The sequence below is a fragment of the Hypanus sabinus genome, chromosome 21 (genome assembly GCF_030144855.1).
Source record: "Hypanus sabinus isolate sHypSab1 chromosome 21, sHypSab1.hap1, whole genome shotgun sequence".
Lineage (NCBI taxonomy): Eukaryota > Metazoa > Chordata > Chondrichthyes > Myliobatiformes > Dasyatidae > Hypanus > Hypanus sabinus.
Genome location: NC_082726.1, coordinates 68170489 through 68292893, shown reverse-complemented (window position 1 = coordinate 68292893; position 122405 = coordinate 68170489). Strand labels below are relative to the sequence as shown.

The following is a 122405-nucleotide window of genomic DNA, read 5'->3' as shown; positions in this document are numbered from 1 at the left end:
TTCTCTTAACCAGGGTCTCAATATCTCTTGAAAACCAAAATTCCCTACACTTGTTATTTTCACCTTTTATTCTGACAGGCACTTACAGGATTTGTACTTTCAAAATTACACTTTTGAAGGTCTCCCACTTACCAAGTACACCTTTACCACACTCCACACTCACCAGATCATTTCTGATACCATCAAAATTGGCCTTTCTCCAATTTAGAATCTTAACCCACAGAGCACTGGCTACTTCACCCCTTTCCCCTTCCTGACTGTCACCCAGTTTCCTGTGTCTTGCACCTTGGGTGTAACTACCTCTCGACATGTCCTATCTGTTACCCTTTCAGGCTCCTGAATGATCTGGACTTCATCCAGTTGCAGCTCCAGCTCCTTGATGTGGATTGTTAGAAGCTGAAGGAAATATTCTTTTGTAATTGTGCTTCAGAAGAGGGTTCCTGTGTTAGGGGCTGGTTTTAGGACTAACACAGAGATGGTTTTTGGTGTTGCGAAGACAGAACATTGAACAGTACAGCTCTGTACAGACCCTTCTGCCCAGAGTTTGTGCTGACCCTTAACCTGCTCCACTATCAATCTAACCCTTCTCTCCTGCATAACCCTCAATTTTTCTATCATCCATGTGCCCATCTAAAAGTCCCTTAAATGTCCCTAATGTCTCTGCTTCTAGCACCATCCCTGGCAGGGTGTTCCATGCACCCAGCACTTCCTGTGTAAAAACTTACCTCTGACATCCCAGCCTGTACTTTCCTCCAAATACCTTAAAGTTATGCCATCCTGTATTAGTCATTTCTGCCCTGGGAAAAACACCTCTGGCTATTCACTCTATCTTGTGCATTCTGCCTTCAAGTATGACCTTCCAAAGTGAGTCACTTCACACTTCTCCTGTTTGAACTCTATTTGCCACTTCTCAGCCCAGCTCTGCATCTCGTCAATTTCTTGCAGTAATCTACAGCAACCTTTCACACTATCCCCAACTCCACCAACCTTCGTGTCATCAACAAACTTACTAACACACCCTTCCACTTCCTCGTCCAAGTCATTTACAAAAATCACAAAGAGCAGGGGTCCCAAAACAGATCCTATGGAACATCACTGGTCACCAACCTCAAGGCAGAATACTTTCCATCTACTACCACCCTTTGCCTACTGTGGCAAGCAAATTCTGAATCAACACAGCCAAGTTTCCCTGGGTCCCATGCTCCCTGAATGACTCCTAACTCATGCCATATTGTAGGTTGTAGAAGTGTGGAGAGCAGGAGGGGCAACTTTATACAGATGCTGGACAAGTGGGTGAAAGATTGTTTAATGTTTAATGTCACAAGTCACTGAAAACCAATGTTCAGAACAGTGGGCAATCAGCAAGGCAAATGTTAGTCTTGTATCAGGAAAGAATGGATATTGGTATGGTTGACACAAACATGATGGGACAAAGACCTCTTCATATGCTGTACTCTTTTATGATTACAGGAGTAAAGATGTCTTACTCAACCTGGGATCCACGGACCCTCCGTTACTGGTAGGGACCATGACATTAAAATGGTTATAAACCCCTGATCTAGGATCTTGTTAAGATGTTCCATGACTGTGGCCTCAAATAACTTGGTAAACTACCTGGAACTGGCTACGGGCGTCCTGAAGCAACAGAGAATGAAATCACAGGATATCCATGGTTACCGGGCAGGAAGATTCCACATTTCACCTCCACATTTAGAGCAATCCAGCTATTCTGCCCTCTCCCCCAATACTCCCAATCTCCCTCCATACCCTGCAAAACTTTCATATTCCTATCCCCCATTAAAATCAAATGTTGAGTAACCTTAATCCCACGGTTTTGAGGACTGCAGGGCCCTTGGCATTGTCAGTGATTCCTCCCCCTCCCCATCCATCCAACAATCTGTTTGACCGCCCCCCCCCACCCCCGAGATTAGACTGGTGGTATGGTAGCATTAGGGCAAGAACTGTTAGGATGGGAAATAGCTTCTACCTCCAGGCAATGAGACACTAAACTCTTGCCTCCACCTGATCTAATCATGTATGAAGCCCCAGTGACACTATACCAGGGATGGCCAACCTGTGGCACATGGGATGATTAGAAGTGACGCATCGCACCCCGGTGATAATAATAAAAAGGTAAGCCTACTCGTGCAAAAAGTATTAACAAAAAACCGATTTGTAGAAAAAAATATATAACAGGAATTCAAGCAGCTTAGAACTAGAAATGGGTTTACTGAGAATAAATCTAAAACTTAGCAAGTATTTTTAGCAATTTTGTTATTTTGTGCACATCTTTTGGCAAATGTTATCTTCTTTCACATTAATCAGTTTTCATTTTTAAAAAAATGTTCAATGAGTCAAACTAGGAAAGAAGGACTTTTGTTCTGCAGTTGTTCCATAACTGTTCAATACACATTTGATACTTGTTTGATCCTGAGGTGCCAGGCGTCTGCACCAGCGGTGCGTCGCAGGTTTTTGCCAGTCAGTTTACAATTGACACTCGTACGCTATGGAGTTGTGCTTTGTTCATTCTTTGTGAACATTTGCAGTTTTGTACTTTTTCGAAAATTAAGCCTTGTTTTTACATTTAGTTATCCATCACAGTGCAAAAGGAAATGAGCAAAAGAAAAGCAGAAAGTGATAGTAAGCATGAATTCAATGAACAGTGGGAAAATGAGTTCTTATATAGCAGGTCCGTCAGGAAAACCATTGTGCATTGTTTGTGAAAACACTTTCTCACATAATGAACTTAATAGACACTATAAAACACAACATCAGACTGAAATAGAAGGAAAACTGAAGCTAGTGCTTGGGTCTGAGTTATGGAAAGAATATGTGATTAAGAAAAAGGAAGAAATCAAAAGAAGTCAAAATATATTTTTTAAAAGAAGTTGTGAAAGTTTGGCGATGACAGAAGTGTCCTACAGAATTGCTTTAGCATTGGCCAAAAACAGAAGTCTTTCTCTGATAGAGAAGAAATTGTTAAACCTTGTCTCCAAATATTTGCAAGATGCCTTGGTGATAAAAATATCGAAAGGAAAGTAGACAAAATTGCTCTGTCAAAATAAACAGTTACGAGACGTACAGAAGAACTCTGTCATGATGTATCTGAGCAACTGAAAGACCTTGTCCATGCTAGTACTTTGTTTTCCTTAGCTTTGGATGGATCATCTGACATATGTAATGTAGCCAGTTAAGCATTTTTATAAGAGGAATTGTTGATAATTATAGCATCTTTGAAGAACTTATTAATCTTGAGTCACTTCATGGAAAAGCAAGAGGATCAGACATATTTGACAAAGTAAAATCATGCCTAGAAAATCTACAGCTAGATTCTAGTAAACTCATTGGTGTTTGTACTGATGGAGCGCCGTCAATGACAGGTAAAGCCGCTGGGACTACAACTTTGCTTGAAAACTTTTTAGGTTGTTCTCTACTAAAATATCACAGCATTATACACCAGGAGTCGCTGTGTGGAAAAACTTTAAGTTTGCAACATGTTATGTTACTGGTTGTGAAATGCATGAATAAAATTAGAGCAAGAGGATTAAACAGACAAGAATTCAGAGAATATTGTGAAATGTCAGATTTGGAACATGGCGATCTCGTCCTTCATTGCGAGGTGCGCCAGCTTTCCAGAGGACAGGCTCTGAGTAGATTTTGAGGGTCGGCACAACATTGTGGGCCGAAGGGCCTGTAATGTGCTGTACTGTTCTATGTTCTGTGGAATATGGAGATCCCGTCCTTCATTGTGAGGTGCGCCAGCTTTCCAGAGGACAGGCTCTGAGTAGATTTTGAGGGTCGGCACAACATTGTGGGCCGAAGGGCCTGTAATGTGCTGTACTGTTCTATGTTCTGTGGAATATGGCGATCTCATCCTTCATTGCGAGGTGTGCTGGCTTTCTAGAGGACAGGCTCTGAGTAGATTTTGGAAACTGAAAAATACTGTTCATAATTTTCTAGAAGAGAAAAATGAGCTGCCTGAGGAAAGAGCCCCTTTATGTGATAACAATTGGCTATTTGATTTTGCATTTTTAGTTGATGTTACCAGCCATCTCAATGATCTAAATTTGAAACTCCAGGGCAAGAACAAATTGTTTCCTAGCTTAGTAAATGATATCAATGCATTGAAGATGAAGTTAAAACTGTTCACCTCTCAGTTAGAAAATGAGGATTTGAGCCAGTTTCTGCACTTAAAAGAGCAGAGCGGATGTGCTGAAGATAATGACAATTTTACAAAATATATTGAAAAAATCAGGTTATTGCAAGAGTCATTTGAAAGTCATTTCGTGATTTTGCTAAAGAAGAAGACTGCATACTTGCATTTATAAACCCATTTTCACTTAGTGAACAAAAAATCATGAAGACGCCTTGTACCTGTAACATTCAAATGGAACTTATTGACTTGAAATCAAATTCATTATTGAACATGAAATTTGATGAGCTTCTCTCAGTCACAAATCCTTCTGATATGATTAATTTCTGGCAATCATTACCCTGTGAACATTTTCCAGAACTAAGAAAATTTGCACAGAGTTATATCTGTCGTTTCGGAACAACGTACAAATGTGAACATGCATTTTCAGCCATGAAATTGATTAAAAACAAAACGAGGTTGTGATTGACTGATTCAAACTTGAAGAATTCTCTGCTGCTCTCGGTAACTAATTTAACTCCAAACATTAAGATCTTGTCAAAATCAAAACAGACTCAAAAGTCTCATTAAGGTAAGTCATGTTTACATTGTTTTTATATGAAATCAATATATCATTAAAAATGCTAAGTATGTCTATATTAACATTTTTACAAGAATAGGGGTACAAGAGTTGTATGGCGCATTTGAACTCGTGCGTGAAAAAATTGACGCATAGAATGTAAAAGATTGGCCACCCCTGTTTACTTTTTAACTCGTATCGTATATGCACCTAATTATTTGTGATGCTATTACTTTACGTGTTGTGTGTGAGTATATTTACTGTGTTGTGCACCTTGGTCCGGAGAAACGTTGTTTCATTTGACTGCATAACTGTGAATGGTTGAATGACAATAAACTGAACTTGAAGTTGAACTTGAGAGTGCCTCCTGGGAAAGGAAACTGAGCTCCAAATGAAGTGGCTGTTTAACTAAATATGTTATTAATAATTGATATTCAGTTAGTTTCTAGGACAGATAATCAACTATGCATTATTGAACCACAAACGCGAGAAAATCTGAAGAACAAATACGAGGAAATCTGCAGATGCTGGAAATTCAAACAATACACACAAAATGCCGGCAGAACACAGCAGGCCAGGCAGCATCCACAGGTAGAAGCGATGTCGACGCAGGCGAGGGGTCTCGGACAAAATCTGAAGAAGCTTGCTTTGCATTATGGAATGTAGTTGGAAAGCTGTCTTCTGTTGGAACTTTGCTCTGGACCGACTATTGGTTGGAGGACAGTGCCACCTTGTGGAGAAACACATCAAACTGGGCAGTGAGATTGCGACATTGATACATGGCGAAACATTTGGGAGCGACCCGGTCTGGCGACAAAGGTAGCGGTGTTGAGGCGGAGAGAAAACTAATTCTATTTCTGATTCTGATTAAAATCTATTCCTAATTGATACTGCACCAAAATCATATTCAATTCTGCTGACACCACTGTAGAAGGCCAAATCAAAGGTGCTGACTAATAAGCATATAGGAGGGAAGTGAAAATCTGACTGAGTGGTGCCAGAACAACCTCTTACTCAACGTCAGTAAGACCAAGGAGCTGATTATTGACTTCTGGAGGAGAAAACCAGAGGTCCATGAGTCAGTCCTCAGAGGTGGAGACGGTCAGGAATTTTAAATTTCTCGGAGGACCCAGCCTGTAAGTGCAATTACAAAGAAAACAAGGCAGCATCTCTACTTCCTTAAAAGTTTGCAAAGATTTGGCATGACAGCTAAAACTTAGACAACCTTCTACAGATGTGTAGTGGAGACTATATTGACTGGCTGCGTCACAGTTTGGTATGGAAACACCAATGCCCTTCAACAGAAAATTTCACAAATAGTGGATACAGTCCAGTGCTTCACCATTGAGTACATCTTCATGAAAGCAGCTCCATCATCAGGGACCCCCACCATCCAGGCCATGCTCTCTGCCATTAAGAAGTCTCAGGACTCACACTACCATATTCAGGAACAGTTATTACCCCTCAAACATCAGGCTCTTGAACCAAAGGGATAACTTCACTCAACCTCGCTTGCCTCATTATGGACGCTTCGTCTCATGTTCTCACTCTTTATTGCTTATTTATTTATTATTATTTCTTTCTTATTGTATTTGTAGTTTGCCGAATGCCCAGTTGATGTGGTCTTTCACTGACCCAATTATGGTTATTATTCTATTAAGGATTTATTGAGTACGCCTGCAAGAATCTCAGGGTTTTAAGACCATAAGACCTTAAGACATAGGAGCAGAATTAGGCCATTCATCCCATTGAGTCTGCTTTGCCATTCCATCATGGCTGATCCTGGATCCCACTCAAACCCATACACCTGCCTTCTCCCCATATCCTTTGTTGCCCTGATCAATCATGGAACTATCAACTACCACCTTAAACATACCCACAGATGGCCTCCATCATAGTCTGTGGCAGAGCATTCCATAGATTCATCATTCTGACTAAAAAAAAAATCCTGGCTACCTCTGTTCTAAAAGCTCTTTCCTCAATTTTGAGGCAATGCTTTTTAATTCTGGATACTTCCACCATAGGAAACATCCTCTCCACGTCCACCCTATCTAGTCATTTCAATGAAATTCCCCACATTCTTCTAAATTCCAGTGAGTACAGGCCCAAAGCTGCCAAACGCTCGTCATATGTTAACCCCTTCATTCCCAGAATCACCCTTGTGAACCTCCTCTAGACTTCCTCCAATGACAACACCACCTCTTCCTCAATGTCCAAAAAACAAAAGAGCTGACTGTGGATTATAGGAGGAATGGAGACAGGCTCACCCTGATCAACATCAATAGGCCTGCAGTTGAGAGGGTGAGTAGTTTCAAGTTTGGCATGGGCCCCCAAATCCTTAAAAATCTTCTACAGGGGCACCATTGAGAGCATCCTGACTGGCTGTATCACCACCTGGTATGGGAATTGCACCAATCTTCATTGCTGGGCACTGCAGAGAGTGGTACGGACAGCCCAGCACATCTGTGGACGTGAACTTCCCTCCACTGAGGACATTTACAGCAGCAGGTGCAGAAAGAAGGGCTGGAAGATCATCGGGGACACCAGTCACCCCAACCATAAACTGTTTCAGCTGCTTCTGTCTAGTAAATGCTACTGCAGCATTAAAGCCAGGACCAACAGGCTACAGGACAGCTTCTATTTACAAGCCATTAGACTTTTAAATTCACGTGCCTGTACATTGCAACAGAATCATAACACAAAGACTTTTATACCCTCAAGTTGTGGAATGGATATAAAATTTAAATAAATTCTAAATCCTTTTTGAGATATGGGGCCCAAAACTGTTGACAATACTTTAATTGCAGCCTGACGAGAGTCTTATAAAGGTTCAGCATTATCTCCTTGTTTAATATTCTACTCCCCTTGAAATAAATGCCAACATTGCATTTGACTTCCTTACCACAGACTCAATATGTAAATCAATCTTCTGGGAGTCTTGCACAAGGACTCCTAAGTCCATTCGCACCTCTGATGTTTGAACCTGCTCCCCATTTAGATAATAGTCTGCACTATTGTTCCTTTTACCAAAATGTATTATCGTACATTTCCCAGCATTGTATTCCATCTGCCATTTTTTGCCTTTTCGTCCAATTTGTCTAGGTCCTGCTGGAATCGTATTGCTTTCTCAGCACTACCTACCCCTCCACCTATCTTTGTATCATCCACAAACTTTGCCACAAAGCCATCAATTCCATTATCTAAATCACTGACAAATAATGTGGAAAGTAGTGGTCCCAATACTGACTCCTGAGGAACAATCCCAAGCAGCCAACCAGAAAAGGCCCCTTTTATTCCCAGAGTCCAGAGGAGGCTCATGAGGATGATTCTGGGAATGAAGGGGTTAACATTTGAGGAGCATTTGTCAGCTTTGAGCCTGTTCTCACTGGAATTTAGAAAAATGTGGGGGCTCTCATTGAAACCTACCAAATGTTGAAAGGACTAGATGGGGTGGATGCAGAGAGGATGTTTCCTGTGGTGGGGGTATCCAGAATTAAAGGCATAACCTCAAAACTGAGGGTGACCTTTTAAAACAGAGGTGAGGAGGAATTTTTTTTAGCCAGAGTGGTGAATCTGTGGAATGCTCTGCCACAGACTGCAGTGGAGGCCAAGTCCATGGGTATATTTAAAGCAGAAGTTGATAGTTTCATGATTGATGAGGGCATCAAAGGATATGGGGAGAAGGCAGGAACAGTACACGGGTTTGAGTGGGATCCAGGATCAGCCATGATGGAATGGCAGAGCAGACTTGATGGGCTGAATAGCCTATTTCTGCTCCTATGTCTTAAGGTCTTATGGTCTTATGGACCTGGCAGGGCCAGACGGGAAATATGGAAGCAAAACTCTGGAACTCACTGTGAGGGAGGTTTTTACAGATAACCTCACCACTCTGTACTTGTGTATGACTGCAGAGTTAGGGTTGGCAGGTCGAACAAGGAAAGGGAAACTCTCCTGTATCTATCTGGAACAATGTCCATGTTGTAGAAGCTCTTTGATCCGAATGAAAATGGAAGACTCATACAAAAGTAAAATCCAGACAGCCTGCAATGCCCCTGAATCTATTGTCAACAATGCAAATGTATAATCAGCCCTCAGGAAGGTAAAGTTGTGGAAAACACCTGGCCCAGGGAATGTCCCTGGCTGTTTACTCAGTGGCTGGCAGGTTTACTTGAAGACAATAATATCTCCCTGCTTCCATCTGAGGTTCCCACCTGTTTAGGAAGATCACGATGCATTGTAAATGAGTACTGCCCATTGGCATGGACATCCACCATCTTGAAGTGCGTGGAGAGTATGGTCATGGCGCATTGTCAACTCCCGGCTTACAAACAATCCTGATCCACTGCAATTCGCTCACTGACAAAACAGGTCTACGGTGGATGCCCCTACACACATCTCTGGAGCATATGGACAATAACAACTTAGAAAGATAGAAATCCTACAGCACAATACAGGCCCTTCGCCCACAAATCTGTACCGAACGTGTCCTTATCTGAGAAATTACCTAGGGTTACCCATAGCCCTCTATTTTTCTGAGTTCCATATACCTGTCCATGCGTCTCTTAAAAGACCCTATTGTATCCACTTCCACCACCGTCGCTGGCAGCCCATTCCACGCACTCACCACTCTCTGCGTAAAATACTTACCCCGATATCTCCTCTGTACCTACTTCCAAGCACCTTAAACCTGTGCCCTCTTGTGCTAGCCATTTCAGCCCTGGGGAAAAGCCTCCTACTATCCCCATGATTAATGCCTCTCATCATGCCTCTATCAGGTCACCTCTCATCCTCTGTTGCTGCAAGGAGAAAAGGCCGAGTTCACTCAACCTATTCTCATAAGGCATGCTCCCCAAACCAGGCAACATCCTTGTAAATCTAAAATAAAGACACCTATGCTAGTCTATTGATTATTGACTATAGTTTCATCTTCAATATTATAATTCCAAAAAATTCATCATCAAACACCAAACTCCAAGACCTGGGGGGAAACTCTTCCCTCTGCAATAGGATTCTCTACTTCCTGATCAACAGATGCAGTCGGTATGGATGGGAGTGAACACCTCGGCTAAGATCTTTCTAAAGACTGGTGTCGCACAAGGTTACGTCTTACATCCCTACCCTATAGTGGAAAATCTCAGGACACGCCCAGCCCCCTGTCCCGTAGATGTGACTCTCAGGCATGCCCTGTTCGGTACCCCGTAATGGTAACTGTCGGACACACCCTGTTCCGTATCCCATAACGGTAACTGTCGGACACGCCCTGTTCCGTATCCCATAATGGTAACTGTCGGACACACCGTTTCTTACCCCGTAATGGTAACTGTCGGACAAGCCCTGCTTCTTACCCCATAATGGTAACTGTCGGACACGCCCTGTTCCGTATCCCATAATGGTAACTGTCGGACACGCCCTGTTCCGTATCCCATAATGGTAACTGTCGGACACACCCTGTTTCTTACCCCATAATGGTAACTGTCGGACACGCCCTGTTCCGTATCCCATAATGGTAACTGTCGGACACGCCCTGTTCCGTATCCCATAATGGTAACTGTCGGACACACCCTGCTTCTTACCCCGTAATGGTAACTGTCGGACATGCCCTGTTCCGTATCCCATAATGGTAACTGTCGGACACGCCCTGTTCCGTATCCCATAATGGTAACTGTCGGATACGCCCTGTTCCGTATCCCATAATGGTAACTGTCGGACACGCCCTGCTCCTTACCCCGTAATGGTAACTGTCGGACACGCCCTGTTCCGTATCCCATAATGGTAATTGTCGGACACGCCCTGCTCCTTACCCCGTAATGGTAACTGTCGGACACGCCCTGTTCCGTATCCCATAATGGTAACTGTCGGACACGCCCTGTTCCGTATCCCTTATTGGTAACTGTCGGACACACCCTGCTTCTTACCCCGTAATGGTAACTGTCGGACACGCCCTGCTTCTTACCCCGTAATGGTAATTGTCGGACACGCCCTGTTCCGTATCCCATAATGGTAACTGTCGGATACGCCCTGTTCCGTATCCCATAATGGTAACTGTCGGACACGCCCTGTTCCGTATCCCATAATGGTAACTGTCGGACACACCGTTTCTTACCCCGTAATGGTAACTGTCGGACAAGCCCTGCTTCTTACCCCATAATGGTAACTGTCGGACACGCCCTGTTCCGTATCCCATAATGGTAACTGTTGGACACGCCCTGTTCCGTATCCCATAATGGTAACTGTCGGACACACCCTGTTTCTTACCCCATAATGGTAACTGTCGGACACGCCCTGTTCCGTATCCCATAATGGTAACTGTCGGACACGCCCTGTTCCGTATCCCATAATGGTAACTGTCGGACACGCCCTGCTCCTTACCCCGTAATGGTAACTGTCGGACACGCCCTGTTCCGTATCCCATAATGGTAACTGTCGGACACGCCCTGTTCCGTATCCCATAATGGTAACTGTCGGACACACCCTGCTTCTTACCCCGTAATGGTAACTGTCGGACACGCCCTGCTTCTTACCCCGTAATGGTAACTGTCGGACACGCCCTGTTCCGTATCCCATAATGGTAACTGTCGGACACGCCCTGCTCCTTACCCCGTAATGGTAACTGTCGGACACGCCCTGTTCCGTATCCCATAATGGTAACTGTCGGACACACCCTGCTTCTTACCCCGTAATGGTAACTGTCGGACACGCCCTGCTTCTTACCCCGTAATGGTAACTGTCGGACACGCCCTGTTCCGTATCCCATAATGGTAACTGTCGGATACGCCCTGTTCCGTATCCCATAATGGTAACTGTCGGACACGCCCTGTTCCGTATCCCATAATGGTAACTGTCGGACATGCCCTGCTCCTTACCCCGTAATGGTAACTGTCGGACACGCCCTGTTCCGTATCCCATAATGGTAATTGTCGGACATGCCCTGTTCCGTATCCCATAATGGTAACTGTCGGACATGCCCTGCTCCTTACCCCGTAATGGTAACTGTCGGACACGCCCTGTTCCGTATCCCATAATGGTAATTGTCGGACATGCCCTGTTCCGTATCCCATAATGGTAACTGTCGGATACGCCTTGTTCCGTATCCCATAATGGTAACTGTCGGACACGCCCTGTTCCGTATCCCATAATGGTAACTGTCGGATACGCCCTGTTCCGTATCCCATAATGGTAACTGTCGGACACGCCCTGTTCCGTATCCCATAATGGTAACTGTCGGACACACCCTGCTTCTTACCCCGTAATGGTAACTGTCGGACACGCCCTGCTTCTTACCCCGTAATGGTAACTGTCGGACATGCCCTGTTCCGTATCCCATAATGGTAACTGTCGGACACGCCCTGTTCCGTATCCCATAATGGTAACTGTCGGATACGCCCTGTTCCGTATCCCATAATGGTAACTGTCGGACACGCCCTGCTCCTTACCCCGTAATGGTAATTGTCGGACACGCCCTGTTCCGTATCCCATAATGGTAATTGTCGGACACGCCCTGTTCCGTATCCCATAATGGTAACTGTCGGATACGCCCTGTTCCGTATCCCATAATGGTAACTGTCGGATACGCCCTGTTCCGTATCCCATAATGGTAACTGTCGGACACGCCCTGCTCCTTACCCCGTAATGGTAACTGTCGGACACGCCCTGTTCCGTATCCCATAATGGTAATTGTCGGACATGCCCTGTTCCGTATCCCATAATGGTAACTGTCGGATACGCCTTGTTCCGTATCCCATAATGGTAACTGTCGGACACGCCCTGTTCCGTATCCCATAATGGTAACTGTCGGATACGCCCTGTTCCGTATCCCATAATGGTAACTGTCGGACACGCCCTGTTCCGTATCCCATAATGGTAACTGTCGGACACACCCTGCTTCTTACCCCGTAATGGTAACTGTCGGACACGCCCTGCTTCTTACCCCGTAATGGTAACTGTCGGACATGCCCTGTTCCGTATCCCATAATGGTAACTGTCGGACACGCCCTGTTCCGTATCCCATAATGGTAACTGTCGGATACGCCCTGTTCCGTATCCCATAATGGTAACTGTCGGACACGCCCTGCTCCTTACCCCGTAATGGTAATTGTCGGACACGCCCTGTTCCGTATCCCATAATGGTAATTGTCGGACACGCCCTGTTCCGTATCCCATAATGGTAACTGTCGGATACGCCCTGTTCCGTATCCCATAATGGTAACTGTCGGACACGCCCTGTTCCGTATCCCATAATGGTAACTGTCGGACACACCGTTTCTTACCCCGTAATGGTAACTGTCGGACAAGCCCTGCTTCTTACCCCATAATGGTAACTGTCGGACACGCCCTGTTCCGTATCCCATAATGGTAACTGTCGGACACGCCCTGTTCCGTATCCCATAATGGTAACTGTCGGACACACCCTGTTTCTTACCCCATAATGGTAACTGTCGGACACGCCCTGTTCCGTATCCCATAATGGTAACTGTCGGACACGCCCTGTTCCGTATCCCATAATGGTAACTGTCGGACACACCCTGCTTCTTACCCCGTAATGGTAACTGTCGGACACGCCCTGCTTCTTACCCCGTAATGGTAACTGTCGGACATGCCCTGTTCCGTATCCCATAATGGTAACTGTCGGACACGCCCTGTTCCGTATCCCATAATGGTAACTGTCGGATACGCCCTGTTCCGTATCCCATAATGGTAACTGTCGGACACGCCCTGTTCCGTATCCCATAATGGTAATTGTCGGACACGCCCTGTTCCGTATCCCATAATGGTAACTGTCGGACACGCCCTGTTCCGTATCCCATAATGGTAACTGTCGGACACGCCCTGTTCCGTATCCCATAATGGTAACTGTCGGATACGCCTTGTTCCGTATCCCATAATGGTAACTGTCGGACACGCCCTGTTCCGTATCCCATAATGGTAACTGTCGGATACGCCCTGTTCCGTATCCCATAATGGTAACTGTCGGACACGCCCTGTTCCGTATCCCATAATGGTAACTGTCGGACACGCCCTGCTCCTTACCCCGTAATGGTAACTGTCGGACACGCCCTGTTCCGTATCCCATAATGGTAACTGTCGGATACGCCCTGTTCCGTATCCCATAATGGTAACTGTCGGACACGCCCTGTTCCGTATCCCATAATGGTAACTGTCGGACACACCCTGCTTCTTACCCCGTAATGGTAACTGTCGGACACGCCCTGCTTCTTACCCCGTAATGGTAATTGTCGGACACGCCCTGTTCCGTATCCCATAATGGTAATTGTCGGATACGCCCTGTTCCGTATCCCATAATGGTAACTGTCGGACACGCCCTGTTCCGTATCCCATAATGGTAACTGTCGGATACGCCCTGTTCCGTATCCCATAATGGTAACTGTCGGACATGCCCTGTTCCGTATCCCATAATGGTAACTGTCGGACACGCCCTGTTCCGTATCCCATAATGGTAACTGTCGGACATGCCCTGTTCCGTATCCCATAATGGTAACAGTCGGACACGCCCTGTTCCGTATCCCATAATGGTAACAGTCGGACACACCCTGCTTCTTACCCCGTAATGGTAACTGTCAGACACACCCTGCTTCTTACCCCGTAATGGTAACCCTTGGACATGCCCTGCTCCTTACCCCGTAATGGTAACCCTCCGACACGCCCGACTCCGTACCCCGTAATGGTAACTCTCGGACACGCCCTGCTCCTTACCCCGTAATGGTAACCCTCGGACACGCCCGACTCCGTACCCCGTAATGGTAACTCTCGGACACGCCCTGCTCCTTACCCCGTAATAGTAACTCTCGGATACGCCCAGCCCACCGTCCTGTAGTGTTGACTCTCAGGCCACGTAGTGGTGGTTCTCAAGAATGCTCAGCTCCGTCCTGTCATGGTAACTCTCGGTAGAACATCGAACAATACAGCACAGTACAGGCCCTTTGGCCCACAATGTTGTGCTGACCCTTAAATCCTGACCCCCATCTTAAATTCCTCCATATACCTGTCTAGTAGTCTTTTAAATTTCACTAGTGTATCTGCCTCCACCACTGACTCAGGCGGTGCATTCCACACACCAACCACACTCTGAGTGAAAAACCTTCCTTTAATATCCCCCTTGAACTTTCCACCCCTTACCTTAAAGCCCTGTCCTCTTGTTTTGAGCAGTGGTGCCCTGGGGAAGAGGCGCTGGCTGTCCACTCTGTCTATTCTTCTTAATATCTTGTACACCTCTATCATGTCTCCTCTTATTGTCCTTCTCTCCAGAGAGTAAAGTCCTATCTCCCTTAATCTCTGATTATAATGCACACTCTCTAAACCAGGCAGCATCCTGGTAAATCTCCTCTGTACCCTTTCCAATGCTTCCACATCCTTCCTATAGTGAGGCAACCAGAACTGGACACAGTACTCCAAGTGTGGCCTAAGCAGAGTTTTATAGAGCTACATCATTACATCGCGTCTCTTAAACTCTATCCCTCGACTTATGAGAGCTAACACTCCATGTACCCCCAGATCCCTCTGCTCCTCCACACTACCAAGTATCCTGCCATTTACTTTGTACTTTTCCTTGGTGTTTGTCCTTCCAAAGTGTATAACATGCTATAGTAAGCTGATGTTAACAATAAGTCCAAAGGACAATCAAAAAATTAAACCTTAACATCTCGAAGGTACTGATACATGAGAAAATGTTTAGCTGAGTATTGAAAGGTTATTTTCCTTGAATTTTTCACATTTCCTTCTGACAGAGGCACTATTTGACCCACTAGGTCAATCCCAGTATTGCTGTATCCCCATTTATTTCGTTGTAACCAAATCTCTCTATTGTCAACTCCATAGCTTTAGTTACATCACTCAATGTGTAGTTTTTAACTTATCAGACCCAAACTGGCAACTGAGTACGCAGAAAACAAGAAACCTCTGATCAAAGTTTGTACCTGGCTTTATGCAACTCTGAAAAATAACTTGCTCTGGGCCACGCTGTTGCTATCAGATAGCTGGTACAGGAGTCTCAGGACCCACACAACCAGGTTTAGGAACAATTATTACTCTACAACCATCAGGCTTTTGAGCTTGTGTGGATAACTTCACTCACCTCAACTCAAATCAATTCCACAACCTACAGACTTACTTTCAAGGACTCTACAACTCAAATTCTCAATATTATTTATTTATTATTATTTTGTATTTGCACAGTTTATCTTCTTTTGCACATTGGTTGTCCATCTTTCTTTGTGTGCAGTTTTTCATTTATTCCATCATAATTCTTTGTATTTACCGTGAATGCTTCAAGAAAATATACCTTGGGTGGTATCTAGTGACATACATGTACTTTGATTAATAAATTTACTTCAAATTTTGAACCCAATAGGGATAGACAACACTCACACACAGAAAAATGAAGTTACATGAAACAGCACAATTCTACAAGTTGGATGCATTTCATACTGAAATATTTATTACAGAATTGCAGGTCAGATTATACTTTGATAATAAAAATTGAGTGCACTGTTCAGATAAAGTGAAATGATTGAAGGCACTATGACTTAAAAATAAACACTGGAAATCATTCCCAGTTAATTTCTGGAAACAGAAACTACCACTCCATTTACACGCTCCTACACTGTTAGAAAGTCGAGAAGTTACCCTCACTCTCCCTTTCCTTGCTCTGCTTTCTGTGACAGTGCTAAGTGGCCATGTCTGCACTGTCAGAGTACGTACTCTGACACGCCCCACATCTCCTGTGAGGACAGCGAGTCTGTTCAGTCTTTAGTTCTTCACTGAGCTTCCCCATGACTGAGTTGAGAGCAGGAAGAAGGATGGAAATTCCCATCCACCTCTGATCATTTCATGTACTGTACACAAAAATAGTCCAATTTGTTCACCTTATAGCTAGCCACAAACTAACATCGTATTAACAAATGAATCTTATTCACAACAGCTTCAAAATAATCTAATTACATATTTGGAACCCTATTTGGAGTGTGTGGACTTCTGTGAGACTGAGTAATTACACTTGTCTGCATCAGATGGGAAATGTTCGAGCTCTTTCCACCATTTTACTGTGCAGACAATGGTGCTTGTGTAACAGTCCCTTGCTGTGCCAGAGGCTTACTTCTTTCTGCCGACATGTGTTCAAGGCGTTCACTGTAAAATCCATTAAAATCTAGCCTGCAAAGGACAAACACAATGATTAAACCATTTTCAATTATTTAATTAAAAATATAAATGGTCACAATCCAGATGATCTTCTCAAGATGTGAGGCATGTTGAAATAACTGGATCTCAATAATTGTGTGGGATGTGCCAGTGATAAGCTTGGACTAGGGGACCAGAGCTGCAGTCTGTGTGTCACAGGCTCTCAGTTCCATCCTGCTTGTCGCCATACATAGCTTATTCACTTTCTGCTTTAGCAGCCGGTAGGACACAGAGTTTTAACAGGACACTCTACTCATAAAACAAACAACACAGCTTCCTTTATTCCACATTTTGATGTGCTGCACCAATGGTAAATAAGGAGATAATTGTAGAGCACATATTGCCCTCCTTTAACCCAGTGAACAGGGTGAATGCCAGTACACACATCCACGTGGAGAAAGGGAAGGCTGCTTAATTCCAAAACAAAGATGTGTTCCTAATCAAAATTTCAGAGCTGCATAGTACAGCATAGAGGTTAGTGTAATACTATTACAGCACCTGTGACCTGTGTTCAATTCCCTCTGGAAGGAGTTTATACAGCATGTTCTCCTTGTGACTGTGGCTTTCCTCTGAGTGCTCCAGTTTCCTCCCACGTTCCAGACATTACATAGATTAATTGGCCTTATGAATGTAATTGGGTAGCGTGGGCTCGTTATCCTGCTGTATTGCCAAACAGAATTAAATAAACAGAAACTTTGCAGAGCATACATGGTTTTACAAACAACCTGCTGAATAATCTCAGCAGTGTGGGTGAGGGGGAAGAAATGGCCTATGTTTTGGGTCGAAACACTGCATCAAGATATGCATATGCATATCCAATTACCAACTTGGACAGCTTTGATTTCTCATTTTGCAGCAGTTATTTCAGGTTCAGATTTATTTACCCATGTACTCAGACCCCGCTTAACACTGAGGATGTGCTCCTCGGAGGTGGTGTGCTATGTAAATACGCCACATTATGTAAATAGATGTATGTCTGAAAAAAAATCAAACCCCAGATATATATATCATTTTATATACACATAGTAATTTGTGGAGTAACAAACATGAAAATAGGCCTAACCTGTTCATCAGTTGAGCAGCAACACACTGCAGCAGCAGCAGAGGAGGGCAGTGGTTACATCTTAGAGGAAGGACCAGGCTACACCTCTCTTTGTCTTATTGCTCCACTCCCTGCCAGGGCCATTACTGATGAACCAGTCCATGATTTGTGTGATCGTGGTTATGCTAGTGCCGAGGAATTTTGTGGTTAACTGGTCCTTTGCAATCTTTCTCTTCTTGAAAGATGAAAGTACAAAAAGGCATTCTTTCTCAAAATAGGTCAGTTTCATCCACAAGCTTGGGAGGATAAACACCCTTTTTGATTATGGCATTCAGTGTTGCAGGGGGAGGCAAAACGTGAACTAATATGTGATTGGCTGTGAGTGGCTCAGATTAACCTCTACCTTGTATATACTTAATGACTTGACCTCCACAGTCACCCATGGACACAAATTCCACAGGTTCACCACTCATTGGCTAGAGGATGAATTTCTTATCTCCATTCTAAATGGACATCCCTTGATTTTGAGACTCCCCCACCACATAAAACATGATCTTCACATCGACTCTATCCAGGCCTTTCAACATTCAATAGATTTCAATGAGATCCCTCCCTCGTTTTTCTGAATTCCAGTGAGTACAGGCCCAGAGCCACCAATGCTCCTCATGTGACAAGCCACTCAATCCTGAAATCATTCTCATGAATCTCCTTTGAACCCTCTCCGTCAGCAAAGGGCCCAAAAATGCTCACAATACTCCAAGTGAAGCCTCGCCACTTAGAACAGAGAATTTATTCAGAGAATGTTATGGGTCTGGGTCTTTAGAAGAATGAGAGGAGGATCTCATAGAAATCTATCGAATATTGAAAGGCTTCGATAGAGTGGATGTGAAGAGGTTATCCCCTATGGTGGGGAAGTCTAGGATCAGACAGTATAGCTTCAGAATAGATGGATATCCACTTAGAATGGAGATGAGGAGGAATTTTAGTCAGGGGCTGGTAATTCTGTGGAATTCATCACGACAGACGGCTGTGGAGGCAAAGTCATTGAGTTTGTTTAAAGTTGCTGGTTTGGCACCCCAGCTGATATTTCATAGAAACATAGAAAACCTACAGCACAATACAGGCCCTTCGGCCCACAAAGTTGTGCCAAACATGTCCCTACCTTAGAAATTACTAGGCTTACCCAAAGTCCTCTATTTTTCTAAGCTCCATGTACCTATCTAAAAGTCTCTTAAAAGACCCTATCGTATCCGCCTCCATCACCGTTGGCGGCAGCCCATTCCACGCACTCACTACCCTCTGAGTAAAAAAACTTACCTGACATCTCCTCTGTACCTACTTCCCAGCACCTTAAACCTGTGTCCTCTTGCAGCAACCATTTCAGCCCTGGAAAAAGCCTCTGACTATCCACATGATCCATGCCTCTCATCACCTTATACACCTCTATCAGGTCACCTCTCATCCTCCATCGCTCCAAAGAGAAAAGGCCGAGTTCATTCAACCTATTCTCATAAGGCATACTCCCCAATTCAGGCAACATCCCTGTAAATCTTCTCTGCACCCTTTCTATGGCTTCCACATCCTTCCTGTAGTGAGGCAACCAGAACTGAGTACAGTACTCCAAGTGGGGTCTGACCAGGGTCCGATATAGCTACAACATTACCTCTCAGCTCCTAAATTCAATTCCACGATTGATGAAGGCCAATGCACCGTACACCTTCTTAATCACAGAGTCAACCTGCGCAGCTACTTTGAGCATCCTATGGGCTTGGACCCCAAAATCCCTCTGATCCTCCATACTGCCAAGAGTCTTACCATTAATATGATATTCTGCAATCATATTTGACCTACCAAAAAGAACCACTTCACACTTACCTGGGTGAACTCCATCTGCCACTTTTCAGCTCAGTTTTGCATCCTATCAATGTCCCGCTGTAACCTCTGACAGCCCTCCACACTATCCACAGCACCTCCAACACACAACATTTCCTCTGACTGCAGTCCCCATCTTTTCAGTGATGGCCCAGAACCTTGACATCAGGCTACATGACACCATGGCCTATCACCCGTAGTCCAATGGCCTCTGCCAGCAGTTTCACTGCTCCTTAAAGGCCGCTCGGAGGGCTTCCCTGACTGATGGGTGTTGGCATGATAGTCTCCCATGGGTCAGAACTGCTCCAAAAGAGGACCTGCAGTTGTCTGTGACTGATTTAGTACACGGACAGCCGTTACAAGCACCAGGTGATTTAATTCCTGATGCCATGACCGCTTAGTCGGCCTCTCAACAGGGTTCCACTCTCCTCAGTAAATTCAATTCCTTTTCACCTATTCCTACCCCCTATCGTGGCGTACAGCACTCTTGAGTTCCTGTTGACCTATATTCCACCTCGTTTGTTTTCGTCCGCCACGATGCACACCAACACCCCCTTAAGGCCCCTTATTATAGCCCATTCCGTGCTTTGAAAGGGGAGAAAAGAATTTCATCATACATAAGAAGGGTAAGCCTGAATGTATTTCAGTATGAGCCAACCAAGATGTGGAGTAACCCACTGCCATGCCCCTGACATCACAACATGACCACGAGCATGTCAACACAACACTGGATGAGCCAGAGGCACCTGCTATTTGTCCACCCATGGAACACAAGACCCAAACTGGGCAGCTCGTCCAAGCTCCAGACAGGCTCATAATGCCAGTAATTAATGCTCATAATTCTGGGAGGGTAACATAATAGGGAGAAATGTATGTAATTCACAACCACCGATATTGAGTTGGGGTTTCACTTCAAGAAGCTGGTCTAATGTGATGATGTTATTACGTGAAGACTTTTAGCACGCTTTTGTGTTTAGGTTTTGGAGTTACGGGCTCCATTAAACATAAAGCACTTCACTTGGTTTTATTTGTGAGAACCTACAGTTTAAATATCGAAAGAAGTGACTGCCTTGCCAGTTACTAAAACAAATCCTTAAGTGGCCTCCCACTGTAAACTGGCAGCCTGTGATCATTACCCATGGTAGCTCTTGGTATTGTTGGTCAAATCAAAGGTGGTGATGAATAAGCATATAGGAGGGAGACTGAAAATCTGGCTGAGTGGTGCCACAACAACAAGGAACTAATTATTGACCAGAAAGAGGAAAACAGATGTCCAGGAGGCAGCCCCCACCAGGGGATCAGAGGCGGAGAGGGTCAGAAACTTTAAATCCCTCAGCGTTAGCATTTCAGAGGATAGGTCCTGGGACCAGCACGTAAATGTGATTACAGAGAAAGCACAGTAGTGCCTCAACTTTCGTAGAAGTTTGTAAAGATTTGGCATGCCATCTAAAACTCTGAAAAACTTCTATAGATGTGTGGTGGATATTGACAATTCCATCAAGGCCTGGTTTGGAAACACCAACGCCTTTGAACAGAAAAGCCTACAAAAAGTGACAGATATGGCCCAGTCTTTTTGTATTTATTTTTAATAAATTTTGTAAGAACAGATTTTTTTTCCACATCTCAAAGCTTGATTGATTTCTGTAAGGGCGAATTTTCGGTACCAGAAATATAATGTAGCACATGTTGCAAATCACCAACAGTTAAGCAAGGAGGAGGACAAATGTGGGCCCTTACTGAAAACCTGAATTCAAGTGTAAAGACATATCAGTGCAATTACTAGAACTACAGAGGGCCCTGGACAGAACCTGGAAGGGGAGACCAGTTTTGGTCCCTCTTACAGTCATGAGCACAGCCTCCTCCTGTTAGAAACATCTCATTTGAAAGTACGATTCTATTTTCAGTACATGAATAACCTGTACAAGTCTGTTTGTCAAGAAAGGAAGTGTCACAAAGCTCACCAAGGGATGCAGTTTATGGTCCAAAGGGATTAAGCTGGTTGGGTCAGTATTCTTTAGAAGAATTAGCTGCCATCAATTTGAAGTATTCAAGTTCCTTAAAGAGTTGGAGATGCATGAATACTATTTCCCCTGGCTGGGGCATATTTTAACAGGATCACCATCTCAAGATGAGGGGTCATCCGTTTTAAACAGAGAGGAGGAGCAGAAAATTGTTCACCCACAGGATAGTCAATTTTTGAAATTCTTGACACAAAAGTCTGTGGAAACCGTCATTGAGTACACTCAGGATAAATCAACTGATTATTGGAAGTTAAAGGAAACAAAAGCTATTAGGATTGATGCAGAGTTAGTGGCAGTTTTACTAGGGCACTGGGACAATTCAACATCTGAACTGCACATCATCTCCACAAGAAGCACTGGAGCAGTAGAGTGGATGCGGAGAGAATGTTTCCTATAGTGACCAGAGGGCACAGCCTCAGCATTGAGGATGACCTTTCCAACAGAGGTGAAGAGGAATTTCTTTAGCCAGAGGGTAGTCAATCTGTGGAATTCATTGTCACAGATGTCTGAGGCCAAGTCATTGGGTACATTTAAATTTTGGGTTCTTGATTAGTCAGGGCATCACCAGTTACTGGGAGAAGGTAGGAGAATAGGATTGAGAGGGATAATAAATCAGCCATGATGGAATGGTAGAGGTGATTCAATGGCTGAACGGACAAATCTGCTCCTGTGTGTTATGGTCTAATACCCTGCTGACTTTGAGTAACATTGATGGTGGGATAAATATTCACCCCAGGACCAGAGGTTAATTCCCTTTAACAAAATACAGGATCTTTTACAATCACCTGAAACAGGGCTGTAGTCTCATGCTTCCTCTGGAAAACAGCCCTCATTATAGAAACATAGAAAACCTTCAGCACATTACAGGCTCTTCGGCCCACAATGCTGTGCCAAACATGTCCTTACCTTAGAGATTACCTAGGGTTAACCATAGCCCTCTATTTTTCTAAGCTCCATGTACCCATCCAGGAGTCTCTTAAAAGACCCTATCATATCCGCCTCCACCACCATTGCCAGCAGCACATTCCATGCACTCACCACTCTCTGCGTAAAAACCTTACCCGATATCTCTTCTGTACCTGCTTCCAAGCACCCTAAAACTGTTCCCTCTTGTGCTAACCATTTCAGCCCTGGGAAAAAGCCTCTGACTATCCCCTTGATCAATGCCTCTCATCATCTTAGACACCTCTATCAGGTCACCTCTCATCCACCGTCGCTCCAAGGAAAAAAGACCGAGTTCATTCAACCCATTCTCATAAGGCATGCTCCTCAATCCAGGCAACACCCTTGTAAATCTCCTCTGCATATCGGCATAGATTTCTCTGCTTCAGTCTCTGGAGTGCTGCTCAGCCTTCTGAGTGAAACAGGATAGTATTAGTGCCAAGAACACGTGGAAAGAAATGATGTCACACCTTGCACAGGAAGGACCAACAGCTGGTAGTGGAGGTCTGAGTTTAGCTATTAAAGTTAGATCATAAGACATAGGAGCAGAATTTTAAAATATTTATGCCACGTGAAAAAGGATCCAGTGCTTTCCTGGCGTATATGACAAATAAAGTTTTCTCAGGTTTTCCGCTGGATACGGTGTCGATTGTAACTAACGTTTTGATGACAAACTGCCATTTTCATCAGGGATGATGCCAGGGCATGTCTAGTCTGGTGGTATTTATACCTTCATGGTCTGTCTCTCTTGACTGTTTAGTCCTCATCCATATGTTTTTCCACCGTGCATCTCTTCTGGCCGATATATGCTGCTCTGCATTCACAGGGAGTCCTGTAATACACCAGCTGTCCTGAGTCCCAGGAGGTGTATGCATTTGGGTTACCCGGAGAAATTGGTGCTAGCAAAACACTGCATTTACAATGGCCATAAGGATTGACTTCGATTGCACAAAACTACTGTGCCATGCCAATGGCTTTTGGAACCACCTGGTAAAGGAAGCCGTTGAAATAAAACTAGAGGAAAAGAATTTTAAGGACTCGTTCCAAGTTAAAACTGGAATTTGATTGTAAACAAGGTTGGACAGGGGAAACCTGACTGGATGAGGACAAACCAATCAGGAGGGACAGGTGATGATATGAATACCACCAGACTAGACGTGCCCAGGCACCCTCCCTGATGAAGATGGCAGAGTTTGTCATCAAAACGTCGGTTAAAATTGATACCTGTACCCACTGGAAGCCCGAGAAGAGTTTAGCCATCTGTGCTATGTGGTTACAACGTGCAACTTTCTTCCACAAACATAACTGAAGCACAAATCCTCTCTTCATTTTCTGATAGAGATAATTGGGGAATATGTAGTAAAGCCGGAGTGGGCTCATGGCAGAGTTAAAGAACCTACCGGGAAGAATACGGTGCGATTCAGTAACTATGATCTACAGAGTAACACATTAGTAAGATACCTCATTAGTAAGTCATACCTCATTAGTAAGTCATATACATAATTAAAGACCAAATGGCCCTCTATCACACAAGTTACAGACTAGTCTTTCATCTCTCCAGGCTTTTCTCTGTAGAATAATTAAAGCAATTTTGTTTCAGCATCAGCAGAAGTGATAGCTGAGGGGGAAGGAATGGGGGGGGGGGGGTGAGGGGATGAAGCAACTCAAGGTGAGGGGGACAGAATGGGGGATGAGAGGATGAAGTGAGTGTAGGTGACGGGAAAGGTGGGGTATAGATGAGATCAGAGGAGGAGAAAGGAGAGTGAGTGTAGGAGGGTGAAATAGGTGAGACAGGGTGAGGGAAAAGTGAATGAGTAGGGGAAGGGGGTACATGAGACCAGGTGAGGGGAAAGGTTTGTGGGTGGGGGAAGGAGGGAATAGGTGAGACCAGGTGAAGGGAAAGGTTTGTGGGTGGGGGAAAGAGGGGATAGGTGAGACCAGGTGAGAGGGAAGGTGTGGGGGAAGGGGATGAAGTGAGAAGCTGGAGGGGATAGGTGAGACCAGGTGTGGGGGAAAGGATGGGGGTAGGGGAGGGGGATGAAGTAAGAAGCTGGGAGGTGTTAAGTGGAAAAGATAAAGGGTTGTAGGACAGATCTTTTAATCACATTTAAAGTGCACCAGTGTCTTACCTATAGATAATGTTAATCATGCTGTGCTCGCAGTCATTTGTACTTGAAATGCTTAACCTATCCAGAAGATCAAGCAGGTTGGTAGAGAAGTTGTTGTCAAACGTATTTATGGTTCCCTCAAATCCAGATGTTGAATGCAATGCGTCGGCATGTTCTGCTGCAAACTGAAAACAACTAAGGATTAGAAACTACTCGGGTACCAATGTTCATTGAACTATTAAGAATGACAGGAGACTGCAGATGCTGGAATCTAGAGCAACACACAAAGTGCTGGAGGACCTTCGTGGCTCAGGCAGGGAAATGGACAGTCGACATTTCGGCTTGAGAGCCTCCGTCTAGACTGGCAGGTAGAGAAGCAGTGAATCCAAGTGAGGTGGAGTCAGGTAGATGGCAGGAGAGGTGTGTGGAAATAATGACAGAGGCTGGGAGACAGGTAATTGTTTTCAATGTGCGAATGAAGGAGATGAGGCATAATCACAGCCAGTGGTATGATTTACAGGGCAATAGATGCATGGTACAGTTAAAACAGAAAGCAACAAATACTGGACTGAAAATGTTATATTTGAGTGCATGCAGCATAAGAAATAAAATGAACGATCTTGAAATTCAGCTACAGATTGGCAAGTATGATGTTGTGGCCACCTCTGAAACTTGGCTAAAGGATGGCTGCTGTTGGGAGCTGAACGTCCAAGGATATAGGATGTATCGGAAACATAGAAACATAGAAAATAGGTGCAGGAGTAGGCCATTCAGCCCTTCGAGCCTGCACCGCCATTCAGTATGATCATGGCTGATCATCCAACTCAAAACCCTGTACCTGCCCTCTCTCCATACCCCCTGATCCCTTTAGCCACAAGGGCCATATCTAACTTCCTCTTAAATATAGCCAATGAACCGGCCTCAACTGTTTCCTGTGGCAGAGAATTCCACAGATTCGCCACTCTCTGTGTGAAGAAGTTTTTCCTCATCTCGGTCCTAAAAGGCTTCCCCTTTATTGTTAAACTGTGACCCCTCGTTCTGGACTTCCCCAACATCGGAAACAATCTTCCTGCATCTAGCCTGTCCAATCCCTTTAGAATTTTATACATTTCAATAAGATCCCCCCTCAATCTTCTAAATTCTAGTGAGTATAAGCCTAATCGATCCAGTCTTTCTTCATATGAAGAAAGGTCTCGCTGCACCTCCCCTTTTCCTAATCGGCCACCATTCCGATAATAATCTGTTTTCCTGTTCTTACAACCAAAGTGGATAACCTCACATTTATCCACATTAAATTGCATCTGCCATGAATTTGCCCGCTCACCTAACCTATCCAAGTCACCCTGCATCCTCTTAGCATCCTCCTCACAGCTAACACCGCCGCCCAGCTTCGTGTCATCTGCAAACTTGGAGATGCTGCATTTAATTCCCTCGTCTAAATCATTAATATATATTGTAAACAACTGGGGTCCCAGCACTGAGCCTTGCGGTACCCCCCTAGTCACTGCCCGCCATTCTGAAAAGGTCCCATTTAATCCCACTCTTTGCTTCCTGTCTGCCAACCAATTCTCTATCCACATCAATACCATACCCCCAATATTGTGCGCTTTAAGTTTGCACACTAATCTCCTGTGTGGGACCTTGTCAAAAGCCTTCTGAAAATCTAAATATACCACATCCACTGGCTCTCCCCTAACCATTCTACTAGTTACATCTTCAAAAAATTCTATAAGATTCATCAGACATGATTTTCCTTTCACAAATCCATGCTGACTTTGTCCGATGATTTCAACTCTTTCCAAATGTGCTGTTAATCACATCTTTGATAACCGACTCTATCACTTTCCCCACCACCGATGTCAGACTCACCGGTCTATAATTCTTCGGTTTTTCTCTCCCTCCTTTTTTAAAAAGTGGGGTTACATTAGCCACCCTCCAATCCTCAGGAACTAATCCAGAATCTAAGGAATTTTGAAAAATTATCACTAATGCATCCATTATTTCTTGGGCTACTTCCTTAAGCACTCTGGGATGCAGACCATCTGGCCCTGGGGATTTATCTGCCTTTAATCCCTTCAATTTACCTAACACCACTTCCCTACTAACATGTATTTCCCTCAGTTCCTCCATCTCACTAGACCCTCGGTCCCTTACTATTTCCAGAAGACTATTTATGTCTTCCTTAGTGAAGACAGAACCAAAGTAGTCATTCAATTGGTCTGCCATGTCTTTGTTCCCTATGATCAATTCACCTGTTTCTGACTGTAAGAGACCTACATTTGTCTTGACCAATCTTTTTCTTTTCACATATCTATAAAAGCTTTTACAGTCAGTTTTTATGTTCCCTGCCAGCTTTCTCTCATAATCTTTTTTCCCTTTCCTAATTAAGCCTTTTGTCCTCCTTTGCTGCACTCTTTTTGATTGGAAAGATAGGTTAGTCGGTAGAGAAGATAGTGTGCACTGTGTATGATAAATAATTTTAAATAATTAGAAAGGGAATACATAGGATTGGAAGGTATAGAGTCTCTATGGGTTGATTTAAGAAATGACAAGGGTAAAAGGACCCTAATGGCAGTTGTATACAGGCCTCCAAACAGCAGCTGGGAGGTGGATTACAAATTACAGCAGGAGATAGAAAAGCTGTGTCAGAAGGGTAATGTCATAATCGTTGGGGCCCATTTCTTTTTGTTTTTCTTTAATAACCCTTTAGCTAAGTTAAGATTCAGAAAAAAAATTCCTATAATCGTGTGCAGTGTACTGTCTGTTATTTCGTGGCACTAATTTGTAACAGGGTAGAAAATTATACAGCATCCACACAAACTGGGGTTTGGGGTGGGAGAGCCGTCTCTGTCTCATGAGTTTGGTGGGACCGGAGAATGTTTTCCCTAGACTTATGCGGCCAAGGAAACCTACCAGAATTGACTGTGGATTAGTGCCAAGCATAAAACACAGGAAAATACAATAACAAACATCTCAGTAGCAACCAGCACCATGCATACTGGTGCCCAGTACAAATACAACATCAAGCACCCCCCACCACCCAAAGAGAAAACTGTGGATTTCTTTACACCCTATCCCTGGTCTTCAAGAAATACATTCTGTTAACACACCCATTTCCACATCAGCCATCCAGTTACATTGCCAACCTATAAAATTACTGACCACTTTCTGCAGCTCTCTACTGATAAGTAAAGACGGCTGCAATTACATATTTACAAAGAGCCACTTCTTTGTAGAGGAATGTATTCAAATTCCAAAGGGGATGTATTTTCATTGCTGGTCCCAAGAACAAAGGGGTGGTGTTCCTTTGAAACCACTGCAAAATGTTATTAGATCTCAGCTGGTTACTGTGCATTCAATACAAAGTATTTATTAACAGAGCAGTTTTCAGGACACAAACACTGCCAAGAATACAAGGGATTAGTCACCTTCTTGGTGAGTCTTTTCTTTTCATTCTCCTCCAACCGTTCTAATTGTGTAGGCGGACCCTTCATCGTCCCATGTTCCAGCGTCAGTCGCATCATCTCACTGTCAATCTTTATGCTTTGAGTGAATCTCTGAGAATAGAACAAGGACATCATAAGTTTAACATATAATACTTACAATTAAACACACAAAAATAAGAATTATGTAATGAAGGTGGAAATGACAGCTAGTCATAAATGATCAATCCTGCTTCACTTCATGGGTCAAACTGTAAGCAAGTAAATCCTCCACCACATACTTGGGATGGGTCAATGTTGGAACTGGACAATCATTTAAAGAAAAGAAAAAGACCTGGCCTAATGTGCATCGAGCAATCCTCCTATTTAACCCTGGCCTGATCACAGGACAATTACAATGACCAATTTACCTACTAACCAGTATGTCTTTGGACTCCGGGAGGAAACCCACGTAGTTCACGGGCAGAATGTACAGACTCCTTACAGATGGCACCGGAAATGAAGTCTGAAGCCCTCCCCCCACCCCCCCCCCCCCCCGGGCTCTAATCGCATTGAGCTAACTGCTATCTTACCATGACACCTTTTTAGTGAAGGATGTAAATGAAATGGGACCGTCTACCTTATAGAAAATCATTCAGTGGCTCTGATTTTAACCTAAATGCACCTCCAATCAATGATGGCATCAAATACAAAATAAAATCAAGTGCTCTACTATGCATTCTGTAGAATTATGCAAGTGACTGAGACCAAAGTCAGCCCACTGACTGAGTAATGCCTTGAATTAGATCCCTGGATATGGCAAACTCCAGCCACAGTGTGAAATATATACTTAACTTTAATCTTTTAATTACATGTTTAAACATGCACTGGTGTGATGACTGTGGGTGTGCAGCTGGTGTTAATGGTTAAGGACTAATTTTATTTCTTGTATTTTTAAAGAAATAAAGGAGAAAGACTGCACTGCCAGTCAGGTTTCTGCCAGATTCTTTCCTCGGGAAAGAGAACAGAAAAGAAAAATGCAGAGTTTACATGACCTTCAGGTAACACGTTAATGGACTGACTTTGCAGCACAGTTCTTGTCATAATGTAGGAAATCTGAGTGTGGTGCATAATGGTGAAGTTGCTGCATTAGATTTAGGGATTATTGATCTCAGATCTCCTGTTTAAATCCCACCATGATAGCTGCAAATAATAATGAAATCAATAAATCCGGAAAATCAGTAATGATGAGCATAAAAGTCTGTCATTAAAAAAACACTTAAATCACTATTACTTCAGAAAAGTAACCTGTCAACATTTTATAGGCTCTTCTGTGATTCTAGACATGGTGACTTAACTGCTCCCTGATGTGACTCAGCAAGCCCTTGTCGGGGCAGATAACCGCGAGCAAGCCATCGCTGGTGGGGGGGGGAAACAGTTAACCGCGAGCAAGCCATTGCTGGGGGGGGGGTAACAGTTAACCGCGAGCAAGCCATCGCTGGGAGGGCAGTTAACCGCGAGCAAGCCATGGTGGCAGGGGGGACAGTTAACCACGAGTAAGCCATGGTGGGGGTAGTTAAGGACTGACAATAAATGCCAGCCTAGCTTGTCACATATCACATGCATTGAACAGGCAAATATATATACGTGTTATGGTTACTTTGCGCAGAGCCAGGTCCAACATGAAAGCAGATGATCTAGTTAACTGACATTGGTAGAAGGGCAAACAAATACTGCCCAGGTACTGGGAAGAACTGTGCTGCTCTCCTCACCATTGCCACACTGAGGCTTTCTCACGATGGCATCAGTATCATACTCCTTCTGTAGTCAAAGTAAGAAATGGGAGCAGAAGGCCATTCAGCTCTCTAAATCTACTGTTGTTCAATATACAGTAACCATGGCTGACCATCAAACTCAGCTTTGATCTCCTTAGGCTTACAGTATTTAATAATGTGGCTTCAATTACCTTCTGTGGTGGAGGTTCACTGAAGAAATTTACTCAAGTCAATCTTCTGTAACATACTTCTCTCTTATTCTGAGGCCACAACACCTGGTTCTGGACATCCCCGCCATGGAACACCCTCCACCATCACATCCACTCAGCCCTGTCAGGATTTTAAAGTTTCACTGAGGTCCCCTCTCATTCTTCTTTACCCTGGCAAATGTAGGCCCAATTGTTCCTGACCCTTCTTTCTACATCAGTCCTGCCAGCTTTGGAATCAGTGTGGTAGATCATTGCTACACTTCATGCAGGGCAAGAACACCCCTCCTCAGCTAGTGATGCTCTCACCGAAGCTCTGTATAATACAGTAAGACACCTATTCCTATACTTCATTCATTAAGGCCAACCATTACGCCATTAGCTTTAACAGTGCTTTCATTTCATCCGTTGGCCCAGTCTTGCACAGCAAGATTAACTGTATTCTTGGATTTTCCTAAACTTCTGCCCACATGCTAAACCCATGGTTTTGTTTTATTTACAGTACCGATAATCAGTAATTGGATTTTCATTCACCCCTTACCCAGGTTTAGTGAAAATGAGAGCATTAATCAGTAGTTTTAAATAAAGACAACTGGCTCTTCAATGACCTTGCCAAAATATAATGGAACAGGGTTGGGCTCACCTGCATACAGTTGGTAAACATGACACACACTGACATGAGCTTCGAAAAGATCTTCAGCAATGCTGTATTGGTTAGCATGCAGTCCTTCATACAGTTGTCCAGGAAACTGGTATGGTAGTTCAAAACCTCATCAATGTTGGATGCCTAAGAAAATACTGAAGTATTACTTAAATAATCAAATACATTCACGTTCTCCCAAATGACTTCTACACTGATTTTGGTTAAATGGCAATGTTATGATGCAGAAGATAGACTATTGGATTGTCAGCAGGTGTGGTTAAAGTCAGGCATAACTTAAACACACCATCTACTGGCTCAGGTTACAAGAAACTTCACCTGGAAAATCTAAACCATCAACTTCAGAAGCTCCTATATGGTTTAACAAAATTATTTATTAGGTATGCAAAATTACGAGGGGTACAGACAGGATAAATGCAAGCAGGCTCTTTTCCATTGAGGTTGGGTTAGAGTAGAACAAAAGGTCAAGAGTCAAGGGTGAAAGGGGAAATATTTAAGGGGAATCTGAAGAGGAACTTTTTCACTCAGAGGGTGGTGAGAGTGTGGAATGAATTGCAAGCAGAAGCGGTGGATGTGGGTTCAGTTTTGGCATTTATAGGGGCATAGAGAAGTATAGCACAAAAGTAGGTCATTCAGCCCATCTAGTCCATGCTGAAACCACTTAAACTGCCCTCTCTCATTGACCTGCACCGGGACCAGAGCCTCCATATCCCCAGTCTGCAGAATCAGAATCAGGTTTATTATCACCAGCATTTGCTGTGAAATTCGTTAACTTAGCAACAGCAGTTCAAAGCAATACATAATACAGACGAAAAATAATAAAATAAAAATAATAATTAAATAAGTAAATCGATTACAGTATACGTATAATGGATAGATTAAAAACCATGCATAAAGCAGAAATATTAAAAAAGGGAGGTAGTGTTCATGGGATCAACGTCCATTTAGGAAGCAGATGGCAGAGGAGAAGCAGTTCTTGAATCGCTGAGTGTGTGCCTTCAGACTTCAGTACCTCCTGCCTGATGGTGACAGTGAGAAAAGGTCATGCCCTGGGTGCTGGAGGTCCTTAATAATGGACGCTGCCTTTCTGAGAAACCGCTCCTTGAAGGTGTCCTGGGCACTTTGTAGGCTAGTACCCAAGATGGAACCGACTAAATTTACAACCCTCTGCAGCTTCTTTTGGTCCTGTGCAACAGCACCCCCACCCCATAACAGACATACCAAATCTCTTCAAACTCCTAATGAAGTTTAGCCATTGTCTTGCCTTCTTTATAACTGCATTGATAAGTTGGGACCAGGTTAGGTCCTCAGAGATCTTGACACCCAGGAACTTGAAACTGCTCACTCTCTCCACTTCCGATCCCTCTACGAGTATTGGTATATGTTCCTTCATCTTACCCTTCCTTAAGTCCACAATCAGTTCTTTCACATTGAATGCAAGTGTGTTACTGCCACACCATTCCACTAGTTGGCATATCTTGCTTCTGTACGCCCTCTCGTCACCATCTGAGATTCCACCAACAATGGTTGTATCATCAGCAAATTCACAGATGGTACTTGAGCTATACCTAGTCACACAGTCATGGGTGTAAAGAGAGTAGAGTAGTGGGCTAAGCACACACCCCTGAGGTGCACCAGTGTTGATCGTCAGCGAGGAGGAGATGTTATCACCAATCCACACAGATTGTGATCTTCCAGTTAGAAAGTCGAGGATCCAATTGCAGAGGGAGGTACAGAGGCCCAGTTACTGTAACTGATCGATCAGGATTGTGTGAATGATGGTATTAAATGCTGAGCTATAGTCGAGGTGTTTGTTTCGTCCAGGTGGTCTAAAGTCGTGTGAAGAGCCATTAAGATTGCATCTGCTGTTGACCGATTGTGGCGATAGGCAAATTGCAATGGATCCAGGTCCTTGCTGAGGCAGGAGTTCAGTTGAGACATTACCAACCTCTCAAAGCATTTCATCACTGTAGATTTAAGTGCTACCGGGCGATAATCATTAAGGCAGTTCACATTATTCTTCTTAGGCACTGGCATAATTATTGCCTTTTTGAAGCAAGTAAGAACCTCCGCCCGAAGCACTGAGAGGTTGAAAATGTCCTTGAATACTCCCGCCAGCTGGTTGGCACAGGTTTTCGGATCCTTGCCAGGTACTCCATCAGGACCTTCCACCTAAGCGAAGGTTCACCCTCTTTAAAGACAGCCTAATATTGGCCTCAGAGACAGAAATCACAGGGTCATCAGATGCAGCAGGGATCTTCACGGGCATAGAAGACGTTGAGTTCATCTGGTAGTGAGGTATCACTGCCATTCATGCTATTGGGTTTTGTTTTGAAGGAAGTAACGTCTTGCAAACCCTGCCGAAGTTGTCACCTACAACCTCATTCGATATTGTCTCTTTGCCCTTGAAATAGCCCTCCACAAATCACACCTCATTTTCTGGTACAGACCTGGGTCGCCAAACTTAAATGCCACAGATCTAGCCTTCAGCAGACAACGTATGTCCTGGTTCATCCACTGATTTTGGTTTGGGAATGTACAGTAAGTCTTTGTAGGCACACACTCATCCACACAGGTTTTAATGAAGTCGGTAACAACTGCAGCATACTCATTCAGGTTCAAAGATGAATCCCTGAATATGGTCCAGTCCACCGATTCAAAGCAGTCTGTCAGCACTCCTGTGCTTCCCTTATCCATACCTTGGTCCTCACTACTGGTGCTGCAGTCTTCAGTCTCTGCCTATACTCAGGGAGTAGAAGTACAGCCAGGTGGCCAGACTTCCTGAAGTGAGGGCGTGGAATAGCACGGTAGGCATTCTTGATGCTGGTGTAACAATGGTCCAGTGTGTTGTTTCCTCTGTTATTGCAAGTGATCTGTTGATGGTAATTGCTTCATGAATTTTTTCAGATTGGCCTGGTTAAAATCTCCCAAAACAATGGTGAAGGCATTAGGGTGCGCTGTTTCATGCATGATCCCATTGCTCAGATAATCCAAAGCCTGACTGATATTGCCCTGAGGTGGACTGTAAACTGCTACCAAAATGACCCCGAAATTTCCTGCGGTAGGTAGAAAGGACGGCACTTAACTGCTGGATATTCCAAGTCTGGTGAGCAGAATTGGGACAGCACTGATATATTTGGGCACCAAGAAGAGTTGATCATCAGGCATACTCTTCCACCTTTGCTTTTGAGAGACTCTATAGATGTATCTTGATGGTGTAGTGTAAACCTGTCAATCTGAATAGCTGCATCTAGTACTGAAGGGGTTAACCAGGATTCCATGGAATAAAAGACCTGGTCCTAATGTCCCTCTGATTCAGCACCCTAGCTCTGAGATCATCGATTTTATTCACCAGAGACTGCACGTTTGCCAGCAAGATAGTCAGTATTGGGAGTTTAAAACCCTGTTTCCTTAAATGCACTTGTATCCCTGACCTGCACCATGTTTCCTACGTGGGATCCGATGAGGAGTCCGTCCACAGTCAGCATCGTTTCCGTCTGTTTTAAGCAGCAATAGTTCATTTAAATGTATTAAGACATCTTTGTTGATCGTACTGACCTTGGAATCAGTTGTGCTTTTTAGCTGTATCAGGGTGAAACGAGAATACTGAATCCTACCCATTGAGAGTTACCTATCCAAACCTCTCTAAAACATTGAAATCGAGCTTGCATGCACCACTTATGCTGGCAGTTCATTCCACATTCTCACGGCCCTCTGAGTGAAGAAGAATCCCTTATGTTCCCCTTAAGCTTTTCACTCTTAACCCATGACCTCTGGTTGTCGTTGCACTCCACCTCAGTGGAAAACGGTTGCTTGCATTTACCCTATCTATACCCCTCATAATTTTGTATACCTCTATCAAATCTCCTCTCAACCTTCTACATTCGAAAGAATACAGTCCTAACCTATTCAATCTTTCCTCATAGCTCAGGTCCCCCAGACCTGACAACATCCTTGAAAATTTTCTCCGTACTCTTTCAACCCTGTTTACATCTTTTCTGTAGGTAGGTGAGCTAAACTTCAAACAATACTCCAAATTAGGCCTTACCAACATCTTATACAACTTCAACATAACATCCCATTTTCTGTACTCAATACATTATTTTATGAAGGCCAATATATCAAAAGCTTTCTTTACGACCCTACCTACCTATGATGCCACTTTCAACAAATTATGTACATGTATTCCCAGATCCCTCTGTTCTACCACACTCCTCAGTGCCCTACTGTTCACTGTGTAAGACCTACCCTAGTTGGTCCTACCGAAGTACAAAATCTCACACTTATCAGTATTAAATTCCATCTGCCATTTTTCCACCTGATGTAGATCCCTCTGCAAGCCATGATCGCCTTCCTCACTGTCCACTATCTTGGTGCCATCTGCAAATCTACTGATCTTGTTAACCACATTATCATCCAGATCATTGATATATATGACAAACACCAAAGGACCCAGCACAGAATCCTGCAGCAAACCACTTCTAACAGGCCTTCAGTCTAAGAAGCAGCCCTCTATTACCACACTCTTGCTTCTCCCACAAAGCCAACGTCTAATCCAATTTACTACCTCATCCTGAACGCCAAACGACTGAACTTCTTGACCAACCTCCCATGTGGGACCCCGTCAAGTGCCTTGCTAAAGTCCATGTAGGCAAAATCCACTGCCTTGTCTTCATTCACTTTCCTGGTAACTCCCTTGAAAAACACTGTAAGATTGGTTAGGAATGACCTACTGTGTACGAAGCCATGCTGACTATTCTGAATCAGTTCTTGTCTATCCAAATACTTAAATATCCAGTCCCTTAGAATACTTCCCAATAACTTTCCCACAACTGATATCAGACTCACCGGCCTATAATTTTCTGGTCTGGAAAATTGAAAATGTCAGTATCCTCATTAAGAAAGGAGGAAGGCAGCAGAAAGGAAATTATAGACCAGTTAGCCTGTCCTCAATGGTCGGGAGGATGTTGGAGTCAATTGCTTAGGATGAAGTTATGGAGTACTTGGTGACACAGGACAAGATAGGACAAAGTCAGCATGGTTTCCTTATGGGAAAGTCTTGCCTGATGAACCTGTAGGAATTCTTTGAGGAGAATACACAGTGGATGATGTATATTTGGACTTTCAGAAGGCATTTCCCAAGGTGCCACATATGAGGCTGTTTACTAAGTTAAAAGCCCATGGTATTACAGGAAAGTTACTAACATGGTTAGAGCATTGGCCAATTGGTAGGAAGCAGTGAGTGGGAACAAAAGGATCCCCATCTGGTTGGCTGCCAGTGACGAGTGGTGTTCTGCAGGGGTCGGTGTTGGGACCGTTTATTTTTATGCTGTATAACACTGATTTAGATGATGGAATAGATTATTTTGCTGCCAAGTTTGCAGATGATAAGATTAACCATAAGATGTAGGAGCAGAATTAGGCCATCTGGCCCACTAAGTTTGCTCCACCATTCAATCGTGTACATAATCATGACTGACTACATATTTTCCAACATTCCAAATCCTGCATTTGAATAATTGAGACTTTCCAAATTTACCTGCAAAACAGCAAACCATCATCTAATTAGTATTCAGAGGTACAGCAGGCACTTGGCTCATTAAGTCCACTCTGAATTTGTGTAGAGCAATGCAGGTAGTCCCTGCCACTTAATCTTCCTTTTAATTTATTTTCAGGATGCAGATGTCAATGGCAAGAAAAGTATTTATTGTCATACACTTGGACAATTTATCCAACCACATGTCCTACCACACTGAAAGTTCATGCACAGGAATCCCCGGGTCCCTTTGCTCCAGCAGTTGAAAAACAACCCCATCCATTGTCACATTACATTGTGTCATTGTGTCCCTTGCCTGCCGATGTCCTGGTGTAAACAATTGGTATCAAGCTTATTATCTGCCACCCCTACAGCAGGTTAGACATCATTGGGAAATTTGTACATTTTATTCTCTATTCCAGTAACTAAGTTAATAAACACCAGAAGGTTGTGGAGCCAGCACTGAGCCATAGGAACACCCAGCTAGCAGTCTGAACAAGCACCATTTACCACAACTGGCCACGGTTAATGCCTGTGTCAGTTCATTTTTTAAATCCGAGCTCCCATTAACGCTCATTTCATAAATCTCAATTTGCCAACCAGCATTTCATACAGTGATGCAATATGTGTTCAAACTATGAAAGAAAATTGATATCTGGCAATGAATAAGAGCAAGGCAGATTCAGGTTTTGAATTATGTTCAACACAAGAAAGAGGCATCTGCACACCTACAAACTTACATAGTTAAATAGCAGACTCTCATAAAAGTAGAGCCAATGTATTCCAGAAGAGAAATTGCACCACTGACCAACTTGATGCTACAGTGCAACATTCTAGCACCAGTCTAGCACCATTTTGACTCTCGATGAACACTGTACGCAGGGTCCAACCCCATTCTGACTCTCGATGAACACTGTACGCAGGATCAGACACCATTCTGACTCTCAATGTACACTGTACGCAGGATCAGACACCATTCTGACTCTCAATGAACACTGTACGCAGGATCAGACACCATTCTGACTCTCAATGTACACTGTACGCAGGATCAGACACCATTCTGACTCTCGATGAACACTGTACGCTGGATCAGACACCATTCTGACTCTCGATGTGCACTGTACACAGGATCTTGGACCATTCTGACTCTCAATGTACACTGTTGCACAGGGTCAGACACCATTCTGACTCTCGATGTGCACTGTACACAGGATCTTGGACCATTCTGACTCTCGATGTACACTGTACACAGGATCTTGGACCATTCTGACTCTCAATGTACACTGTTGCACAGGATCAGACACCATTCTGACTCTCGATGTACACTGTACACAGGATCAGACACCATTCTGACTCTCGATGTACACTGTACACAGGATCAGACACCATTCTGACTCTCGATGTACACTGTACACAGGGTCCAACCCCATTCTGACTCTCGATGTGCACTGTACACAGGATCTTGGACCATTCTGACTCTCGATGTACACTGTACACAGGATCAGACACCATTCTGACTCTCGATGTACACTGTACACATGATCAGACACCATTCTGACTCTCGATGTACACTGTACACATGATCAGACACCATTCTGACTCTCGATGTACACTGTACACAGGATCTTGGACCATTCTGACTCTCGATGTGCACTGTACACAGGATCTTGGACCATTCTGACTCGAAGTACACTGTACACAGGATCTTGGACCATTCTGACTCTCAAAGTACACTGTTGCACAGGATCAGACACCATTCTGACTCTCGATCTACACTGTACACAGGATCAGACACCATTCTGACTCTTGATGTACACTATATGCAGGATCAGACACCATTCTGACTCTCGATGTACACTGTACACAGGATCAGACACCATTCTGACTCTCGATGTACACTGTACACAGGGTCTGACACCATTTTGACTCCCGATGTACACTTTATGCAGGATCAGACACCATTCTGACTCTCGATGTACACTGTATTTAGGTTCTGACACCATTCTGACTCTCGATGTTCTCTGCACACACGTTCTGACACCATTCTGACTCTCGATGTACTCTGTATGCAGGACCAGACACCAATCTGACCCACAATGTGCACTGTACACAGGATCAGACACCATTCTGACTCTCGATGTACACTGTACACAGGATCAGACACCATGCTGACTCTCGATGTACACTGTACACAGGATCTCGGACCATTCTGACATTCGATGTATACTGTACACAGGATCAGACACCATTCTGACTCTCGATGTACACTGTACGCAGGATCAGACACCATTCTGACTCTCGATGTACACTGTACGCAGGATCAGACACCATTCTGACTCTCGATGTACACTGTACGCAGGATCAGACACCATTCTGACTCTCGATGTACACTGTACACATGTTCTGACACCATTCTGACTCTCAAAGTACACTGTACACACGTTCTGACACCATTGTTACTCTCGATGTATACTATACGCAGGATCAGACCCCATTCTGACTCTCGATGTACACTGTACGCATGTCCTGGCAGCATTCTGACTCTCGATGAACACTGTATACAGGATCAGACACCATTCTGACTCTCAATGTACACTGCACGCAGGATCAGACACCATTCTGACTATCGATGTACACTGTACGCATGTCCTGGCAGCATTCTGACTCTCGATGAACACTGTATACAGGATCAGACACCATTCTGACTCTCAATGTACACTGCACGCAGGATCAGACACCATTCTGACTATCGATGTACACTGTACGCATGTTCTGACAGCATACTGACTCTCGATGTACACTGTATACAGGATCAGACACCATTCTGACTCTCGATGTACACTGCACGCAGGATCAGACACCATTTTGACTCTCGATGTACACTGTACACAGGGTCTGACACCATTCTGACTCTCGATGTACACTGTACGCAGGATCAGACACCATTCAGACTCTCAATGTACACCGTATGCAGGATCAGACACCATTCTGACTCTCTATGTACACTGTACGCAGGATCAGACACCATTCTGACCCTCAATGTGCACTGTACACAGGGTCCAACCCCATTCTGACTCTCGATGTGCACTGTACGCAGGATCTTGGACCATTCTGACTCTCAATGTACACTGTTGCACAGGATCAGACACCATTCTGACTCTCGATGTACACTGTACGCAGGATCAGACACCATTCTGACCCTCAATGTGCACTGTACACAGGGTCCAACCCCATTCTGACTCTCGATGTGCACTGTACACAGGATCTTGGACCATTCTGACTCTCGATGTACACTGTACGCAGGATCTTGGACCATTCTGACTCTCAATGTACACTGTTGCACAGGATCAGACACCATTCTGACTCTCGATGTACACTGTACACAGGATCAGACACCATTCTGACTCTCGATGTACACTGTACACATGATCAGACACCATTCTGACTCTCGATGTACACTGTACACAGGATCAGATACCATTCTGACTCTCGATGTGCACTGTACACAGGATCTTGGACCATTCTGACTCTCGATGTACACTGTACGCAGCATCAGACACCATTCCGACTGTCGATGTATACTGTACACAGGATCTTGGACCATTCTGACTCTCAAAGTACACTGTTGCACAGCATCAGAAACCATTCTGACTCGAAGTACACTGTACACAGGATCTTGGACCATTCTGACTCTTGATGTACACTATACGCAGGATCAGACACCATTCTGACTCTCGATGTACACTGTTCACAGGGTCTGACACCATTTTGACTCCCGATGTACACTTTATGCAGGATCAGACACCATTCTGACTCTCAATGTACACTGTACGCTGGATCAGACACCATTATGACCCAGAATGTGTAATGTACGCAGGATCAGACAACATTCTGACTCTCGATGTACACTGTACGCAGTTTCTGACACCATTTTGACTCTCGATGTATACTGTATGCAGGATCAGACACCATTCTGACTCTCGATGTACACTGTACGCAGGATCAGACACCATTTAGACTCTCAATGTACACCGTACGCAGGATCAGACACCATTCTGACTCTCAATGTCCACGATACGCAGGATCAGACACTATTCCGACTCTCGATGTACACTGTATGCAGGTTCTGACAGCATTCTGACTCACAAAGTACACTGTACACAGGATCAGACACCATTCTGATTCTTGATGTACACGGTACACAGGGTCCAACCACATTCTGACTCTCGATGTACACTGTACGCAGTATCAGACACCATTCTGACTCTCGATGTACACTGTATTTAGGTTCTGACACCATTCTGACTCTCGATGTTCTCTGCACACACGTTCTGACACCATTCTGACTCTCGATGTACACTGTATGCAGGTTCAGACCCCATTCTGACACTCGATGTACACTGTACGCAGGATCAGATCCCATTCTGACTCGCGATGAACACTGTATACAGGTTCTGACCCCATTTTGACTCTCGATGTACACTGTACACAGTATCAGACACCATTCTGACTCTCGATGTACACTGTACGCTGGATCAGACACCATTATGACCCAGAATGTGTAATGTACGCAGGATCAGACACCATTCTGACTCTCGATGTACACTGTACACACGTTCTGACACCATTCTGACTCTCAATGTACACTGCACGCAGGATCAGACACCATTCTGACTATCGATGTACACTGTACACATGTTCTGACAGCATACTGACTCTCGATGTACACTGTATACAGGATCAGACACCATTCTGACTCTCGATGTACACTGCACGCAGGATCAGACACCATTTTGACTCTCGATGTACACTGTACACAGGGTCTGACACCATTCTGACTCTCGATGTACACTGTACGCAGGATCAGACACCATTCAGACTCTCAATGTACACCGTATGCAGGATCAGACACCATTCTGACTCTCTATGTACACTGTACGCAGGATCAGACACCATTCTGACCCTCAATGTGCACTGTACACAGGATCAGACACCATTCTGATTCTCGATGTACACTGTACACAGGGTCCAACCCCATTCTGACTCTCGATGTACACTGTATTTAGGTTCTGACACCATTCTGACTCTCGATGTATACTGTACACACATTCTGACACCATTCTGACTCTCGATGTACACTGTACACAGGATCAGACACCATTCTGTCTCTCGATGTACACTGTATGCAGGTTCAGACCCCATTCTGACTCTCAATGTACACTGTACGCTGGATCAGACACCATTATGACCCAGAATGTGTAATGTACGCAGGATCAGACACCATTCTGACTCTCGATGTACACCGTACGCAGGATCAGACACCATTCTGATTCTCGATGTACACTGTACACAGGGTCCAACCCCATTCTGACTCTCGATGTACACTGTATTTAGGTTCTGACACCATTCTGACTCTCGATGTATACTGTACACACATTCTGACACCATTCTGACTCTCGATGTACACTGTACACAGGATCAGACACCATTCTGTCTCTCGATGTACACTGTATGCAGGTTCAGACCCCATTCTGACTCTCAATGTACACTGTACGCTGGATCAGACACCATTATGACCCAGAATGTGTAATGTACGCAGGATCAGACACCATTCTGACTCTCGATGTACACTGTACGCAGGATCAGACACCATTCTGACTCTCGATCTACACTACATGCTTGCTATGGCACCATTTTGGCTCTTAATGCTGCTTTCTGTGCTCCTATTATTGGATTAATACTTTTTCAGTTAAAGAAAATAAAGTTCCAAAATCTTTCCAAAGTACAAACATCTCAGAACACATACTGCCTTATAGAAACTGTGTTCTGGGCACAATTTAAGCACCTGAACACTAGATCACAGAACACTACAGCACAGTACAGGCCCTGCGGCCCTTGATGTTGTGCCGACAAATTTATCCTTCTCCAAGTTCAACCTAACCTTTCCCTCACACATTCCCCTCCATTTTTCTTTCATCCATGTGCCAAGATAGGAGTTCATTAAATGCCCCTAATGTACCTGACTCTACCACCACACCTGGAAGGGTGTTACCCACACACCACACTTACCTCTGCCTACTTTTGAAGTCCTACTTTTCCCCCTGGGCAGAGCTTTCAGTACATTGGATTAATATTTTAAAAAGTGTTCATTGAATTTGGCTTTTGATTGATGAGTGAACTCCTTAAAAGTAGCCATGGTATCTTTCTCCCAAACTGTTCCACAGTAATAGAAGCAGATACAGCAGTGAGCTCTCTCTGTAACCTGCTCCATGATGTACAAAAATATTGACTGATACACATTCCCATCTGACCTCCATATTTCTCAATTTGCTTTGTGACAATTGTTTTAAATACACTTAGCTATACACCCATGGCATTCTGTTAAAGAACTACATTCATAGGCCAACATTTCATCATTGATATTTCAGATCAAAACCCTTCATCAGATGAAGATTCTCAGCCTGAAATATTGACTGTCTATTAATTTCCATAGATACTAACTGACTTGCAGCATTTTGTGTGTGTTGCTCTGGATTTGTGTTTAACATTTTCAGTGTTCTGCTTAAACTACCTTGCCCTCTAAATGGCTCTTATCTGGTCACCACATTGCCTAATGCTAGGCACTCCAACCATTCAACATCCCTGCCAATCTTTTCAGAATCAAACAAGTCTCAAAGAGTTCACCTCTCATTCTTCAAAACTTTTGTTCTCAATTTCTCAAAATCCGTTCAGTGAATCAATACTGCAACTACCAAGAACACTCATCCTCAACTGCAGAAAGCAAAGCCGCACACAAGAGCTCATGCTATCCGAGTTTAACTTAGTGAAACAGACAAAATGATAAGAGCTTAAATGAACATTACCACAATCAGAGATCATTGCATTTAAAGTGAAAACATTAATGATAAACCTTTCCTCTAAATACTTCCAGAGTGCACACTATTAATGAATATAAATAACTGAAATCTTGTACTTAAATGTCTTAATAACTACCATATTACATGATAAAAATATCACTAGTGTACATTTTGGTTTAATTATCTGTCTCTGCAGTAATGTCTTCCACATTTGAGTTATGATTCCCGAGTATTTTTCCATTATTGCCAAAAGATTTACGTGAGGGTAGTTAGTAAGGGGAAAAAAACAAAACATTCACAATACTCATTAAAACTATAATGTTTTCAACAGCAGTTAATTTATATTTCCTAATGTAATTTAGCTCATGATTGTAACTGGGAAAAAATGCTGAGATAATTTTTTCCACATTGTTCTAGTAAAAAGTTGCACAGCATCAAGAGCGCAGGAGACATTAAATCAGGTTGTAATATTTTATATTGGAATAGTTAGAACAAAGTACTAGGCAAGAGGGAAATTTCTGAAAAATCATTATCCAGCTAACTTCAAGTTTTTCACTGCTTACCGATTTTAAATTATTTTCCATTATGTGCCAGTTTGGCTCCATAACCTCAAACATCATATAATACTGAATGTTCTGCACAAAATTCAGCATTCGCTGTCTCAAGGTGAAGGCAGCAGCAAACCTAAAAAAAGGATAAAGCAAACATTACAGTGAATTCTGGTATCCGAACATCTAAAATCCTGGAAATAAAACCCGTAGGTTAAGTGCAGACAGAGATAGGTTAAAAAGTTTTTTCTCCCCATCATAATTTTCTCATTGTAACCTTGCAAGATTTATGTATCTGAAATTAAAATGTTTTTCTTACCATTTTTCTTCATCATAATGGTTGTCCAGAATCTAAGAAGTTTGTAAACAAGTGCATGTTTACAAGTGTTTGTAAACAATTTATATCAACCAAGTGCATGGTGCATGGGGAGCCCAGGGAGGGGTAGTTCCTCTGGTGAAGGAGCTTGTCATGTCCGTTCCAGGACAGCTGGCTTGCCTTTGGTCCCCACCGGACACTCAGCGTTCACCCGTGGCTCCCAGTAGCAGTTTGCATGCAACAGGGCCAAAGCTGGAACACTGCTTTGACAAGCAGGCTAAACCAGGTGAGAGTAGCTGATGGCCTCATACCCCAGTGAGATAGGGACACGCCTGTCTCAGCACTGAAAGTCAGCTGTGGTGAACTGGTTGAATGAGATCTACAATGAGATCCAACAGCCAGGAAGGTAGTACTGTAATGCTCTGTGGAGAGCGAAGGGTATGACAAGGCACACAGGATGTCATGGTCATCCACTGCAAACACAGAGGACTGCATTTTGCAACACTTGTTTCTACCACTGCACCTGGACTTTAGGTCAAGGAGTGGAACAGCTTTTCCACTTTAAGAATTCTTCCACACAAGTTCTGTGTCATTGGCGTACATGATGGACAACCAACAAAGAACCTGGCCTCAATGGTCCCGCTTCCACCTGGATCTGAAGCCTATGCCCCAGCGGGTAGCAACATATCTTGACCCTCAACACCTGGCAGGAAACTTGCAACTGGTGGGAATGACCCACCCTCCTGAAAAACCTCAACTCTCCTGGCAGGAGCTTGGTCAGGTTAATATCCAAAAGAGAGAGCTGCTGTTTTGGAAAGGGAAGCCGATTGTTCAAGTACCAAACAAAGAAAGATATTCAAGTTAATGGGTACGCAAAAGAATGCAGATGCTAGTATTGATATAATTTCAGAATTCACATTTTTTTTTTACATAAATGCTCAATGCAAGTCCAGTTATCAAAGGTTTCAGAGCTTTAAGAAACATATTTTACATATTAAGTTTGACATTCTTTAGAGCTCTGAATAACTGGCAATAACTTACAGTGAGGAGTAAATAATTTTACATGCAAAAGTTTGGGCACCCCTGGTCAAAATTTCTGTTACTGTGAATAGCTAAGCGAGTAAAAGATGACCTGATTTCCAAAAGTCATAAAGTTAAAGATGACACATTTCTTTAACATTTTAAGCAAGATTACTTTTTTTATTTCCATCTTTTACAGTTTCAAAATAACAAAAAAAGGAAAAGTGCCTGAAGTAAAAGGTTGGGCACCCTGCATGATCAGTACTTAGTAACACACTCTTTGGCAAGTATCACAGCTTGTAAACACTTTCTGTAGCCAGCTAAGAGTCTTTCAATTCTTGTTTGGGGGATTTTCACCCATTCTTCTTTGCAAAAGGCTTCTAGTTCTCTGAGATTCTTGGGCCATCTTGCATGCACTGCTCTTTTGAGGTCTATTCACAGATTTTCGATGATGTTTTGGTCAGGGGACTGTGAGGGCCATGGCAAAACCTTCAACTTGCACCTCTTGAGGTAGCCCATTGGGGATTTTGAGGTGTGTTTAGGATCATTATCCTGTTGTAGAAGCCATCCTCTTTTCATCTTCAGCTTTTTTTTTCAGACTGTGTGATGTTTGCTTCCAGAATTTGCTGGTATTTAATTGAATTCATTCTTCCCTCTACCAGTGAAATGTTCCCTGTGCCACTGGCTGCAACACAAGCCCAAAGCATGATCGATTCACCACTGTGCTTAACAGTTGGAGAGGTGTTCTTCTCATAAAATTCTGCACCTTTTTTTCTCCAAGCATACCTTTGCTCATTGCGGCCAAAAAGTTCAATTGTAACTTCATCAGTCCACATGACTTGTTTCCAAAATGCATCAGGCTTGTTTAGAAGTTCCTTTGCAAACCTCTGACGTTGAATTTTGTGGTAAGGATGCAGGAAAGGTTTTCTTCTGAAGACTCTTCCATGAAGGTCATATTTGTGCAGGTGTCGCTGCACAGTAGAACAGTGCACCACCACTCCATTGTCAGCTAAATCTTACTGAAGGTCTTTTGCAGTCAAATGGGGGTTTTGATTTGCCTTTCTAGCAATCCTATGAGCAGTTCTCTCGGAAAGTTTTCTTGGTCTTCCAGACCTCAACTTGACTTCCACTGTTCCTGTTAACTGCCATTTCTTAATTACATTACAAACTGAGGAAACAGCTACCTGAAAATGCTTTGCTATCTTCTTATAGCCTTCTCCTAGTTAGTGGGCATCATTTATTTTAATTTTCAGAGTGCTAAGCAGCTGCTTAGAAGAACCTGTGGCTGCTAATGGTTGGGACAAGGTTTGAGGAGTCAGGGTATTTATAAAGCTTTGAAATTTGCATCACCTGGCCTTTCCTAATGATGACTGTGAACAAGACATAACCCTAACAGCTAATTAAGGTCCAACACCTTGGTAAAAGTTATCTGAGAGCTCAAATCTCTTGGGGTGCCCAGTGCCCAAACTTTTGCATGGTGCTCCTTTCTTCCCCCCCCACTCTAAAATTGTACAAAACAAAAATAATACACTAATCTTGCTTAAAATGTTGAAAAAAAATGTTTTATCTTTAACTTTATGACTTTTGGAGATTAGTTTATCTTCTACTCACTTAACTGTTCACAGTAACAGAAATTTAGACCAGTGGTGTCCAAACTTTTGCATGCCACTGTATATATTCCTACATTTTGATGAAATTTCAAATGTTTAGTATTAAAGGCAATGGCAGTCTTCTACATTTCAAAAGATTAAATTATATTGAAAGCATTCAAAATAATCACATTAACACGGAAAATTCCAGAGCATGTGCCTTATGCCTTATGAATTTTGAACCATTCCTGACATTGCACACAGATAACATTAAATACAGCATTGAAAATTGCAAGATTCTCAATCTTGTGATTGAGAATTGTAATACACACAAGCAATACTTTCAGTTGACACCCAAAACCTCGACTCTTTATTTCTCTCCATAGATGCTGCCTGACTGGCTGAGTTTCTCCAGCATTTTGTATGTTTCACTCTGGATTTCCAGCATTAACTGAATCTCTTGTACTTTCAAGCAGGTACTACATTTCTAAGTTTGGTTTCAATTAGCTACACATTATTCAAAAATACTCAGTTCACATAATTATGACAAACAGTAGACAACTCATACGGAATTTACATATTGATAGTAATGCTTTCTATAATCTCACCCATTCATAAATAGTCAAAACAATTATTCTGCAGATTATAGATATACTTTAAAGGAGTTTTGCCACAGAGTCACTACTCAGTAGACTGAACCAGTAGTGTAACTTTAGTGGGTCCAGAAGAGGCTCACTAGAATGATACAGGGAATGAAAGGATTAACATGTGAGGAGTGTTTGATGGGTCTGGGTCTGTACTTACTGGAGTTGAGAAGAGTGAGTGGGAATCTCATGGTAACCTGTTGAATATTGAAAGGCCTACATAGAGTGGATGTGGGGAGGATGTATCCTATAGTGGGGGAAGTCTAGGACCTGCGGGTACAGCCTCAGGATAGAGGGACACCCACTTAGAACAGAGATGAGGAGGAGATTCTTTAGCCAAATGATGGTGAATTTGTGGAATTCATTGCCACAGATGGCTGTGTAGGCCAAATCACTGAGTATATTTTGACGCCTTCACTAATCAAAACCTATCAATCTCAACTTAAAGGTTATGGGAAGAAGACAAGAGAATGGGGCTGAGGGGGGGGGATAATAAATCAGCCATGATGGAATGACATTGCAGACTCAATGGGTTGAATGGCCATTGAGTCTTATTGTCTTAATTTTGCACTTTTACACAAAAAAGCAGGTCTACTGAATTCAAATGATGCTCAGCTCTCTTAAGGAGCACACTTGAGTGCTTGGTGGAGGGCGCTGATGCTTTTCTGCTGGCATTGGGGGGGGGGGGGGATTGTTGCCTTGCTGCCGCTTGTGCATGGGGGTGGCTTTAGTGTTCTAACTTTTAACTGTCATTCATTCTTGGGTGTACTCCTCTGTTTTTGTGGATGTTTACAAAGAAAAAGAATTTCAGGATGTATATTGTATACATTTCTCTAACATTAAATGTACCTAGTGAAACCTAATATTTATAAAGTTGTACTGACAGAAAACAGACTCAACAGGAAATTCAAAATGATCTGACTGGCAAACACTGAGAGAGGTTCATAACTCTCGAAATACACTGATCCAAACAGCACTATAAAAGCAATGGTTGCTGAGAAAACCTGATAGATTTCTTAAATACAGTGCAAACATTGTCTGAAATAATGCTTCTTACCATTTAGCAGAGCGTAATGAATACTGTTTTGCCGCCTTATTACTGATCCACACGTTGCACAGCAGCCGGTCCACGTGTTTACAGTAAAACATATGTCTGAAGAGCATTTGATACCTGGTCAAAGCTTTCCTATTGAGAAAAACATAAATGAATGGTGAGCTCACAGAAATGTAACTCGAGAACTTGAAACAAGATCTTTATTGGCAACATTCGTAGCAATTACATAATGCCTCCTTTGCGTAGGTTTACAGCATGTCTACTGCACTGTGTTACAAATGTATATTCTCACTTTGCAGTAGCTTACATTCCAAACAAAATACACAACCTGGCTGAATCCAGTGTCAAAAAATAGTTTAGTTACTTTTATTCATTCTGTCTAGCATTTGCCACACTTTAAAAAATCTTTTAATTCAAAATGGAGATAGTAATTTGGGATGATAACAATCAAACAACTCTTCAACTTCTGGAATCAGAATTTGAAGCTAAGAAGTGTAAGCCTATTAAAAACTATATATATAGATCACTGTTACCATACTAATGCCACTGCAACTTCTATGTGTTTTCTTTAGATGTTTCATCAGAGCAGAAATAGGACAATGATAAAGTCAACAGTGTAAATATACAGTAACACACATCATATGCTGGAGGAACTCAGCAGGTCAGGCAGCATTAATGGAGAGGAATAAGCAGCAACATTTTGGGCTGAAGCCCTTCATCAGGATTGGAAAGGAATGGGGAAGCAGCAGCCAGAACAAGAAGACGGGGGTTGGGGGGAAGAGTCTGCATTCAGTACTGCTATAAATATAGATCATAGATGAGAGAAGATCTGAAGATATGGGCTCAACTGAATTCAAAGAATGCAGAGCTATCACATTATGCCATGCCACATTCTTCATTCATTAGTTTGTCCTCCACAAGCCAATCAGCAGAGCCCCATGTACAAAACACAAGGTCAGCTTGGACCAGAAAACTTGTTAACGGTTACAATTGAACAATGATGTTTCATTAAAGTAGATTCATTACTTCGATTTGATAGCTTAGATACTTTTAAAATATTAAGAGAACACAGTGCCTCTCTGATTCTGACAAGAAACTATGTCCAAGTCCAAGTCCAAAGTCCAAAACTACTATAAGCTTTAAAGTAATTGAATATTTCAAAAATATCAAGGAAGGAATGGTACCAGCATTCCCTATTTCTAGTTTTCTAATCCCTGTTGTGATTGGTCCACTTTTAGTAATGCTGTAAATTCAACATTAACGTTGTTAAGGTAATCAAACCATTTTTAAATATTAAAAAAATCTAAAATCCTATGAAATAAAAATCTGAAATACATGCATGGGAGTTTTATTGAATAAGAGATTCAATTCCAGGTAAGTAAGCATTTACTGTCAAGTTTCCCAGGTACACTTCATGGCCTTTATTTCTACTGAATGTCAACCAAGTGAATTTCCTGCCAAATGGAAGATTACTGACATACAAGTTTCACTGAGTTGGGTGACAGACCCTGCCTATAAATCAGTCAGAAAGCTGAAATATCACAAAAGAAAATTCAGCTGTGGTCAAAAGAAAATTCTGACTACAATCTGTGAATCTTTTCCACTGATGTCATAGCTGTTCAGAAAGTAATTAGAATGTTAATAAAAGTCTAATTACCATTGGCATGAGAACTTTCTAACTAGCCTGTATCTTACTTCACGACCAGAATCCTTTAAATCTACTGACCAGATATGAATACCTTTATTTCCTCAAACACTCAAATTGCTGTAAGTAAACCCATTGGCTAACATAAGCAACACAATCAATTTCCTGTTGTCATTCAAATTTATATTTAACGTCTCTCACAAAGAGTAGAAAACTCCAAAAAGCAGATGAATATTGAAAATCACAAATACAAGAGATTTTGCAGAATGCTGGAAATTCAGAATAACACACACAGAATACTGGGGGAACTCAGCAGTCAGGTAGACAGACAGACAGACATACTTTATTGATCCCGAGGGAAATTGGGTTTTGTTACAGTCGCACCAACCACGAATAGTGTAGAAATATAGCAATATAAAACCATAAATAATTAAATAATAATGCCAAGTGGAAATTAGTCCAGGACCAGCCTATTGCCTCAGGGTGTCTGACACTCCAAGGGAGGAGTTGTAAATTTTGATGGCCACAGGCAGGAATGACTTCCTATGACGCTCAGTGTTGAATCTCAGAGGAATGAGTCTCTGGTTATATGTACTCCTGTGCCTAACCAGTACATTATGGAGTGGATGGGAGACATTGTCCAAGATGGCATGTAACTTGGACAGCATCCTCTTTTTAGACACCACCGTCAGAGTCCAGATCCACCCCCACAACATCACTGGCCTTACGAATGAGTTTCTTGATTCTGTTGGTGTCTGCTACCCTCAGCCTGCTGCCCCAGCACACAACTGCAAACATGATAGCACTGGCCACCACAGACTCGTAGACATCCTCAGCATCGTCCGGCAGATGTTAAAAGGATCTCTGTCTCCTCAGGAAATAGAGACGGCTCTGATCCTTTATGTAGATAGCCTCAGTGTTCTTTGACCAGTCCAGTTTATTGTCAATCCGTATCCCCAGGTATTTGTAATCTATGGAGAGGAATAAACAGTCGAGATTTTGGGCTGAGACCTCTCATTAGGACTGCATGGTGAATGGTCTCAGCCTCTCCATAGATGCTGTCTGACCTGCTGAGTTCCTCCAGGTGTGTGTGTGTGCGTGTGTGCGTGCGTGCGTGCGTGCGTGCGTCCGTCCGTCCCCCTAAATATCATCATTTATGTCATGTATGCCGGGCCACTTAATTTATTGTGAGAAGCTTCTGCGGATCCCTGCTGCACAATCTGCCCAAAAGAATGCACCAACCCAAGAATCTTTTCTATTTTCTAGAACTATATAAAGTCAATTATTCCTTCAGTTGTATAGTACACATCTAATGCTGGATGTTTAAGTTTAAAATAAAAACTGTTCATGATGATCATAATAGCAAGAACATTGATTTTTCCTTCTGGAAATTTTTTCCCTTTTTAAAATTTTCTCCTCCCTGTCCCCCCTCCTCCTTTTTTTCCCTCTGGTGTCACTACTCCTTCCCTTTCTCCCATAGTGCACTGTCCTCTCCTTTCAGATTTCTTCTTCTCCAGCCCTTTACCTTTCCCACCCACCAGGCTTCACCTGTAACCTTCCATCTAGCCTCCTTCCCCCACCCCCTACCATTTTACTCAAAAAATCTGTTTTAGCCAACATTTCTGCCATTAACCAGAAACTAAATGTGCAAGAAATTCAATTTGTTTCAGAGAGTGATAATTGAAAATGGATTACCACTACAGTTAAGAAGAACAAAAGAAAAGCTTGCAGAACTTTGCAATTTTGCAGAAGTTTGCATTTTGATCAATCGAATTTAGAACTTGTTTGCACCACTGTGAAAATGGTGCTTGCAAACTGAAATCAAGCAAGACCATAAGACAAGGGAACAGAATTAAGCCACTTGGCCAATTGAGTCTGCTCCGCTTTTTCATCATGGCTGATCCAACTTCCTTCTCAGCCCCAATCTCCTGCCTTCTCCCTGCATGCCTTCATGCCCTTATCAATGAAGAATCTATCAACCTCTGCCCTAAATATACATAAAGACTTGGCTTCCACAGCTGCCTGTGGAATGAATTTCACAGATTCTCCACTCTCTGGCTAAAGAAATACCTCCTCTTCTTCGTTCTAAACGGACGTCCCTCTATTCTGAGGCTGTGTCCTCTGATCTTAGATTCTCCCACCATTGGAAACATTCTCTCCATATCCACTTTACCGAGGCCTTTCACCATTCGAATTTTAGTAAATACAGGTCCAAAACCAACAAATGTTCTTCATATGTCAAGCCATTCAATCTTAAGAGTCATTTTTGTGAACTTCCTTTGAACCCTCTCCAGTTTCAGCACATCCTTTCTAAGGGGCCCAAACCTATTCACAATACTCCAAGTGAGACTTCATAGTGCTTTTATAAAGTTTCAACATTACATCCTTGCTCTTATACCCTAGTCCTCTTGAAATGAATGCAAAACATCACATTTGCCTCCTCACCGCAGACTCAACCTGCAAATTAACCTTTAGGGAATCCTGCACAAGGACTCCCAAGTTCCTTTGCAACTCAGTTTTTGTATTTTCTCTCCATTTAGAAAATTTTTTTTTACCAAAGTGCAAGGCCATACACTTCCTAACACTATATTCTATCTATCATTTCTTTGCCCAATCCCCTAATCTGTCTAAGGCCTTCTGTAGCCTCTCTACTTCCTCAAAACTACCTGCCCTCCACCTATTTTCATATTGTCTGCAAATTGTTGTAAAGGTTTTCACTCCTCATGTATGTGAAGGATATAAGAAATAAACTCAATTCAAAATTTCAAACTTTGCATCAAAACCATCAATTAATTACCCAAATCACTGACATACAAGGTTAAAAAAAAAACTGGTCCAACACAAACTCCTGTGGAACACCACTAATCACCAGATAAGACTCCCTTTATTCCCACTCTCTGCCTCCTGCCGATCAACCACCACTTTATTCATGCTAGAATTTTTCCAGTAATATGACAACTGAAGACAGACTGTAAAAATTGTGCCTAACAACACTCCTGTTGTGCGTGGCCTAGTGGGCAAGGCATCAGACTAGTAACCTGAAGGTCACTGGTTCGAGCCTCAGCTGAGGCAGCGTGTTTGTGTCCTTGAGCAAGGCAATTAACAACACATTGCTCTGTGATGTCATCGGTGCCAAGTTGCATGGGTCCTACTGCCCTTCCCTTGGACAACATCGGGGCGTGGAGAGGGGAAGGCCTGCAGCTTGGGCAACTGCCGGTCTCCCATACAACCCTGCCCAGGCCTGCGCCCTGGAAACTCCAGGCGCAGATCCATGGTCTCTCGAGACCGACGTATGCCACCACAACAACATTCCTATTCAATCTGTTGTATACCCCCATATTTGTAAATCCATTTTCAGGAACACCTAGTTTTGTGTCACCAGAGAGACAGGTGTTGAAAAAGGTGGGCTCACCAGCAGTTTCTAAAGGGCAATTAAACATGGCAGACATTTGTGATGAATGAAAGTGCGTGTTCCTCTGCTGGGGCTACAGTGAAATTCCAGAAACAAGTTTTAATAAACCACTAGCACAAAAGAAAATCAACTCTTCCTCAAACAAGAACTGTTTTGTGTCCTAGCCATGTTTGTTGACAGTTTTCCACATTGCAGTGTAGTTAGACAAGGTTACTTACCTATTTATAATCAATGACAGAGGCCATTTCACAACATAATCAAAGGAGAAAGCTTCTAGGCCACTCAGAGCAATCTCAGTTGGGTCTGCATTGATAATAGCCTTCTCTTGTTTGGTTTCAATAGCAAGAACCCGCAGCAGCTGAGTGATGAGGTCATGTGGCATAAGATTAATCTGAAGAATAAAATTTACAAAATTAAAAGTTTCATTTACTAGGTCCAAACTGATATCATTACACAAAAGACTAACAGCGAATCATTTAGGATTCTAAATAACACAACCATGTAGCAACATAAAATTCAAATACAATTTTAATACATTTAAGACAACAGATGATTAAATATTTGGCAATGATGCACATTCACAACAGGTCTCATCAAAAAGACTGATCAGAGTGGAAGTGGAATGGGGAATTCAAGTGGCAGGCAACAGGGATGCTAGGGTCACTCCTGCAGACTGCATCCAGATGCTCCACAAAGTGATCACCTGTCTCAATAAAGAGTTCTCAGTGTCTCAGGCCAAAATGTTGATTCATCTTTCATTTCCATAGAAGGTGCCTGACCTGCTAAGCTCCTCCAGCCTATTGGGAATATTACTCTGGATTTCCAGCTTCTGCAGAATCTCATGTGCAATTGATCACCAAATTCTATTTGACTCTTGTTTAAATAGTTTTCAAAATTACGTTGTCACTCCCTATGAAACCTAACTTTCAGTATTTAGAGTCAGTTATAAACAATAAAAACTGCTATCATATCTACTTTTGCCACAATCCCTGGCAAGGTGCTCCAGGGACCAACTATTTTGCTGAAAAAAACAAAATTGCCTTGCATATCTCCTTTAAACTTTCAACATTCTGATGGAAGTACTTAAGGCGTGAGAGGTATCTGTGGGGAGAAGGAATTGTCAGTGTTTCAGGTTGAAACCCTATACCAATACTGCAGGTGTTTGTAGAGCAATGGGTTACTACAGAAAATATGTAGACTTTAATTTGTATTTGGTACATTCAACTAACAATTAAGGATAGCTATATTGAAATGTCACCATGCCTGTCAGCAATAGTGGACCAAATAAAAGGGATTTTTTTTTAATTTCATAGAAGGATTTCACTAAATTAGCCAACTCTTGCATGTGGTAAAGTTGTAGAATTTCTTACCTAAATATTCAAGATTAACATTTCAAGAGTATTATTTGTTGGTTATAATACATGTTTAAACAACTCCTTACACTGTTAATAAGGAAGTCCACATACTGGATACAAATCCCAGGGATTTGGAAAGTAGTGATTACAAAAAGCTATCCTGAAAGTCAATTAATCATGTGAAGATAAACATTCATATAAGACCAAAACTCACAGGAGCAGAATTAGGCTATTTGGCCCATCAAGTCTGCTCTGCCATTCCATCATGGCTGATTTATCCCTCTCAATCCCATTCTCCTGCCTTCTCCCTGTAATTCTGACACCCTGACTAATCAAGAACCTATCAACTAGCACATGGAGATTAGCAATCATACAAGACCAAAACTCACAGGAACAGATCTTTCTGACTTGATGGAAAAGTTGGCTTATGGACAGTTTCAGGAACAGATCACTTGCATCTCCTAGGATGGCCAGTTCTTCTATCAGACATCCCAGAGCAAACAATCCTAATGTGTTCAAGTTCTTCTAGCTCAAAGCTCAAGCAGCATCCTAGTGAGACTTTTCCTCATCTTTCTTAGACTGGCAACCAGTACTGCACACAATACTCCAAATTCAGGTAGATGGAGCTTGTAAGCCTGGGAAGGCTGTCCATCTAAGAGAGGGAAAACTCTGATTTTAAATATCTGCTGCCTTGCGGCCATACTCACTCATGGGAAAGGCTTCAGGAGTAAACCCTGAGGACAAATCTGGAGCTGGAGTCCCTAAGGCAGTCTGACGTTGTCTTCAGCCTTGTTCTGGCAACTCCTGCGACGACACTTGTGCCAAGCTGTATCGGCCCTTGCCCTTCCCTTGGACATCAGTGGCCTGGAGAAGGGAGACTTGCTGCATGGGCAACAGCCGGTCTTCCATACAACCTTGCCCAGGCCTGCGCCCTGGAGAAGATTCTGCAGGCGCAGATCCATGGTCTCATGAGACTAATGGATGCCATACTCCAAATCAGGCCTAACTGAAATTTTATGAAGCTGCCTAACCTTGTAAACCTTTTTTACCTATTGTCCTGACCGATGAAGGTAAATATACAATAGGCTATCTTTACCACCTTATCTACTTGTGTTGCCACATTCAGAGATCTATGGGCAAACATCCTTTGTACATTGATGCTCTTGCCTTTACTTTAAACTTTTATCTTGCATTCGAGCTCCCACACTAGTCTGTATTACACTCCATTTCTGATCTCACTGCCACATTTCCATGATCCATACCTTACTTGTACCACTGGATCTGGACTGCCGATGTTGGAAGAGTGGAAACGCCACAGTGCAACAGCTTTTCCACTTTAAAAACTCCCCTGTACAGCTTTCACCATCATCATCAGATATGACGGACAACCAATTAATCATACCCTGCGTGTTTTTTGAGAACATTGCTCTCTATCAGAGAAAATAGAAGGGTTTAGAAAAATGGAGAGCTATGGGCAGACCTAGGTAATTTCTCAGGTAAGGATATGTTTGGCTCAGCTTTGTGGGCCAAAGGGCCTGTATTGTGCTGTTGACTTTTCTGTTTCTTTCTATAATACAAAGGTTTCATCAGTTCTGTCCCAACATACCTTTAAATCATCTTTAAATGGGTCCGTATTGGCCGTGCTCATTCGCAGTGCCAGCTCCAGAAGAGCTTCTAGTCTGGTGGGAATGATGTCATCCACTGACTTTTTCAGCTCTTCTTCTGTAAGGTCCATGAAATGGACAAAGAAATCTCCCTGATCCATCAGGAAGTAATGTTTTATTGACCTGCAGAAACAATAATCAACACAATTAACATTTTATTGCAGAACCATATACTGATTTTATAGTAGAGCATAGGGTAATTAACCACCATAAAGCTTGTTGAAGGATGACTTAAAATTCACATGGAACCTATTTAACCATTCTTATTTTGTTAGCACAGAGCAAGTAATGAAATTCAGCTTTGGACATGCATTAAATAATCTTTATCTCAACCAGACACCCGGCTCAAATTAAATGATCCTCCAAGTAGATTAGCCATAAGAACAGAGAATGGGTAATAAAACCAATCAGACAGCTACATTTATATGCAATACACTACCTGTTGGCACAAGTGAAGTCATGCAAACACAGTTCTCTTAAATCTAGACTAATATCACAGAGACTTAGGATATTTAAAAGTTGTAATTTCCCATCAGTTCAGATTACATATCTATAAACTATCAGTGAATTACCTTATCCAATTTCCTACAAAGACTTCCTCTTCAAGTCAAGTTGATGAAGGGAAAGGTAAACTTGGGTAGAGGGATAGGTAAATGGGGGAATGGATTAAGGGGTATGATTAGCTTTTGATCAATTGTCTTACAGGTACCTTATGTTACTGAGCAGTCAGAAAGAAACTCTACCCGGCAGCAGGTGACGCACTAGGCATTGTTCTCTAAAAGTAAATGCTAAGCACAACTAAATATGGGTATAGAATGATTGAAGGGGCATCTCAAGGCATAACTCAATATGGGACAGAACGTTCGAAAGAAGGGGGAAGTGTCACGGGGAGGTGCTAATATGAGGAACTTAGGTTGTATCCAGGCTAGTCTTGGCAGAAGTAATTATAACTAACCAATAATGATCTTACATCTAATTGTATCTTAGCACTTGATCAAAACTATTCTAAAACTGTATTAACTCGTGTAATAATATTTCCTGTAATGATCAATGTTATAAATTATGTGGAATTGTGTTCGGGGTGGGCAGTGTCCGGACTGTCTCTTTGGGAGATCAGTCTGTAACTTCCCCCATAGCATGCTATGAATAAAAAGTGAAGTTTGACGAAGCATTGATTGTTTTATGGTTTTATTGAATTCGTGGTACCTTGCGCTATTGCATCGGGTTGATCACCTTTGGCAAAGTCAACATCCCCAGTCTGCCTACAGCACGTATGCAGCATCCCCAGTCTACTTACAACATGCATGTAACATGCTCAGTCTACTCGTAATTAATTACAACTGTCTTGTCCATTGATGAAATGGTTTCTTTCCAAACAGTTTTCAAAACATCACATTAATCTTTAGTGGAGCGGAGGGTGCTAGTGTTCATTTATTACATGAATGTTATTCTTTGCATTGTTATCAAAACACATAGGCTTTAATTTGTATTTGGTACATTCAACTAACAATTAAGGATAACTACACTGTTATGTCACCATACCTGTCAGCAATAGTGGACCAAATAAAAGGGATTTTTTTTTTAATGTCATAGAAGGATTTCACTAAATTAGCCAACTTTTGCATGTGGTAAAGTTGTAGAATTTCTTACCTAAATATTCAAGATTAACATTTCAAGAGTATTATTTGTTGGTTATAATACATGTTTAAAAAACTCCTTACACTGTTAATAAGGAAGTCCACATACTGGGTACAAATCCCAGGGATTTGGAAAGTAGTGATTACAAAAAGCTATCCTGAAAGTCAATTAATCATGTGAAGATAAACATTCATATAAGACCAAAACTCACAGGAGCAGAATTAGGCTGTTTGGCCCATCGCCATTCCATCATGGCTGATTTATCCTTCTCAACCCCATTATCCTGCCTTCTCTCCGTAATTTTGACACCCTGACTAATCAAGAACCTATACCCAAAGAGTTGCCTTCTACAGCTGCTTGTGGCAATGAATTCCACAGATTCACCACCCTCTGGCTGAAGAAATTCCTCCCCACCTCTGCTCTGAAGGGACATTCCTCTATACTGAGACCGTGCCATCTAGTCTTACTCTCTCCCACCACAGGAAACATCCTCTACATGTCCAATCTGACTTTCAATATTCAGTAGGTTTCAATGAGATCCCCTCCATATCAGGCTAAAATAGAATGCATTCCAAAGTTAAACTTGAAGTGTTAATTGTACATTAGAACATTAAAATTGGTTGTAAAATTTTATTCAATTAGCTGGTATGTGGAACTACAGACAACGCAGCAAGGCTTACTTCAATTGCAACAGATGGACTTATCAGAGTTCGGATTTTGTTTAAACTTTGCACATTAACCCACCTTTGACTCCAGTAAACCACAGAATGTTATGGCTAAAATAAGTCAGCAAAATGTTTGTTCATTCCTCAGTGAAAGCATCACAAGGTGTGACTACCTATTTCAGTAAATAATTGTCCATGATTTGCAAATTCTTCAATGGAATCAAGTAGACAGACACTAATGATACAAATACATTGTTTCTGTTTGTTCCTGCCCCACCAAACATTTATCTACATATGTTGACTCTGTATCCCCCAGTTCAGTCTATTCCTACCTACATCCATGACACTCCACACGCTCTTGATCTTTACAATGACTTTAAGTTCCCTAGCTCCAATCAACTCATCTTCACTATGGATGTCCAGTCCCTATAGACCTCCATCCCCCATCAGGGGAACCTTAAAGCTCTCTGATTCTTTCTGGACAACAGACCCAACCAGTTCCCCTCCACCACCACTCACCTCCATCCGGTGGAACTGGTCCTCGCCCTCAACAATTTTTCCTTCAGTTGCTCCCACTTCCTTCAAACAAAAGGTGTAGCCATGGGCAGTCACATGGGTCCCAGCTATGCCTGCCATTTTGTCGGCTACATGGTACAGTCTATGTGCCAAGCCTATGCTGGTATCGCTCCCGAACTCTTCCTATGCTACATTAATGACTGCATTAGTGCTGCTTCCTGCACCCATGTAGAGTTTGTCAACTTCATCAACTTTCCCTCCAACTTCCACCTTGCCCTCTCCTAGGTCCGTTTCCAACACCTCCCTCCCATTTCTTGATCATCTCCGGAGAAAGTCTATCTACTGATGTATTTTATAATGCCACTGATTCTCACAGCTACCACTTCCCACCCTATTACTTGTTAAAATTGCCATCCCGTTCTCTCAGTTTTTTCATCATGCTGCATCTGCTTCCAGGATGAGGCTTTTATTTGCAGAACTAAAGAGATGTCCTCCTCCTTTAAAGAAAGGGGCTTCCTTTCCTTCACCATCAACGCTGCCCTCACCTGCATCTCTTCCTGAAACAATGACTGTTTATTCATTTCCATAAATGCTGCCTGACCTGCTGAGTTCTTCCAGCGTTTTGTGTGTGTTGCTTTGTGGTTCCAGCATCTACAAATTTTTTTGCATGTGTCACTCAGTGACTACATTACTGTGTACCTCCCGAACAGAATAGATACCTGTACCACCCCTTTGGTACCTCCACCCTCCCTATAACAAGCGGTTATTTGAGTTACTGTCATTTTCCTGATAGCTTGAACCAGTCTGGCCATTCTCCTCTGACCTCTCTCATGAACAAGGCGTTTTTGCCCACAGAACTGCTGCTCACTGGATCTTTGTTTGTTTAGAGACTGATGTAAGTGAAAATCCCCAGAGATCAGCAGTTTCTGAGATACTCAAACCATCCTGTCTGGCACCAACAATCATTCTGCAGTCAAAGTCACTTAGATCACATTTCTTTCCTATTTTGATGTCTGCTCTGAACAACAACTGAACCTCTTTGACATGGCTGCATGCTTTTATGAATTGAGTTGCTACCACATGATTGGCTGGTGTACTGCATGAAGTTGCTAACAGGAACTTGGAAAGCTACAAGCAATTCCAACTGCAGGACATAATTAAAAAAATAAATTGCTTGATATTTCAGAAATCTTCCTGTGGCATTATATTTGTAATCTACTGTACTGTGTATTTTACCATTAAAAGAGCACAAAGTGAGGAAATTAACAGCTATTTTGAAAATACTCAGTTACTTTAGGCAATAAATAGAAAACATTTGCTTTTTCAATAAATCATACAAGCCTTTATACCTGAGTCGTGCCAGGAGTTCTTTTTCCTTCATTAAGAAGTCTAATAGAACCTTGCTGGCATAGTTGTAGGATTTTTCAATTTGTTCCACATATGCTCGTTCCTTCAGAGTATAGATCACTTCCTTGGCATCTGGACACGTCACATCCCGACCACATTCTCTGACAACGTTAAGATATTTTCCTGCAAGTATAAAGTATACAGTTCTGTATCTTCAGAGTGATAGCCAAAATGAAGCACTTCCTTTTCTTCCATAGACCAGTGAATATATCCTGGGCTACTTGCCAACCAAGGCTGAGAAAATATTAAGTGAGAGAGAAAACAACTAAAAATATCAGATCAATTTTTTTCAATTACGTAATCCTTGATGCATGCTCGAAAGTAGGAAAGAAAGGAAGCAATTATTTATTGAGATACAACATGGAATAGGCCTTTCCAGTCTTTTGAGCTGCAACCAACTGATTTAACTCTAGCCTAATCACAGGACAATATACAATGACCTATTAACCAGTACATCTTCAGGCTGGGAGGAAACGGAATATCTGGAGATAACCGTGTATTCCACGGGGAGGATGTACAGACTCCTTACTCCCATGCCCCAAGCTGTAATAGCGTTATGCTACTGTGGCATATGAGATTTTCTACTTCAAGGCTCCTTCACTATATCAAAAAAAATTGCATATCCTTCATCAGTAATTTTTTTATCTGATCAGGTAACAAAATTTATTAATTGTGCTGTGATAACATGTAATCCTCCTGCAAGACTGGAAATCCCTTACAAGATGTCCAAGAAGGAAATTACCTAAATACCAGCAGTTTTTCATGGTAGACCCTGCACTATTAGTTGTATTCCTGAAATACAAACACCTTTAATAGTAATTCTGTATTATTCTTATTTCATCCAATATAAATCCCTGACATTTTATTGTCAAACACAAATGTTGAATCAATGTTACGGAAATTTTAATGTACATGTTCATCAAAATCTATTTAAATAATATATACCTGGAATTTCAAAAACTCTCCTGATGCAGGGTAGAACAAATATTTAAACAGAGTTTCTGCTTTGGGAACAAATGGAACTCCAGATGCAAACTCTGCCCACAGTTCCACTCCTTTTTAAGATGTTCACTCCTCAGGTTTCACGTTGAATACCAGATGCAAAATCTGCATGAACTGGTACAACTGGAGAGTGCAGAATGTAAAAAATATTGTTTTGAAGAATTGATTTCAAAAGGTGTAATTTTAGGCAATTTGATGAACATGGCTGTAATCAACTTAAATCAAAAATAAACACTGTAATCAGTCTTGTCCAACACCCAAGTAATTATATTTTAAAAGCAATGAAGGGATTCTATGCTGGATGATAGTGCATTGCTTTTACCTGTACTTGCCACTGTAAACCTCATGCGCTTCCACCAAGAACTCACTGTCCATTACAAATCTATAAGACCCTGCATAGAATAATATGCTAGTTATATTTCATAGGATTTTAACAATATCAGTAGATCTGTCCTCATCTAGAAAACCTTAACTTTTGGAACCTCCCCAATGATCGCTAAACAAATGGAAATCTCCTTAACAGTTATTTGGACCTGGAACTGTGGCAAAGGATTCTGTGAATCGTAGAACCACAATTGGTGCTTAAAATCCAACTGTATTTTGCATTGGTTTAGCTGATATGAACAACACAGCAGAAACAAAAGTCAATATAAACTCTATACTGGACAAATTAATAAAAATGTGCAACAAATGATTATAATACCAGTTTTCTGCTGCATTAGCAAGTTCTTTCAGGGTAAGAAAAGCCAGAAAATCTTTTCCTTTCTATAATGGAAATCATGAAGACGTTAAATGTACATTGTAGTCGGATGTTAAACAATTTCATTTCCTTGAAGATTCTATCAGCTTTTCTTAATGCAGCCACAAAGCAAATCTTCCTTGTTTACTGAATGACTTATGAAGTGGATCTCGAAGATAAAATCAAAGTAAATTTATTATCAAAGTACATGTATGTTACTATATTCTACCTTGAGATTCAAAAATTAGATGTTTCATTTCTTTTCCAAAGTAATATGCTTGCTCAGTTCTTTAAACAAAACATGGAACTACTTAAGTCCTCCTGGTCATCAAGTTGGTTCATTCTCGACTATAGCAACATTTCTGAATAATATCAACTTGTCTAAGTACAATATTTGCATTTATACAACAGTAACATTTTTCAGAAATGCTGGAGCACCGAGTACAATTCCGATGTCAACAGTAAGTAGTTCGTCCTGGCCGTGGAATGTGTGTGTTTTCTCCAGGTACTTCAGTTTCCTAACACAGTCATTGACTTAATGGTTATTGGTTAATTGGTCATTGTAAATTGTCCTGTGATTAGGCTAGGGTTAAATTGGGGGCTGATGCATTCATTAGGCTGAAAGGTTCTATTCTGCACTGTATAAACAAACAAACAAACAAACTCCCGTCCTGGAAATCATTCTCCACAGCAAGATCAAATGCAAGCTCTTTATACAGAGAACTCCCCCTCGTTCACCCACTTGTTCCCTATTCCCAGGGTGGTCTAACTTATTCTTGCATCTCACCTCACCACACACACCTACTTGATTTTATTACATATGTGCTCAGTGTGATTTAATTAAGCTTCTCAGCTGCAATCTGCAGTAGTACATAACAGAATATTCAATGCATGCAAGTATCCTCGGTAATTTATCCTGAATGTGACAAATCAACATTCGGGTTACAATCATGAAGAAATTACAACAAACTTATACTAGTTAAGTGTCTGGGTTTTTATTGCAATGTTTGCTTTGTTACGAATGAGGAGCAACTCTGATGGGCAGAAGGGTGCAAAGTCGCCCCCCCCCCCCCTTTTTGAGAATCGCAAAATCGCTATTATTTCAGGTCTGATACCAAGGAAATGACAGCTCATGTCAGTTAATGAGAGAGAGACAATGCAGGGATACACAAAAGTGGAATGTCTCCTCCTAACAAAAGCAGAACAGAACCACTGATTACTGCTATTGTCTCTTGAAGGAATTGTGTATTGAGTACTGTTCTATTCATTGAAACCCCTCAGGGGGCAACCAGAGAGGTCTGGTTGATGGGTTGCATCATCCCAACCTGACTGACACCTGAGACCCCGTGAGTGCAGATAAAAGTAAGGTCTGGGGAACACCCCTCAGACGCACCAGGAGAGATGCTACGAGACTGGTGGGGGCTTGTGTATGTGTCCACTCTTGCCTGGGTGACGAGTCCTCCACGGAACGGTCTAGCTAAAGGACGGAGGAGTCATACGTGAATGGCCACAACAACAACGCATCGACGGATCAAGATCGTAAAAGGAAAGTCGGCAAGTCAATAGCTGTTACTCTCTCTCTCTCTCCCCCCAACAATTGCAACACAGTGATCAACTACCGCAGCCTGCATGAACTGAACTTCATATTTCCATCGGACAATTCATTATCCCCTAGACAACGATAGAGCTTATTTCTTATTGATTATTATTATACCCACACTTTTAGGTTTAGTATTGATGACGTATATTATCTGTATATTTGCATTGATATTATTTTTGTGTATTTTTACTAATACTGTTAAAAATAGTATCATCAGACTTCAACGGATACTCCTATCTTTGCTGGTAAGATACCCAGTCACAGGGTTCGTAACAGCTTGAATTAAAAAATATTTTGATATTAAAATAAATTCACTTCAACCTTAAAGGATTATTTACATTTATTGAGTTACACAAGGTTACACATAAATAATGAAAAAAACAATCAGTAAGTATTGTATTACCTGTACTAAGTATCTTATCTGCCAACTTCTGCAGAAAGGAGGGGATTCGGTGCTGGATGATGGTATATCGCTGATCCCAGTACTTGTCGTTGTAATCCTCCTGAATCTTTTCCTTTTTAAGTTCATGCTCCTCTACCATGAACTCGCTGCCCATTACAAAGATCAATCAGTTTAATTTTATAATGCAAAGAACAATTAGTCCAAAAACTTAAAAATCTCCAAGCAGAACAAGTTGATTTATTTTTCGACAGAGTGAATATTTTCCTTTCTAATAATAGAAATTGTCTACATTTTATGAAAAGTAAAACCTATTGGATCCCTGCTAATAAAGTCCACTTCTTCCCCAGTCGCATAACTAAGGATTCTTGGTCAATCATCATTTAATCCTTTGCAGTAACAGCAACAAGATGCAGAGTGTGAAGTTGGAAAAGAATGATTTCTTGAACTGTAGAATGGAATTAAGGTATGACCAAGTAAAGGCGTGGAAAAATAAAGGTGTCAATTCCCAACAGCTTTAATGGCATTAATGTATTGACTACAGTGTTCTTGGGATGGAGATTATAGTGTCAAGCTCAGATAGGAAAAAAAATGCAATTATTATTCTTGGATTGAATGCTGGAAGGAGATTTGCTAGAGGTACAAGTTCATAACAGTTCAAATGACAGGAAGCTATCCTCATAAGCAGACAATTCAAGAGCTTTAAAAGCAGGAAATTTTTCAACGGGAGTAGTTGATTGAAGTACTGCGCAAATGCAATAGGAGCATTCCTGCGCAAGTCCAGTGAAGAGCTTGAAGAATCTCTGTTAAGGACATACTGCCTGGCGGAGCAGTCATCGTGGGAGCAGTCTTCAGAGTAGTCCGAGTCGGAGTAGTAAGGTTTTGACTCAACAGGGCTTCGGCGAAAACAGACAGAGGCAATGTAAGTAGGTAAGTTCATTCTTTGTTGTTATTTAAATCTTGAGAGGATAAAGATATGTCTACAGAACCAGTGTTCTGCTCTGGGTGTCAGATGTGGGATTTCTGGGAGACTTCCAGCCTCCCCATTGGCCACAACTGCACCAGGTGCATCGAGATGCAACTCCATAGGGACCGTGTTAGGGAACTGGAGCCACAGCTCAAAGACCTTCAGTCTGTTAGGGAGCTACAAGACGGAAGTCACTTCAAAGCTACAGGAGACAAATAAATGGGTGACCGTCAGGAGCGGAAAAGGAGAATGCCAGAGCACCCTTGTGGCCGTCTCTCTTAACAAGTACTCCATTCTGAGTACTGTTCATGGGGCTGGAGGGGAAGGAAACAACCTCTCTGGGAGAAGCAACAGTCCCATGTCTCTAGCACTGAGCCTGGCCCTGTGGCTCAGAAGAGGAGCAGTAGTAATAGGGGACTCTATAGTTTGGGAGACTGATAGGTGATTCTGTTGATGTGAAAAGGAAACACAGATGGTAGTTTGCTCCCAGGTGCCAGGATCCACGATGCTGCGATATTTCTGAAAGCATCCACAATATCCCGAAATGGGAGGGGAAGCAGCCAAAAGTAGTGGTACATATTGGTACCAATGACATAGGTAGAAAAAGGGAAGAGATCCAGAAAAAACAATATAGAAAGGAAGCGAAGAAGCAGGACCTCAAGGGTAGTAATCTTGGGATTGCTGCCTGTGCCACACAATAGTAGGATAGGAATAGAATGAGGTGGAGGATAAATGCATGGCTGAAGAATTGAAGCAGGGGCTGGGATTCAGATTTCTGGATCATTGGGACGTCTTCTCAGGCAGGTGAGACCTGTACAAAAGGGACAGATTGAACTTGACAATACTCTTGCGATCAGACTTGCTAGAGCTGTTGGGAGTAATTTAAACTAACAGGACAGGGAGATGGGAACCAGGATGATAGAGCTGAGGATGCTCCAGCAGGTTTACAAATAGATGATGGATGTAACATGCATGGAAGGAAGGACAAGCCAAATACAGACAGAGCAAAGAGTTAGATTGTACCACAGAGGCAAAATTCAAAAGTGCAAAATATGCAGGACTGAAGGTGCTGTATTTAAATGCATGTAGCATTAGAGATTGGTTGATATGATGTGGGCATAATTGAGTTGTGGCTGAAAGACGACCATAGTTAGGAGCTTAACATCAAAGGATATACTTTGCATCAAAAGGCCAGGCATGAAGGCATAGGCAGTGGAGTGGCTCTGTTGTAAGAGATGGAATTACATCTTAAGAGGCGACACAGTGTTAGAGAAATTTAAATCTTTGTGGGTGGGTTTAAGAAACTGCAAGGGTAAAAGAAGCAATATGGAAATCATATATAGGCCTCCAAATTGTAGTGAGATGTGGGGTTGAGTATTACCATATTTATCTACCTTGCGTTCTGTTCTATATATATGTATATAAAAAAAAGGGGATTTGGAAAATCAGGTTGGTGTCAGATCACAAAAGCGGGAATTTGTTGAATGCATGCGAGATGGCTTCTTAGGGCAGCTTGTGCTTGAGCCTACCCAGGAAAAGGCAATCTTAAGATTGGATGTTGTATAGTAACCCAGCTCTTATTAGGGCTTAATGTACAGGAACCCTTAGAAGATAGTGATCATAATATGACTGAATTCATACTGCAATTTGAGAGGGAGAAGCACATGTAGCAGTATTGTAATGGAATAAAGGGAATTACAGAGGAATGAGAGAGGAGCTTGTCCAGATGGACTGAAGGATACTGGAGGAATTCTTTTAGCCAGAGAGTAGTGAATCTGTGGAATGCTCTGCCACAAACTGAGGTGGACGCCCAATTCATGGGTATATTAAAGGGGGAAGCTAATAATTTCCTGATTGGTAAGGGCATCAAAGATTATGGCAAGAAGGCAGGTGTAGTAGGTCATCCATGATGGAATGGTGATGCAGACTCGATGGGCTGAATGGCCTAATCCTGTTCTTTTGTCTTATGGTTTATAAATAACTGGGATTAAGATTTTGCATGAAAGAATCAAGGGGAATAGATAAAACTCATTGCAGTAGGTAGTGGTGGCCAAGGAATCTGTGTTCTAAAGGGACTTTTGGGCAGGGGCGTGTGAGAAGAATGATGGAGTAAGGGCAGAGAACGGGTTGGAATGGTGAAACAGCAGTTAGCGCAATCACTGATTGGTCGTTTCATACCAACCGCTGTATCTAAAGTTCATACATTCCCCTCATGACTGCATGGGTTTCCTTTGCGTGCAAAAATGTACTGCTTAGGGTTAGTGAGTTCATGGGCATGCTATGTTGGTGCTAGAAGCGTGGCGATACTTGTGGGCTCCTGCAGCACATCACAAACAATGATACAAATGACTTGTGAAAATATATGTTTTGATGCTTTGATACAAGAATGAAAAATAAAGTTAGAGTACATATTGCTCTACACTTAATGGTCAAAATGTCACGTTTTGGTGCTACAGCAATGCTCTACTCTGGAACTAATCTTACGGGGATAGAGGGTTTTCAATATTGATCTTATACCTGTAAGGATCCTGTATAATTCCTCTGTAGATCCATTTTTCTAAAATTTCAAAGTACGGAACACTTGCTGCCTTGGTTAGGTAGAGGCACAACTCCTGTGCCTGGTTGTCACCTGTGTAGTTAAATGTTCTGTCATGAAGCACACTCAGCGTTGATCCTCCCATACATTCTCCTTTCTCCACGGAGGTAGCTAGAACAGAACACAAGGTAGATAACAATCAGGTATTTATATTTTGCAGAAAATACTTCCTGCAGTTGCTAGAAAATAAAAGAAATTTCTACTGACTATGAATAAGTTTGAAGCTATTAAATGCTTTCACATTTCAAACAAGGATTATTCTCACTTAACAATCTTCAACAATTCTTTGCAATGCTTTAGTTAGTATGAACAATTTATTTTCATTTTATTTGTTTAAAGATACTGCATGGAATAGGCCCTTCTGGCCCTTTGAGCTGTGCTGCCCAGCAACCCCAATTTAACCCTAACCCAAACATGGGAAAATTTACAATGACCAATTAACCTAATCAGTATGTCTTTGAATGGTGGCAGGAAACTGAAGGACCCAGAGAAAACCCACGCATTCCACAGGGAAGACACAGAGATTCTTTACAGAGGATGCTGGGATTGAACTCTGAACTCTTGACACCACGAGCTGTAATAGTGTCACGCTAACTGCTATGCTACAGTGGCGTCCAAATTTTCTACTTGTACTTGCTGCTCCATTGAAAACAATGGGTTAAAATGCATGGATAAACTGGCCTTGGTTTCATTTCAAAACTTTTGATGCTTGTCCTTACATAGAAATTATAAATAAGCAAATAATTACAAAATACATACAAGGATAGGGATAACATAATACCTATTGATGCCAGTATTTCCATTGTTCTAATGGTTGGTTGAACATAAAACCAAAGCTTCTGTAATGATAGCAGTCCTTGTCTCTGCAAGTGTTCCAGTTGTGTTACAAGGATCATGTACTCCTTCACAAGTGTCCGCATTGCTGCAGCTAAAGCATGGTTTACTTGGCCATATTCAAATGATGACTTATCTTCAATGAACCTGCAACAACATTCAAAACAATTATTAAAGCTGGAAAACAGACAGTCTGTCTTACATGCTCCCGTAAGAGTGCAAGAGGAAGCAATAATAGACCTCCTGTTGGGAACTGAAGGAGACCAATATGAACAGCATCTCCACAATGACAAAGCAACACCAACTCTGTTGTTTCCTAACTCATGTCTCCTCAAACAGATCTATCACTCCCATTTAAAGGAAGGTCGACGAGCCTCTAGAGGGCAAAGGAAATGCTTCAAAGATAACACTAAAATCAGCCTGAGAAAATTCAACATTATATTTAAAAACTGGGAAGATTTTGCTCAATAGATGCACCTGGAGGAAATCTGTTCAAGAGTGAACTGTGCTATATGACAGTGACCTCTGTTGTGCCATGCAGAACAACTGGTACCTGCTAAAGGATAGAACGAACAACCCAAAAGACCCAACAACTAACCAGACCACCACTTACTCTTGCCCTCACTGTACCAGAACATGGGAATCCACGCTTGGCCTCTACAGGCATCTGAGGATCCAGCAGTAGACAAATCCTTAGGAGAATACCATAATCGACTTGAGTAATCGTACGACTGTATCTGGTCTACAGTGTGCCACAGCCCAAGTCTGTACACCTGCTTGAGGACAAGATCTGTTAACATTTGTGACTTGCCTACCTGGTAACAGATGAATAGCTTGCTGCTATTGGAAGGATCCTATTCACAAGCTCCTTAACAGACATGTCCAGTGTGGGGTCAACTGTAAAGCATCGGCTGTGCTTGCCCATCAGTGGTTGGGCTGTGATGTATTTTCCATCTACTCCGATCAAAATGTAGAGCAGATCTTCAACTATCATTTGTTCTTGTGTAGCAAGAGGAACAGTCCCTAATGGAAAAGGGAAGTTTAATGTTGAAACAAATATAATGTACTAAATTTTCATAGTCACGACAGTTTGCTCTAAAAGACTTGGTACCAAATTTTTCTAAATGTTATAATCAGGCTTATTGTCACCATGACAAATGCTGACACATTGTTGTTTTGTGGCCACAGTGCAATCCAACAGATAAAATATACTATAAATTACAATAAGAAATTATATATTAAAATAAAATAAATAGTGCAAGAGCTGCATCTTAAAAACGATATAAAGGAAGCCATGGTAAACCACAGATGGTGTAGATTTCTAGTACATAAGGCATAGAGCAAAATTACACCATTTAGCCCATTCAGTCTTTACCACCATTCCACCATGGCTGATTTATTTTCTCTGTCAACCCCATTCTTCTGCCTTCTCCCCATAACCTTTGACAGCCTTACTAATCAAAAACCCATCAACCTTTACTTTAAATATACCCAATGACTTGGCCTCCACAGCCATCTCTGGCAATGAATTCCAAAGGTTAACCACCCTTTGACTACAGAAATTCCTCCTCTTTTAGCTACGACTCAAAGATGCCCTCATCATATCTGTCAATCTCTAACTGTGCTACAAGATCATCTACCTTATTCCGTATACTGCATGTATTCACATATAACATCTTCAGTTCTGCATTCATCACCCTTTTTGATTTTGCCCGTTACTGAAAGTTTAATTCTTATCCCTATCCAAACAACACAGTGCATCTACTTTTATAGCAACTGCCTCATCCCTTCAACCTCTGCCCTTTTAGATATTAGTGAAATTCAGCAATAGACTTTCCAAACTTAGAAAACCAGTTATTCAAAGGAACTATTTAGATAGGCAATGCTCAGTGATTTAGATAGAGCACATGGGAGATGGCTTGACAGATTAAAGCTTGGCCTAAGTAGGGCATGTTTCCGTATGGGTAGACATATCTGAAAAAGGTCAGGGTACAACCAGTATGTATCTTCAGGTTACCTGCAATCCTTTCCTAATTTCAACAGTCAAATAAATTATTCATTAAATTTCAAAACAAGGATAAAAGTTAAGTAAAATATGACTCCACCCCAGACCTTGGATTGACAAGGTTAATAAGAGTAACCAAATAGTGGAAAAGCCATCCAGAATATTTTCTTCCCAGCAGTCACCATGACAAATGTTGATGTATTGTGTGTAGTTAATGGATATTAACACCTAAAGAATGAACTCATTCACTTTTGCAGGAGGGAAAAAATAACAGAGGAATTATAAACACAAGACAATCCGCAAATGCTGGAAATCCAGAGTAACACACACACAATGCCAGAGGAGCTCAGCAGGTCAGGCAGCATCTATGGAGAAAAACATATAGTTGACATTCTGGTCAAGACCCTTCATCAAAAGAATTATATATATTTTTTATAAACCAATTCTGCTACAGGTTTTAGTGAGATGGAATGAAGTTGAGTTTTTGCAGCATATATAGAAATGCCCAAAGGTGCATAATATAAACTTTATTTGAATAGAGCATTCACAGCTTTAACACAGTAGGGAAGGTATTAACAGTTGGTGAGATTGATGGTTGTGATGGACAAAAGCACCATTTCACTACAAGATTAAATATGATTACAAGTTCAAACAACATTTCCTTTATCATATCAATATTTCCAAATTAAATAGATTTGATAGTCATTAACCTAATCAGGACAGTATACAAAAATAATTCTACTTTCAAGTTTGATGTTGAATGAGGTTTAAATCTACTTAGTCTACCTACCGATAGAAACTACAGTTTCAGTGATTGGACTGGAACTGGTTATGAAGTCCCCCAGAAGCGCCGACCTCTCGTATACCCAAGTTGGGAAATGAGGGATGATCACCCCTGGATTCTTTTTGATGTGTTTGTCACGAAGGAGTTTGCGAACTACTTCCAGTGGCTAGAAATTAAAATTTACAAAATACTTCGTGTGATTCAATTTACTGTAAGTACAACATTCTGACCAGATCCACAGTAGAGTAGTAGTCAGCACAGCTTACAGAACCAATGATCAGAGCTCAGCTCTCGCCACTGTCTGTATGGAGTTCATATGTTCTCCCTGTAACCATATGGGTTTCCTCCAAAGACGGGTTAGGGCAAATAAATTGTGGGCATGCTATATTGGTGCTGGAAACATGACGACATTTGAAGGTTGCCTCCAGCACATCCTCAGACTTGTTGGTTGTTGATGCAAATAATGCATTTCACTGTATATTCCAATGTTTTAGACCTTAAGACACAGGAGCAAAACTTGGCCATACAGCCCATTGGACTTGTTCTGCCATTCCATCATAGCCTATTTATTATCCCTCTCACACCATTCTCCAATCTACTCCCTATAACCTTTGATACCCTGACTAATCAAGAACCTATCAACCTCTGCCTTAAATATACCCAGACTTGGCCTGCACAGCCGTCTGCAGCAATAAATCCTATAGATTCACTACCCTCTGGCTAAAGAAAATTTTCCTCATCTCTGTTCAAAAAATAGATGTCTCTACTTTGAGGTAGTACCCTTTGGTCCTCATTATTGGAAACATCCTCTCCACATCCACTCTTTCTAGTCCTTTCAATATTCAGTATATTTCAATGAGATCCCCTGTCATTCTTCTAAATGCCCACAATCACAGGCACACAGCCATCAAACACTCTTCGTATGCTAACCTTTTCATTCCTGGATTAATTCTTTTGAACCTTCTCTGAACCCTCTCCAATTCCAGCACATCTTTTCTTAGGTAAGGGGCCCCAAACTGCTCGCAATACTCCAAGTACAGTCTGAACAATGCCTTATAAAGCCTCAACTTACATCCTTGCTCTTATTTTCTAGTCCTCTCAAAATGAATCCTGACATTGCATTTGCCTTCCTTACTTCTGGCTCAAACTGCAAGTTAACTTTTAGAAAGTTCTGCATGAGGACTCCCAAGTCCCTTTGCATTTCTGATTTTTGCATTTTTTGGCAATTTAGAAAAGTAGTCCACACCTTTATTCCATCTACAAAAGTACGACCATTCACTTCCCTGCTCTATATTCTATCTGCCACTTTTTTGCCCATTCTCCCAATCTAAGTCCTTCTGCAAATACCCTGTTTCTTCAACATTACATTCCCTTCCACCTATTTTCATAGCCTCTCTACTTCCTCAAAACTGTCCCTCCAACTACCTCCATATTGTCCTCAAACTTTGCAACAAAGCCAATCAATTCCATCATCCGAATCACTGACATATAATGTAAAAAGAATCCGTCTCAACACAGATCTTTATGGAGCAACACTAGCCACTGGCAGCTAGCCAGAAAAGGTTCCTTTTATTCCCACCCTTTGCCTCCTGCCAATCAGCCACTGCTTTATCCATGCTTGAATCTTTCCTGTAATACCATGGGCTTGTAGCTTGTTAAGCAGCCTCAGTGTGGCGCCTTATCAAAGGCCTTCTGAAAAATCCAAGTACACCAAATCAACCAATTCTCCTTTGTCTATCTGGCTTGTAGTTTCTTCAAAGAATTCCAACAGATTTGTCAGGCAAGATTTCTCCTTAAGGTACTGTGCTGACTTTGGCATATTTGGTCGTGTGCTTCCAAGTACAATGAAACATCATTCTTGGTAATAAACCTCAACATCTTTCCAACCACATAAGTCAAGCTAACTGGCCTATAATTTCCTTCCTTTGTCTCCCTCCCTGCTTAGAATGGGGTGATATTTGCAATTTTTCAGTGATTCTTGAAAGCTCACTACTAATGCCACCATAATCTATTCAGCTTCCTCTTTCAGAACTCTGGGGTGCAGTCCAGGTGATTTATATACTTCTCAGCTTCCTAAGCATGTTCTCCTTAATAATAGAAACAACACTCACTTTGGCCCCTGACAGTCTTGCACTTCTGGCATTCTGCTAGCACCTTCCACAGTGAAGTTTAACACAAAATACTTCCTTTTGTTTGTCCGTTATTTCTTTGCCCCTCATTACTACCTCTCTAGTGTCATTTTCCAACATCTACTTTTGTTTCTCTTTTATTCTATATACCCAAGAGTAAAAACCTCTTATATTATTGGCTAGCTTGCCTTCATATTTAAGCTTTTCCTCTTTATGGCTTTATAGCTTACTTTCATATTCCATCTTTGCCTTCTTAATAACTTTTTTTAGTTGCCTTGATTTTTTTTTTTAAAAAATTCCCTAATCCTTTACCTTCCCTCTAATTTTTGCTATATCATATGCCCTCTCTTTTGCTTTTATGCTGTCTTTGACTTTCCTTATTAGACTCATCCTCCGTTTAGAATACTTCTTCATTTTTGGGAGGTACCTTTCCTGAATTGCTCCCAGAAACTCCAGCCATTGCTGCTCTGCCATCATCCCTGCTAGTGGCCCCTTCCAATCAACTTCAGCCAGTTTCCCTCTCATGCCTCTGTAATTCAACTTACTTCATTGTAATACTGATACATCTGATTTTAGCGTCTCCTTCTCAAACTGCCGGGAGAATTCTATTATATTGCCTAAGGGTTCCTTTTCCCTTAAGCTCACTAATTGAATCTGAGTTATTACATAACATCCAATTCAAAATAGCCTTTCCCCTACAGGAGCTGCTCTAAAAAGCCATCTCATAGGCCCACAAATTCCCTCTCTTGGGATCCCACACAACCAGATTTTCCCAATCTACCTGCATAGTGAAATCCACCATGACTATTGCAACATTGCCCTTTTTACACGTCTTTTCTAACTCCCGTTGCAATTTGTAGCCCACATCCTGGTTATCGTTCAGAGCCTGTATAGAACTCCTATCAGGGTCTTTTTAACATTGCAGTTTCTTAACTCTACCCACAAAGATTCTACATCTTCTGATCCAATGTCACCTCTTCCTAAGGATTTGATTTCTTTTTTTAAAACCAACAGAACCACACCACTCCCTCTGCTTAACTGCCTGTTCTTTTATGTATCCTTGGATGTTAAGTTCCCAACTATGATCTTTTTCAGACATGACTCAGTGATACTGATAACATACCTGCCAATCTGTAACTGTGCTACAAGTTAATCTACCTTAATCCACATACTGTGTGATTTCAAATATAATATATTCAATCCTGTATTCATCACCCTTTTTGATTTTGCTCCCATGTTACATTTTAACTCATCCCACTGACTGCAATGTTTCCCTACCATCTTCCTGTCCGTCCTCACACTCACTACACATTTCAGCTACTTTTATACCAACTGCCCATCCTCAGCCCCATTACTATGGTTCCTGCCCCACTGCCAAATTCATTTACACCATCCCAAAAGCTCTAGCAAACCTTCCTGCAAGGCTATTGGTCCCCATCATGTTCATATGCAGCCTGTCTTTTTTGTACAAATCAGAAGCAAGAGAAAATATGAAAATGCTGGAAATCCAAGCAACACAACACAAAAGGCAGGAGGAACTCAGCAGGTCAGGCATCATGAATGGAAAAGAGTAAAGAGCCAAAGTTTCAGACCAAGATCCTTCACCAGGATTGGAGAAAAAAAGATGAGAATTCAGAGTAAGAAAGTGGGAGGGAGGGGAGGAAGAAAGATGATAGGTGAAACGGGGGGGGGGGGGAGGGGAGAAGTAAAGAGCAGGAAGTTGATTGGTGAAAAAGATAAGAGCTAGAGATGAGGGCAACCTATTTTAATTCCATTTCCCATTTTGACATGTCAGTCTTTGGCCTCCTCTACCGCAACAATGAGGCCACACTCAAGTTGGAGGAGCAACACCTTATATTCTGCCTGGGTACCCTTTAACCTGATGTGCGAACATTGATTTCTCGAACTTCCGGTAACTGTACCCTCCCCATCATCCCCCATTCCCATTCCACCCCCCTCTCCTTATCTCCTTACCTGCCCATCACCTCCTTCTGGTGCTCCTTTCCCTCCCCTTTCCTCTAGGCTCTTCTGTCCTCTCCTATGAGATTCCCCCTTCTCCAGCTCTTTACCTTTTCCATCAATTGACTTCCCTGCTCTCTACTTGAACCCTCCTCTGTCTCAGTTTCACCTATCACCTTGTATTTCTTCCTCCACTCCCTCTATTTTCTCCAGTCCTAATGAAGGACCTCCGCCGGAAATATCGACTGTTTACTCTTTTCCATAGATGCTGCCTGGACTGCTGAGTTCCTCCAGCATTTTGTGTGTTTTGCTTTTTGTACAGGTAGTACCTTCGCCAGAAGAGATTCTAATGATCCAGAGATCTGAAACCGTGTCCCTTGCACCAATTCTTCAGCCACGCATTCATCTGCCAGATCATTTTATTCTTACCTTCACTGGCATATTTTTGTGTACATGAAGCAAATAAAGGAAGTATTTTTATTAAATGATTAAGTAACATGACCGTGGAATGTCATGAGCAATGCTCCACAATCCACAATGGAGGAAGAACAGCATTAATGTATTGTGCACAAAACACAAAACGAGTTCAGCAATGATCTAGTTCTTTTGCATTTTCACAGTCGGAAAGATCTCACAAAAGTACAAATATATTAAAGAAAACAACAGTCTCTTACCTGTTGCGAGTTTGAGCTAGTAGTTACACTACCCAGCTGCTTGCGGAGTTCCTCAAGCTCCTGCAGCGAGAGTTTAGCAGTTGTTGAAGGGACACTGAACGTTGCAGTACTGCTAGTCAAGACATTGGTGGAGTGTTCTGCCCTGTCCTTTGCATTCTGTTGCAGGTACTGCAGGGTCTATCGTAAAAACAAAAAGTTAATTTGCCTTTAAATTTGCAGAATTTAAATATCAAACATTTTTAACTCAATTTCTTGCTTGTAATTAACTAAGTGAACAATTTGGCCCTAGAATCTTTACAAAACCTATGCTCAGATAATTCCATCATTTCACTTTTCACCTAAGCTCATCCTGTTTCTTGTCCTACTGACACAATTCAAGATCATTTAATGTTATTTCCAATACACAAGTGTAAAGGAGAATGAAATAATTTGGCTCTGATGCAACACACAAAAAAACAATAATATAAAGAACACAATAATTAAAAAAAAACACAATATATACAAATACCGAAGATAATTTATAGATTGATTGTAAGTCCATAAAGTGATGGTAGGTAGGAGTGTCTGTACGTAAGGTGTCTCTGACAGGAAGTGATAAAGTAGTGGTGGCTAGGGGAGTGGAGGGGTGGATTAGTGGGTGGAGGTGTTGATCAGACTTACTGCTTGGAGAAAGTAACTGTATTTGAATCTGGTGGTCCTGGCATGGACTCAACATAGCCTCCTCCTTGAAGGGAGTGGGACAGACTGTGAATCTGTCGAACAGCAACATCCTAGGAAGGGCCAGTGTCTGTCCCATAGGTGTCACTGGGACACCTGCAGAAGCACAGTCCCGAATGTTGAAGTTCTCCTAGCTGAGCTTTCCCATGCAGTTCAGGGGCAGAGCACAAACTGCAAAACCCCCAATAGTTATCCTGGGAAAACTGCACATCGAATCTGTGCCAGGAAAGCAGAGGGACCGCTGAGAGTAGAGTTACGTATTAAAGAGCCAAAGGAAAACCAGAGCTGTTGGAAATCTAAACTATAAACAGAAAATGTTGGAGGGATTCAACAGATCAGATGACATTAGATGATGAATATTTCTAGATTTTTCTGCTTTAATTTTAAAATGTTAATTTAATTACATTTAATATCAAAATTTAGTTCATTGTTCTTAATTGCTTAATTTAAAAACTATTCTTAAAAATTAGTTAAAATTTTAAAAAGAACTTTTAAAAAATAAACATTTGAAAGAAAACCTCACTGTTTTACACAGAACACAGATGGATTTTAACACTTTAACAATATCACAGGTAAGTTTAATGAAGTTTCTAATAACCATTTCAATAAATGGAATCCAAAACCCTCACTTTATAGAATGTGACATAAATAGGTCAAAAACCAAGATTTACTTTAAAATTCATCACCTCTTTATCTTCAGTAAGTTTTGATAACAGATAAACCAGTGGATCCAGATTCCGAATGTTGATTGATTTTAGCTCATCATATTTCCTGAGAAATTCCTCTGGTGTTCTAGAGAACTCAGTAATTTTTACCTTAGTAAGTATAACAAATAAAACATCAGCTTTTATTTAGTTTTATACAAAGTTCTGTACTCTCTGCACTCTCCCTTAATCATTTCTGCAGCCCCTCCAACCACTATCAGAATTGGCCATAGCTGAAAATAATATCCCCTTTAACCACATCCCACCATCGTCAAAACTACCCAGCACTCAGCAGGAGGATGCAGTACAATAAGACTTCATCACGTATTGCAGCATTCACCCATCACGTGTTTGCTAGCTCTCTGAAAGAACTCTCAATATAATTTCCTTTCCATGTCTGCTCAGTTTATTTGTCCCTCATCCAATTCACTCTATGAAAAGCTATTATTGAATCTGTTTTTGCCATTCTATAGGTAGTGCATTCTAAACTTTTTAATTATAATGTACATTGAAAACAATAAATTAAATTACTAGCAAATATGAAGGGCAGGGTAGGATGCATTACCTTTGCACTGTGAGAAGATACGGTAGTTGTGACATACGGAGTTCGATTTTTTTGAAGGAGATCAATATACACTTCAGCGCCATCACCACCACGAATTCGAAGCAAACTGAGCAATTCGTTCACATCGTGATGGATTCGGAATTCACTCATGGTGTTTTTCTACAAATAAAACAATGTAAATGCACTGAATTTGGTCAAAAGTGAAAATAATTCAAATCACAGCAATGACATCACACCTTTCAATACATCTAAATTCACCATTCGGCACCCTATGCTCAAAAGAAATTTGTTACATCAAATATTTGTCAACAAAAAAAATTTAAGAAGGAATAGCAGACATGGCCAATGGATTATATAAACTGCAGTGTTCTAAAACACAAGGGACTCTGCAGATGCTGGAAATACAAACCAACACAAACAAGATGCTGGAGGAACTCAGCAGGTCGGGCAGCATCTATGGAAGTGAATAAACAGTTGGTGTTTCAGGCCGAGACTCTTCCTTCAAGATATATTCCTCTAATATTTTGTGTGTGTGTTGCAATTTAAGTGAAGTTGGCTCTCCTTTAACTGGTTTTATATACTGGTCAATTATACTGGATGGGTGAACTTTGACAGAAAATACTTCTAAAATAGTTAGACTTACTGATAAGAATAAAAAAAGGATGGGATGCTTATGGAATAGTTTAAATCTAACCCAGACCCAATCACATGTAAATAATTTTAAAAATTGTAGATGGAAGGCTAAAAACACTGGAAACACACAGCTGAGGCACCACTGCCAATAAAGAAGCTACACACGCTTTAATTCCAAGATCCTTTGTTGGAGAAAGAAAAGCAAAATTAAGTTAGTTTTCAGAAACAGAGAAACTGGGAATATCAACCAAGTTAACTTCACAGCTGGATTATGCTTCTTTCTCCATTAACACTGCTAATAGTAAATCCAAGGGATGTAACCTAGCAAATCAGACTACACCGAGAAAAAGATAGCACAGCCCATTCTAATGTAATATTCAACTGTTTCTCTGTCCACTAATGTTGAACTGTTTCTCTGTCCACTAATGTTGCGACTATCCATGGAAATGAATAAACAGTCAATGTTCCAGGTCCAAGACTCTTCATAAGTCCTGTTTATTCATTACCACATGTGCTGCCTGACCTGTTGAGTTCCTTCAGCATTTTGTGTATTGTTGTAAACAATCAACTTCTATAGCCCACATTTAATTAATATTGGAAAAAAATATATACCACTAAGCTCTGACAATTACCACTAGGATATCTGCTAGAATTTTGTGACACATTCCAGAAGTGAAAAGAGCTTAATTTTTGAATATTTGAGCACCTCATAATTAGAAACCTATTTACTAAATATTCTCGCTGACTACATGCAATGTATAGAAACTTAAATGTATTATTGATATGTGCAATTTCAACATTATGACCTCATTACACAATGAATATGCTCATCTCAGTTCATGTGTAAAACATTGTGTGTGGACCTGCGGGAAACACGGGGTGCGCTTATTCAACAGTTTGCCGCTCGACTCCAATATCGAGTTTATTTCTGCCCTCAGTGCAGTCCCGAGGGGAAATCCCACCCTCCAACATTGGCTCCTCCGGCCACTGCTCCCTCGCCTCACCGTCCCTCCCCTCACTGATGGCCATACCCGGACCCAGCCCATCAGCCCAGCGCCATCGTGGGCTCTGTGCCCAACCCATTCAAACCCCGGCCCCGGCCCCCAGTACCCCGACTTGCGGGTACACGCCATCCGTAGCGGGACAGGGAAGACGGGTTTCAGGTCATCGGTGATGCGCACCGCATAGCGGACCCCGGACCCTTTACCCCTGGGCGCCCACGCTCCCACGGCGGCATCACCACCCTGGACGGGGGCCTTCCCGCCCCTTACTACATTTACCGGGCGCTGGCGGAAAGCTCTGATGCTTCTCCTCTCCCGCCCGCTAACGCCCTCTCTCCGTCGAGGCCAAAACAAAGCGTGTGCCGCCCTGCAGTGGCTCCGGGAAACCCAGGGCTCAGTCACTCGGTTCCGCCTCCGTCTTTCAAACAAAGGGACGGAACGCCGTTAGCAGCCGGCGTTAGGACCGCGGCGGCGGTGACAGTTGAGTTCGCCGCACGTATGCCAAAGTCGCCTGCCGATTGGTCGGCCGGCTCGGGGTTTCCTGAGCGTGCTCCCCACCTGGCCGCTGATTGGTCGGCCGGCTCGGGGTTTCCTGAGCGTGCGCCCCACCTGGCCGCTGATTGGTCAGCCGGCTCGGGGTTTCCTGAGCGTGCGCCCCACCTGGCCGCTGATTGGTCGGTGGTCGTTTGTTGGGGCGCCGGACCGGCTGTGGATGGTGAGCGTGGGCGATGGCGGCTCTCCGTTTACCTTCGCCTCTAGGACCGGCTTTTTGCCGCGCGATGACCGGTTTTTCGAGGTGGGTCTCTTCTGCTCCGGCCCAAAGGGTTGGTGTTGAGCCCTGGACTGGCTCCTGGCGGACGGCCGTCACCCAATCCAGGCCTGGGGTCTGTGTGGAGAGCAGAGCGGTTAGAGCTTCGGGAGAGGAGAGACGGTGGGTGGGGGGTTACAGGACAGGGGAGGGAGAGAACACCAATGTGTCCGAGTGAATGGAACTGCAGTTCATTGACTCAAAAAGGCAACGAAAAAATCTCACGGAAACTGCTGTAATAGCATCGCACAGGAAGAGACTGCACACAAAACATAAATAGTACTGGTGGGGTAAAGAATGACGGTGCAAAATTAAGCTTTATACTGCTGAAGAAAGCATAAACAGAGATGAGCCCATCTTAGTGCAAGAGGTGTTCTGCAATGCCTTTGCTGAGGTAGGTTGTGTAGATGGGTTCGAAAAACCTGATGGATGTGGTTCCTGAACCTGGTGGTGTTGCACAAAAGCTCATAAAGAGATGGGGACAGATGAGATGTGAATGTGAGCCTGAATGCACACACTCTGCGATTCAGGAACAGCTTCTTCCCCTTTGCCATCTGACTCCTAAATGAGCTTTGAACCCATCAACACTATCTCACTTCTTTAATATATATTTCTGTTTTTACATGATTTAAAATCTATTCAATATACATATACTGTAATGGATTTACTTATTTCTTTTTTCCTTCTATATTTTGTATTATATTGATCTGCTGTTTCTAAGTTAACAAATTTCACGTCACATGCCAGTGATAATAAATCTGATTCTGACCATTAGTAGAACATAGACTAATAAATCCCAGGAATAGGCCCTTTGACCCATGATGTGCTGAACTAATTAAGTTAATGACTGTTGATTAAAGTACTCCCTTCTATCTGTATGATTTCTATATTCCTCCACCCTCTTGTATACTTGCATGCCTGTGTAAGAGTTTTAAATGCCTCTGTCGTATAGGCTTCCATCACCCTTGATAGTGCATTCCAGGTAACCACCAAGATGTGCAGGTCAACCCTGATGTCTAATAGGCTATTGATATTTTGATTTTCAGACCAATTAACATCAGAAATAACTGATATTTTAAATTATCTTTTAGCAAGAGGTGGACAATAAATATCAATATTACCTGCAGCATCCAAGTCGAGAGTTCTCAAAGGGTCATTGACTTGAAACGTTGACTGTTTTCTCTTGCCACAGATACTGCTTGACTAGCTGAGCTCTTCCTACTTTTCATGTCACCTGGATAGTTCACTGTGGATACAAGTTTAGAGGAATAGAGTCCAAATGCAGGCAGATGGCGCTGGCCCAGTTAGGTAACTGGGCTGGCAAAGACAAGTTGGGCCAAAGGACCTGTTTCTGAGTTGCCTCTAAAGACAACTAGATAAATTTTGTGACATTGAGGAACACTATCAGCAGACAGGCCTGCTGGTAGCTAGCCTCATCAGAAACACAAGTAAAGTAATCAGTTTTGATGGAGACTGCAGATGCATCAAACACGAGCATCCTAGTCTTACACAGTTTTGTTCTCTAATGGCTTCCTGAGCCCAGTATTTACTTGTTATTTAGAATTACTGGCAATATAGACAAATCTGGCCATTGGACATTCTCCATGATAAGCCTCTCTCATCAATGAAAGGTAAAGATTTTTGCAGAACCAATTGACTTGATTTTTTTATAATGTGCAATTAGCAAACCAAATTTCCTGTTTTCTTATTTTGCTTTAGGATGGTGATATTCTCCGACATCTGTACCTGCAAAATGCCACATCGAGTGTGGGAGAAATGGAAAGACCCAAGTGAGAATGAAAGCTTTTTCTATACTGGATGAAAAGTGTTTGAAATTCCCCTCTCTTTATTTCCCAAAACTCTAACTTGTGTTTGTTCAATTTAGGGTCTCTGAATTTTGCTGCCACATAACAGGGTGCAGTCAACTGTTTGATACTCTAGAAAGCTATGAACACCATTATAACACCTTGCACCGCAACGTCTGCTGCTCCTGCAAGCGTTCTTTTCCATCTAGCCACCTGCTTGATGTTCATATCTTGGAGTGGCACGATTCACTCTTCCAAATTTTGGCAGCAAAACACAACATGGTAAGTTGGGGTGGGGTACGCAAGCAGTGAGTTGGGTTTGGGTATGAGTGGCTCTGTTACTGTACTCACATCCTGGGATACGTGTTCAAATCTCTCCATAACAACTAGGCAGTTTAAATTCAAGTAATTAATGAATCAGAAATGAAAGAAGCTGGTCCCTTTAGGGGTGCCCCAAAGTCACTGAATTGCCATTAGAAACCATCTTCATCATCATTATCCTTTAGCCAACAGGACATATGCCAAGATTGTCTGCTCTGGCCTTTATAACATCATAAGATGTCGTAGCAGAATTGGTCCTCTCAGTCCATCAAGCCTGCTCCACCATTCCATCATGGCAAATTAATTATCCTTCTCAATGCCATTCTCTTGCCTTATCCCTGTAGCAATTGATGCCCTGACTAAATAGAACCTATCAACCTCCATTTTAAATATACCCGATGACTTGGCCTCCACAGCCATCTACGACAATGAATTCCACAGATTCACCACCCTCTGGCTAAGGACATTCCTCCTCATCTCTGCTCTAAATTTCTCCATGACTATAATAACATTGCCCATATTACAAGTCTTTTCTATTTCCCATTGAAATTTATATCCCATATCCTGGCCACTGTTTGAGAGCTGTATATAAATCCCAACAGAGCTTTTTATCCTTGCCTTCAGATGCCTTGGCCCCCTACTGTAGTTGATTTGGGGAGTTGTAGATGGACAATAAATGTCAGCTATGGCTACATCCACTGATCAAACTTATTAGAAATGGAGCCTGTAAAGTTCCTTAGTTTCTCTCTGCTTATGATGGATTGGTGTATGTTTGTGTGATTTAGGGAAAATTGCTAGCTCATTCCCATGCAGCTCCAACACCATACAGAGATTTGGAGTAAATTAAGGCAAATGTGTGTTCTAAGTCATGCTATAAACATGTTATAACCAATATAGTGGCACGTTCAGATGCAGCAACCGCTGTCTCCGGGTGTAATAGTTTGTTCATGTCCTGTACATCTTTGTTATGATTGGAAAAAGCTGCTGCCTATTAAATATACTGTGCATAGCAGTTCCACCTCGCTAATGACCTGTTGGACTGCAGAGGAGCTTCCCTGCTTTTGCTTATTGTGCATGCCACGGACTGCTACAGATCTCTTTGAGCAATGCCATAGGAAGAGGTATGCAAGGAAACAAAAAAGGGGAAAATGCACTGGAATCCAGGAATGACTTAGTTCAAAGTCCTTCAGGCCGGCTCTCCCCTTGTTCTTATTGACAAACATGCGTTCACTTGAAAATAAACTGGACTGCCTGCACCTGAGACTGAACCAGCGAAGGAAAAACATCTGTGCACTCATTCCATGAGCAGCCATCCAGCTGACGGGTTTCAGTGTGTTTTAGGCTGACAGGAATCCAGCGATCTCGGGGAAGACCTGCGGCAGTGGTATCTAATTACATAAATAAGAACCGGTGTGCACATGCTTTAGCAGCGGCATCCCACTGTTCACCAATGATTGAGTTCGTTTTTGTGAAATGCAGACCATTATATACACCAACAGAGTTCATTACAGTTGTATTGGTAGCTGTCTATGTGGCCCCCACTGCTAATCCCAATGAGGCACTGTGTGAGCTCTACAGCGCCATCACTGACTTTCAAATCAACTCCCTGATGGTATCTTCATTATCACAGGAGATTTTAAACGAGCGAACCTAAAAGCAGTCCTGCCTAAATACCACTAGTATGTTGATTTTGCTACCAGCGGTGAAAATACACTAGATCTGGTCTACTAACATACCAGTGCACATTAAGCATTCCCTTGACCCACGTTGGGATTCTCAGATTGCTTATCTGGAATGTTAATTCCAGCATACAAACAGGGTAAACAGTTCTAAAAGTGGTGAAAACCTGGCCTGAAGGTACAATCTCTGCACTGCAGGACTGGTTTGATAATACAAAATAGAGTATGTTAAGGGAGGCTGCTGCATGAGGAGTAAGTGATTCTGTGACCAGCTATGTAGAGAAATGTACTGAAGATGTTACAGTCATGAAACACATTTGGATGAAGGCAATCAGAAACCTTGGCTTACCACATCTCTCTGGAACAGTCCCTTCAGTTTTCAAGGTGGCATCTATCATTCTAGTGCCAAAGAAAGCAACAGTAACCTGCTGAAATGACTATTGTCTGGTGCCATTAATGACAACCATTATGAAATGCTTTGAGCGGCTGGTCATGGAGCACATTAAAGCCTTTCTCCTGGCTATGTTGGACCCTTTCCAGTTTGCTTATCGCTCAAATCAGTCCGATGACAATGCAATAGACTCTGCACTCCACTCTGTCCTGTTCCACCTGGAACTTGAGGTCTCGTATGCTGTTTATAGACTTCAGTTCAGCATTTAACACCATACCCCTGAAACTGATGGGGAAACTGTCTTCTCTAAGTCATAACACCTCTGTCTGCAACTGGATACTGGACTTAACAGTAAAGCTACAGTCAGTCTGTGTGGGCAGCAATGTCTCTCGTCCCATTGCACTGAGCACTGGCGCTCCCCAAGGCTGTGTGTTCAGCCTGCTGCTGTTCACACTGCTGATGCATGACTGTGTTGCAGGATTCAGCTCAAACTGTGTCATCAACTCTGTGGATGAGACAATAGTAGTTGGCCTTGTCAAGAACGATGACGACGGACTATAGAGAGGAAGTGGAGCAGGTGGTTGGTGCAAGCAGCCCAAGTCTGAACATGGAAATCATTGCAGACTTCAGGAAGGTGCAGATCAACTATTCCCCTCTGCGAATACATTCCTCCTCCATAGACAGAATTTACTGCACCAAGTTCCTGGCAGTTCACATCATGGATGACCTCACCTGGTCCCTTAATATCACCTCCCTGAACAAGAAGACACACCTGTGCCTCCATTTCCCAAGACGATAAAGGCAAGCATGGCTCCCACCCCTACATCTTCAATGGAGCACCATTGAGAGCATCCTGACAAATTGCATCTCCATTTGGTAGGGGAACAGCTGAGCATCGGACCAGAAGCCCCTACAAAGGACTGAGAACACATGAGAGGATCATAGAACAACACGAGTTAATCTGCAGATGCTGGAAATAAATAAAAACACAAAATGCTGGCAGAATGACCGAAATGTCGTCACTGCCTCCTCCCATAGATGCAGTCTGGCCTGCTGAGTTCTGCCAGCATTCTGTGTTTTTAGAGGATCATAGAAGTCTCCTTACCATCCATTGGGAACATTTATCAGGAGAACTGTGTACACAGGGCCTTTGATATTAAGGATCACTCCCATCCATCCAGCATCCTCTTTGACTTTCTACCATCAGGCAGGAGACTCCAATGCATAAAAAGAACGGTTTCTTCTCCAAAGCCATTAGGCTTCTGAACTCCCTGCTGCATTGTATTTGAAGTTAATCTTTTCTGTACCTTGCAATATTTAATATTAATGCTCTTTAGTTTGTTATTTGTGTGATTTATCTATACATTTTATCCTTGCCTTCATTAGTTATCGTGTGTAATGTGTGTTATGTATACTGTTGTGTATTACACCCTGCTTCGAAGCAATGTCTTGTTTCTATATACATTATATGGTTAGGTACAGTGGTGCTAGAAAGTTTGTGATCCCCTTAGAATTTTCTCTTTCTGCATTTCTGACTGAGGCCTCCGTTGGTCATAGTTGACCATGGATGTTGCATCCTATCTGTCTAAATACACAAGCCTGGGCAGTATGATATGGAGAGCGAGCTGTCGCTCATATAGCAAACTCCCCTCTCCACGCATCTGATGAACCCAAAGGAACGGCACAGACTGATACAGTTTGGTTCCAGTCAGCATTGAACTCAATGTAGGACTGCCATAGGGATTCCAGCTCCAGCTTTTTCCCTCTGATTATACTTCCGAAGCCTTTCCCGTGACCGAGTATAACCACAAGGCAGCAGATCAGAGTTTTACTTCTAGATGAGCTGCCAGCCATGCCTGATGAGCCCCATCTGCCTGAAGCAACTGGATTTAAGGCACTAGTAACCTGCCTTTGCCCTTTCTTCATTCAGTAGAAACGGTTCTGCTGGGCTTAATAGCTAAGCCATACATGAAGGCCAGGAGCTAGACTTGGTTGTCAGAGGCTATTTGAGGCGCACATCATTGGGAGCATTAATAAGTAGTGGGAGCTTGTCCCCATTACCACCCCCACCTATAAAAACCTTGGGGAACCATAGATATGACTCAGATGTGATCAGATCTTCACATAAGTATTAAAACTAGATAAAGAGAATCCAATTAAACAGATTACACAAAAAACATTACTTTTCATTTATTTATTGAGAAAAATATCCAATATTACACAAATTTGTTGGGATAATTATGTGAACCTTTGCTTTCAGTAACTGGTGTGACCCCCTTGTACATTAATAACTTCATTTAAACATTTCTGCTAATCGTTGATCAGTTCTGCTCATCAACTTGGAGGAATTTTAGGCCATTCCTCCTTACTAGACTGCTTCAGGTCTGATGTTTGAGGGCTTCCTTGCATGAACTCCATGCTTTAGTTTCTTCCACAACATTTCTATAGGATTAAGTTCAGGACCTGGACTCAGCCCTTTCAAAATGTAAAATTTCTTCTGCTTTAACCATTTTTTGGTAGACTTTGTGTTTTCAGGGTCGTTATTTTGCTGCATGACCCACTTACTCATGAGCATCAGTTCACAGACAGATGTCCTGATATTTTCCTGTAGAATTTGCTGGTACAATTCAGAATTTATAATTCCATCAATAATGGCAAGTCATCCTGGTCCTAGGGCAGCAAAACAGGCCCAAACCATGACACTGCCACCACCATGTTTCACAGATGGGATGAGATTCTTGTGCTGGGATGCAGTGTTTGCTTTTTGCCAAACATAATGCTTCTCATTTAAGCCAAAAAGTTTGATTTTGGACTCGTCTGTCCACAGAATATTCTTCCAATAGCCTTCTGGCTTAACCACGTGGTCTTCAGCAAATGGGCAGCAGAGTACTTGGAGACTAGTGGCTTTCTCCTTGCAATCCTGCCATGTATACCTTGTTAGTAGACTCATGAACACTGGCATTAGCCAATACAAGAGAGGCACGTAGCTCCTTAAAGGCATTCTTTATGATCTCCTGGAGTGATTTTTGTTGGTCGACCACTCGTAGGGAGAATAACAATCGTGTTGAATTTCCTTCATTTGTACACCATCTGCCTGACTGTGAATTAGTGAAACCCAAACACTTTCAAAATAGTTTTGTATCCTTTTATCAAGGCATGGCACACTTCCAAAAACCTGTATGGTGAAAATCAGACTTTGATAGTGATTAGCCAGGTTTATGTTCTTTAAATGGGCAGGGCCTCCCACACTCACACCTGACTGTCATCCCATTGATTGAAACACCTGACTCTAATTTTCCCTTTAAATGAGCTGATAATCCTAGAATTTCGCATATTTTTTCCAACAAATACATGTAATAACAGATCATTTTTCTCAATGAACAACTATAATGTTTTGTGTTTTATTTTATTAGATTCTCTCTATCTGGTTTTGGGACTTGTGTGAAGATCTGATTGCTATTTAGGTCATTTATGCAGGAATAGAGAAAATTCTAAAGGGTTCACAGACTTTCTAGCACCTCTTTGTTATAGCCATGATTTAGCGGGGGGTGGGAACTGGAGTGAAGGTCCACTGGTTAAGATGGATGGTAAAAAAGCAAAGATAGTGTGCGGTTAGACTGTCAGGAAGGGCAGGCAGATGATAGGACAAAATTGCAGCCAACAGGATAAGTATCAGTGCATTAGATATGCAGGATCAGAAAGGGTAGCAGATACAGTACTCAAAGTGTTGTATCACAATCATGGAGTATAAAAAATAAGGTGGTGGATCTTATTGCACCATTACAGATTGTCAGGTATGATTTTGTTGTAATGAATAAGGTTACACATTATATTGGAGGGATACAAAGGTAGGCAGAGGGGTGCATAGCTTTGCTGGTAAAGAATGGCATCAAATCAGTAGAAAAATGTGGCATAGGATTGGAAGAAATGCTCAAATGGCAAAATAGTACAACTGTGGCTGACAAGTGGAGCAGATTCAATGGGTCAAATGGCCTAATTCTGCTCTTCTATCTTATGGTCTTGTATAGATAAATGACAATAAACTTGACTTGAATAAATGCATGTTAATGCTTATGAAACCATATGGTCATGCAGACATTGGGGAATCAAGCACCCACAGCTGTGTATCTTTCCCACCCTTAGAGATTGTACTTATAGTCACCTATAGAACAGAAGGCTGTGTGTGTCTTGAGGGAATGAAAATAGATTCATGCACTGTAGCCAGGAGCAGAGATTGAGCAGCTCCTTCAATATCTCGGAACATTTTTTTAAATTTGGAGTCATTTAGGAACAATCAATCAATATAGCAGGAAGGAACTAACTTACAATCTATAGAGGATGCTCACTGACTTTGCCTGTTGGGATGTGTGGAATGTGTCTGTTGATGGCTATAGTCTATAGCCAACTGGCAAACCACCTGAAACTTTGACATAGGCCTGTTTTCCAATGTGATTGTCACATTGGTTGGGATAGATGCCCTTAAGCCTTTAAAATTTATCATTAGCACCTATTCTTGTACTAACCCAGTACAATCCAAATATTGCATGTTCATAAAGATTGATGAAAACATTGATGTTTCTCATAAAAATTATCCTCCCTGCCAGATCTTTTCATAAGGTTTGGGAGCCCTGTGAAGATGAACAAGCACTTCCCAGTTGTCGTCAGTTGGTATTTATCACCACGCTGCCTGCTTTGTTTCAAGAGTATTTCTGTCTAGTCTCATTATTGCCAGTATCCAAAATTTCACAACCCAAACACTTTTTTTGTCTTTTAGTATCAGTGTTTGATAGAGAGCTGTACAGAGAAATTCAAGACCTCCAGTGACCGCAAAAACCATTTGATCAAAGTTCATGGTTATCCATCTGACTTTAGATTTGACAAACCAAAGAAGCTTAAACGGTGAGGAAACTTCCTGCTATGTTTTGTATGAGACTCTTGAGATGAGATAATATAACCACTAGGGTCATGCTCCTCAAAAGTCACCTTGCATTGTATTACCTTGGAATACCCATCACTTCCTGATAACCTTGTGGTATGACTCTTCACAGAACATTACAGCACAGAAACGGGCCTTTTGGCCCTACTTGGCTGTGCTGAACCATTTCTCTGCCTAGTCCCACTGACCTGCACCTGGACCATATCCATATTGGAGTAATGGGTACTTGGGAATTTGAAACAGTACACAGGTACTTAATTAGATATGTTAGATTGATACAGCAGAGAGGATGTTTTTGAACCATTGGGTCTGTCACAGAAATTTGGTGGAACTATACAATTGATCCCATTGTTATAGAGTCATAAGGCACTATTGCACAGAATCAGGCCCTTCGGCCCATCTAGTCAGTGCCAGCCTGGCCTTATTTCCTACTCCCATCTACCTACACCTGGACCATAGTCCTCCCTACCCCTCTCATCCAAGTACCTATCCAAACTTCTGCAATCTAACCCATATCCAATGAATCCAAATCAGGTTTAATAACACCAGCGTATATCGTGAACTTTGTTGTTTTCCAGCAGCAGTACATTGCAATACCTGGTATTAAAAACTATAAATTACAATAAGTATTTTTTTAAATTAAGCAAGTAGGTTAAAAAGAAAAGGGAAATGAATATTGGGGAAGTGTTCTTGGATTTAATATCCATTCAGAGATCCAGTGGTGGAAGGGGAGAAGCTGTTCTGAAACATTGTGTGTGTCTTCAGGCTCCCGTACCACCACCTTGATGGTAGCAATGAGAAGAGGGCATGTCCTGGGTAATGGGGGTCCTTAATGATGGATGCTGCCTTTTTTTTTTGAGGCATCACCTTTTGAAGGTGTCTTGGTTGCTGGGGAGATGAGTGCCCTGATGGAGCTGGCTGAGTTTCCAACTTTCTGCACTTTTTCTGATCCTGTGTAGTTTATTACCATTCCAGTGATGTACCGTGAATTTTTTTTTTGCTGCTTTATGAGTTAATTTTATTTACTCAAACCTGATTAAATTACTGGAATTGCAAGAATTTTAATCCTAAAATTTAGAACATTTAAATATAAATGTCATCTAATGTTCTGTTCTTCCTCCTTGCACAGCAATCCAAAGAATCAGGAAAGGAATCCTTATGATATGGAAGTGGAAGCAACTGTATGCCAAAAAGAAGCAGATGATACATTTTGCAAAGCAACTGTAGAGTCCATGGAGCCAGAGCCAGGAGAAACAATGGAGGCTGAGAGTCCACCTAGACCGGAGAAATCTGGCACTGCCATGCTGCGCCAACGACCTCCCATCTCTTGCAGGTACAGTCCTCCTTTTACTTGGTGCCAAAGAATGATGGCAGCATTATGAGCACTCACTGTACGCTTCTTCATTTTATCTCTTTACAAGGAAACTTGACAAATGTTGCTTGTAATTATGTTAAATTACAAATATTCTACATTAGATGAGTCTTATTTGTTGCATGTACCTGGAAGCATACAGTGAAATGTGTTACTTGCATCATTATCAAATAGTTTGATAATGAAAGATCTGATGATACTAATCAATATAGGTGAGTGGGGACAGGTAGAAGTTGCCAGGATACAGAACTTTAAAAAAATATGTAAATTTTCAATGTGAAATAAAATAGAATGCCTAAAACTTATCAGGTTTCAAGTATTCTGTTTTTGAATCAGAGGTTCCCTGGTTGCCTGTATTTTTTTAATATAAGTTTTATAAATGCCCTGCAATCTAAGGTCCCTTCATTTCTGAACCCTTTATAAAATTAACCCATTTATTTCATTTTCTCTTTTTTTCATAATTAAATATACTGTAGCGCCTCATTTCCTAGCGTATCCGAACCGACTCACAATTAGATAGCCTACGGGGGTTTGCGAGCACAGGGCTTTGGAGCCTCTTCGCCATGGGGGGCCGGTTGACAGAGGCTTAAAAGTGAGGCTGAAGTTTTCGAATAAAGTTTTTCCTTCGACTGCAGTTACCGACTCCGTGTCGTAATTCTAGCGCTGCTTGTAGCACACCGCTACAATTGGTGACCCCGACGGTCCAAACGATTTTTGGACCAGAAATGACCGACGCCGCCTCTGTTCATGCGGTTTCGTTGAAACTGCCGGGTTTCTGGACACAGCGCCCGGACCTATGGTTCCAGCAAGCCGAAGCCCAATTCCACGTTCGCCGGATCACCTCAGAAGACACCCGCTACTACTACGTGGTGGGCTCCCTCGACCAGGACACAGCTGCCCAGGTCGTGGAGTTCGTACAGTCGCCCCCGGCAGACGGCAAGTACACGGAATTCAAAGCCCTGCTCCTCAGGACTTTCGGACTCTCACGGCGCGAGCGGGCTGCCCGTTTACTGCACCTGGACGGCTTGGGCGACAGACCTCCATCGGCTTTAATGAATGAGATGTTGCCTCTGGCCGAGGGACACACAGGCCTCATGTTTGAGCAGGCATTCCTGGAGCAGCTGCCCGAGGACATACGCCTGCTGCTGTCCGACGCGGATTTCAGTGACCCCCGGAAGGTGGCAGCCCGGGCGGACTTGCTGTGGAACGCCAAAAAGGTGAGCGGGGCGTCCATCGCACAGATCTCCCAGCCACGCTCCCGGCAGCAAACCAGTCCAGGCCCGGCCGCAGAGCCCACTAACCCCCGGCCCAATGACCACTGGTGCTTCTACCACCAGCGGTGGGGCGCAGAAGCCCGCCGTTGCCGCCCGCCCTGCAAGTTCCCGGGAAACGCCAGGGCCAGCCGCCGCTGATGGCTACGGCGGCTGGCCATCGGGATAGCCTCCTGTATGTGTGGGATAGCAGGTCAGGACGCCGGTTTTTGGTCGATACTGGGGCTGAGGTCAGCGTTTTACCTCCGACGAGTTACGACACCCGCAGCAGGGCACCGGGTCCCCCCCTGCGGGCTGTGAATGGCAGCACAGTAAGGACCTATGGCACCCGTCAGGTGCAGCTACAGTTCGGCCCCAGCCAGTTCACGTGGGACTCCACACTGGCCGCCGTAGCCCAACCGCTTCTGGGTGCGGATTTTTTGCGAGCTCACAGCCTGCTGGTTGACCTGCCCAGGAAGAGACTGGTACACGCCGAGACCTTTCAGACGTTCTCCCTGGGCGCGGCCCAGTTGCCAGCCCCTCACCTCGGCTCCATCACGCTGTCCGACAACGATTTCACCAGGGTCCTGGCGGAGTTCCCATCGGTTCTGGCACCGCAGTTCACAGCAGCCATGCCCAGGCACGGCGTACAGCACCACATCCCGACACAGGGACCACCCCTCCATGCCCGTGCTCGGCGGCTTCCCCCGGACAAGCTCCGACTGGCGAAGGAGGAGTTCCAGAGAATGGAGGAATTGGGGATCATCCGGCGGTCCGACAGCCCCTGGGCTTCCCCCCTGCACATGGTGCCCAAAGCGACGGGGGGCTGGAGACCGTGCGGCGACTACCGCAGGCTGAACGAGGCTACCACACCGGACCGCTACCCTGTGCCGCACATTCAGGACTTTGCGGCAAACCTGCACGGCGCCCGGATCTTCTCCAAGGTCGACCTTGTCCGAGGGTACCATCAAATCCCGATGCATCCTGACGACGTCCCCAAAACGGCTCTCATCACCCCGTTTGGCCTCTTCGAGTTCCTCCGCATGCCGTTCGGCCTGAAGAATGCCGCACAGACGTTCCAGCGGTTAATGGACGCGGTGGGACGGGACCTGGACTTCGCGTTCATCTATTTGGATGACATCCTCATAGCCAGCGGCAGTCGTCAGGAGCATCTGTCCCACCTCCGTCAACTCTGCGCCCGACTGAGTGAGTACGGTCTTACAATCAACCCTGCCAAATGCCAGTTCGGACTTGATACCATTGACTTCCTGGGCCACAGGATTACTAAGGACGGGGCAACCCCTCTGCCCGCTAAGGTAGATGCGGTCCGCCACTTCCCCCGACCCACCACGATCAAAGGCCTTCAGGAATTCGTAGGTATGGTCAATTTCTACCGCCGCTTCCTCCCTTCAGCTGCCCGGATCATGCGCCCCCTGTTCGCCCTGATGTCGGGTCCGAGCGAGAACATTACCTGGGACGAGGAGTCCGCCGCCGCTTTCGTTCAAACGAAGGAAGCTTTGGCTGACTCCGCAATGCTAGTACATCCCAGAATGGACACCCCTACCGCCCTCACAGTGGACGCATCAAACACGGCAGTCGGTGGGGTGCTGGAGCAGCTCATCGCAGGTCGCTGGCAACCCCTGGCGTTTTTCAGCAAACACCTGCGGCCACCCGAGCTCAAGTACAGTGCTTTTGACCGGGAACTGTTGGCACTCTACCTGGCAATCCGGCATTTCAGTTACTTCCTAGAAGGCCGGCCCTTCACCGCGTTCACGGACCACAAACCGCTTACCTTTGCGTTTACGAAAGCATCCGACCCCTGGTCATCCCGCCAGCAACGCCACCTGTCCTACATCTCTGAATACACAACGGATGTCCGGCACGTCTCGGGTAAGGACAATGTCGTGGCGGATGCGCTCTCTCGCCCTACCGTTCATGCCCTTTCCCAAGGGGTAGACTTTGAGGCACTGGCAGAGGCACAGCAGGTAGATGAGGAGATTCCGAGTTACAGGACTGCAGTCTCTGGTTTGCAGCTCCAGGACTTCCCCGTGGGCCCAGGTGAGAGGACCCTACTCTGTGACGTCGCCACCGGCCGGCCCCGTCCGGTCGTCCCCGCAGCCTGGCGGCGACGTGTTTTCGACTCCATTCATAACTTGGCGCATCCCTCCATCCGGACAACTGTCCGGCTGGTTTCCAGCAGGTTCGTTTGGCACGGTCTCCGCAAACAGGTCAGTGAATGGGCCAGAACGTGCATGCACTGCCAGACGGCCAAGGTTCAGCGGCACACCAAAGCCCCACCGCAGCAGTTCCATCCCGCCCACCGGCGTTTCGACCACATTCATGTGGATATCGTGGGCCCCCTGCCAGTGTCGCGCGGAGCGCGTTACCTCCTGACTATCGTGGACCGGTTCACAAGATGGCCAGAGGCGGTCCCGCTCACCGACACCACCTCCGAATCTTGCGCCCGAGCCCTGCTCGCCACCTGGATATCCCGCTTTGGTGTACCAGCCCACATTACCTCCGACAGAGGCGCCCAGTTCACCTCCAGCCTGTGGTCAGCTATGGCCAGCCTTTTGGGGACTCAGCTGCACCACACCACTGCCTACCACCCACAGTCGAACGGGCTAGTGGAGCGTTTCCACCGTCACCTGAAGTCGGCCCTCATGGCCCGCCTGCGAGGAGCCAACTGGGCGGACGAGCTTCCCTGGGTCCTTCTCGGCATCCGCACAGCGCCCAAGGACGACCTGCACGCCTCGTCGGCCGAGTTGGTATACGGCGCGCCCCTGGCCGTCCCCGGGGAGTTCCTACCAGCCCCGAGGGGGCAAGAGGAAGAACCCGCTGCAGTCCTGGGCAGACTTCGCGAGAAGCTCGGTAACCTGGCCCCCATACCCACGTCACAGCATGGGCGGCACCCGACCTGCGTACCCAAAGACCTACGGAACTGTAAGTTTGTGTTTGTACGAAGGGGCGGGCATCGGCCGCCGCTGCAGCGGCCATACGAGGGGCCGTTTACGGTGCTCCGGAACAACGGGTCCACGTTCGTGCTGGACGTTGGGGGGAAGGAGGAGGTTTTCACGGTGGACCGCCTCAAGCCGGCCCATGTGGACCTGGCGCAACCGGCCGAGTTTCCGGCGCCTCGGCGCAGAGGCCGACCTCCCAAGCAGGTTCTGGCCCAGGCTGTGGACATTGGGGGGTGTATCGCCGGTTCTGGGGGGGGGTTATGTAGCGCCTCATTTCCTAGCGTATCCGAACCGACTCACAATTAGATAGCCTACGGGGGTTTGCGAGCACAGGGCTTTGGAGCCTCTTCGCCATGGGGGGCCGGTTGACAGAGGCTTAAAAGTGAGGCTGAAGTTTTCGAATAAAGTTTTTCCTTCGACTGCAGTTACCGACTCCGTGTTGTAATTCTAGCGCTGCTTGTAGCACACCGCTACAATACCATTTTATAATACCTTTAAAAATTAATAATGAAAAATCTAACAATGCTAACATATTAGTGGGTGGAAACAAGTGGAAGCCATCATGAAACAGAACTCAAAATAGTGTAAAATGCCAATCTGAAAGGTAAACATTAAAATTGTACAAGGCATTGGTGAGGCCAAATTTGGAGTATTTTGTACAGTTCTGGTCACCGAATTATAGGAAAGATGTCAACAAAATAGAGTACAGAGGAGATTTACTAGAATGTTACCTGGGTTTCAGCACCCAAGTTACAGAGTAAGGTTGAACAAGTTAGGTCTTTATTCTTTGGAGCATAGAAGGTTGATGGGGGGCTTGATAGAGGTATTTAAAATTATGAGGGGGATAGATAGAGTTGATGTGGATAGGCTTTTTCCATTGAGAGTAGGGGAGATTCAAACAAGAAGACATGAGTTGAGAGTTAAGGGACAAAAATTTAGGGGTAACACGAGGGGGAACTTCTTTACTCAGAGAATGGTAGCTGTGTGGAATGAGCTTCCAGTAGAAGAGGTAGAGGCCGGTTCTATTTTGTCATTTTAAAAAAAATTGGATCGGTATATGGATAGAAAAGGAATGGAGGGTTATGGGCTGAGTGCAGGTAGGTGAGAGTAAGCGTTCGGCATGGACTAGAAGGGCCGAGATGGCCTGTTTCCATGCTGTAATTGTTATATGGTTATATTAACACGTGTTTAGATGTCGATTCTACGTGCATGTGATATGTAAGAATGAAAGTAAGATGACGTTTTGAATAATTTTCTTCCATTTAGGACTGGTGGTATAAAGCAGTGTCCTTCAGTAATTTCCCTACTGTAATGGCAGATACACTAAAAATAATTCAAGAGGATTCATCTTCCATTTGCTTCTGAAATTTCATCCATTTCTAATTGTAAGCCAGGCTCTTTCATTGCAAGTGAAACTGCTTGTGTGACTTTGACGTACTGTAAGTTCCCTGTTCTCGGGTGAAGAATTAGTTTACTGTGCATTACATTTCATGTAAGGAAAATTCAAAATGCTGTAACTGACTTTTTAATTTTCTATACAACCAATTTTTCCACCTTTGAGCTGCATGAAAATTTTAAGAAACTGTAGCAGGCTTCTTGATTTAGGACTTTGGAACCACTGCAGTGCTTTTTGAAGCTAGGTCATCCTGTAGTGTATGAAACACAACCAATTTGCAAGTAATAACAACCTACCAACAGTGAAGAGATGGTGAACAGCCTTTCTTAGTGATGTTAATTATGGATAATATTGCCCACAATGCTGGAGATAACATCCCTACTCAACTTCAGAACTGTGTGTCCACTAAAGAGGGCAGAAATGTTTGAATATAACACCTCATCCAAAATATGCAACCACTGTTGTATGAGAGCAAGTAATAGGTCATGTGGTTCTTGGAACTGCTCAGCTATTCGTCAACTCCACCTTCCTGTGTGATTCCTGTAAATCCTTAGTTCCTTTGTAGTTTAAAAATCTATGTCCATGTCAGTGACTTACCTTCAACTGCTTTCGTAGGAAAATTCCAAAAATTCACATCTTTGGGAAGAATTATAGCTCAGTCTAAAGCAGGGGTTCCCAACCATTGTTATGCCATGGACCAATGCCATTAAGCAGAGGGTCCATAGACCACAGGTTGGGAAGCCCTAGTCTAAAGTGTTGGTTCCTTTTTGCTGACACTGGCTCCATATTTCACACAAGGCCACTCATCACCACTACTTTGTGATTGCCAACCCAGCAAAGACTTGAGGTGAAGCTTGGTGTGTCTCATCTCTGCCTCATTACTCTTTTGCATTTTCTTACAGGGTGCCTGCTACAATTTGTTTTGGACATGGATCAATCCGTGGCTTTAAGAACCCAAGGAAAAAGAAGTAATACGAGTTTTGAATCGAATAGTCACAAAACTGCAGAACTCAGTTCTGTAATAAAGACGTCAAGATATGAATTTGGAATGATCCCTGTTAGTCAAATGGTATCGTTTTGGCCTCCAGGAGACTTTGTGTTTTCAGAAATTATCAGCCAATGAATTCCATCACTTTTTTTTTGTTCATAAAACAAACCATTTAAAATGTCATTGGGAAATAAATCCATTCTATTTTGATATACTTCCATTAGAGGCCTTTCATTTCCAAGGACGCTTCACTGAATTCTGGATATGATGGCATGCACAGGTATTTACACTGTCATTGCTTGTGGAAACTAATTTTAGCTCATTCAGTATTAATAAGATGGAATTTATTCAAGCCAGTAATTTTGGGATAGTTGCCTATTCACTTTCTCCTTTATAGCTATTCAGCACCCTAAACACTTCACCTGCAAATCTTTTGGGGTCATTTATTACTTCCAGTGCTTCCTGATGGGACCTCTTCTACATGGGTCAGACCTGGTGCAGGTTGAGTGACAGCTTTATCGCGCACCTCTGCTCCATCTGCCAAAAGGGGAATTTCCTGGTGGCTGAGTGTCTTAATTCAATTCCCTTGGCAGTTCATGGCCTCCCCATGTGCCACAATGAGGCTACTCTCAGGGTGGAGGAGCAACACTTTATATTCCATCTGGGTAGCTTCCAACCTGATGACATGACCTCTCCCCCAAGCAACTTTTTTATTCTGGAGCTTTTCCCCCCTTCCTTTCCAGCCCTGAAGAAGGATCTCATCCTGAAATGTTGACTGTTTACTCTTTTTCATGGATGCTGTCTGACCTGCTAAGCTCCTCCAGCATTTTGTTTGTGTTGCTTTGGAATTCCAGCATCTACAGGATTTCTCATTTTGCTTTCTCAAGTGCACAAGTTTAGAGTACAATACACAATGGAAAAATTTGATTCCCGTTTTCAGCAGGATGATGACATTTTGCTTCTGATTGTGCAGAAGCACAAAGATTTGCTAACTGGTAGAGGTCTTTGTCTTTCTGCTAGTGTGCAATCGAAAAATCTCTGGAGAGGAAGGCCCCAAATCCTCGGCTTTGCCTGTTGCTTGGCGGCCAGGGCCAGGGTCGAAGCGCTCGGCAGATTGGTGCTCAGTGTCAGAGGGCTGGTCGGAGGCTGGAAGTTTTTCGGACGGACTCTGAGTTGGCTGTGGTCGGATGCTGCATCGGGAAGCTTTACGGCGCTGGAGGTTCATGGCAGGGAGAGTTTTTCTTCCTTCTACCGTCTACGTGAGATGAGAGGACTTTGAGACTTTTTTTTACCATGTCCATGGTCTGCCCTTATCAAATTACGGCATTGCTTTGCACTGTTGTAACTATATGTTATAATTATGTGGTTTTTGTAAGTTCGTCCTGGTCTGTCTTGTGTTTTTGTGATATCATGCTGGAGGAACATTGTATCATTTCTTAATGCATGCATTACTAAATGACAATAAACGAGGACTGAGTGTCCTCATAATCTAATCTAATCTTTATGGTATTTTTCTATAATTATGCAAGTCTGGAGATAATTTTAACATTATCTTTTATGGTCAATTGCTCCAGGTGCTTATTGAATGTGTAGTACAAGAACAGTTGGTGAGTAAAATCAGAGCTCATGGCATTGGGGGCAGGGTTTCAACATGGATAGAAAACTGGTTGGCAGATAGAAAGCAAAGGGTAGCAGTGAATGGGTGTTTCTCAGACTGGCTGGAGGTGACTAGTGGGGTACCACAGGGCTCTGTATTGGGACCACAGCTCTTTACGATTTATGTCAATGATTTAGATGAGGGCATTGAAAACTATATCAGCAAGTTTGCTGACGATACTAAACTGGGTGGCAGTGTGACATGCGAAGAGGACGTTAGGAGAATACAGGGAGACTTGGATAGGCTGAGTGAGTGGGCAGATACTTGGCAGATGTCATTCAATGTGAATAAATGTGAAGTTATCCACTTTGGAAGCTGGAACAAGAGGGCAGAGTATTGTCTGAACGGTGTCGAGTTAGGTAAGGGAGAAATACAAAGAGACCTAGGAGTCCTAGTTCACCAGTCAATGAAGGTGAATGAGCAAGTGCAACAGGCAGTGAAGAGGGCAAATGGAATGTTGGCCTTTGTTACAAGGGGAATTGAATACAAGAGCAAGGATGTTCTTTTGCATTTGTACAGGGCCCTGGTGAGACCACACCTGGAATATTGTGTACAGTTTTGGTCTCCAGGTTTAAGGAAGGACATTCTGGCAATTGAGGAAGTGCAGCGTAGATTCACTAGGTTGATTCCTGGGATGGCAGAGCTGTCTTACGCAGAGAGATTGGAGAGATTGGGCTTGTACGCGCTGGAATTGAGGAGATTGAGAGGGGATCTGATTGAAACGTTTAAGATAATTAAAGGATTTGATAGGATTGAGGCAGGAAATATGTTCCAGATGTTGGGAGAGTCCAGTACCAGAGGGCATGGATTGAGAATAAGAGGTCAGTTATTTAAAACAGAGTTGGGGAAGAGCTTCTTCTCCCAGAGAGTTGTGGAGGTGTGGAATGCACTGCCTCGGAAGACGGTGGAGGCCAATTCTCTGGATGCTTTCAAGAAGGAGCTGGATAGATATCTGATGGATAGGGGAATCAAGGGATATGGGGACAAGGCAGGGACTGGGTATTGATAGTGAATGATCAGCCATGATCGCAGAATGGCGGTGCAGACTCGAGGGGCCGAATGGTCTACTTCTGCACCTATTGTCTATTGTCTATAACAGTTAGTTTATACTTTGCCCTGACTCCAAACCCTCCTTTACTCTAGACAGAAATGTTGCACCTTTGGGGAAAGTTGAGGGGCTCACAAGCTACCACAGCTATTCTTCAACAACTTTATACTTAAGTGATTACATTATAAAACAAACTTTTATCTACACTAGTGGCAAAGTGGAAATAACCTCAAAAGAATTTTCTCATGGAAAAGTTAGCCACATAAAATGAGACTCTTTTCAAGATCAGAGTAAAACAGAGTCACTCCATGAAACATAATTATTTTTATACTGTGTATTTCCTCAAATTCTTTCAAGTGTTTTTTAAAACTCTGCCCACTATCCTTTTACGATGATCCTAACACAAAATATATTGAAGACAATGGCTTTGTGACAGAATATGCACCCATAAAGGTGGTCCAGTCAGTTGTTTAAAGATTTTTACTGTGTGTGTACTTCCTGTACATTTTTGGTCCTTTCTCTAAGCTTTAATCCCTGGTAATCAGAGAAGGACAAAGTGGCCATTCCCCTCAATAAGTATACCACTTTAGATATTGTTGAGGGTTTTAACTTACCAGGAGGAGCCACAGTGACTGGGATTCTTTCACTGAGTCTGGTGCTGTGGTTCAGAAGAGCAGAGAGGTGAGGAGGTCAGCAGTGTTGATAGGAGATTCCATAATCTGAAACATGTGTGATTTCAAGATCAGGATAGAATGTTGCTTCCCAGGTGCTAGGGTCAGGGATGTTGCAGATCGGGTCCATTGCAATCTAAAAGGGGAAGGTCTTGGTACATATTGGCACCAAGACATGGGTAGAAAAAGTCAGGAGGTTCTGAAAAGAGACTTTAGAGAACTAGGTAGAAAGATGAAAAACAGGACCTCCAGTGTAGTTGTGATTGCTGGGTTACTGCCCATGCCATGTGCCAGTAAGGGTAAGATAGGATGATTTGACAGGAGAATGTATGTTGAGGTGTAGGGGGCAGGGGTTCAGATTTGTGCATTATTGAGAACACTTCTGGGGAAGATATGACCTGTACAAAAGCAACAGGTTACACCTAAACCCGAGGGGGACCAAAATCCTTGTGGGGAACCTAAGTGATAGTGCTGAGGATAACGTAGTTGGTTCACAAACAGCCAGTGAGACTTCTAGCAAGGAGAAGCTGATGACAGGGTAAAATTGCAGTCAACAGCATGAGTTGCAATGTAAAAGGCAGACAAAATCAAAAAGGGTGAATACAAGACTGAAGGTGTTGTACTTGCACGCAGTACACACAATCAGGTAGGTGAACATGTAGGACAGTTACAGATTGGCATGTATGGTGATGTAGGCATCACTAAATCACGGCTGAAAGAAGATTGTAGCTGGAAGCTAAACATCCAAGGATATACATTGTATCAAAAGAACAGATAGGTGGGTGGTGTGGATCTGTTGGTTCAAAACAAAATCAAATCATTAGAAAGAAGTGACAGGGTTGGAAGGTGTTGACTCGTGGATAGAGCTGAAGAGCTAATGGGAGTAAAAAAGGGTAAAAAAGCCCTAATGGGAGTTGTATACAGACCCCCAAAAAAGCAATAGGGATGTGGCCTACAAATTACAATGCGAAATAGAAAATGCATACAGAAAGAGCAATGGTACAATTGTCATGGGGGATTTCAATATGCAGGTAAATTGGGAAAATAAGGTTAGTACTGGATCCCTAGAGAGGATGTCTATGAGATTTTTTTTAGTACAGCTTGTAGTTGAGCCCACTGAGGGATCAGCTATTCTGAATTTAGTGTTGTGCAATGAACAAGAATTGATTAGAGAGCTTAAGGTAAAAGAACCCCTGGGAGGAGGGGGGAGGAAGTGATCATAATATGATTGAATTCACCCTGAATATTGAGAAGCTAAAGTCATAAGTATCAGTATTATCAAGAATTCAGAGGCCAATTTAAAAGGCATATAATAGAGCAAAATTTTGTGGGATATGGGGATGCAGAAGCTTTTTTAAAAAAACAACAGAAGGATCTAAAAAAAGTCATTAGGAAAAGATGGAATATGAAAGTAAGCTAGCCACAAAGTGTAAAAGAAAGGCGAGAATTGATAATGTTACGAATCCCGTAACTGGGTCACTTTGCTGGTAACCAGCAAAGATCGAGACATCCATTGAAGTCGGATGATACTATTTTTAACAGTATTTATTAGTAAAAATACACAAAAATAATAACAATGCAAATATACAGATAATATATGTCGTCAATACTAAATCTAAAAGTGCTGGTATAATAATAATAAGAAATAAGCTCTATCGTTGTCTAGGGGATAATGTATTGTCCAATGGAAATATAAAGTTCACTCAGTTCATGCAGGCTGCAGCCTTTGGGGACCGCTGGGTTGCAATGGTTGGAGAGAGAGAGAGATTTAGGAAAAAAATTTGCCAATTTTCCTTTTATGATTTTGATCCGTCAGAAGTCTCGTTGTCGTGGCCTTTCCTTTAGCTAAACCATTGTTCCGTGATGAGCCCGCCAACCCAGGCAAGGGAGGACGCACAAGAGCCCCCACCGGCTGTCGCTATTAAACACTGTCACGGGATTACTAGCGTTTCTCCTGGTGCATCTAAAGGGGTTGTTCCCCAGACCCTCTTTTATCCTTACGTGGTCTCAGATGTCAATCAGGTTGGGATGATACAATCCCTCAACCAGCCCACTGGTTGTCCCCTGAGGGGTTTCAATGAATAGTATGGTACTCAATACACAATTCCGTCTCCAAGAGACAATGGCCGTTATCAGTGGTTACGTTTCGCTGAGGTCAGGAAACATTCCAAACCTTGTGTATTCTGGATGTCTCTCTCTCATTTCCTGGGTCCCAGACCTGAATTAATAGTGATCTTGCGATTCTCAAAAAGGAGGGGGCGACTTTGTACCCTTCGTCCCCTCAGAGTTGTGTCAATTTCGTAACACCCCCTTCCTTCTAAGATTTTTACCGCAGGTAAAAATTAATTAAATACAGAGTCTTACAGGATTTCAGAATCTAACACAATACAAGAGTTGTTTTTTTCACTACAGAGTAATACAGTTATACATTCAATTAAGCATCCAAACAGTTAGCGATTACATTGTCACTTCCTTTAATATCTTAACATCTTGTACCTTAATAAAATTCTTGTAGCATCAGACTCCAATTTAATAACCACCTATTTTTATTCCTTTTCTTCAGCAAACAAAAACTAAAGAGTTGTGATCTTAGCTTACGTGTATATTACAAAAGTTCATGCAAATACTAATCTTTATTTTACTTTCAAACTTAACAGTCAATCCTCCATGGGGGTTGGCTTTATTGGTTACATGCTTTGTCAAAATCCATTAAAACCAGATCCTGTTATTTAAAATGGCATCCCGTCAACCCTTGCCCCTTTTCCAGTTAACTCCCACGTGTTAACTTGTATACCAGTGTGGAATAGGCTTTTGCATGCTCCTTTCATAGGAGTTATTTTATCAACAATGCTTTCTAAACTTAGCCCATCTGCTGAATTTCCACACAACTCTTTATTTTTAAGCAAGTCATTAGTTTTATCTTCAAGACCCTTCATTCTATTAGTTTTCAATTTAAGATCTGCAAGCGATCCCTCTTTGTCCAAACAACAATTCAAATTCTGCCTCTTCACAGCACACTCTTGAATAACAATAGCACGTGGGGCACCTTTACATTCCAAATCAGCCTGTAATTGATTCGTAGGCACCGTATTAACAAGCCATTGTCCCTTCAGCCTGGTTACTGCTTCTGACATCAATCCAGACTTTAAATTTTCTTCATTCAATTTAGGAACTACACTTTTCCCTTTCCCTTCAATAATAATATTCACCTTACCATCTTTTATCTCCTCACTAACTTTTAACACACCTTCAAACACAAACAACTGGGAATTCTCACTTCCCACTAGTACCAAGGTTAACCCTTTCTTCACTGAATCAAGTCCATCTGACCCACAAGGACTGTATTCCTTTTCAACTGAATCAAATACCTCAGACTTTTTCTGAGTTCCATTACTAGGTTCAGTACCACGTGCATCCACATCTTGAACACACTCAAACGGGACATCTGCCTCTTCCAGGCTTTCGATATCCATCCCCTTTTCAAATTCTAAGTTTCCTGATCCTCCCAGTTACTCTCTGGGCAACTCCCTGCCGAAGTAAACTCAACCCTGTGGGCTGAAACAACCTCATCTGCCAACCCAGCAGACTTCTTCAAGGTAATGGCATCCTTTTCATCTAGGACTGCCCTCATTTCATTATCGGGAACACATTTAAAATTTTCAACTTCTTCAAACAGTTCTACCAAACCAGACAGATCATCCATGTCCAACCCTGGACCTTCTAACAGCCTTATCTGTTTCTCATTTTTACTCCATGCTGCTATAAGTTTCCTCCTGGCTAAGGGCAGGTCTACCTCCTCTCCCTTACTCTCTTTCACTTTCCTATTCTCTGTTTTACCATACTCTAACCCCTCTTGGTACAGGTTCGGTAAAAACGTCTCAGCCAAATCGATACTGGCCTGAATTAAGCTGGTCTCCTTCTCAGCTGTCTTTCTCGACATGCTGCGAGTGGTCGCACATGCAGGATAGATCTTGGAATCTAGGGGCCGGTCCTCAACATTTACAGGCTGGCTCATCAGCTCCATGGCCGACCAAACGTCACCACCAGCTGAATCGTTACCCAGAAGGATGTCTACGTCAGTTCTCGGAAATTCTGATCGCACCCCTATTTCAACTGGTCCAGATACCAGCTCACAATTTATAATGATCCTATGCAAAGGCACCGCTTCTGTCCCTTTTCCTATGCCTCTCAAAGCTACCTCTCCCATCTCAGGACCAAAATCTAGTACCGTACTGTGAATCAATGACAGCTCAGCTCCCGTGTCTCTCCAGGTCCGCACTGGAACAGGTGTGTCTCCCTCTTTCACAGACACGGTTCCTTCTGAAATAAATTTCTCAGACCCCTCTCGTATTCTGTCTACCTGGGGCTTTCTCGTCGATTTACTGATCACCACAATACATCCTGTAGGGACTGCTGCTCTCCCTTTTCCTATCTCCTTCCTCGGAGCAAGGCACTTAGATGCAATATGACCCACCTTTCCACAATTAAAACAGGTCAAGCCAGGACCTCTCCTGCCGTCTTGCCTTTCCTCTTCCTTAGTTTTACCACTAGCTCCCGGCTGGATCTCTGCCTCAGCCGGCGGGCTTTCTCTACCATTCCCACGGTCTCTCTGGTAACTTTTATTCGAGGAAAACTTTGTCTTGTGGGTTAGGGCATATTCATCTGCGAACCTAGCAAATTCGGATATGGACTTATTCGGCTTCTAGTTCAAATACATCCGGATATCATCTGAAACACAACCTTTAAATTCTTCAATCAGAATTAACTCCCTGAGATGCCAAAAATCCTCTTCCACCATTTCTGCTGCACACCAACGATCCAAGAGCATACCCTTCTCATAGGCAAACTCTGCATACGTCTGATTCCACCCTTTCTTTAAATTTCTGAACTTTTGTCTATCGGCCTCAGGTACCAATTTGTAGGTCCGAAGAATGGCCTCCTTTACTTTCTCATAATTCTCAGACTCCTCCTCCTCCATGGACAACGCCGCATATGCCCGTTGTGCCTTCCCTTTTAACACACTTTGTAACAATGCCAACCACTGATCTTTGGGCCACTTCTGACTCACTGCCACCCTTTCAAAATGCAAGAAATAACTATCAACATCTGTCTCCTCGAACGGAGGTACTAACCTAAACTCCCGACTAACATTAAATCTCTCCTCTCGGTCTGACCCTTGAGCTCTTCGCTCTTGCCTTAACTTCTCCAGGTCCAAGTCATGTTGCCTCTGTTTCTCCTTCTCCTCATACTCCCTCTCCTTTTCAGCTGCTTCCAGCTGTTTTAACTTAATTTCATGCTCCCTCTTTAACTCCTTTAGCTGGAGCTCATGCTCCCTTTGCTTTTCGGCTCTTTCTTGTTCCTTTTCAGCTCTTTCCTTTTCTTTTTCAGCTGCTTCCAGCTGTTTTAACTTAATTTCATGTTCCAACCTTAATTTCTCCAACTCTAGCCGTCCCACTAGCTGGTGCCTTGTCAGGGATATTTTCCAATACCTCAGCCAAAAACACATTCTTCACAATATAATACTGAGTTATGGCCCTCCGCACCTCCAGCTTTTTCATTGACAACTTCACCTCTGCGAGGTTTAGTCCTTTAGCAATATTTATCAAGTCCAACTTTGTGGCAACCTCTAGCACCTCCAGAGTCGGGTTTTCTATATATTTGTCTACGTCCATCTTTGCTGGTTTCCCGTCTGGTTACCTGCGCAACCAGATCCAAGTTTGGACTTAAAAGCCCAATTTAATGGCCCTCCAATTTGGTATCAAATCTCGAGACGAGCCTCCACGTTGTTACGAACCCCGTAACTGGGTCACTTACCAGCAAAGATGGAGACGTCCATTGAAGTCTGATGATACTATTTTTAACAGTATTTATTAGTAAAAATACACAAAAGTAATATCAATGCAAATATACAGATAATATACGTCATCAATACTAAATCTAAAAGTGCGGGTATAATAATAATAAGAAATAAGCTCTATCGTTGTCTAGGGGATAATGTATTGTCTGATGGAAATATAAAGTTCACTCAGCTCATGCAGGCTGCAGCCTTTGGGGACCGCTGGGTTGCAATGGTTGGAGAGAGAGAGAGAGATTTGGGAGAAAAACTTGCCGATTTTCCTTTTATGATTTTGATCCATCAGGAGTCTCATTGTCGTGGCCTTTCACTTGTGGCCTCTCCTTTAGCTAAACCGTTCTTCCGTGGTGAGCCCGCCAACCCAGGCATGGGAGGACGCACACGAGCCCCCACTGGCTGTCGCTATTAAACGCTGTCACAGGATTTCTAGCATTTCTCCTGGTGCATCTAAAGGGGTTGTTCCCCAGACCCTCTTTTATCCTTACTCACGGGGTCTCAGATGTCAATCAGGTTGGGATGTTGCAATCCCTCAGCCAGCCCACTCTGGTCGTCCCCTGAGGGCTTCAATGAATAGTACAGTACTCAATACACAATTCCGTCTCCAAGAGACAATGGCCGTTATCAGTGGTTCCGTTTCGCTGAGGCCAGGACACATTCCAAACCTTGTGTATACTGGACGTCTCTCTTTCATTTCCTGGGTCCCAGACCCGAATTAATAGCGATCTTGCGATTCTCAAAAAGGAGGGGGTGACTTTGTACCCTTCGGTCCCTCAGAGTTGTGTCACATTCGTAACAATATCAACAAGAAATGATGCTAGAGAGGTAGTAATGGGGGACAAGGAAATGGTGGAAGAACTGAATAAGTATTTTGCACCAGTCTTCACTGTGGGAGACACTAGCAGTATGCTGAAAGCTCAAGAGTGTCAGGAGTCATAAGTGTGTGAAGTTGCTGTTACTAGGGAGAAAGTTCTTGGGAAACTGAAAGGTCTGAAGATGGACAAGTTACCTGGACCAGATGGTGCATACCCCAAAGTTCTGAAGGAGGAGGCTAAAGAGATTGTAGAGGCATTAGTAATAATATTTCAAGAATCATTAGATTCCAGAATGGTTCCAGAAGATTGGAATATTGTAGATGTCCCTTTACTCCGCTGTAATACTAATACATCTGACTTATGCTTCTCCTCCTCAGATTTCAGTGAAATTGATCATGTTATCATCACTTGTCCCTAAGGGTTCTTTGACCTTAAGGTTGCTTATCAATTTTAGTTCATTGCACAACACCAATCCAGAATAGCTGCCATGATTCAGTGATGCCTACAACATCATACCTGTCAATTTGTGTGCTGCAAGTTCATCTACAGTACCTAATGCCGTACTCTACATGTATTCAAATACTACACTTTCACATGTGTATTGGCCCTTTTCAATTTCGTCCACCTTTTAGATTGCAACTCACCCTGTTGCCGACAATTTTGCCTTATCAACATAAGACATAGGAGCACATTAGGCCATTCAGCCCATCTTGTTTGCTCCGACATTCCATCATGGCTACTCCCTGATCCCACTCAACCTCGTATACCTGCCTTCTTGCTGTATCCTTGGATACCCTGACCAATCAGGAAACTCAACTTCTGCCTTAAATATACCCACAGACTTTGCCTCCACCACAGTCTGAGGCAGAGTATCCCACTGATCTACTACTGTCTGGCTAAAAATGTCCTCCTGACCTTATTTCTGAAAGGTCATCCCTCAGTTTTGAGCTGTGCCCTCTAGTTCCGGATAACTCCACCACAGGAAACATCTTCTCCACACCTACCCTATCTAGTCCTATAAACATTTGATAGGTTTCGATATGATCCCACCACCCCCGCATTCTAAATTCCAGTGAGTACAGCCTCAAGCTGCCAAATGCTCCTCATTTGAATTGAATTGACGTTTTCTTACATCCTTCAAATATATGAGGAGTTAAAATCTTCGTTATGTCTCTGTCTGAATGTGCAATTTATAGTAATTTGTAATAAATAGTATGTACAACAGGACAATTGATATAACATAGAAATACAATTGTATCAGCATGATTTAATCATTCTGATGGCCTGGTGGAAGAAGCTGTCCTGGAGCCTGTTGGTCCTGGCTTTAATGCTGCGGTACCATTTCCTGGATGGTAGCAGCTGGAATATTTTGTGGTTGGGTGACTTGGGTCTCCAATGATCCTTCAAGCACTTTTTACACTGACATTGCTGTTCATTCTGTCAAATGGTTACAGTCTGAAGTTTGAACTGTGTTTTTCTCTCCACAGATGCTGCCTGCCCAGCTTAAAATTTCAGATTTCAGACATTTTACTTTTAAATTTGTGATTTGATTATTAGTTTGTCATTTGTAAATTTTCCTAACAGATAAGTAAATAACATCCTGAAGACAACCAATGAATTGTGACAATATCTCTGTGCCCCAAATTCAGTTTATTATTTATATGTATATTCAAATCTATATTATTAAATAACACATCTCATGCCTCATATTTGCCTGCTAACAAGTGCTTTTAGTGTAAATAGTTGTTTGATTGAAAGATGTTTTGAGGAAAGATCTCACAGAGATCATTAATATGCTACAATGTGAACTATTTTGCTAACGATTTTAGACATTACTGTGACAACAGTAAAACAAAATTGCAGAAAGTTAGTGAATTAAATAATTTCCACTAAAGTCAATCTGACCTGAATAATAGTCCATGCCACTTATTTTGTGATTATATGTCCTGTATGTAACTATGACTGTGTTTTGCACCTTGGCCCAGAGGAGCAATGTTTCATTTAGATGTATGCATGTGTATGGTTGAATGACACTTGAATAACTTTTTTTAAAAAAGTCACTGTTTCTTGGCCCATCCATTCTTCTAAATTCTAGTGAGTACAGGCCCAAAGATGCCAAATAGACTTCATATGTTCATCCTTTAATTCCCAGAATCATCCTTGTGAGCCTCCTCTGGACTCTCTCCAATGACAACACATCTTTCCTGAGATATGGGGCCCAAAACTGTTGACAATACTCCAAATGTGGCCTGACTAGTGTCTTATGAAGGCTCGGCATTATCTCCTTGCTTTTATATTCTAATCCCCTGAAGGAAATGCCAACATTGCAATTGCCTTCTTTACCACAGACTCAACTGTAAATTAACCTTCTGGGAGTCTTTCACAAGGACTCCCAAGTCTTTCTGCATCTCTGATGTTTGAACCTTCTCCCCATTTAGATAGTAGACCGCACTAGTGTTCCTTTTACCAAAATGCATCCACTACCAAAAGGAGTACCACTGTACCACTAGTCACTGGCAGCCAACCGGAAAAGGCCCCTTTTATTTCCACTCGCTGTTTTCTGCCTGTCAGCCATTCCTCTATCCATGCCAGCATCTTCCCCGTAACACCACAGGATTTTATCTTGTTAAGCAGCCTCATGTGTGGCACCTTTATCAAATGCCTTCTGAAAATTCAAGTAAATGACATCTATCTACTGCCTTTCCTTTGTCCTCCCTGCTTGTTACTCCCTCAAAAAACTCTTAACAGATTTGTCAGGCAAGATTTCCCTTTACAGACACCATGCTGACTTTGACTTATTTCAACATTAGACTCCAAGTATCCCAAAACCTCATCCTTAGTAATAGACTCCAACAATTTCCCAACCTCTACGGTTAGGCTAACTCGCCTATAATTTCCTTTCTTTTGCCTTCCTCCCTTAAAGAGTGGACTGACATTTGCAATCTTCCAGTTCTCTGGGACCATGCCAAAATCAAGTGATTCCTGAAAGATCATGACGAATGCATCTGTTATCTCTTCAGCATCCTCTCTCAGGACTCTGGGATGTTGTCTACCTGGTTCAGGTGACTTATCCACCTTAAGTCCTTTGAGTTTGCCTATCACTTTTTCCTTTGTAATAGCAATGGCACTCACTCATGCTCCCTGACATTCATGGACTTCTGGCACACTGCTGCTGTCTTCCACAGTGAAGACAGATGCAAAGTACCCAATAAGTTTATCTGCCATTTCTCTGTCCCCCATTACTACCTCACCAGTATAATTTTCCAGTGGCCTGATATCAACTCTCACCTCCCTTTTACTCTTGATATAACTGAAAAAACTTTTGGTAAGCTGCTTTATATTATGGGCTAGTTTGCCCTCATATTTTATCTTTTCCCTTCTTATAGCTTTTTTCGTTGCCTTTTGTTTGATTTTAAAAGCTTCCCAGTCATCCAACTTCCCACTCACGTTCATGAAGGATCCCACCTACTCTGTTCATGGACTGTTTGTCCCACCCCCATCAGAGAAGAGGCTACGTAGCATCCACACCAGGACCAGGATTCAAAAACAGTACTTTCCCAACCTCCACCCACTAGCTCCACCACTACTTTATTATTTCCCATCAGTCACCTTATGTACAGCTTAGAGTCACTTTGTAGGCATACCATCGATGTATATAAGTGTGCCAAAATCTTAGGCACTCTAGATGTTTTAGATAAATGTTTTAGATGTTTATGTTTTGTCTTCTGCATTAGCATATCAGAAGAAAAGAGCAAATTTTAAACTTCCAAGCATTCATTTTCCAAAAAATTAAATGTTAGAGTTTTTTATTTTGGTAAAGAAAGTAACATATTAAATAATAGACCGTTTTTCAAATAAAAACTTGATGTCTTTGTAGGTATAATTCGATGAAGATAACAAGCAGGAGCTAACAATCAATGACATAATGAGTTGAATGAAGTAAACTGATGAACTGAAACAGAAATGGATGTAGAGGGAATCAGACTGGGTGAAGGACAACCAAACTAAAAGGTGAGGGTATGGCAGAGTTGACAGTTTAACCTCTGAAGTGGAAACAAAGCCAAGACACTCACCTGTGCACAAAAGCACTGGGATGCTGAACAATGGCAGCAAGTGCTCTAGACCAACGAGTCAGAATTTGAAATTTTTGAGTCCACAGAAGAGCTAGAGAATGTGGATGTGTATAAGTGTTTGCAGCTGTCTGTGAATCATGGCACAAGTTCCCTGCATGTTTGGGGGCTGCATTTCTGTGAATGGAGTTGGTGATCTGGCCAGAATTAATGGCATCCTCAATGCTGACAAGTACAAGCAGATTGTCATCCATTATGCAATACCACTTGATGGGTCCCAATTTCATTCTGCATCAGAACAATGACCTTCGGCGAAAAGGAGTTCTACAACGGATGTATGGCCTCCACAGAGCCCTGATCCCAACATCATTCAGACTGTCTAGGGTTATGTGGAAAGACAAAAGCAAACAAGATAGTCAAGGTCTGCAGAAGAACAATGGCAAGTTCTCCAAAAATGCTTGGAACAACCTACCAGCCGATTTTCTTATAAAACTGCACAACGATGTACCTAAGAGAATTGATGCAGTTTTAAAGGCAAAGGGTGGGCACACCAAATATTGATTTGGTTTCTTTTTTTTTTTGACTAATAATCTTTATAGGATTTTTTAAATATTTAGAAATGTTTCATTTCATTGTTTTTGAAAGCATCTTCGCTGTACAGAATTTTTACATTTGCCTAAGAATTTTGCATAGTACTGTATTTATGTTGATTGTATGTCATTATTGTTATCCTGTTTTTAATCTTGTGTTCTTTTGTGCTGGGTCGGATCCAGAGTAAAGATTGTTTCATTTTCCTTTATACTTGTGTACTGGAAATAACAGAAAACTATCTTGAAATCCCAGTCCACGCTGTGTGACAAGTTCAACAGAACACTGAGGTAAATTCTTAACCAATGGTTGTACAAACAAGGTATTATTGAGTCAAAAAACCGGAAACATAGGTCACACCATCTGTTTCCCAGGATGTCTAAGGACCAGAAGCAGAGGTAATATTTTAGGGTCCTGGGTCCTGTGCTCAGCAACTGGTTGGTAGGAAAGTCAGCGCCAGTGTGGACCCTCTCAGACCTGGCGCCATGTTGATAATGGGAGCAAAAAGAGGAACATAATCTATTATGTACAATACGGGTAACCACAAGACAGTATAGCAGTTTAATCCTTGACATTCAGTTAAAAGATCATCAGCAAGTTCACTCCAACATCACAGGGTTACTCCAGATCAGTCCATGAGGACTGTAGTGACAAGAACAGTGTCGGGGTTGGGTTAAGTACTCTGAGGCAGTTCATGTCTCGATCTCATCTCTCCACTCTTTTTTCTTAAAAAGATTTACAGAGTGCAACACATAGATACATCTCAACGTAACTTGTGTATATTCATATACCGTAATAAAATTGATCAAAATATTATCTGGATCACTTCCTCCATTTCCCTCTCCTCATCTCCCTATCTCCTCCTCCCCATCTCTCTAGCTCCTCCCCTCGCTCCCCCATCTCCCTATTTCCCATCCCCTATTGCCTCCTCATCTCTCTAGCTCCTCCTTTCCCTTTCTCCCTCCCCATTTCTCTAGTTCCTCTCCTCCCTCTCTCCCTCCCCATCTCCCTACCTCCTTCCTCTCTCGCCCTCCCCATTCCCCCACTTCCTGTTCCCCTTCTCCTTCCTTCCATATCTCCCCCCTCCCAGAAAACACAAGTTAGACTTGCCTTCGGGAGTCTGCTCCACAATCACCCGAGGATGAAAACACGGCCCACGTGAGGCTAATCACTGCAACAGTCCAACATTCACGGCCCCGGCCCCCGCCCCCACCCGGCTGAGGTGGTGTACGATCTCCTCGAAATACATTGCATTGGTTTTGCCCAAGTTTTGACAGCATCTCCCAAAATCAAGGACATTTGATGCATCGGCACACCACGACAGCAAATTCCCCTTTAATTTCTGCACCATCCTGACTGGGAAAGGAGTGGTCCCTGGGTGAGAATCCGCCAGTACCTTTACCAGTGGTCCAGAGCATCCACCCGCCATCAGCAGGGCACGCTGGCCTCCTCACTGATTCCCGAAAGTGAATGGAAAAGAGATTGTTAAGGAACGCAACCTCCTGGTGTGCCTGTAAATTTCCACTGTGGGAGATCAGAATATAACTGAACAACAGACTAACGCTCCTCAAAGAATGATCTCCGTCGAGAATAGTTTTGTCATTAGAGTATGAATTATTTACTATTTCAGTGCCAATACTGTGCAGTCTCACGCCCCAAAGGAAATGGAGAAAGTGGCAGCCAGCACTGTTATATTTAAACCATTCCAGATGGAGACTGTGGGAGCGGTACACAGCATTGACGGACAATCGGTGTTTAATGTCCCGCTCCTGGTTACCTGCACCACCACAAGTATTTTGTTTTGAAACAACAGTTTACTGAGCTTTGCAGAAGTTAATGGTCTCCAGTACCGGGACTGAACTCAGATGCGGGGTTTGAATCTACTCTCTGGATGCCCTGTGTTTCAGGCTGGCTTCTACCTTTGGACAGGTACTATGTTCCAGGCTAAGTGACAAAGAAGGTCCCAATGGGACTTGCTGAGTTTATTTCCTTCAGTCTGACCAAGAGCTTATTTCCAAAACTAGAAGTCAACTAAAACTCCCACAACCTTAGTCAGAGGGGTTTGCCCAACATCAGTCAGATGATCTGAGCACCAGCTGTTCTCCTCTTAACAGCACCAGTCTGAGAAAGAAGACTCACTGGAGTAAAATAATCAACTCAAACGGTTAAGGCAAGAGGAGATGCGTGATCTTTGAAGGAAACAGGGCCATTGCATTTTTCAGGGATGGACCTAATCAAAAGTGAAATCGGTTCATAATTTCAGCTTTTATTGAGTTGTGTGGCACCCGCCAAGCGTGTGCTTTGTTCCCGTCGAGAAAAAACACGATTATGAAACAGCAGCCTAAATATTACAGATGCCGAGGAGCATCAATTCCTTGCAAAATCCGGCCACCAGAGTGTCCGCTTCTAGTTCTGAATTTAACTCTACCCTTATCGATTGAGGGCGAAATCTCATCTGTAGTTAAACCTGGAAGTAGCATAGCCTTCAGAAAATTAGTCCACTCTCCGCGCAACATTGCAAGAGTGGGTGAACATGTGGGAATTATTTTTTGACCTCCGGGATTTCAGGATCAATATTAGCTTTTCGAGATGCAATGTATGGTTGGGAATGTTGGCCCATTGATATTCTTAAGGTTACTGGATGTCAGCGCGGGGGACAGTTGCGGCAGCAGCGGGAGAGAGCAGCGAGGCAGCCGGGCCAAGCCCAGCAATGCTCAGCATCGCCACTAGATGGTGGTGTCGGCCCACGCTTGGGACTGCCGCGTTCGTGAGTTTTGTGAAATGGGAACCACGACCCATATCAGCTGAACTAACTGTTGACCCATTCTACGGATCCAACAGAGTTCCTTTAAATTACTGGTCCTTACAATAACCCTTGGGGGTTATATTTCCCTTGGAGATTTCAATTTATGGTCAATATATGAAAAGGGAGGAGAATTTTTCTTACAGAATTTCCCCCGTGTTTGCAGCCCTAGTTTCACTTCTTATCAAACCACTCGCACATTCAAAAAAGAACTTTTAAAACTTGAAGGAACTTTTGTAGCAGTAACATCCCTAACTTCTGGGATGTACGGTTTCAACTAGCAGATTAACGGCCGTTTTTACAGGAAATAAAGGCGCAAGTTCGGTGTTCTAACCGTCGGTAATCAAAATCATCGTCGGCTCCAGGGAATTAAATCCACCCACTCAACATAAGTTAATTAATAAAATATCAGTTAACAGAGTTTTGTAAACATTTGGCAGATCAGTAGATTGTTCAGTTCGTTTTTAATTTTTGGGTTTGAGTTATAATTCGATTTTAAACGTAAACCACAAATTAACGGACAGTTACCGTTTGCGTTCGGCTGACTTTCTGCTAACTCACTCACACACAGCTGAGATTCGATGCAAAGTTCGGGAGATTTAAAAACGTCCAAAGCTTCATTGTTTTTACGTAGGGAACAGATCTGGCTGAAATTAAGCGCTACCCCAAAATCATCCAAGTTTGTTCGGTCGGGTGAGCGGGCACTTCACACCGCCGCTTGGGTTCGGCCCACGTCTTCGCCATCCCGTTCCCCACCGGCTCGCCTGAGCTTGTCGAGGCGAAATCCTCACGCGGGATCCAGACACCGTTGCTTATCGATCCCACCCGTTGAAATATTACACTCGCTTCTAATTATTTCATGGAATCACGGCAATTTTATATTATCAAAACGAGTATGAAAAGAGAAGAATTTATTGAAGATCGGTGTACAAACCAATGGAATTCTCCTGACCTGTACACAGAAATCTGTACACTAAGAAAATGTAAACAATTTTAACGTATTTAAATGAAATTAAAATATATACTTAAATATCAGTGAACAATTGCCAGTCATTTACAAGTGGTTGGCGCCCGGGTTTAATTCTCCGTCCGCCTTGTTCGGACAACAAACATGTTTAGTTCGTCATTAACGTGAGGAAAAGTTCGGCCGTCTCCACTACCCGGCTCAGTCACTTCGCCGAACCAAGTCCGCTCCTCCAAAACTCCAAGCCCCCGAAACTCGGGATTCGGCGCACGGCCGGGAGATGGAAACTCTCCGCCGGACCGAGCACCGCACTCACCTCCACCGTTACCAGCACAGACGACAGCTGTATTCTGAAGCATTTCCGTCCGTGGAAAATTTACTTAATGAATGTAACGGCAGACTTTAGAACAACTCTCGTCTCTAATACAAATTAACACGAACTGAATCGGATGTAACTGTACCGAAGAGACCAACAGTCCGGGCTGTTTGACCAGTCCAGCCGGGACCTCCACGAGATGGAGGGGCCGGTGAGTGGGGAGATTCCCCGGAGTCCCGCGTCCGTGTCCGTGTCCAACAGCAGACTTCATGATAGGTAATACATTCCGTACGTGACCGGGGCGCTGAAGATGCCGGGAATGGGCAGTCCCGGGCGCTGGAAAGGGTTCGACGGCCCGTACAGCGAAGGGGCAGTGAGGTGGGAGCCCAGAGGGAATGGGATCCCGAACGAGGGGAGAAGCGGTTTGGCCGATAGTTTGAGTTTCTCCAACTCGGCCTCTTGAAGCCGCTTCGCTTTCGCCCTGCGGTTCTGGAACCAGATTTTCACCTGGGTCTCGGTCAGGTTGAGGGAGCTGGAGAACTCGGCTCTCTCCGCGATGGACAAGTATTGTTTCTGGCGGAACTTGCGTTCCAGCGCTAACAGCTGAGAGGTGGTGAACGGGGTCCGTGGCTTTCTGTTGTTTTTGTGTTTTCGCAGGGCGCACGGGGCCGGGCTGGGCTCTCCTGTAATCAAACGCAAAACACACCCAATAAAGAAACCATAGCATCGGAAATCAGAATAGAACTCCCCGGAGTAACAGATACAAAGCGCTGGAGGAATGCAATCGGCTGAAAAGTCGACAGTTTATCCCCCTCCACAGATACTTTGTGTGTGATACTCTGGATTTCCAGCTTCTGCGGTGTTTAGAACTCTCCAGCGCCGAGGGTAAAGGCCGCAGCATCGAGGGTGTGGTTTTAATTACGGCCCAGGAAGGAAAGTGACCCCCTCCCTGATAGATCTTAGCGGTACCATGTCAGAGATTCCCCCGCATTAGCCGTTCACTCGGGGTACAACCGGCTCCACAGATCACTGCTCAATTATTCACGGGTCATTTCGGGAGTTCGTTGCTAACAATAAGGCGAATCCCCTCACCCCCCAGGGCAGCCAATTTACCGGGAACTCCTCCCAAGCACTAAGTCACATCGGTACCGTGTGTTCGGGCGGTAACTCCTGCCTGGACCCAGGTTATCGTTCTTCCGCGGCGAGTTATCGCGTCAGCGCCGTTTGTGATCCACACCACTCCGCTTTTTAACGCACGCCGCTGTGTTTGTTAAATTAATTATACCTTCGAAACTATGTCCTACCTTAGCTTCACGCGAGCAAGGGAATTTCTTGGTGTTCCGGTGTATTTGACAATAAACATTAAGATTCCCAAACTCTGTTGTCTTATTTTTCGTGCGTCCGCCTTCTGCACCCACCCCACCCCCACCGCTCCGCTCTGGTTCAGCGCTGCATTTGGCCGCGACGAGTTTAAAGTGAGTTGGGGTCGGTTTGGGGAAATGGGGCAACTCTGGGGTCACTTTCCGAGCTGCCGCCGGGGCGGGGCGCCGACCCAATCGGCGCTGAACCGAGCGGGCGGAATAATGAGTCCAAAAACAAGAGAAAATCTGCAGATGCTGGAAATCCGCGCAACACACACAAAATGCTGGAGGAACTCAGCAGGCCAGGCAACATCTATGGAAAAGAGCACAGGCGACGTTTCGGGCCAAAAGCCGTCTGCCAAGCATGGGGTCTCTCCCTCCCACTCCCCACACCGCACTGATGAGTGCCGGATTCCCCCAGACCACCGCCCAGTTCCCAGCACTCACTTGCCGGAGGAGAGTAGCCGGCGTTCGGAACCCACGCCGACACGTCCTTCTCGTTCGTACTTTCCGAGTCGAGAGAGCAGGAATTCTCCGACAAGTTCTGGAGTTCCTCCGCCGAGTGGCTCTTACCAGGGTACTCAGTCCGGGAGAGACCGACAGGCGGGACGGGGACCTCGGGGAGAACGACCTGAGTCCTGGGGAACCTCCGAACCGATATCAGCGACTCGACGCTGAACGGGAGGCTGGCGATTGTACATCCTTTCGAGTCGACAGGAACCCCGTCGCCACAGTCTCGCCCCTTCTCCGGCGTTTCCCAGCCTTTCTCCCGCTCGTCCGCATCCTGGGTCAGAGGTCCCGGCGGAGAATTCATCCCGCGGAAGGATGGGGCCATACACCTCCGGAAAATGAGTGCGACCCTCCCCTCAGTCCGGCCCCGCTGACATGGGAGCGCCCGTCAACCAGATCGCAACCTCTAGATGAAAAACTCGCTCTGGAACTTTTGCAAACTTGGAGCCCAGTTGGTCGCTTTAAACATTTCGGATCCTTCCTGTCATCCGAGTCGCCTCCAATGAGCAGCCCGCTCGGGCTTCTGACGACCGCAGAGCGGCCCCGATTGGGTTTCCAGCTCGGAAAAGGAACAATCAACATTTGGGAGGCACTGAACAGTTTAGAGATTCCTCGTTTACTAAAGGCCCGAGGAATCTGCGACCAAACCGGCCACAAGCGCAGTTTCAACGCAATTAAACTGTAAAGGAGCCTTGAACGAGGTCCCGCTCCCAGTGCGGAAAACCGACGCCGCAAAATGAAATCACCTCCGGATAGAGAATTTGACAGCAAATGTCCGCATTCTACATTCGCAAACACGCTCCTTTTCACAATTACTCACGCACCCTCCACACTCTCTCACCTCCTCCTCCCTCAGTCACCCTCCTCCTCAATCTCCTACTCACATCCTCCTCCTTACCCTCTTCCTCACTAACCCTCCTCCTCATTCACTCAACCTCCTCACTCACACGCTTCCTCACTCATCCTCTTCCTCATTAACCCACCTCCTCACTCACTCATCTTCCTCATTCACCCTGCTCCTCACTCATTCTCCTCCCCCTCACACTCCACGTCCTCACTCTCCTCCACACTCACCCTCCTCACCCATCTCCTCCTCCCCGGATCTCAGCTCAGATTAGAAATGATCTTTCAAGAATGGCTGGATTCTGGAATGGTTCTTGAAGATTAGAACATTGCAAATTTCACTCCACTCTTCAGGAAGGGATAGAGGCAGAGGAAAAGAAATTATAGAACAGTTAGTCTGACCTCAGTGGTTGGAGTTGATAGCTAAGGATGAGGTCTTGGGGTACTTGGAGGCACGTGATAAAAAAAGGCTGTAGATAGCATGGTTTCCTGAAGGGGAAATCTTACCTGACGGATCTGATGGAATTTTTTGAAGAAATAACAAGCAAGATCAACAAAAGAGAATTGGTGAACGTTGTGCACTTGGATTTTCAGAAGGCCTTAACAAGGTGCCACATTTGAGGCTGCTAAACAAATTAAGAACCTATTGTATTTCAGGAAAGATTCTAGCATGGATAAAGCAGTGGCTGGTTAGCAGGAGGCAAAGAGTGGGAATAAAGGGAGCCTTTCTGGCTGGCTGCCGGTGACTAGTGGTGTTCCATAGGGGTCTGTGATGGAAATGATTCTTTTTACATTATATGTCAATGACTTGGACAGAACCAATGACTTGAGGCAACGTTTACAGACAATACAAAGATAGGTGGAGGGGCGGGTAGTTTTAAGGAAGTAGAGAGGCTACAGAAGGATTTAGTTAGATTAGGAAATGGCAGATGGAATGCAGAGTCAGGAAGTGTTTGGTCATGGACTCTGGTAGAAGACATGAAAAGGATAACTATTTTCTACATGGAGATGAAAATTTCAAAAATTTGAGGCACAAAGGGACTTGGGAGTTTTGTGCAGGATTCCCTAAAGATTGATTTGCAGGTGGAGTCGGTGGAGAGGAAGGCAAATGTGATGTCAGCATTCATTCCAAGAGGACTAGAATATAAAAACAAGGATATAACACTGACACTTCATAAAACACTGGCGAGGCCTCACTTGGAGTATTGTGAGTAGTTTTGGGCCCCTTGTTTTAGGAGGATGTGCTGAAACTGGAGTGGGTTCAAAGGAGGTTCACAAAAATGGTTCCAGGGTGGAAAGGCTTGTGGTAAGAAGAGCGTTTGATGGCTGTTGGCCTCTACTCTCAGGAATTCAGAAGAATTAGAGGTGACCTCATTGAAACCTGTCGAATGTTGGAAGGCCTGGTAGAGTGGATGTGGAGAGGATGGTGGGATAGTCAGAGGACACAGCCTCAGAATAGAGAGGCGTCCTTTTAGACAGAGAGTAGTACATCTATGGATTTTGTTATCACGAGAGACGGTGGACGCCGAGTCATTGGGTATATTCAGGCACAGGTTGAAAGATTCCTGACTGGTCAGGGCACGAAGGGATATGGGGAGAACACAGGAGACTAGGATTGAGAGGGAAATGGTTTAGGCATGATGAAATGGCGGCGCAGACTTGAAGGGCCAAACGGCCTAGTTTTGCTTCTATATATTATGATCTTATGGTTCTCACCCACCCTCCTCCGAAGCCAGGGCTCGAGCTAAAAGCCAAGGTTTTTAATCAGCAGACCGGTGATATTGTGGAAGGCGCCGGCTGCGGTCAGATCAATCGCTGAAGCGATGTTGGGGAGAACAGGCAAAATCAACTGTCCTTAAAACGTCCATGTCTCTTATACGCATTTCTCCGATCACTCTCGCCCCGCCACCGGAGACATACTCTCAACCCATGGGTATGGTTTTAAACCGCTTCCTGTACCGCACACATCATCATTCATATAGCAGACATACTCTGTACCGAGAAACCTTTTCGAGTTTAATTTCCAGCCTGGCTTTCATTGCGCGCTATGATTAACGATCGGATGAGATGCCGTTTTGATCACAGAAATGTCTCCTTCCTTCGGCTCTCTCGTTGTTCGGGTCCGTGCGTGCTGGAAGCGGCTCCAGTTTGTGTTCATTGGAACAAAACACCGAAACCCCCACTCACCTCACCGTTCCCTGAATTCCCGGCCACCGTTACCGGGCATGCCGGTGTACGTTTCTACGTGCCGGCCGGGCCCGCACAATTCTCAAGTGCTTGCCCGTTTCAGGCTCGGGGCTTTCGGTTATTTTAGGCCCTGAATCTTGAAAGTGTTTTTCCTCAATCCTCGACCTCTGGATCAACTCTGAATTCTTCAACGAGATCCCCAATAACGGCTCATTTGCAAATGGTTATACTTTGGAAGAAACCCTCGCGGCTTGTTCGCCGTGTAAGACTTGTTGAAGTTTAACGTGAATTTCAATGTACTGATTCCGTTCAACCGGTGCCGGTGGTTCCGTGTGGTTCAGAATTTACTGAACCGTTTGATATTAATGTTAACAGTCGGTCTGCTATTAACTAGACCATTTTAAAATTAATGTTAACTTGATTATCAGTCTAACTAACCGTTATTAACTCGACAGTTTGATGTTGACATTAACTTGACTGTAGGTTTAATGAACTATCTAAACTAGGCAGTATGATATTAAAGTTTGGGGGTAACATTTACAGGGTAACACGATATAAGTGAGAGGAGAGGTAGTCGAGACATTCCGCGACAGAACAAGTCACGGACAAGGGTTCCTTTCCCCCCATCGTCCGTGGGGAGAGGAGAGGGTGGAGTCTGTATGTCCCCTCTGCAATCTTATCCGCTTC

General features: G+C 43.1%; 3 protein-coding genes across 8 annotated transcripts; 1 reads left to right on the top strand and 2 right to left on the bottom strand.

Annotated features, from left to right (window-relative positions):
• Window positions 1-16142: 16142 nt before the first annotated feature.
• Window positions 16143-80597, bottom strand: tubgcp2 (tubulin gamma complex component 2). Of its 4 annotated transcripts, none has more exons than XM_059946816.1 (18): window positions 80335-80597; window positions 78495-78653; window positions 77912-78040; window positions 76509-76685; window positions 71753-71912; window positions 69773-69980; window positions 68905-69104; window positions 68045-68234; window positions 64564-64709; window positions 60762-60942; window positions 56536-56716; window positions 53793-53965; window positions 48521-48649; window positions 43910-44030; window positions 30936-31079; window positions 28318-28446; window positions 24911-25074; window positions 16143-16877 (listed from the first exon to the last, which is right to left on the bottom strand). In XM_059946816.1, the coding sequence occupies exons 1-18, from the start codon at window positions 80362-80364 to the stop codon at window positions 16766-16768; spliced, it is 2733 nt and encodes a 910-aa protein (XP_059802799.1). In that variant the 5' UTR covers window positions 80365-80597; the 3' UTR covers window positions 16143-16765. The 4 variants fall into 4 exon arrangements, with proteins under 4 accessions (XP_059802799.1, XP_059802802.1, XP_059802800.1 ...); XM_059946819.1 differs by having other exon boundaries at window positions 77912-78017; XM_059946817.1 differs by having other exon boundaries at window positions 80408-80597.
• A 198-nt stretch (window positions 80598-80795) lies between these two features.
• On the top strand, window positions 80796-99532 carry znf511 (zinc finger protein 511). Of its 2 annotated transcripts, XR_009507325.1 has the most exons (7): window positions 80796-80924; window positions 82656-82726; window positions 82822-83023; window positions 89907-90031; window positions 91198-91401; window positions 97949-98314; window positions 99055-99532. XR_009507325.1 is itself a non-coding variant. In XM_059946815.1 (6 exons), the coding sequence occupies exons 1-6, from the start codon at window positions 80841-80843 to the stop codon at window positions 98016-98018; spliced, it is 756 nt and encodes a 251-aa protein (XP_059802798.1). In that variant the 5' UTR covers window positions 80796-80840; the 3' UTR covers window positions 98019-99532. The 2 variants fall into 2 exon arrangements, 1 of the variants encoding a protein (XP_059802798.1); XM_059946815.1 differs by having other exon boundaries at window positions 97949-99532.
• Window positions 99533-116434: 16902 nt separating this feature from the next.
• Window positions 116435-119105, bottom strand: LOC132379276 (homeobox protein MSX-2-like). Of its 2 annotated transcripts, none has more exons than XM_059946974.1 (2): window positions 118626-119105; window positions 116435-117500 (listed from the first exon to the last, which is right to left on the bottom strand). In XM_059946974.1, the coding sequence occupies exons 1-2, from the start codon at window positions 119011-119013 to the stop codon at window positions 117085-117087; spliced, it is 804 nt and encodes a 267-aa protein (XP_059802957.1). In that variant the 5' UTR covers window positions 119014-119105; the 3' UTR covers window positions 116435-117084. The 2 variants fall into 2 exon arrangements, with proteins under 2 accessions (XP_059802957.1, XP_059802958.1); XM_059946975.1 differs by having other exon boundaries at window positions 118752-119105.
• Window positions 119106-122405: the final 3300 nt, after the last annotated feature.

Coding starts and splice junctions, on each gene's coding strand:
- znf511 (XM_059946815.1), top strand. CDS start 80,841: ATGGTGAGCGTGGGCGATGGCGGCTCTCCGTTTACCTTCGCCTCTAGG. Junction 80,925..82,655: donor GCGATGACCGGTTTTTCGAG/GTGGGTCTCTTC, acceptor ATTTTGCTTTAG/GATGGTGATATTCTCCGACA. Junction 91,402..97,948: donor CGACCTCCCATCTCTTGCAG/GTACAGTCCTCC, acceptor ATTTTCTTACAG/GGTGCCTGCTACAATTTGTT.
- tubgcp2 (XM_059946816.1), bottom strand. CDS start 80,364: ATGCCGCCGTGGGAGCGTGGGCGCCCAGGG. Junction 78,041..78,494: donor TATCTTCTCACAGTGCAAAG/GTAATGCATCCT, acceptor ATACTTACTAAG/GTAAAAATTACTGAGTTCTC. Junction 53,966..56,535: donor CATTTAAAGATGATTTAAAG/GTATGTTGGGAC, acceptor TTTATTCTTCAG/ATTAATCTTATGCCACATGA.
- LOC132379276 (XM_059946974.1), bottom strand. CDS start 119,013: ATGGCCCCATCCTTCCGCGGGATGAATTCTCCGCCGGGACCTCTGACC. Junction 117,501..118,625: donor CGGCTACTCTCCTCCGGCAA/GTGAGTGCTGGG, acceptor GTTTGATTACAG/GAGAGCCCAGCCCGGCCCCG.